General features: G+C 43.2%; 1 long non-coding RNA gene and 1 gene segment (V, D, J or C); one reads left to right on the top strand and one right to left on the bottom strand.

Moving 5' to 3' along the window:
* Nucleotides 1-41,153: 41,153 nt before the first annotated feature.
* LOC137315217 (uncharacterized) lies at nt 41,154-125,909 on the bottom strand. Of its 3 annotated transcripts, none has more exons than XR_010961354.1 (6): nt 125,803-125,909; nt 125,358-125,488; nt 123,590-123,723; nt 49,585-49,749; nt 43,857-43,986; nt 41,154-42,589 (listed from the first exon to the last, which is right to left on the bottom strand). It is a non-coding gene; the product is annotated as an uncharacterized lncRNA (long non-coding RNA). The 3 variants fall into 3 exon arrangements; XR_010961352.1 differs by having other exon boundaries at nt 123,585-123,723; nt 125,803-125,905; XR_010961353.1 differs by lacking the exon at nt 43,857-43,986 and having other exon boundaries at nt 123,585-123,723; nt 125,803-125,897.
* LOC137315202 (Ig heavy chain C region-like) lies at nt 88,632-108,961 on the top strand. The segment is given in 8 exon segments: nt 88,632-88,735; nt 88,877-89,139; nt 90,439-90,514; nt 99,910-100,227; nt 101,753-102,055; nt 102,132-102,449; nt 106,825-107,145; nt 108,273-108,961. Coding segments are annotated over 8 exon segments (2,025 nt in total).
* Nucleotides 125,910-131,635: the final 5,726 nt, after the last annotated feature.

Below are 131,635 nucleotides of genomic sequence, written 5' to 3'. Positions count from 1 at the left end.
AGAAATAAAGAGGGACAGAGACAGAGTTACTCGAGGGCGGAGAGAAATAAAGAGAGAAAGAAGGAGTGAAGAAAAGCTTATATATATATATATATATATATATATATATAGAGAGAGAGAGAGAGAGAGAGCAAGCAGACATGGATGGAACGAGAGACAAGCACTGACAACGAATTACAAAATGATAGAAGTAGAATTGGAAATAACAAGATAGAAAAATACACAGAAAATAAACAGATACACGATATTCACGGAGAACAGATACAATGAAAGACGGACAAACATATATTGAAAGGAGGGTCTAGACAGGAGTGAGAATATAAAGCAGAAAGCATGAAATAAACAAACAAACTGTAATCAGCCTGGAGTGTGTGAGAGAGCTGACCAGCAGAACAGCAGCAGATGAAGCTGTCAGACATTTCATATTTGTTCTGGGGTAACACCGCTGTGGATTTAATTTTGACGCTTCTAAAGGTGATGCCTGGAGGCTGCACAATAAAGTCGTGTTTACCTGACACTGACCATTACTTACTGCAGATGTTTCCCAGCTGCTCTGTGTCGTAAAATTCACCCAATAAACGAAAGCCTGATCGTAAATCAGCTTCAGCATGCCAGAAGGAAAAGGACTCTAAAAGGTTGAAGGACTGTTAAAAAGATTGTTAATGACACAATGTAAAAGATAACACAGCAGAGGGTAGATCACCATCGCAACAAGAACGATCCCAGTGTGTCCGGAGGTAGTTTGAACAACTGCCGACTTAACTTGGTTATGTTGTGGACACTGGGAAAAAACAAGTGAAGTGTCAATCAATCGTGGGTTGTATTTGTAGGAACCTATTGTTGACAAGTCACCGTCCAAAAGGTGTGGTTCTGAGTTAAAAAGGTCTTTAAACACTGGGCAGAAGTTGAGTGGGGAGAGACGCAGATCCACCACGACTGCTCCAACCTTGCCTTTCGCTTCTTGCAGCACCACCTCACCTGGAATCTTCCTGACTACTCGCTACTCAAAGCTTGATGCCTCGATACAGGTTTACAGATAGCCTGTGAAGCAGATGACCTCGCTACACTATACCCGTATCCATTAAAATACCTGGAATCTTCCCGGCAAGTTTGAAACAACCATGTGGATATAACTTTCGATATGGGGTGTGACTAATGGCAATTTAACGAGTATATTACGAATAATAAATGATTGTTTTCCTTATAAAGCCACGGTTTGTGCCTGAAGTTTCTTTTGGAAAAAGTGTACATTAAGTTCAATGTAAAATTAAACCTTATGCAGGTAACAACGCGTTGCCACAAATTAAAGTATGAACTTACTTTGCATCGTTTTGCTCCTCCATCTCTACCATGTGTAAGTTTCCCAGTGAGCTGCTGGATTCTGTAATAAATCACATTGTACTCTTCCCCATTCTGCTGTGTTACCAAACTGGACAGGGTCCCTCCGCACTGTCCTGCTCTGTTACTGTTACAAATACTGTTATTGTTTCTGATTAAAGAAAATATTAAGTTATTTGCTTTGATTCTATTAAATGTCATGAATTTGTTTTAAGTCGTTGACGAATTGTAAATGTCAAAACTGTAAGTTAACCACAAGCAAACTAAAGGATTTTTGTCCATTGCTAATTAAAACAAGAGAAAAGAGCTTTGTTAAATTTAATTCACCCTTTCCAAACTGCAACGGACTGCAGTGGTTCAAGAAGGCGGCTCATCAGCACCTTCTCAGGGGCAATTAGGGATGGGCAATAAATGCTGGCCTCGCCAGCGACGCCCAAATCCCATGGAAGAATAAAAAAAACAAAAAATAACAGAATGTAGTATCAAACCACAAGCTTTTAGTCTGTCCCCAGCTCCAGGAACAGGAGAGAAAAAAAACCCGGGGCAGTTTGTTCGCTGACCAGGACAGACAGACAGACAGAAGCAAACCGGTGCCTTTTAGGGGGAGGGAGGAAGGGAGGGAGGAAGGGAGGGAGGAAGTGACAAATCAAGAGACATAACGTGGGCAAACTGGTCTGATTACTATTATTGGAGCGAGAGATAAAACATGTGGCTCCCCAGTCTGTCCTCGGTGTCTGTTTCCCTCTCTCTCTCCCAACTTTTATCTCTTCTCTTTAGATTCTCTGCTTTGTACCTGGGGGGTTGTGTTTGTCGATGGTGTTTGCTGAGAGATTACATGCCTGTGTCACCGAATGAGTGTGTGACTGAGTGGGTGAGGAAGTGTGTGAGTGCCATTCTCACTCCATTTTTTCTTTAACTATAGTGCAATAGTGATTTAACAAGAACAGCAAATGAACTTGCTCTATATCTCGCCGCCGAAACCCTCAGTAATATTTTCTTACTGGCTGCGATTTTATTTGAGGATTGCCTTTTTATTTTTGGACGGCCAGTTTGATTCAAGTCCATGGCAGCCATTTAGTTTAATTTTCAGGGCGGGCGGCCATTTTCCAGGTTCAAGGCATCGAAGCATTGTGCCATCGTATCGCAGGAGGAGGCCATTCGGCCCATCATGCCAGCGCCCGCACTTTAAAAGAGCTATCCAATTAGTGTCATCTCCCCTGCCTCCAGGTCTTTCCCCATAGCTCTTATGGGAGCTTTGTAGTAATTGTTGTAATCTAGAAAGATATATTATATTCACAAGTTGATGTTGCTTTTGTTATAAAATAAGGAATTCAGGAGTAACATCCTTATCCTGTTGGGCCTAGTGGCCTGTTTCTGTGCTGTGCTGTATTCTATGTAAATTATAAACATATATTATGATATGTGCAAGTTGTTGTTGTAATATAGAAATACATATTGTTGTCGATAAAGATTGTTTCTCAATATTTTACTCTTTAGATTCATCTACTTTTTGGATATGAATGTAAAAGGTATGATCAGTAAGTTCGCTGATGATACAAAAATTGGTAGGGTGGTAAATAGCGAGGAGGATAGCCTCAGTCTGCAGGACGATATAGATGGGTTGGTCAGATCGGCGGAACAGTGGCAAATCGAATTTAACCCGGAAAAGTGCGAGGTGATGCACTTTGGAGGGACTAACAAGGCAAGGGAATACACAATGAATGGGAGGACCCTAGGCAAGACAGAGGGTCAGAGTGATCTTGGTGTGCAAGTTCACAGATCCCTGAAGGCGGGGGAACAGGTGGATAAGGTGGTAAAGAAGGCTTATGGGATACTTGCCTTTATTAGCCGAGGCATAGAATATAAGAGCAAGGAGGTTATGATGGAGCTGTATAAAACACTGGTTAGGCCACAGCTGGAGTACTGTGTGCAGTTCTGGTCGCCACACTACAGGAAGGATGTGATCGCTTTGGAGAGGGTGCAGAGGAGACTCACCAGGATGTTACCAGGGATGGAGCGCTTCAGCTATGAAGAGAGACTGGGAAGATTGGGTTTGTTTTCCTTGGAGCAGAGGAGGCTGAGGGGGGACATGATTGAGGTGTACAAAATAATGAGGGACACAGATAGGATGGATTCGAAGGAGCTTTTTCCCTTCGTTGAGGGTTCTATAACAATGGGACATAGATTCAAGGTAAAAGGCGGGAGGTTTGGAGGGGATTTGAGAAAGAACTTTTTCACCCAGAGGGTGGTTGGAGTCTGGAACTCACTGCCTGAAAGGGTTGTGGAGGCAGGAACCCTCACAACATTCAAGAAGCATTTGGATGAGCACTTGAAATGCCATAGCATACAAGGCTACGGACCAAATGCTGGAATATGGGATTAGAGTAGACAGGGCTGATGGCCGGCGCGGACACGATGGGCCGAAGGGCCTCTATCCGTGCTGTATGACTCTAACTCTATGACTCTAATCCAAAGAAATCAACGAAGTTCGTTAGACATGAGTTACCTTTCAAATTCCATGCTGGTTCTCCCTGATCATTTCATATGTGTCCAATGGCTCAGTCACTCTGACTCTATTAACAGATTCTACTATCCTCCTTCACAACAGACGTTAGACCAATAGGCCTATAATCTCTTAGTTCATCTCTCCTACCCTCCTGAAGTATTAGAGTGACATTGGAAATTTTCGGAAGCATTCCTCAATCGAGACCTTTGGACCAATCTCCGGCAGGTCCTGGAGATTGGACCATTGTCTCAGTATTTAACTCTTTGCCTTTTTTCTGCTGGTACTGCAGGTTAGTTCATCCCTGGCAGAATTCAAATATTCCTTGACATTCTGTACCATTTTACCAATCAGAACGACAGGATGGGACGAATCTATCTTTAAGGCGGCTGGTCTCGATTCTCGGACGAAGTTGCATTTTCTGGCTTTTTTTCTATTCCGGCAATTAACGCATGCAACCGTTTGAGCCCAGGTTCGCCTGTGACATTATTCGGATACGAGACCACTTTGTATCACGTGATGATATGTCACCTGACCAGAGTCAGCATTGTTGAATTCCGCACAGGCCGCTTGTAAGTTTGACAGCTCATAATGAATTCTGGCTCCCTTCTCAGGAGTCGGAGTAATTCGATCGGTCAATCAGAGAGCAGGCAGTGGCACGATGGGCAGAATGGCCTCCTTCGCTACTGTTAGGATCTGTCCTTCTAATCCTTCCTCCCCGCCCCTCCCACACTCCCCCTCTCTCGCCCTTCATTCATCACTTCCTTCCTTCTACCATTCCTTATTTCTGTCCTTCTTTCCTTCTTTCCTTCCTTCCGTCCTTGCTTTCTTCATTCCTCCCTCCCTCCCTTCCTCCCTCAAACCCTCGCCTCCCCCCATAGAGATTATTAAACGTTGGACACGTCCCGTCAGTCCAACAATACCAATCCAGTCGTATCAAGGGGAGGGGGCGTTGGGGTGGGGCGAACTTTTGTGTGAAACGTAACTATCTTGCAAACTACCCTCTGAAATCGGTGCGATCTTGGAAAGATGCACAATGGAGGGCGAACAGACATTTCTGGTTGATGAGCTGTTGAAGCCAAGAAATAAAACAACTACTGATTGATATTAAATTGGATTGTATGCAAAAGATTGGATAAACATTCACATTGTTGATGATATTATCAAAATCGAGATTCCAGGTTCAATGGACCTTTGTCTCTATAACAAAGTTGTGAAGATTGATTGCATACTGAGGCTTTTGGTTGAATTTTGATGTGTAATTTATTACTACAGCTACAATGCTCGATCCATTATTTTAGCATGAATTGACTACAACATGTAATTAGTGGCTATCATATTGAAGCAAGTAAACCATGGTTAACTGGTGACAAATAACATTTGACCATCACTCAATTAGAGTATGTGGACTGTGTAAAATGAATATATGATATCACCATTAACAAAATGCATAAGCCAGAGAACAGTTTTGACAGTTGAAATTTCTTTTTTTCTTGGCAGAAACAAAGCTTTAATCTATGATTTCAACTTTAACCATTTTAGTCAATATATTTTAATTCGTCCTACAGCGACTGTAATAGTTCATGACAAGGAAAGTTCAGAAATATTATGAATATTACGATGATGTATTTTAGGCTGAACGGACTGATGCTTTGAAACAAAAGGAAATCAGGACAATTCTGCAGTCCACTGATGCTGTAGGGAGCTGGGTCTTGAGACAAATGCTAAACCATAAAGTGTCTTGGTAAGGTGATGGGTTTCTCTTTCCTGCTGTACACAGCATGAGAGTGGTGATGTGGTGCAGGAAAGGATAAGAATGTGGAGAAAAGCTAGTTATTTCAGAAGTTTTAACAAGTTTTGTATTCAGTTAAAAGCAGTGGTGCCTTGGTGTTGCCTGTTCATTTTATGTTTGAATTTCTCTGATTGTTGCTTGAAGTTATAATTTTAAGTGCAGGGTTATAGTATAGTTTTCTTGTAGGACAACTGCACCGATTTGAATGTTTATAATATTAAAATGCTCCCTTTTTTCTCACTGCATATTTAGCATGGAAGGGGTAGAATAGCTTGTACCGGATGTCTCGTGCTGCTTGATCTGGGGAGACCGCTGAATGTGCACGAGTGAAATTTTATGCGTGAAGCAACCAGCAAGCGATATGCATGAGGAAGATTCATTGATGAACGGATCTGAGACATGGTCAGTCACGCTGACAGCACCACTACATGAAATGGTTAATGTGGCTCATAACAGTGAGAACATCTATTGGATCACAACTGATTTAAGACTTTTACACCTGTTTCATCGAGAAACAGACCTTCTCCATTAAGCTTAATGAAACAGTTCGGATAGTGTTAATGATGAAATGGATTCTTTTACCCTCAGTCTGGTTCAGCAAACACTGAGTCGAATACACCTTTAAAGTTCAAGACAACTTTATTAGCAGGGCTTAGTCTCCAGCATCGATTCTGACTCCCGATGGAGTCTTGTCGATTCTGACAGAGTATGACAGAAACATACAGAAGTTCACACCTTTATACAAATCAATAGGGGTTGGAACATCGTTAACACAAGGGTCAACACCAATCATAAGCTGGGCATAGGTTGACCATGCGTGGTTACATGGTTGCCGGCCAATCATAGATCGTCCATGTGCTGATCATGCCGCAATTAGACAGCAGATGGGATACATCCTTATCTTCTAACTTGGAATGTCCTCCCCTGTCCCTACTGTTCCTTATCTCCTTGCTTGGAATGTCTTTCGGCTTTGCTAAGCTCGTTACCGATATTGATTAGCCCGTTGCATGGAGACACCCAGACCAGACATTGAATCATATCAAAGACTCCTACATTGATGAGACAATGCGGGCCTGCTGACTACGCAAACATGTGGCCTAGAAGGGGGGGGGGGCCACTGTTCCAACCTCAGCTACCAATTAATTAACCCTTGCCTAACCATAATGCATTCTGCTCCCTTGCCACGTTCACATTCTATTATCTACTGAAAACTGACTATGTAGGCATTTTCATTAAAGGGGCACTACGTAGGCATTCTCATCACTACGTAAGCATTCTCATCAAAAACACTGGTACCGATCAGAATTATTGAAGTTAAAATAGAGAAGGGCATCAAATTGGAAATTTCAAATTCAGAATGAATCCTCTAAACATGAATTAAAATGACCCATAACATGGTTAACAGTAAAAGTGGACAGGAGGATCTTTTAATTCGAGGTGATGACGTTTTGATATATGAAAGTGTACGGGGAGAAACAGGTTTAGAACCTTGTTTACCATTCAATGTATCATGATATTCTTAACAATTTTAAAGATATGTTATACAAACCGAATTGGTAGAGTTCTGTGTAATAGAACATAATTTGTTCAGTGTTGGCCTTATACACTCTAAAGACGACAATGGGTAGTTTGTAAGGAGAGGGCGCGGACACAATGGGCCGAATGCCCCCCTTCTCTGCTGTATCTTTTCAATGGTTCTATGGTTCTATGCTTAATCAGACTTTTCTGAAGTCTATTAATGTTATGCTGCTATTGATTTCTCTTTATAATGAAGTAATTTTAATCTTTAGCCTTTGCCCTTAAACCGGGGAAGTTTAATTAATTTTGAAATAACTTGGGCTATTGGACCAGGGCTCATCCTGCATCAATGTTCACTTTCAGGATGAAGTGATAAGAGGTTTAGTAAAAGACGATCCATTTCATGCTGAATCATTTGATAAACATTAAACGGCGCTAAACAGTAACGTCTGCGAAGGAAAACATCGGGGCATACATCACACTTTTAACTGGTACGAATGATACAGAAACAAAGACAGAGTAATAATTAAAGGTTTCAGTTGAAATATTGAAGTTAGATTGAACAAGAGTGAAACTGTCCATAGGGTTACCACGTGGTAGAGTTGTACTTCTTTGGTCATCAGAAGGAAAACTAAAGTTATTGATAAGGAATAAGTGAATTAAACGTTCCTTACATGCAATTGCATTTTAACTTTTATCTAATTATATAATGCAGAACAGTCTGGATTTCATATACATATAAGGAGAGAAATATATAAAAGTTGCCAGTTTGTAATGACTGTTTTCATTCGTAAAGACCAAAGATACTGAGATCATGACGGTAACACGTCTGGATCACCAACCAACCATCATCAGGTGTGTTTGGATCTATTGCCTTTCAAGTGCATGTTTAAGTACTGTTACTTGAGTTCGAGAGTGACGTACTTAAGTTCGAAACTAGAGTCTTGAACTTAAATGAAGCCAATTACATTGGTATGAGGGGCGAGTTGGCTAAGGTAGATTGGGAAATTAGATTTAAATGTATGACATTCAAGAAGCATTTGAAGAAATATTTCAAAATTCACAATGAGCAGACATTCCATTGAGAAATAAAAACTCCACGGGTAAATTGATACATCCGCGGCTAACTAAATAAGTTAAGGAAGGTATTAGATTACATTTAGAGTCTTATAATGTGGCGAAGAATACTAATAAGCCTGAGGATTGGGAGTGCTGCAGAAACCAACAAAGGACGACCAATCAATTGATAAAAAGGGAGAAAATAGAATATGATAGTAAACTAGCAAGAAATATAAAAAAACGGAATGTAAGAGTTTCTGGAAGTATGTAGAAAGGAAGAGAGTAGTGAAAGTAAACGTTGGTCCCTTAGAGGCTGAGTCAGAAGAAATTATAATAGGGAATAAGGAAATGGCAGAGACATTAAACACATATTTTGTATCTGTCTTTACAGTGGAAGACACAAAAAGCATACCAAAAATAATGGGGAAATAAGGGGCTAATGTGAGGAACTTAAAGAAATTAACATCAGCAGAGAAAAAGTACTGGTGAAACTAATGAGACTAAAAGCCAATAAATCCCCTGCACATGATGGCCTATATCCTATTTTATAAAAGATGTGTGCCTGCAGAGATATTGAATGTATTGGTCGTGATACTCAAGAAAGGAGTGAGAGAGAAAACAAAGACCTTCAGACCAGTTCGCCTGACATCGGTCATCAAGGAAATGCAGGAATCCATTATTAAAGAAGTGGTAACAGGGCATTTAGAAAATCATAATATGATGAAGCAGAGTCAACATGGTTTTACAAAGATAGGTGGTAAAACAAGTTGCGCTGACACAAAAGTGTCTGCAAAGGTATATTGACAGGTTAAGCGAATGGGCAAAAATTTGATAGATGGAATATAATGTGGGAAAATGTGAAGTCATCCATCTTGGGAGCAAAAGTAAAAAAGCAAAATATTATTTGAATGGAGAAATACTACAAAATGCTGCAGCACAGAGGGATCTGGGTGCCCTCGTACATGAACAGAAAAAGTCAACATTCATCTGCAACAGGTAATCAAGAAGGCAAACTGAATATTGGTCTTTAATTCTAGGAGGGTGCTGGTGAGACCACACCTGGAGTTCTGGTGACCTTATTCAAGGAAGGACATACTTGCGTTGGAGGCAGTTCAGAGAAGGTTCACTAGGTTGATTCCGGGTATGGAAGGGTTGCCTTATGAGGAACTATTGAACAGGTTGGGTCTATATTCGTTGAAGTTTAGAAGAACGAGAGGAGATCTTATTGAAACATAAAAGATTCTGAAGAGACTCGATAGGGTAAGTACTGAGAGGATGTTACCCATCGTGGGGGAATCTAAAACTAGGGGTCACAGTCTCAGAATAAGGGTCGCCCGTTTTAGACGGAAATGAGGAGGAATTCCTTCTCCCAGAGAGTCGTGAATCTTTGGAATTCTTTGCCCCAAAAAGCTGTGGAGGCTGAGTCATTGAATATATTCAATGCTGAGTTAGACAATTTTTTGATCAGCAAGGGAGTCAAAAGATATGGAGAAAGAGCGGGAAAGTGGAGTTTAGGTAAAAATCAGATCAGCCATTATCTCATTAAATGGCGGAGCCAGCTCGAGGGTCCGAATGGCCTACTCTTGCTCGTATCTCTTATGGTCTTATGAAAGGTAAATAGTGTTTCACAAATTCATTAGAGATTTTTGAGGATGTAAGTAACAAGCTAGATAAAGGAGAACCAGTGGGTGTAGCATATTAGCATTTTCAAAAGCCATTCGATCAGGTGCCAAACAAAAAGGTTGCAACACAAGATCAGGGCTCATGGTGTTGGGAGTAATATATTAGCATGGTTGTTGGACAGAAAACAGAGAGTAGGAATCAACGAGTTATTTTCAGGTTGACAGGTTTTAAATCGTGGGGGGCTGCAGGGATCAATGTTTGGGCCTAAGCTGTTTACAATCTTTATTAATGACTTAAATGAAGGGACCGAGTGTTATGTATCCAAGTTTGCTGACAATGGACGCAAAGAGTCTGCAAAGGGTAATAGACAGGTTACGTGATTAGGAAAGAAGGTGGCAAACGGAGTATAACGTGGGGAAATGTGAGGTTATTCGCCATGCTAACAAGAATAGAAACACAGATTTTTTAAAAATGGCGAGAAACGAATAAATGTTGGTGTTCAGCGTGATTTAGGTTTCTCCGTACAAGAAACACAGAAAGTTAATATTAAGCTGCAGCAAGCAATTAGGAAAGCAAATGGCACATTGGCCTTTATTGCAAGGGTGTTGGAGTACAAGAGTAAGGGAGTCTTGCTACAATTTTAAAGGGTTTTGCTAAGACCACACCTGGAGTACTGTGTACAGTTTTGGTCTCCTTACCGAAGGAAGGATATACTTGCCTTAGCGACCAGTCATGAAGATTCCGGGCGAGATGGTGTTGCCAGGATGCGAAAGGTGAGGCTGGAGCAGTCACGGTGGATCTGTGTCTCTTCCCACTTAACTTCTACGCAGCTTTTGAAGATCTTTTAATACCGAACCACACATTTGGGGTGGTGTCTTGTCAACAATAGATTACAAATACAACCCACGATTGATTGACACTTCACTTGTTTTGTCTCAGTAATCACAACATAACCAAGTTAAGTCGGCAGATGTTCAAACGATCTCTAGCCCTCCTGGAATCGTTCTTGTTGCTTTAGTGACCTATCCTCTGTCTTTTATAATGTGTCATTTACAATCCTTCTTAACAGTCCTTCCACCTTTTCATAGTCATTTTCCTGTAGACATAATGAAGCCGATTTAATATCTGGCTTTTGTTTATTGGAAGAACTCTTGCAACACAGAGTATCTGGGAAAGTCTCACAGTAAATAATATTCAGGGTCAGGTGCACAAGACTGAGAGTCTTTATTGTGCAGCCTCCAGGCATCACCTTTAGAAATGTCAAAAATAAATCAACAAGAGTGTTACCCCAGAAAAAAACATGAACTGTCTGGCTGCTTCTTTTGCTGCTGTTCTGATAGACAACACTCTCATTCACTCCAGGCAGATTACACATTTTGTTTGCGTATTGTATACCTTGTGTTCTGTTCTCACTCCTGTCTCTTGATATGTTTTTCCATCTTTCGTTGTGTCTGTTCTCTGTGTATATAGTTTATCTTCTGTGCGTTTTTTTTTCTTTTTCTATCTTGTTATTTCCACTTCAACTTTAATTCATGTCTCTCTGTCGCTATTTATGTCTCTCTCTTGTTCTATCAATCACTCTTGGCTATTTTTCGACACACTTCCCCCTCTCCGCCTGTATGTCTCTGCTTGTCTTCGTTCTCTGCGTCTCTTTCTTTTTTAAATCTGCCCCCCTGACCCTTTCGCTTGTTGTCTCTCTCTGTGACTCCATCAGTCATTTTGTCTTTCCACCTCTGTGTCTGTATTCTTCGCTCTCTTTCTCTTTGCCTGTGCCTATCTCTGTCTTTGTTCCTCTCTGAGAATCTACAATTCCCATTTCTTTCTCTCGACCTCTTTCTTCCTCCTTCCTCTTTTATCTGTCTCTTTTTCATTCTGTTTGTTTCTCACACTCTGCAGCTCTGTTTCTGTTTACTTCTTTCTCTCTGTTGCTAGTTCACTTCTCAATCTCTCTGCGTCTGTTTCTGTATTTCATTATGTTTCTTTCAATCTCCGTTTTAATCTTTGTATTTTCCCCCTCTTTCAGGTTTTCTATTTTACACCTTGCTTTCTATTCCAATAAACAGCAACTTGCATTTGCCTCTTCCGACAACTACTACAACAACTTCCACTTAAATAGAATATATTTCTATATACATTCTACATATAATGTACAGCACAGAGACAAGCCATTCAGCCCAACTGGGTACAGAAGATTCTCCATAATTCCCCAATGAATGCATGCGGCAACAACAACAACAGCAACAACCTATGAAAGCTGCGGGGACACAGCAGGGGGGAAATGGGACTATTTGGTTAGCTGCTTCAAAAAGCCGGCACAGGCATAATGGGCCGAATGGCCTTCTCCTGTGCTGTACCTACTACGATACTATGAACAACATCTTCAACGCCATGAACCTGAAAAAATGGCCGCCATTAAGGTAGCCACCTTACTGAGGAGCAAGGTGGGCATCTTAAACAAAATGGCCACCAGTGACCCAGTGGTCCCACCGTGCTCTCGTGATCTACAGTGATCTCACAATTTCCCAGTGCTCGCACAGTGTCCCAGTGATCCCACAGTGCTCCAAGTGATGCCACATTGCTCCCAATGAATCCGCAGTGATACCACAGTGCTCCCATTGATCTCATAGTGGCCCAGTAATCCACAGTGTGCCAGTGATTTCACAGTGATCACAGTGATCGACTGTGACCCAGCGTTCCCATAGTAACTCAAACATAACTCACGTGAGACCCATTGGGTGAAGCCTGTGGTGAAGGCCTAGATCAGGCCCCAATGGAGAGACAGCTTCTTGTCCAAGGATACCTCCTCCTAAAATGTCTCTTCTCACATCTTCATGTCAGAGCATTTTCACAAAAAAATCCTCGAGCTACAGAGAGCAGAAAAGGAATTGATTAAAAACAATGTCAGATATTAGAAAGGCACAGCAAGAGCCCAGAGCTCTCACTACTTACTCACTCCTACACAGGCAATCTCTCAGCAATCACCACTGAGAAACAAAATCCTCAGTTACAAAGCGGAGAATCCAAAGAGAAGAGTGAAAATTTGGTAGTGAGCGAAATAGGAAGACACTCAGGACGGACTGGAAAGCTCATGTTGCTTCTCTCTCTAATACAAGTTGAAGAATATTTTCTCCTGCATTTCCACTCACTCACCCTAAAAGGTGCAGGTGTGTCTGTCTCTCCTGGTTAGTGTTTGCTGAAGGGTCCCATTCGACTCTTTGTTCATTTTCCTTTCTGTTCCTGGAGCAGGGGACAAAAAGCCTGTCGTTTGATGCTACTTCACCCCTTTTTGTTGCAGTTGGCGAAGGTTGAACGAACTTTACCTTCTCTTGTTTTAATTGCAGTGGGGAAAAAAAGCCAATAGTTTATGGTCAAAATACAACTTGTGGCTTTTTACAATTAGCCGAAGAGATAAAACAAATTCATGACATTTAGAAGAGCGAAAGCAAAGAACTTAATAAAATAAACAGCAAGATCCCTTACTCAGTTATGGGGACAATCTCTCGGTAACTTTAATTTACACAGAAACAACGCCAAGTTTGTAAAGCAGATGAATTTAACGAGTAAAAGTTTCAGAGAAAATCTTTCTAGACAACAACAATTTGAATATAATATATATATATATATATATATATACATTACATAAATACAGCAGGGCACAGCAAAGAAACAGGCCATTCGTTCCATCAGGGTAGGGAAGTTACTCCTGAATTCCTTATATTACTACAACGAAAGCTTGTATATATATTATAACATATACATTTATCTATATATATTTATATATCCTTCTAGATTAAAACAAATGCTACAAAGCCATCATAACGGCTGTGGGTAACGAGCAGAGCGGGGAATGGGACTAATTGGATAGGTCTTTCAAAGAGCTAGTGCAGGCATGATGGGTCGAATGGCCTCCTCCTGCGATACTATGATAGTACAAAAAACAACGTGAACGCCATGAACCTGGGAAATGGTTGATCGCCCTGAACCTGAAATAGAATGACCGCCATCAACCTAAAATTAAACGGCCGCTCTAATACAAAATGGCCTCTAGCAAGGCAGCCATCTCACGGAGGAGCAAGTCGGCCGTCTGACTGAGCGGCAAGGTGGCAATCTTAAACAAAATGGCCGCCAAGAAGTTTAATCAAAATGACCACCTTGAACCTGAAATAAATGGCCAACAGTATGACAGCTATCTTACTGAGAGGCATGGCAGCCATCCTTTGAAGTTCAAGACGGAGTTTGTTATGGTGAAAGACACGGAGAGGGTTCATTTGCTGTGCTTGTTAAATCACTGTTGCACAAAGTTAAGGATACAAATTGGGTGGGAAGGCCACTCGCTGGTGTTTAACACAAAGACATCGGTGAAGTGAGGGAATTAAGCACCAAAACGTGAATTTCTACAAAAAATGGATTAACATTTGGTTATTTCAACGCAATGCTTGCGGAGAAGCAGAGACCAGACTTTCAGAGGAAAGGAAAAAGCAGCCATTTTGTGTGGAGCTTGCAATTCTAGCTTGTATTAAATAAATCAGAATAAAATTAGACTCAATCTGGAAGGAGTTATGATCTGGAATTTAATTTATTTATCCATTATTCATATTTATATATAATCTGAAACAATAACAGTATTTGTAACAGTGACAGAGCAAGAGAGTGCTGGGGGACCCTATCAGTTTAGTAACACAGCAGAAGGGACAGGAGTACATTGTGATTTATTACAGAATACAGCAGCTCACTGGGAAAGTTACACATGATACAGATGTGGGAGCAAAAAGGTGCAAAGTGATTTTACACTTTAATTCAGGGCAAAGCATTTTTATCTCGACAAGGTTTAATTTTATATTTAACTTAATGGGCTCTTTTTCCTCAGGAAACTTCAGGCAAAAATCATGGCTTTATAAAGAAAACAATGATATTATTATTAATACCCTAGAAAAATTGAGATTAGAATTTAAACAACACCTTGGGTTTATGCCCGATTTAGAACAGTTTTAACAACAATAAAACAACACATTCTAAATTCCCAAAACGCATAAACGTTTGGAAAACAAATGACTATCTTAGACTAACCACGTACCGAAAATTATATATTGAATTGACTCAAGTTTGCCGTGAAGATTCCAAGTATGTGGATGCATACCTTTGAAGTGTACCGTGGCTTTCTCTTGTAATCAGGTGATCTGCTTCACAGGCATCAACCCACATCTTCCTGACTGCTCGCTACCGCATCAAGTTGTGAGGTAGCGAGCAGTCAGGACAATGTGAGTTGATGCTGCCAGGCATCGAAAGGCGAGGTTGGAGCAGTCGTGATGGATGTGTGATTCTCCCCACTCAACTTCTGCGCAGCTTTTAAAGAACTTTTGAACAGAACTACACCTCTGGGACGGTGACTTGTCAGCAATAGGTTCCTATAAATACAACCCACGATTGATTGACACTTCACTTGTTTTTTCTAAGTGTCCACAATGTAACCAAGTTAAGTCTGCAAGTGTTCAAATGACCTCTAGCACTCCTGGGATTGTTCTTGTTGCCATTGTGATCTATTCTCTGCTGTGTGGTATTTTACAAAGTGTCATTAACAAGCCTTTCAACTGTCCTTCCACCTTTTAAAAGTCCGTTTCCTTCAGACATGGTGAAGCCGATTTAACAGCAGGCTTTCGTTTATCAGATGGATGTTTACTACACAGAGCAGCTGCGAAAGTCCTGCATTAAACAATGGGCCGGGTCAGGTACAAACGACTGAGTAACTTTATTGTGTCAAAATTAACTCCACAAAAGTGTTATCCCAGAACAAACATGGAACCGTCTGGTCCGCTTCATCTGCTGCTCTTCTGCTGGTCAGCAATCTCACACGCTCCAGGCTGATTGCACAGTTTATTTGGTTATTTAATGCTTTCTGTTCTCTCTTCTCAATCCTGCCTCTACTCTCTTGCCACTTTATATATTTATCCGTCATTCATTTTGTCTGTTTCCTGTTTATATGGTTTTTTACTCTCTATTTTCTGTGTGTTCTTCCGTCTTGTTATTTCCATCTCGACTTTAATTTCTGTCTCCTGTCGCTGTTCATGTTTCTATCTTTTTTCTATCTGTTATTCGTGGCTTCTTTATATGCCCCTCTCTCTCTGTCTGAACACCGCTGCCTGTCTTTTCTCTCTGCTTCCCTGTTCCTCTCGCTTGTAGTCTCGTTCGCTCTGACGTCATCCATCCTTTTGTCTTTCCACCTCTGACTCCATGTCCTTCTCTCTCAACCTGTTTGTTTCTGTCTGTCACTGTCTTTGCTTCTCTCTGTGGATTAATTTTCCCTTTTCTTTCTCTCTTTCTTTTTCTTCCTCCTTCCCTTTTCATCTGTCTTTGTTTCTTTCTCTTTTTTCCCCAATCTCTCCAACTCTGTTTCTGTCTACTTCATTCTCCCTGTTGCGAGTTAACTTTTGAATCTGTTCTTTGCATCTTTTTCTGAATTTATTTCCATTTATTTCAATCTCTGTTTTATTCTTTGTATTTCTCCCCCTCTCTCCTGTTTTATATTATTCACCTTGTTTTCTATTTCCCTTTCTCACTTTCTCTTACTGTCATTTTATGCCTGAAACTCCCCTGCACTGCCTCTCTCTCGGTCCCGAGTTATTTGAATCGATTTCGTCTGTGTTTACCACTCTGCTTCTTTTACTTTGTAATTCTTTGTCGCCGTCTTTTACTCGTTCCAACCATGTCTGCTTTCACTCTATCACTCTCTTTATCTCTATGTGTATGTATATATATATATATATATATATATATATATATATATATATATAAACTGATATATCTGCTGTCTTTCTTTCTTTATTTTTCTCTCCTGTCTTAAAAACTCTATTTATTTTGCTCCATCTCCCGGTAACTCTGCCCTGCCCGTCTTTATTTACATCTCTCTCACACGTTCTCCCTCCCTTTTATGTGAATCTGTCTTAATTCTCAGCGCATTTTTAATCGTTAGATTTCTTCTTTCCCTGTTTTCGCTCTCCATCTCTCTCTCTCGCGCGCGCTCTCTCCCCTCTTTCTCTCTCTCTCGGTCTCTCTCTCTGTCTCCCCCTGTCTCACTTTCTCTGTCTTTCTATCTCTGTGTGTCTCTCTCAGTCTGTCTCTCTCTGCCTCTCTCTCTGTCTCTCCCTCTATCTCTCCCTCTGTCGCTCTCTCTGTGCCTTCCTCTCTCTTTGTCTCGCTCTCCCTCTGTCTCTCTCTCACTATCTCTCCCCTCCCGCTGTCCGTCCCTCTCTCTCTGCCTCTCTGTCTCCCCATTGTCTGCCTCTCTTTCTGTCTCTGTCTGTCTCTAGCTCCAGCCATCTCTTTGTCTGTCTGTCAGTCTCCCCGTCCCTCTGCCTGTCTTTCGCTGTCACTCTTACCCTCTCGCTCTCTGAAAGTCTCTCTCTCTGTCTTCCCCTGTGTCTATCTGCATCTCTATCTCCCTCTGTCAACCTGTCTTTCACACCGTCTCTTTCTCAATGTCTCTCTCTCTGTCTCTCTCTCCCCCTGTATTTCTCTATCTCTCTCTCTCTCAGTCTTTCCCTCTCTCTCTTTCTCTCACTCTTTATCTGTCTCTTCCTATCTGCCTCTCCCTCTCTCTCCAACTCTCGCTGTCTCTCTGTCTGCCTCTCCCACTATTGCTTTCTCTCCCTCACTCTCTGGGTATCTTTCTCTCTTTAGCACCCCTCTCTCTCTGTGTGCATCTCTCCCTCTCACTCTCCCTCTCACTCTCGATTTAAGTGGAGTGCTCCTATTCTGATCAGGCCCACCACAGCTACCTTGATTGCCAGGTTTGCCCATTTTGCAGGGCGATCATTTAGTTGAAGTCCAGCAGAGATCTTTAGTGCCGCCATTTTGAGCAACAATTCACACTTCTCGCCTGGAGAGCAAATCCCGCCTCAATAGGTCAGATTATCAATAAAATGCAACATCCGAATCAGATTGAAGATCATTTCATGGCCCCATGCTGCTCATTTAAAATGGACTTTGTGTCCTCTGGGAAGTGCAGAGGATGGAGTATGAAATGGCATTTAGTTCCAGTGCTTAAAACCCTTCAGCTCTTCCTATGATTTCACTAATTGAACAATTAGATTGAGTGGGTATTTCACCGCGTTCTTCAGCTCCTCTCTGAACTTAGTTTGGGTCAGGACATAAATACACGTGTTTGTGCAGGAACTGAGAAGCTGCAACATCTTTGCTGTGTGTTCTGTGATATAACCAGGGTCAGTATAGGAGTAATGAAACTGAATGTCTGTAATTCGCAGATAAATGTAAAATATAACCTGTGTTACCCATAACAATATAAAACTGACCGATATACTGAAGAGTAAAATGATGGATTTCTTTCGGTTCCCCATCTCTTCGTCCTTGTGATTCTCTCCATTGCTGCGAATCCAGAGTCCCCTGCGGACTCGACTGGACACTAAAATACGTCTGACCGTCAGAACATTGAAAAGCAATATCAGGCAGAACGGGATAAAGGGGGTTAAGATTAGGTGAAACATCTCAAATGCAGCCCATGCGGTGGATTCACGGAAGCTCTGTTTAATCTCACAAAACCAGGGAACATTATCAATTACATATCGAGGTTTAAGTGTAAAGTACCAGGGGAGACTCTCTAAACAGCCCAGAACACTCACTGTTCCCAGAACCACAGCCGTCGTTTTCATAGTACAATATTTAGTTTTCAGATTCTCACAACAAATGGCCACAAATCGATCAAAGGTGAAAGCAACTGTGAACCAAACAGAAACCACCGTGGCTGCATTACTCAAGAAGATAAGTAAAGTACACACGGGAGTCATGTTCAGGAATGACCATGGGAGATGAAGCGCATTAATCCGATTCAATATTGGATCAGCAATAACGACCAGGAAATCGGCGACTGCCATTCCCACCAGGTAATGACTGATACATTTGGAGAGACCGCACTTTCCTCGGGACAGGATCACAATCGCCACCAAATTAACTGGAAAGAGAGAAAGGGAAGCAGAGAAATTACTGATCAGACCTGGAGCAAAACAACAGTTTGAGAGGGTCTGGGGTGAAATTTCCAACTTTGTTGCTGCATCAAACTGTGGAAAGTGATTCATTGACAGGGGCTGGCACTAAGCGGGAAAGGCATCTGGAGACCGAGCCAGTGAGTGAGATTGGGAGAGAGACAAGGAAAAGGACATGTAGGAGCTGGAAGGGCGTCAGGAGCGGATGGTTTGGCAAAGCGGATCAACTGAAGCAATGGATGAGGAGACAGAGGATTCAATGCATTGGGAGGAGAGGCTGGGATTCACAGGGAGAGACAGCAGCAGAGTGTTGGAGGAAATCTAATCTATAGGTCCCAATAACACAATCCAAATAATGCGTTCAACAATTCATTTTTGTGGATATTGGTGTCAGGGAACATGTGTTGGATACAAAAAGTGTTCAATAAATTTACCTTGTACAATCAATTAAAATTACATTTAACAGCATTAATTAAATCCACATCCTTGTTTATTGAATGCAGCTGAGCTTTAAAAATACAATGTCCTGCTAATTAATGATGATCAAGAAATTACTGATTCCATTTTTCAAGTAAATTTTAGTTATGTTTCGTGTTAAGTTGGAAAACAGGGAACATTCATAAAAACAGAGTGAGGACCCGAAAGGGTCTAAACATGAGGGGCGAGTCGCACAATAAAAACTCACCCAATCTGACCACATCATAATAACACCTTCAAGACACATTTTCTAAATTTAATTATTCTGGAAGTTTCTGCAGTTTATTCACACTGCACCTCTTGCTTTCCTCTCAGCCGCCTTCTCTATCACTCTACTCCCAAGTCCAATTTCATATCCGATTAAATCCTATCATCCTGCCCCTGCATTTTGTTCACCAGCCCCACCGACCCTATACTCAGTGACAGTTTGTTCAATAGTGAAGTCACTGTGGAATAGTTCAATGTTTCCAGAGATCATCCAGATCTCCGCCTGTTCACCTACGCCAATCACTTCATCTGCAAATCATGGAATAAACAGAATCAAATGCCTCTTCCAGACAGATCTCACAATGATTGAGATTCCTTCTCCTGTACTTGTTAAGTAAAGTGTTAGATGGCGGGATTGTTCAATTAACAAAACGCCAATATCATACTTATAACCTACAGATAAATAGAAGGGCGCCAGATTCCACCTGATACAGTGCAAACTGATACAACATAACCTCAAAACATTTCATTTTACAATGAAGTCCAGTGACAGTCAGTGAATTTATCCACATTGAAGCAGAAAAGGAGATGTGAAAGAATCAGCAGCAAACTCAGTTCAGTAACCAGGCATCTGAAACGGCGTCAGATACACACATAATGAAATAATATTTCTTAACAGTGATAACTAATAAGTAGATTGAAATTCCAGTTAAACTGAAGCATGTTATTGGGGAGGGAGGACATTGTGCTGACACCTTGTAACACTGATACCGTGAGCTGTCACATTATCAATCACTGACAGCAGATTGATAAAAAAGTATTCCATGACAGGTTAGCTCCACAACATTAAATTGTTAACAGCTTCTGACAGTCTGATACCAGCTCTTAGCCCAGTCACCTGATCCCCATACATTCATTCGAAAGAATAATCCAGTAACAATGCCAATGTTGGATAAACAATGCCCATTTCCGATATGATGTATCTTCTACAAGACCAAACGTTTAGTATTTAAGGAGACACCATCATTCAATAATACATTAAGTACAGAGAATAATCCAGTAACAATACGAGGATTGGGAAAAACTACATTACAGTTATAATGCAGCTCCCACAAGACCGAAAGAGCAGAGACTTTACAAATTACATCATTCAACCGTTAAAACAGAACAGAACAGGCGACCGTGTAAAACATGCAGGGAGAAAAAAAAATTAATGCACCAACAGCAGCAGAGTGAACACCTGATTCCAATATCTTCAATAAAGATAAGTAACAATGCCAAAATTGGATACACAGAGGTCACTAGAAATAGAATGTAACTCCCATAAGACCGAATGTTTAGAAGCTAAGGAAATACCATTGTTCAACAAAACAGTTCGTACAGAGAATAATCCAGTACCAATGCCAGGGTTAGACACTGAAAGAGAATATTACAGATATGATGCAGCTCCAACAAGACCGAAAGAGCAGAAATTTAACAAATTTAATCATTCAGCCGATGGAACAGAACAGGCGACTGCGTAAAACATGCAGCACAAAAAAATCCAGGTACAGCAGCAGAGTTAACATCGATTTACACCATTAACAGCTGGGATAACGGCGTACCCAGAACTCCAACGGCTGCAAGAACAGGATAATAAATGCGTTGTATCTGACGGATTACTGGATATCCCATTTCTTTGAGAAGCACTGGCTTTTGTTGTCATGGAAACTACAGCTCCGGCAGGCACTCTGATCTGATCCAATCAAACCAGCCCTGATTTAGATAGGAGATAAATGTCCACTGACATGGTTATACTCCTGACTATTGCTATTGGTTACAGTTAAAAGGCAGGTTGAGGATTGCAGTCTAGAAATGACTGTGGGTGAAATTAGGGGACGGACACTGAACGTGTCCCAATCACATTCCTCTCTCCGTTATTTTACCCGTTTATTCTACATTGGTGAAATGCTCCAGTAAATTTGGTCCCGTGCAAAACGGAGCTAAGCTCATGACCTGATTTGACGTCCATCACAAACGCCACGTGATTCACTCACCCGCCTCCATTCCTTCCTCGGCACATTGCCATTGAAACCCTCATCAATTCCTCTGTACCCTCCAGACTCCATTCATCCAATGCACTCCTGACCGCCACACAAACTTCACCTTCCTTAAACGTGAACTCGTCCAAATCTCTGTCGTCTGTGTTTAACCAGCACCAGGTCCTGCTCGGCCTCACTGGCCCTCACTTGCTCCCAGTTCCATATCACTTAGATTTAAAATTCTCATCCTTTCGTTTAAATTCATCCATGGACCACCCCTCCGCATCCCACTCCCCTTCTCCACACAAAAAAAAATCATAAGAACACAAGAAATAGGTCGGGAGTAGGCCATCTGCTCCCTCGAACCTGCTCCACCATTCAACAAGATCACTGCTGATCTTCTACCTCACACCATTTTCCTGCACCATCTCCATATCCCTTTATGCCTTAAATATCTAGAAATCTATCCATCTCTGTTTTGAATGTACCCAAGGGCTGAGCAACAACAGCCCTCCGGGGTAGAGAATTTCAAAGATTCACTACCCTCTGAGTGAAAAAAAATCTCCTCATCACAGTCCTAAATGGCCTACCCCTTATTCTGAAACTGTGATCCCTGGTTCTCGACTCCATAGGCAGGGGAAACAGCCTCTTTGCATCGACACGATAAGAATTGAGTATGTTTCAATGAGATCAACTCTCATTCTTCTAAACTCCAGAAAAGACAGGCCCATTCTACTCAATCTCTGCTCATATGACAATCCCGCCATCCCTAGAATCAATCAAGTGAACCTTCGTTGCACTCCTCGAAGGCGATTACATCCTCTCTGAGGTAAGGAGAACGAAATTGTTCACAATACCCTAGGTGCGATCTCACCAAGGCCCTAGATAATTGCAGTAAGACATCCTTACAACTGCATTCAAATCCTATTGAAATAAAGGCCAACATATCATCTGCCTTACTAATTGCTTGCTGCATCTGCATGTTAGCTTTCAGTGACTCATGTACAAGGACATCAACATTTCCCAATCTCTCAACATTTAAAAAATAATCTGTATTTCTGTTTTTGCGAACGAAGTGGATAACTTCACATTGGTTTCACTTTATATTGCATCTGCCAGGTTCTTTCCCACTCACTTAGCCTGTCCATATCCCATTGAAGCCTCTTTGCATGCTCCTCATAACTCGCATTCCCACCTAGTTTTGCGTCATCAGCAAACGTGGAAATATTACATTTGGTCCCCTCATCTCAATCATTGATCAAGATTGGAAATAGTTGTGGCACCACGATTCACACTCTGCCAACCTGTAAAAGACCCGTTTATTCCTAATCTCTGTTTTCTGTCTGTTATCAGAGAATCATAGAAGTTACATCATGGAAACAGGCCCTTCGGCCCAACATGTCCATGTCGCCCAATTTATACCACTAAGCTAGTCTCAATTGCTTCCACTTGGCCCATATCCCTCTATACCCATCTTACCCATGTAACTGTCCAAATGCTTTTTAAAAGACGAAATTGTACCCGCCTCCACTACTGCCTCTGGCAGCTCGTTCCAGACACTCACCACCCTTTGAGTGAAAAAATTGCCCCTCTGGACACTTTTGTATCTCTCCCCTCTCACCTTAAATCTATGTCCCCTCGTTATAGACTCCCCTACCTTTTGGAAAAGATTTTGACTATCGACCTTATCTATGCCCCTCATTATTTTATAGACTTCTATAAGATCACCCCTTAACCTCCCACTCTCCAGGGAAAAAAGTCCCAGTCTATCTAACCTCTCCCTATAAGTCAATCCATCAAGTCCCGGTAGCATCCTAGTAAATCTTTTCTGCACTCTTTCTAGTTTAATAATATCCTATCTATAATAGGGTGACCAGAACTGTACACAGTATTCCAAGTGTGGCCTTACTAATGTCTTGCACAACTTCACCAAGACATTCCAACTCCTGTATTCAATGTTCTGACAAATGAAACCAAGCATGCCGAATGCCTTCTTCACCACCCTATCCACCTGTAACTCCACTTTCAAGGAGCTATGAACCTGTACTCCTAGATCTCTTTGTTCTATAACTCTCCCCAACGCCCTACCATTACCGGAGTAGGTCCTGGCCCGATTCGATCCACCAAAATGCATCACCTCACATTTATCTAAATTAAACTCTATCTGCCATTCATCGGCCCAATTTATCAAGATCCCGTTGCAATCCTAGATAACCTTCTTCACTGTCCACAATGCCACCAATCTTGGTGTCATCTGCAAACTTACTAACCATGCCTCCTAAATTCTCATCCAAATCATTAATATAAATAACAAATAACAGCGGACCCAGCACCGATCCCTGAGGCACACCGCTGAACACAGACCTCCAGTTTGAAAAACAACCCTCTACAACCACCCTCTGTCTTCTGTCGTCAAGCCAATTTTGTATCCAATTGGCGACCTCACCTTGGATCCCTTGAGATTTAACCTTATGTAACAACCTACCATGCGGTACCTTGTCAACGGCTTTGCTGAAGTCCATGTAGACCACGTCTGCTGCACAGCCCTCATCTATCTTCTTGGTTACCCATTCAAAAAACTCAATCAAATTCGTGAGACATGATTTTCCTCTCACAAAACCTTGCTGACTGTTCATAATCAGTCCCTGCCTCTCCAAATGCCTGTAGATCCTGTCCCTCAGAATACCCTCAAACAACTTACCCACTACAGATGTCAGGCTCACCGGTCTGTAGTTCCCAGGCTTTTCACTGCCGCCATTCTGAAACAAAGGAACAACATTTGCTACACTCCAATCTTCAGGCACCTCACCTGCATCTGTCGATAATTCAAATATCTCTGCTAGGGTACCCGCAATTTTCTCCCTAACCTCCCATAACGTCCTGGGATACATTTCATCAGTTCCCGGAGATTTATCTACCTTGATGCGCGTTAAGACTTCCAGCACCTCCCTCTCTGTAATATGTACACTCCTCAAGACATCACTATTTATTTCCCCAAGTTCCCTAACATCCATGCCTTTCTCAACCGTAAATACCGATGTGAAATATTCATTCAGGATCTCACCCATCTCTTGTGGTTCCGCATATAGATGACCTTGTTGATCCTAAAGAGGCCCTACTCTCTCCCTAGTTACTCTTTTGCCCTTTATGTATTTGTAGAAGCTCTTTGGATTCTCCTTTGCCTGATCTGCCAAAGTAATCTCATGTCCCCTTTTTGACCTCCTGATTTCTCTCTTAACTCTACTCCGGCAATCGCTATACTCTTCAAGGGATCCACTTGATCCCAGCTGCCTATGCATGTCATATGCCTCCTTCTTCTTTTTGACTGGGTCCTCAATCTCTCGAGTCATCCAAGGTTCCCTAATTCTACCAGCCTTGCCCTTCACTTTATAAGGAATGAGTTTACCCTGAACCCTGGATAACACACTTTTGAAAGCCTCCCACTTACCAGACGTCCCTTTGCCTGCCAACAGACTCTCGAAATCAACTTCTGAAAGTTCCTGTCTAATACCATCAAAATTGGCCTTTCCCCAATTTAGAATTTTAACTTTTGGGCTAGACCTATCTTTCTCCATCGCTATCTTAAAACTAATGGAATTATGATCACTGGTCCCAAAGTGATCCCTCACGAACACTTCTGTCACCTGCCCTTCATTATTTCCCAAGAGGAGGTCAAGTTTTGCCCACTCTCTAGTCGGTCCATCCACATACTGAATGAGAAATTCCTCCTGAATACACTCAACAAATTTCTCTCCATCAAAGCCCCTAATGCTATGGCTGTCCCAGTCAATGTTGGAAAAGTTTAAGTCCCCTACTATTACCACCCTATTTTTCTTGCAGCTGCCTGTAATCTCCTTACATATTTGCTCCTCAATTTCCCGTTGACGATGTGGGGGTCTGTAGTACAATCCTATCAAAGTGATCTCTCCATTCTTATTTTTCAGTTCTACCCATACAGACTCAGTGGGCGAACCCTCGGATATATCCCCTCTCACTACCGCTGTGATGTTCTCCCTAATCAAGAACGCAACTCCCCCTCCTCTCTTACCTTCTGCTCTATCTTTCCGATAGCATCTGTACCTGGAACATTGAGCTGCCAGTCCTGCCCCTCCCTTAGCTATGTTTCAGTAATAGCTCTAACATCACCCTCCCATGTACCCATCCATGCCCTGAGTTCATCTGCCTTGCCCATCAGAGTTCTTGCATTGAAATAAATGCAGTTTAATCTAGACTTCCCTTGGTCTTTGCCCTGCTTTCTCAGACCATCTGTCCGGTCATGTTCTGTACACTCTCCCTTACTGCCTTTTGTTTCTGTCACCACTTTACTTGCCACTGACTTCCTGCATCGGTTCCCATCCTCCTGCCACATTAGTTTAAACCTTCCCAAACAGCGCTAGCAAACACCCCCCCCCCCCAAGGACATTGGTTCCAATCCTGCCCAGATGCAGACCGTCCAATTTGTACTGGCCCCACCTCCCCCTGAACCGGTTCCAATGGCCCAGGAATTTGAATCCCTCCCTCTTGCACCATCTCTCAAGCCACGTATTCATCCTAGCTATCCTGTCATTGCTACTCTGACTAGCCCGTGGCACTGGTCGCAATCCTGAGATTACTACCTTTGAGGTCCTACTCTTTAGTTTAACTCCTAACTCCCTAAATTCAGCTTGTAGGACCTCATCCCTTTTTTTTACCTATATCGTTGGTACCTATATGCACCACGACAACTGGCTGTTCACCCTCCCCCTCCAGAATGTCCTGCAGCCGCTCCGAGACATCCCGGACCCTTGCACCAGGGAGGCAACATACCATCCTGGAGTCTCGGTTGCGTCCGCAGAAACGCCTGTCTATTCCCCTTACAATCGAGTCCCCTATCACTATAGCTCTGCCACTCTTTTTCCTGCCCTCCTGTGTAGCAGAGCCAGCCACGGCGCCATGAACCTTGCCGCTGTCACCTTCCCCTGGTGAGCCATCTCCCCCAACAGTATCCAAAACAGTATACCTGTTTTGGAGGGAGATGACAGCAGGGGATCCCTGCACTGCCTTCCTACTCTTCCTCTGTCTGTTGGTCACCCATTTACTATCTCCCTCAGTATTTTTTTATTTCCGGTGTGACCAACTCACTGAACGTGCTATCCACGACTTTCTCAGCATCGCGGATGCCCCAAAGTGTGTCCATCCGCAGCTCCAGAGCCGTCAAGCGGTCAAACAGTAGCTGCAGCTGGACACACTTCCCGCAGGTGAAGGAACCAGGGGCACAGGAAGGATCCCTGAATTCCCACATCCCACAAGAGGAACATGACACGGGTCTGGGATCTCCTGCCATGACTTAAACCTTAAGTTTGCTTAACAACAACTACAATGTCAAGAAAGAAAAAGGAAAGAAAAACTACTTACCAGTCACCAGCCAATCACTTACCTATTGGCTGTGACTTTGTGCCTCCTGCAGCTGCAGTAGCTCGATCCTCCTCCTAGTCAACTTGCTTGCCCACCTCACAGTGCCTCCTTTTTTTTTGATTGGAGGAGGAGGGAGGGAGGTAAACACAAGTGTAGTTCACCACTTCTCAATCCATGCCAGTATATTACCCCTCCCAATTCCATGTGATCTAACTTTGTTCACCAACCTCCTGTTTGGGACCTTATCGAAAGCCTTATGAAAACCCATGTCTTCCAATATTTCAGCAACATAGTCACTTACATGAAAGTCTACATTGACCAGATCCATGCTGGCATTTTGTCAATGGCTGCTTGGTAATACGTTGTAATTAGATTTGTTGCGCTTGTGGCAGAAGCAGCTGTGGTGGGTCTTTCTCAACTGACATTCCATACAGTTTGCACATACTTCATCACAGGAATTGCTCGGTGGAGAAAGACAAACATCCATCTGGTTCACCTTTTACAATCCTGGTAGTTGCATGATACAAAGATAATGAAGTTGTTGCCCAATCACAGCAATCAATCTCCATCAATTGGTCTGCAACAGACCCAGAAATGAGACGAGAAAAACCCGGATGGCGGAGAGCTTTTGGAACCACAGATCCAAAGTCACCTTTTACCTTCCAAGTATGTTGCACTTGACACATGTCATGACTGAAATTACTCATGTATTGTATCCCACAATATATTTTCTGAAAGAAATCGATCTAATTTACTTTTGAATGAATCAATTCTAATAGCTTTCACCGTCTCCCGAGGGAGTCTGCTTCATCGATTGACAACTCGCTCACTGAAATAATGGGCCGGAATTTGCTCCGAGCTCTGAACGAATGCCATTTGCCGCTCTTTCGGTTTTTACTCACTCACAAACTTACCGCGGTCTTTACTGCGGGAACTTCCTCTCATGCAAACCTGAAAAGAGTCCAGCGATAACTCCAGCGAAGCTGGGAACCATGCGAGCGACCAGAGGAAATCACTCTCCGCTTGACCAATCAGATTGCAGCATTATTAACAAGCCGTGATGAGTCAGTGAAAATTGCAACGACTCAAAACCTGGAAGTGAAAGCTGCAACAGTAAAGTCATTGTACAAACAGTTAGAGGCAGTAAAATAAAGGGAGGGCAAGAAATGTTGAAAAAGACAGAGATAATAGAGACAAAGAAAAAGTTTTTTAAAATTATTGTTTTAAAATAAAGATGTCCAACAACTTTTAAAATTGCCATTTTAAAATTTAATTTTTTGGTGCCAGAGTGTTTGTTTGACAGTCATTAAGACTTACCATGCTGGTAAAACTTAGTTTAGACATGATATAGTTGAGTGTACCTGCATTGTGGCGATACTAGTTAGTTTCTAGTTGGGCAGGAGAGCAAGTTAGCGCTGGTCCATTGATTCTATTGATTGCATCCATGAATGTCCCTTTAAGGTGATACTTTCAGATCGCTGGCGAACCAGAAAGAGCAAGTTCCGGATTTCCGAGTTTTCCTGCGCATGTGCAGTCGCGCTGTTGGGCTCAATGTTATTTTGAAAGCAATTTCCGGACCATTAGTTCTGATTTTTTTTCCCTTCAAGCCCAGGCTTTGCCTGTGGTTCTCACTATCTCTGTATCCTTGTCCAGTCCTACAATCCCCCCTCCAAATCTGTGTTCTTGTTAATCATCCCTTCCTTTCGTCCCACCATCGGTGGTCAATCCTTCAGCTACCAAGCACCACGCTCTGAAATTCCATTCCTGAACCTCTTTGATTTTCCATCTCCCTTTCCTCATTAAAATCCACCTATTGTACCAAGCTGTTGGTCATCCGTGAAGCATGAGCAGATCCGAGGAATTTCCTGACCTATGAGTGCTAATGATATGGATGGACTTTATATTAAAACCCAAAAATGCAAGGGAGCAGAAATCAAACAGTTAAAGTGGCAAAACTGTTTACGTATTCTGGTTAGCAGCCATATCTGCAGCAATATTAATTATGCAAAAAGACTGCATCTTAGCGGGGTGGGGGAGCACGCGGGATATGAAACTCCATAGGTTGTTCAGCAAAAATAATTGGGAACTTATCATGTAGGTAATTCATTTATATGGATACAGATTTACGAAATTTTACAGTTTTCAGTATTTCCCTATTAAAAAAAGGCTATTCCTGTATAAAATTAGATAATATGACTATTAATGGGGTGGGGTTGAGGTCAAAGTGGCTTTTTTAGTTTTAAGTATATAGCTTTAAACAATTTATAGCTCTTGAAATGTTTAAAAGTTAAACATTAATTGTGTAAAATGTTTAGCAGTTCGGAATATGCAATACAAAATGTGTCCTTTTGTGCTACGTGCTGTGTAAAATATCTGCTTGCTTTCTGGATCAACGTGGATGAATCGTTGCATTGTATTTACTATAGTCACTGACATTTTATGATCCTTATCACTTCATGAAGTCTTTGAACTCTCTACTGTTGGTCATATAGTCAAATAAAATCATTAACATCACCTGATAAGGGGGAACCAGCATCACGGACATGGATGCAGTGCAGGAAGAAGTTCAATGCTTTGACATGAGTGGTCAAGGTGAGTGAGGTCAACTGTGAAGTGGCGACTCATACCAACTGCACCACGCAAAACATCCTCCTATCCCCCACATACCAACAAACTCTGTCCATCAGTACTCAACCCTTCCAATCAAATGCTTCCTCTAACCCTTACACATTACCATTGTTTCAAGCTGCCCATCCACAACTCACAGGCCACACACACTGGCTGCTATTCAACCATTAGAGGCACATCAACCAAACACACGTCCCGTTTTTTGCAGGACACGGTGGCGCATATCAAGAGGCAGCAAGTGGCAATGTCAACCAGCCCGTTGTTTCGGCGCTACACAGCCTCTGTTTCATCCAAGGTAGCGTCTTGGATGTACACGCACGTTTCCTGCCTGACGTGCACCAGGCACCATCTTGGTATAGCAGTTAGCGCAGGCGCAGATAATGACGCTGGAATCATGTAAACAATGGGCGCCACACAGCACAATTTAGTAATGGAGAAGGTCCAAAAAAGATTCATAAGAATGAGACCAGAACGGAGGGTTTATAACTATCAGGAAAGACTCAACAGACTGGGACTTTTTTTCCCGAGAAAAGAGGTGACCCAATAGAGGTCATTACAATTATGAAGAGTTTTGATACGGTGAATGCAGAGCAGATGCTTCCACTTGTGGTGAATCCAAACCTTGGGTTCATCAATATAAAATTGCCACTAATCAATCGAATAAGGAATTCAAGAGAAACTTTTTTACACAGAGAGTGGATAGAATGTGGAACCTGCCACCACATGGGGTGGTTGAGGCGAATAGAATAGATGCATTTCAGGAGAAGCTAGATAAATATACAGAATCATAGAATCATAGAATGGTTAGAACACGGAAGGAAGCCATGCCCCCACCGAGCCGGTGCCGGCTCTTTGTAAGAGCAAACCAGTTGGTCTGATTGTCATGCTCTTCCATTTTATTCCCTTATCCAATTCCTTTTTGGAAGCCACGCTTGAATCTGCTTCCACCATCCGTTCAGGCAGCATTCCATATCAGAACTACTCGCTGGGAGTAACTGCCACATGCTGATTGGGTTAGATGAGGTGGGGTTTCTGTGTTGTAAATTCTATGCAGAATCTATGTAAAATCTTTGTATTGTTACATCCCTGGTTTATGCCATCATAGCGTCCGATATTGGACAATTTAGAAACACGAATATCAAGTTCAGATTATCAGCATATTGTTACATCCCTGGGATATACTGGTGTAGTGTGAAATAGTGTACAATGCAGAAACACGACTATCCAGTGCAGATTATCACGGGGACCATGTCGACATCACTGGGTTACAGCAATTCAAAACTTATGCCACGGTCCACTTTCTTCCAAATGCCCTTAATTGTTGTCAATTTAAAATATTTATTCCATTTGCTCTTAAACGATGTAGTGGTTAAAGATGCAATTGCATCTTTTCTGTTTGTTCCATTCCCCGTAGTAAAACATTCCATGCTCCAAAAAACCGCTGCGTGAAGAATTTACATTTAACACTTTAACGATGAGCTGAAATTCTCACTGATCCTATAAATCAGAGGATACAGTCATTCTCAATGACTCTATCAGACACCTTCATAATGGGTGTCTCCTCTTCTCAGTTCCCGTGGAAATAATCCCAGCATTTCAAATCTTTCATAGTCGATTTCCCTTCCCTGGCCTCATTCGAGTCATTCTGCATTGTGTCCACGATGGCTTTCATTTTGTTTCTGTAATTGGGCACCAAAACTGCACACAATACTCTGGAACTACGGGCTTTAACCATAGAGAATAATTAATAACAGCTTCATCCTGGTCATCATCCCCAGAGAGCAGTAAAACGGACTCTTGCCAGAGAAAAAAAGACAAATATCGAATAAAGTTTCATCTTAGTCAATGTTGCTGCTCTCCTCTTAGATAAAGGACTCCCTGAAGGCTGATTCATTGCTGTGCAAACCTAATTCAGTGGGATGTCTGTAGATTAAAAAGTTATGCTGTTCGAACGAAACGTTGCCCACGAGTAGTTTCCAGTGTTAATTTATCTCAACAAATCCGTCAATCATATAAAATCAATTTCTGGTACAAGAATATCAGCGTAGAAATTAGTTCTGCTCCTAAAATGGACAATAAATGAACACATTCCAATGAAAATCAGCAACAACTTGCATTCATAGACCGCCTTTTGTATAATAAACATTCCCAAGGGGATTCACAGAGGAGTGAGGGAAAACGATCGGGTTTAAGGAGGGTGTAAAAGGAGGAGATATAAATGGAGAGAAGGAGATGATACGGTTGGTTATCAAGAGTAGAATTTAGATGTATGAAAGAATGGCCACCAATGGAGGGATAAAGTGAGTGGAGGATGACAAAACATACTTGCTAATAACTTGCATTTATATAGCGCCTTTAACATAGATAATTAACCTAAGACGACTCAGTGAGATATCATTAGATACAAAATGGATCCCCGGCTAAAGAAGGAGATATTAGGAGGGATGGGAAAAGCTTGAAGCAAGAGATGAGTTTTCTGGAAGGTCTGAAAGAAGGTAAGGATTTGCATTTATAGATTGTCTTTCCAGACAAGGGCAAAGAGGGGGAGGAATTCCTGAAATGTGTTCAAGAGAACTTTCTGGAACAGTGTGTTACAAGCCCAAAGAGGATGGAAACAGTCCTAGATCTAATTCTGGGGAATGAGGTGGGATAGGTAGAGTATGTTTCAGTCGGGGATCATTTGGGGAACAGTGATCATAATATTAAGTTTAGAATAATTAAGGGACAGGACAAGGTACAATCAAATGTGAAAATGATTAACTGGAGGAGGGTCAATTTCAGTTAGTGTAATGGAAATCTTGCCCAGGTGGATTAGAAACGAAAGTTGTAGGCAAAACTGTAATTGAACAATGGAAAGCTTTCAAGGAGGAGTTGGTTCGGGTATAGAATAGACACATCCCTACGAGGGGGAATGGAAGAACATCCAAAGCTAGAACTCCCTGGATGATTAAATATTTAGAGATTAAAATGAAAATGAAAGCGGAGGCTCATGACGAATTTAACTTCATAATACTGTACAGAACCAGGCTGAAAAGAAAAAATACAGAGGAGACCTAAAAAAGGGGCATAAGAGTGCGTATGAGAATCCATTAACGCTAAAATAAAGGGGAATCCAAAGTCTTTTTGTACATATAAATAGTAAAAGGGTAGTCAAAGGAAGCGTTGGTCCGATTAGGGACATAAAAGGAGATCCTATTATGAAGGCAGAGGGCATGGCTCAGGTACTGAATAAATACTTCACATCCGTCTTCACTTCAGAAGAGGATGCTGCCATTCGAGCTTTAAAGGAGACGGTAATAGCGATTTTGGAAAGGATGAAAATAGATAAAGAGGATGTACTTAAAAGATTGGCAGGACTCAAAGTAGAAATGTCATCCGCTCCGGATGGGATGCATCCTTGGTGACTGAGGGAAGTTGGAATGAAAATTGCGGAGGCTCTGGCTGCAATTTCCCAAATCCTCCTTAGATTATGGGGATGGTGCCAGAGTACGGGAGGATTGCAAATGTTGCAACCTTGTTCAAAAAAATAGGAGAGGGATGAATCCAAAATTACAGGCCAGTCAGCCGAACGTCGGTGGTGGGGAAATTTAAGAGGAAATAATCCGGGAGAAAACTAATTGGGACTTGGAAAAGACTGGGCCAATAAATGAAAGTCAGCGCGGATTTGTTAAAGGAAAATTGTGTTTACGAACTTGATTGAGTTCTTTGATAAAGTAACGGAAAGGTTTGATGAGGGTCATGCGGTTGCAGTTGTGTTTATCAAGGCAGCATTTGACCGAGTGTGGCACCAAGGAGCCCGAGTGAAATTGTAGTCAATGGGAATCAGGGGGAAAACTCTCCAGTGGTTGGAGTCATACCTGGCACAAAGGAAGATGGTAGTGGTTGTTGGAGGCCACTCATCTCAGCCCCAGGACATTGCTGCAGGAGTTCCTCAGGGCAGTGTCCTAGGCCCAACCATCTTCAGCTGCTTCATCAATGACCTTCCCTCCTTCATAATTTCAGAAGTGGTGATGTTCACTGATGATTGCACAGTGTTCAGTTCCATTCGCAACCCCTCAGATAATGAAGCAATCCATGCCCTGAATCCAGGCTTGGGCTGATATGTGGCAAGTAACATTCACGCCAGACAAGTGCAAGGCAATGGCCATCTCCAAAAATAAAGAGTTTAACCACCTCCCCTTGACATTCAGCGGCATTACCATCACCGAATTCCCCGCCATCAACATCCTGGTGGTCACCACTGAGCAGAAACAAAACTGGACCAGCCACATAAACAGGGTGGCGGCAAGAGCAGGTCAGAGGCTGGGTATTCTGCGGCGAGTACTCACCTCCTGGCTGCCCAAAGCCTTTCCACCATCGACAAGGCACAAGTCAGGTGTGTGATGGATTATTGTCCACTTGCCTGGATGAGTTTAGCTCCAACAACACTTAAGAAGCTCGACACCATCCAGGACAAAGCAGCCCGCTTGATTGGAACCCCATCCACCAGCCTAAACATTCAATCCCTTCACTACCAGTACACCGTTGCTGCAGTCTTTACCATCTACAGGATGCCCTGCAGCAACTCGCCAAGGCTTCTTCAACAGTAACTCCCAAAACCGCGACCACCACCACTTCGAAGGTCAAGAGCAGCAGGCTCATGGGAACAACACCACTGCACGTTCCCCTCTATGTCACACACTATCCCGACTTGGAAATATATCGCCGTTCCTTCATCGTCGCTGGGTCCAAATCCTGGAACTCCCTTCCGAACAGCACTGTGTTAGAACCATCACCACACGGACTGCCGCAGTTCAAAAAGGCGGCTCACCACCACCTTGAAAGGGCAATTAGGGATGGGTAATAAATGCTTGCCTTGCCAGCGATGCCCACACCGGCGTTCTGTTTTAGACGAGCCACAACTTCCTCCAGTTGAAAATTGGGACGTCATGACCTTTGGCCCCACAATCTCCACATTCTTGCCACGGATTCCATCACCACCCCTGGCTTTTTGATTGGTGAGTCGATCACCAATTATGCAAGCCTTTACTGACCTGCATTGGATTCCAGTCTCCTGAGCATGCTGTTCAATTTTATTGTTTTCTTTCAAATTAATCCACCAGGGCCTCGCCCCTCCCTAACTCTGTCAGAGGGTCAGTAATGAGGCAGCGCTTTACTGTTGGAGGTGCCGACTTTCATACGATGTGTTAATCCGCGGCTCCATCTGCTCTCTCAGGTAGATGTGAAAGATCCCACGGCACTATTCGAAAAAGAGCAAGGGTCCCCGGTGAATTGTCAATATTTATCCATCAAACAACATTATTAAAACCGATTTTCTGGTAAGTTATCTCATTGCTGTTTGTGGGAGATTGCTGTGTCAACATTGGCTGCCGTGTTTCCTACATTGCCACAGTGACTAGGCTACAAATTGTACTTCATTGACAGTAAAGTGTATTGCGACGTCCTGAGGTACCATAGTATTATAGCAGATACAGCACAGGATGAGGCTATTCGCCCCATCGTGAATGTGCCAGCTCTTTGAAAGAGCTATCCAATTTAGTTGCATTGCCCGGCTCTTTCCCGATAGCCGCGTAATTTTTTCCCTTCAAGTATTTATCCAATTCGCTTTTTGGAAATTACCTTTGAATCAGCTTCCACCACCATTTCAATTGTAAACAATTTTACAACACCAAGTTATAGTCCAGCAATTTTATTTTAAATTCACAAGCTTTCGGAGGCTTCCTCCTTCCTCAGGTGAACGATGTCGACATCGTTCACCTGATGAAGGAGGAAGCCTCCGAAAGCTTGTGAATTTAAAATAAAATTGCTGGACTATAACTTGGTGTTATAAAATTGTTGACAATTGTCAACCCCAGTCCATCACTGGCATCTCCACATCTCCACCGGCATCTCCACATCATGACCGCCATTTCAGGCAGTGCTTTACAGAACATTACAGCTCGCTGCGTAACAGAATGTTTCCTCATGTTGCCTCTGGCATTGTTGCCGATCTCCTTAAGTTTGTGCCCTCTGGTAACCGACCCGTCGACCGCTGACAATCGTTTATCCATTTTTACTATGTCAAAACCGTTCATGATTTTTCACACCTCTATAAAATTTCCTCTTAATGTTCTTTGTTCCAAGGAGAACAACTCCAGCTTCTCCAGTCTCTCCACATAACTGAAATCCTTCATCCCTGGAACCATTGTAGTAAATCTCTTCTGCACCGTCTCCAAGATCTTGACATCCTTCCTAAAGTTTGGTGCCCAAGAATTGGACACAATACTCCAGCTGAGGCCTAACCAGTATTTTTCTTTGGTTTGGCATAACTTCCTTCCCTCTATTAATAAAGCCCGGGATCCCATATGCGTTTTTAACAGGCTGCTGAACTTATCCTGCCAACTTCAAACAGATGTGAATGCACACCCGCAGGTCTCTCTGTTCTTTCACTACTTTTAAAATTGTACCAGTTAGTTTATATTGGCTCTCCTCATTCTTCCCAACAAAATGCATCACTTCACACTTCTCTGCGTTAAATTTCATCTGACATGGGTCTGCTTATTTCAGCAGTCTGTCTATGTCCTCCTGAAGTCTGTTACTACTCTCCATATTGCTTACTCCAATTCTGAGTTTCGTTTTACGTGCAATCTTTGAAATTATACCCTCTATACCCGAGTCCAAGTCGTTAATATATATCAAAAAGAGCAGTGGCCTCAGTACTGACCCCCGGGGAGCACCACTGTATACTTCCCTCGAGTCTGTTAATCAACCGTCCACCACTGTTCTCTGCTTTCTCTCCCTCAGGAAATTTTGTATCCACACTGCCACTGTCCCTGTAATGCCATGGGCTTTAATTTTGCTGACAAGTCTATCATGTGGTACCTTAACAAACGCATTCTGAAACTCCATATTTTTTTAAATTCATTCATGGGATGTGGGCGTCGTTTGCAATTTCTGACCTTATGATGGAGGGAAGGTCATTGATGAAGCAGCTGAAGATGGTTGGGCCTCGGGCACTGCCCTGAGGAACACCTGCAGCAATGTCCTGGTGCTGAGCCGACCGGCCTCCAACAACGACTACCATCTTCCTTTGTGCAAGGTATGACTCCAGCCAATAGAGAGTTTCCCCCCTGATTCCCATTGACTTCAATTTTACTCGGGCTCCTTGGTGCTACATTCGGTAAAATGCTACCTTGAGGTCAAGGGCAGTCACTCTCACCTCACCTCTGGAATTCAGCTTTTTTGTCCATGTTTGGACCAATGCTAAGGTCTGGAGCCGAATGGTTGGCGGAACCCAAACTGAGCATCGGTGAGCAGGTTATGGGTGAATAAGTGTCGCTTGACAGCACGGTCGACGACACCTTCCATCACTGTGCTGATGATTGAGTGCAGTCTGATGGGACGGTAATTGGGTCGATTGGATTTGTCCTGATTTTTGTCTGCAGGACACACCTGGGCAATATTCCACATTGTCGGCTAGATGACAGTATTGTAGCTGTACTGGAAGAGTTTGATCAGAGGCGCGGCTCGTTTACAACGTCTCCTCCTCCCGTTAGTTGTTTAATTGTCCACCACCATTCAAGACTGGATGTGGCAGGACTGCTGAGCTTTGATCTGATCCGTTGGTTGTGGAATAGCTTCGATTTGTCTATAGCATGTTGCTTACGCTGCTTCGCCTGCATGTAGTCATGTGTTGTAGTTTTACCAGGTTGGCAGCTCGCTTTTAGGTCCGCCTGGTGCTGCTCCTGGCATGCTCTTTGACACTCCTCATTGAACCAGGATTGATCACCTGGCTTGTTGGTAATGGTTCAGTGAGGGATATGCCGTGCCATGAGGTTACAGATTGTGCTGGAATACACTTCTGCTGCTGCTGATGGCCCACAGCGCCTTATGGATGCCCAGTTTTGAGCTGCTAGATCTGTCCTGAATCTATCCCATTTAGCACGGTGGTAGTGCCACACAACACTTCGGAAGGTGTCCTCAGTGTGAAGTCGGGACTTGGTCTCCACAAGGACTGTGCGGTGGTCATGCCTACCAATACTGTCATAGACAGATGCATCCACGTCCGGTAGATTGGTGAGGACGAGGTCAAGTCGGTTTCACCCTCGTGTTGGTTCACTCACCACCTGCCGCAGGCTCAGTCTGGCAGCTAAGTCCTTCAGGGCTCGGCCAGCTCGGTCAGTCGTGGTGCTGCCGAGCCACTCCTGGACATTCAAGACCCCCACCCAGCGTAAATTTTGTGACCTTGCCATACTCACTGCTGCCTTCAGGTGGTGCTCAACATGGAGGGGGGCTGATTCATGAGCTGAGGGAGTGCGATCGGTGGTCATCAACAGGAGGTTTCCTTGCCCATTTTTGACCTGATGTCATAAGATTTCATGGGGTCCGGAGTCAATGTTACGGACTCCTAGGGCCACTCCCTCCTGACTGTATATCACTGAACCACCACCCCTGGTCGGTCTGTCTTGCCGGTGGGACAGGACATACCCAGGGATAGTGATGGAAGGGTCTGGGACGTTGGCTGAAAGGTATGATTCTGTGAGTATGGCTATGTCATGCTGTTGCTTGACTAGTCTGTGTGATAACTCTTCCCAATTTTCGCACAAATCCCCAGATATTAGTGAGGAGGACTTTGGAGGGGCGACTGGGTTTGGTTTGCCTTTTTCGTGTCCGGTGCCTCGTGGCTCCATGCCGTGTGGTCTGTCCGGTTTTTTGCTTATGATGACTTTGTGTAGCGAGATTGTACAACTGAGTGTCTTGCTAGGCCATTTCAGAATGTGATTAAGAGTAGTTTCATGGTAGTTTCAGAGCCATTACTGATACTAGTTTTTTTTTAATTCTAGATTTTATTTAACTAATTGAATTTAAATTCCCCAGCTGTTACGGCGGGATTTGAACTAATGATTCCGGATTAGTTGTCCAGTAATATTACCTCCATGCAACCGTATCCTTAATTTGAATGAGGAGGTCACGGGTCGGTTTGCTGTCGATGTGGAGATGGGACAGGTTGGGCAATGGAGAGATGTAAGCGAATTTTAAATTTGAGTGGTATGGAACTGTGAACCAGTGAGTGTTAGTGAGGTCAAGCTGGACTTGGTGGTGGTTGGAAGGTGGAGATTGTGTGGCCGGCCAGGAGTGCATTGGATGAATGGAGCCTGGAGGGAGAGAGACATTGATGAGGGATTAGTGGCAATGGGCCGAGGAAGGAATGGAGGCGGCTGAGGGAATCACAGGGTCTTTGTGATGGAGGTTAAATCGGGTCCTGAGCTCAGCTCCGCGTTCCATGGCGACAATTTTACTGGAGCCGTTAACCAATGTAGAATAAAAAGGTTAACATTTGCAGTGAAATAGCGGAGAGAGGAGTGTCAATGGGGACCGTTCAGTGTCCGTCCCCTAATATCACCCACAGTCATTACTAGACTGCAATCCTCAACCTGCCCTTTAAAACGCTCAGTGTCCGTCCCCTGATATCACCCACGGTCATTTCTACGCTGCAATCCTCAACCTGCCCTTTAACTGTCCTCGTATCAGAGACTCAAATTCATATTTTAACTGGGAAACTTCAGGAACAGAGTGAAACGGGTCTGTTTATGTCCCTGGATTCAGTGTACACTGCGGAGAAATCTCTACAAATTATAAATGAATCGCCAGGAGTGAACATAGTCAATACAATTAGAGGAAAACTGTAAATGAAGCCTCTCATAATTGTTGGATCAGTCCTGTGTGATTACAGCTTTTAACTTTATTCCTGAGAGAGGTCTGATTAATTTAATGTCTTGGACTTTGAGATGCTTATGATATTTCGACCACATTATTTACATCGGAGTCATAGCTGCCTCTGTAATGTGTTTGTTCAATAGACTGTAAATGATGGCAGTCATCAGAGTATAACGTTGTCATTGGAGAATTAATCCCTGTTTATATCAGGGCTTGTTGGAATGGATCAGCTCAGATTGCCCGCCCGAGTTGTGGTGTCCAGACCAACAGAAGTCAGTGCTTCTCACAGAAATGGGATATCCAGTAATCCAACAGATAGAACGCATTTATTATCCTGTTCTTGCAGCCTTCGGAGTTCCGGGTAAGCCGTTTACCTCAGCTGTTAATGGTGTAAATTGATGACTCTGCTGTTGTACTTAGCAATTTATTTTCTCCCTGCATGTTTTACACAGTCGCCTGTTCTGTTCTATCTACTGAATGAAGGAATGTGTTAATTCTCTGCACTTTCAGTAGTGTAGGAGTGTCATTATATCTGTATTGACCTTTGTATGTCCAGCCGTGGCGTTGTTACTGGATAATTGTCTGTACTGAATGTTGTGTAATGGTATGTCCATAGATTCTAAACGTTCGGTCTTGTAATAGTTACATCATATCCTTAGTGACCTTTGTGTATCCAACTCTACCATTGTGACTGGGTTATTCTCCACTGAATGTATTGGAATCAGGTGTCTGGGCAAAGAGCTGGTATCAGACCATCAGAAGTTGTTAACAGTTTAATGCTGTAGAACTATCCTGTCCTGGAATATTTTTTCATTACTATGTTTTCAGTGATTGATTATGAGACAGCTCAGCGTCTCAGTGTTACATGGAGGCAGTGCAATATCCTCCCTCCCCAATAATATGCTTCAGTTAAACTGGGATTACATTGTATTTATTGGTTATCACTGTTGTGAAATATTATTTCATTATGTGTGTATCTGACGCCGCTTCAGATGTCTGGTTACTGAACTGAGTTTGCTGCTGACACTTTCACATCTCCTCCTCCGCTTCACTGTGGATAAATTCACGGACTGTCACTGGACTTCACTGTAAAATGAAAAGTTTTGAGGTTATGTTGTATCAGTTTGCACTGTATCAGTTGGAATCAAGAGCCCTTCTTTTTATCTGTAGATTATAAGTATGATGTTGGCATTTTGTTAATTGAACAATCCCACCATCTAACACTTTACTTTATAATTACAGGAGAAGGAATCTCAATTATTGTGAAATCTGTCTGGAAGAGGCATTTGATTCTGTCTTTTCCATGATTTGTAGATGAAGTGAACAGTGTAGGTGAACAGGTGGAGACTTGAATGATCTGTCGGAACATTAAACTGTTCAACAGAGGCATCACTATTTAACAAACTGACACTGAGAATAGGATCGGTGCAACAAGTGGATGGTGAGCAGAATGCAAGGGCAGGATGATAGGATTTAATCGGATATGAAAATGAAGTTGAGAAGGAGAGTAGAGTGAGTGATAGAGAGGGCGACTGAGAGGGAAAGCGAGTGGCTGTGGTGTGAATAATTTATCAGAATGAACTGTTGAAACTTCTAGTACATTTAAACATAGAGAGTGTAACTTGAAGGTGTTATTATGATGTTGTCAGTTTGGGCGAGTTTTGATTCTAGGACTCGCTCCTCATGTTTATATCACTGTCAGGTCCTCACTCCGTTTTCGTGAATGTTCCTTGTTTCCCAACAAATCTCTGAACATAATTAAAATTTACTTAAAGAATAGAATCTGTAATTTCGTCATCGCATTGGATTATTCGGATACTGCAGTTTTGAAGCTCGGAAGGATTCAATAAAAAACAAGGTCGATTTAATTAATACTTTTAATATTAATTTTAATTGAATGTACAAAGTAATGTTAATTAACACATTTTTTTACCCAACACATGTTCCCTGACACCAATAACCACAGAAATGAACTGTTAACTCTCCGAGTTGGATTGTGTTATTGGGACTTAAAGATTAGATTTCCTCTAACGCTCTGCTGCAGTCTCTCCATGTGAATCCCAGCCTCTCCTCCCACTGCAATTGAATCATCTGTCTCCTCATCAGTTGCTTCAGTTGATCAACATTCCCAAACCATCTGCTCCTGACTCCCCTCCAGCTCCGACATGTTATTTTCCTTATCTGCTTCCCAATCTCACTCACTGGCTCGGTCTCCAGCTGCCTTTCCCGTTTACTGCCAGCCTCTATCGGCTGTCTTAACCCAGAGCAACAAACCAGCCGCATATCTTCCTGTCCCCTCATCTTCCCGACATTCGCTCCATTTCCCGTCCGTCTGGAGGCCAAATCCGGCTTTAATGCGCTCTATTCCTACTCGGTAAAACCCCTTCTTCCTTCACCACCGACACTGCGCCCTCACTCGGCCCTTCCAGTGGACACGGTGCTCACTTTGTTCACTTTCTGTATCGATTTCCCAATTCATTTCTCTGCCCGGAAACGCTGCCCAATTCAATGAACTAGTTTCCACCGTTCGATGCAGCAAGAAAGCGGGAAATTTCACCCCAGATCCTCCCAAACTGCTGCTTTGGCTCCAAGTCTGATCAGTAATTTCCCCGCTTTCTTTTCTCTCTCTCTTACAGTTAACTTGGTGGCGATTGTGATTCTGTCCCGAGGAAAGTGCGGTCTCTCCAAATGTATTGGTCGCTATCTGTTGGCAATGGCAGTGGCCGATCTCCTGGTCGTTACAGCTGGTGTGATATTGAGGTGGATTGGTGCGATTTATTTCCGAGGTTCATTCCTGTTCATTACTCCCGTGTGTAGTTTTATTATTTTCTTGAGTTATGCAACCGGGGTTGTTTCTGTTTGGTTAACAGTCGCTTTCACCTTTGATCGATTTGTGGCCATTTGTTATGAGAAGCTGAAAATTAAATATTGCACTGAGAAAACGGCGGCTGTGGTTCTGGGAACAGTGAGTGTTCTGGGCTGTTTAGAGAGTCTCCCCTGGTACTTTACATATGAACCTGGAGTTATAATGCATAATGTTCCCCTGGGTTGCATGCTTAAACTGAGCTACCTTACTTCCCCTGCATGGGCCGCATTTGACATGTTTCACCTCACTTTAACTCCTTTCCTTCCGTTCTGTCTGATTTTGCTGCTCAATGCTCTGACAGTCAGACGTATTTTAATCTCCAGTCGAGTCCGCGGGGGATTCCGCAGCCGGAGCAATGGAGAGAATCACAAGGATCCAGAGATGGAGAACCGAAAGAAATCCATCATTTTGCTCTTCAGTATATCGGGCAGTTTTATTGTGTTATGGTTGCCACGGGTTGCATTTTACATTCATCTGCGAGTAACAGACATTCGGTATTATTACTCCTACACTGACCCTGTTTATATCACAGAACACACATCAGTTATGCTGCAGCTTCTCAGTTCCTGCACAAACACGTGTATTTATGTCCTGACCCAGACTAAATTCAGAGAGGAGCTGAAGAACGCGGTAAAATACCCACTCAATCTAATTGTTAAATTAGTGAGATCACAGAAAGAGCTGAAGGGTTTCAAGCAGGAGAACTGAATCCCATTTCATACTCCATCCTCCACACTTCCCAGGGGACGGAAAGTACATTTTAAATTAGCAGCACAGAGCCATGAAATGATCTTTAATCGGATTCTGATGTTATATTTTATTGATTATCTGATATATTGAGGTAGGATTTGCTTTGCAGACAACATTTGAATTGTTGATCAAAATGGCAGCATTAAACAGCTCAAATGTACTTATCCTAAATGACCGCCCTGCAAAATGGGCAAATCTGGCAATCAAAGTAGCTGCGGTGGGCCTGATCGGAATCGGTGCACTCCACGTAAGTGGTGATATAGAGAGACAGAGAGAGGGAGAGGGAGAAAGTGAGAGAGACAGATAAACAGAGGGAAAGAGAGAAACAGAGAGAGAGAGAGACGAATCGAGACACAGAGAGACAGGGGGAGAGAGAGACAGGGAGTGACAGGGAGAAAGCGAGAGAGACTCGAGAGACTGAGGGATCGCGAGACAGAAAGAGAGACAGTTGCAGAGGCATAGAGAGAAAGAGAGTGATAGATAGAGAGAGAGACGGGGGTAGAGGGAGAGACGGAGATAGAGAGAGAGGGAGAGGCAGAGAGACAGAGGGACAGAGAGTGAAAAAAGAGAGAGACACACATACAGAGAGAAAGAAAGACAGAGTGAAACAAGAAGAGAAAACAGGACCGATATTATAAAATTATAATTTGACGCTTATTTTTTTTTTGGTTTACTGCACATGAACACACCATAACCAAAAAAAAAGAGAAAACAGGGAAAAAGAGAGCCAGACTGAGAGGGAGAGAGAGAAAGACCAAGAAACAGAGAGATAGTGGGAGCGGTGGCAGAGAAAGAGGTAAGCCGAGAGAGTAAAACAGAGCATGAGAAGGAGAGAGAGAGAACCAGAGCGTTGGGTATGGAGACCACTAGTGAAATGGTCAGTTGCAGGTGCCGTATAATGCTTCAAAATATAATCATTTTATAATCCCCCTATATGTAATTCCCTCTCTATAATTATGGGTTTAAATTTATCCCGACCAACATTTCTCACCTGACTTATGGGAATGAACTTTCTTGATCTCCGGCCGTCGAACATTCCTCCCGTAGTGATCACATAAATGGAATCATAGAATCTTACAGCGCAGAAGGAGGCCATTTGGCCCATCGTGCCGGTGCCGGCTCTTTGAAAGACATATCCAATTAGTCCCACACCCCTACTCTATTCCCATATCCCTGCAATTTTCTCCCATTCGAGTATGTATCCAATTCCCTTTTTAAATTTACTATTGAACCTGCTTCCACCACCCTTTCAAGTAGTTCTTTCCAGATCCTAACAACTCGCTGCGTAGAATAAAGCCTCCTCATCTCCCCTTGGTTTTTTTGCCTATTATCTTAAATCTGTGAAAATTGATAACCGCCTCTCGGACCAATGGAAACAGTTTCTCCCTATTTATTCCATCAAAATCCCTCAGAATATTGAACAGCTCCATTAAATCTCTCCCTAACGTTCCCTGCTCTGCGGAGAACAATCCCAGCGTCTCCACTTTCTCCACATAAAAGCAGTTCATCATGCCTAGTACCATTCTTGTATGTATCTCCTGCAGCCCCTTGAAGAACCTGACGTCTTTCCTAAAGTGTGGTGCCCAGAATGAGGCATATCGGGTGATTGATGAAGGTTTAGCATAAATTCCTTGTTTTTAAACTCTATGTCTCTATTTATAAAGCCAATGCTTTTTAATGAGACTTATCAATCTGTCCTGCCGCCTTCAAAGTTGTGTGTACCTAAACCCTTAGTATTCTGTACCTACAAAACTTTTAAAATTGTACCATTTGTTTTATATTGCCTCTCCCCATTCTTCCTACCAAAATGCGTCACTTCACACTTCTCTGCATTAAATTTAATCGGCCACATGTCTGCCCATTTCACCAGTCTGTCCATGTTCTCCTGAATTCTGTTTCAATTATCAAGTAATTGAATTGTGTCGAACTACCGTGTAGGATATTCACTGCTGCTTCTGGAGTGTGTGTGTGTGTGTGTGTGTGTGTGTGTGTGCCTGTGTTTGTGTGTGTGTATGAGAGAGAGAGAGTGGAAGAGAAAGAAAGGAAGAGAGGGAGGCATGGAAAGGAGGAGACACAGTTACACAAGGGGACATAATAAAACAGGCAGGCAGAAAGTGAAAGTGAGAGAATGGGAGAGTCAAAGTCAGAAACAGATATAGAGATAGAGGGAGAGATAATAGGGAAGAGAGAGACAGAAAGGAATAGAATGAAAATGCATCATAATAATCAGTGACTAAGGAGGAGAAAGGTAAAGACAGAAAAAAAAACATGAGAGACCACTAGAAAGACATAAAGACAGAGAGAGATATTGCCGGAGAAACAAACAACGATAGTCAGAAATAAACACAGAAAGGAAAAAGCATGAAGTGAAGAAACAGAGGGAAGGCAGCACGTGGGCCAGAGAAAAGAAGTGATATGGAGAGAGACAAAAATTAAAATAGAAAGACACGGAGAGAGAACACAACGACAAAAGAAATATAATGATCAAAATACAAAGAAAAGTAAGACAGATTCACATAAAAGGCGGAGGGGTGTGGCAATCTGTGTGAGTGAGATCGAATCAAAGAGGGGCAGAGATGGAGAAAAATAAGGAGATTTATTAAGACAAGAGAGAAAAATAAAGGAAGAAAAAAAGCGGAGATATATTATATATATATATATATATGTGTCAGAGAGAGAGAGAACGCACTCATGAATGGAACCAGAGAAAGATACACTGACGAGGAATTACAACGTGCTAGAATCGGAGAGATAAATAGACAGAAGAAATCAATTCAAAATAACCAGAGACTGATAGAGAGGCAGAGGAGGAGAGGGTCAGACATGAAGTAAGACAATAAGATAGAGAAAGAAAGAGGACTAGAAAGCAAGGAGAAAATAGAAAACAGAAAAGAGGAGGAGAAATACGACAATTCAAACCGAGATTGAAAGAAATGGAATGAAGTACAGAACCAGATGAAAAGAAGAGATCGGGAAGTCAACTCGCAACAGAAAGAAAGAAGTAGACAGAAACAGAGCTGGAGAGAGTGGGACATAAACAGAATGAAATAAAGACGGATGAAAAAAGGGAGAAGGAAGAACGAGGTAGAGAAAAGGAAAACGGAAAAGTAGATACACAGAGAGAAACAAAGAGCGAGATCGACAGAGGGAATAAAAAGAGAGAGAAGGATACGGAGAGAGAGGTGGAAAGATAAAAAGACGGATGAAGTCAGAGAGAGGGAGAGACAACGAGGGAAAGGGGCAGGGAAGCTGATGTGAAAAACAGACAGAGAAGGCAAAGAGAGAAGATAGGCAGCGTCATGCAGACAGAGAGAGAGGCGCATAGAAAAAAGCCAAGAATAACAGGAAGAAAAAGATAGAGATACAAACAGCACCAGAGAGACAGAAATTAAAGTAGAAATGTAAAAAACAAGATTGAAAAACACACAGGAGATAAACAGAGATAAACGATATACACAGAGGACAGACACGTAGAAACATGAACAAAGATAAAACGTGACAGCAAGGTAGAGGCAGAAACCATTAAATAGCCAAATAAACTGTATGATCAGCCTGGAGTGTGAGGGTGCTGACTAGCAGAACAGCAACAGATGAAGCAGGCCAGACAGTTCATGTCTGTTCTGGGGTTACATTTTTGTGGATTTAATTTTGACAGTTCGAAAGGTGATACCTGGAGGCTGCACAATAAAATCACTCAGTCTTATTTACCTGACCCTGACCATTATTTTCTGTGGGAGATTCGCAGCTGCTCTGTGAGGCAAACATTCTTCCGATAAACGAAAGCCTGATATTAAATCGGCTTCAGCACGTCTGAAGGTAAATGACTTTTAAAAGGTGGAAGGACTGTTAATCGGATTGTTAATGACACATTGTAAAAGAAGATCACACAGCGGAGGATAGATCACCATGTCAACAAGAACGATTCCAGGGGGGGCTAGAGGTAGTTAGAACACCTGCGGACTTAATTTCGTTAAGTTGTGGACACTGAGAGAAAACAAATTTGGTGTCAATCAATCGTGGGTTGCATTTGTAAGAACGTATTGTTGACAAGTCATCGTCCCAGAGGCGTGGTTCTGTATTCAAACGGATTTTATAAGCTGCACAGAAGTTGAGTGGGGAGAGGCACAGATCCACCACGACTGTCCCATCCTCACATTTCGCTTCCTGGCAGCACCACCTCAGCTGAACTGTTCATTATACTCACTAACACACAGCTTGGTGCCTCCATGCAGGTTTACAGATTGCCTGTGAAGCAGGTGACCTGACTACATGAGAAATGCACGCTACACAACTACCGTATCAATCAAAAAATATCTGCAACCTTCCCAGCAAGCTTGAGCCAACCATGAGCATATCACTTTCGTTATGGGGTTAGTTTAAGGTGCACATTTGATTTCCAAACGGTTATGGATTTGGGGGATTCAGGATGTGTTTTTTTATTGTTGCTAAAGCAATTCTAAATCGGTCTTAAACCCAAGATGTTGATAAATTCTAATGTCATTTTTACTGGTGTATTACTAACAATAATAAATGATTGTTTTCTTCATCAAGCCAAGGTTTATGCCTGAAGTTTCTTTCGGCAACATAGCTCATTAAGTTAAATGTAAAATTAAACCTTTTGCAAATTGAAGTCTAAAATCATTTTGCACCTTTTTTTATTCCTACATTTGTACCATGTGAAACTCCCCCAATAAGTTATTGGATTCTGTAATAAATCACAATGTACTCTTAACCCTTCTACAGTTTTGCTAAACTAGACAGGACCCCGCAGCACTCTCCTGCTCTGTTACTTTACAAATATTGTTATTGTTTCAGCTTAAAGAAAAATATGAACTTTGGAGAAATAAATTAAATCCCAGATCAGAGCTATATTTAGATTGAGTCCAACTTTAATCTGATTTATTCAATAAAAGCTACAACGACATTCTTTACATAAAATGAGTAATTTGACCTTTCCTCTGAATGTCTGGTCTCTCCTTCTCCGTAAGCATTATGTTCAAATAACCAAATGTTAAATGTTCATTTTCTTTGCAGAAATTCACCCTTTCTTGTTTAATTCCCTCACTGCACGACTGCACTTATGTTTAACAGCAACTAGTTCCAGTCTCACTCAGTTTGTATCTTTAACTAGAGTGGAACTGTGATTTAACAGGAGCAGCAAATGAACCTTCTCCGTGTCTCTCAATACAACAAGCATCCGCCTTGTCCCTCAGTTAGGTGGCCGCTTTACCCATCAGTAAGACGGCTGCCTCACTGGCGGCCATTTTGTTTCATATTCAGGGCGGCTATTTTGTTTAAACTTCATGATAACACTTTTTTTAACATGGCCACTTGTCCCTCAATAAATTACCTCCGTGCAGCGGGCCATTTTGTTTCCAGTTCAGGGCAGTGAATCTGTTGTTCACAATATCATCATAGGTACGGCACAGGAGGAGGTCATTCGGTCCATTATGCCTGTGCTGGCTCCTTTAAAGGACAATCCAATTAGTCCTGTTTCCTCCTCTGCTCTTTCCCCACGGTCCGAATGGGGGCTTTTTGTAATAGTTGTTATAATATATAAATACAGGTTGTTTTTGTCTATCAAGGTCATTTCCCAATCTTTCACACTTTAGATCCATCTGCCATATAAACTGGGCTTTGTTTCTGTGTAAATGAATGTTAGTGAGAGGTTGAGCCTGAAACTAAGTGAGGGATCTTGCTGTGGATTAGATTTTTAAAAACGATTTATTGTTTTGGCACCTCTGAATGTCTAGAATTTGTTTTAACACGTTGGCTAATTGGAAAAAGCCACAAATTGGAAGTTGACCACAAACTACAGGCGTTTTATTCCCTGCTCCAGGAACAGAAGGGAAAACGAACACAGGGACCGTTTGGATTCTGCAGCAAACGCTAACAAGGACAGACAGACAGACCGGCACGTTTAAGGGGGAGTTTGTGAGTGCGTGGCAAAGCAGGAGAAAAAAAAAACCTGCAAACTTCAATTGTGGAGAGAAGCAACATGTGCTCTTCAGGCTGTACTGAGTGTCTTTCTCTTTCTCCCCATTCCCAACTTTTCTCTCTCCTCTTTAGATTCTCTGCTTTGTAAATGGGGATTTCGTTTGTCAATGGTGTTTGCTGAGAGATTGCCTGTGTAACGGAATGAGTGCGTGAGTGAGTGAGTGTGAGTTCGATCTGGGCTCTTGCTGTGCCTTTTTAATCCCTTGCTTTGATTTTAATCAATTCCTTTATCTCATTCTAACTCTCTGCAGAGGATTTTTTTGTGTAAATGCTGTAACATGAAGACGTGGAAAGCTAAAATTTGGGAGGACGAATCTTTAGACAAGAGGCTTTCTCTCCAGAGGGGAATGACCGAGGCATTCACCGGAGGTGGCTCTCAATGGGGCTCACGTGAGCTGTATCTGGTTAACTGTGCGATCACTGGGAGCACTTTGGGATCACTGGGTCACTGTGGGGTCATTTTTTGATCATCGTGGCATCACTGTGGGCATTGTCGCACCACAGGGACACTGTGGGATCACTGGGACAACATGGGGTCGGTGGGACACTGTGGGATCACTGGGAGCTTCCAATGTTTCCGATATTACTATTTTTTGTCAACTGAGGATTCCCCTCCATTGTTGTTGACAGGTCCCTCGACCGTGTCTGTCCCATTTCCTGCATTCTGTCCTCACCTCTTCCCCTCCCTCCCAGAAGCACTATAAGGTCCCCCTTGTCCTCACCTTTCACCTCACCAGCCACCACATTCAAGGTATCATCGTCCGCCATTTCCACAATCCCCAGCGTGATGTCACGAACAAATTCATCTTCCCCTCCACTCCCCCTGCAATAAATGCTGGCCGTGCCAGCGACGCCCACGTCCAATGAATGAATTAAAAAGGGGGTTCCTGAAACACAAGGGATTGTGGTTATTTTAGCGGCCATTCGAGACGGATTCTCGGTAAGTCTTTGTATAACTTCGCATTTCCGAATGAAGGTCAGTACAGATAATATTAGTGGGCCAGGACGCTGGCGAAGGGCTATTGAATGACACCATGAGGAGTTTGGGTAAACGTCAGTACAGATACAATTAGTCGGACAGGACGCTGGCGAAGGGCTATTTCGTGAAACCATGAGGAGTTTGGGTCAACGTCAGTATAGATACAGTCAGTGTCGATTGGGTAATCCAGCCTGAGACGGGCTTTGTAATGGTCAGAGAGGTTGGGTGGGCTTTGTAATGGAGAGAGACATCAGGAGGGCTCTGTAATGGACAGGGAGTATCAAATAGGATCTGCTGTGGGTCGTGGGGTGGATAATTGTGTCTGGTGCGCTTTAATGTGCAGAGAGGATGTGCTGTCGTCTGCAATGTGGGAGGGGTAGGATTACATGGGCTCTGTAATGGACAGGGAGGATCAGATAGCCTCTGTAATGGGCGGGAGGATCAGATGGGCTCGGTAATGGACAGCAAGGATCAGGTAGGCTCACTAAATGACAAGGGGGATTTGGCGGGCACTGTAATGGGTTGGGAGGATCAGATGGGTTCTGTAATAGGCGGGGAGGATCAGATGGTCTCTGTAATGGGCGGGGAGGGTCTGGTGGGCTCTGTGATGGGCATGGAGGATCGTGTGGGCTCTGTAATGGGCGGGGAGGATCAGGTGGGCTCTCTGATGGGCGGGGGGATCAGGTGGGTTCTGTAATAGGCAGGGAGGATCAGGTGGGCTCTGTAATAGGCGGCGAGGATCATGTGGGCTCTGTAATAGGCAGGGAGGATCAGGTGGGCTCTGTGATGGGCGCTGAGGATCAGGTGGGCTCTGTGATGGGCGCGGAGGATCAGGTGGGCTCTGTAATAGGCGGGGAGGATCAGGTGGGCTCTGTAATAGGCGGCGAGAATCAGGTGGTCTCTGTGATGGGCGGGGAGGATCAGGCGGGCTCTGTAATAGGCGGGGAGGATCAGGTGGTCTCTGTGATGGGCGGGGGCATCAGGTGGGTTCTGTAATAGGCGGGGAGGATCAGGTGGGCTCTGTGATGGGCAGGGAGGATCAGGTGGGCTCTGTAATGTACAGGGAGGATCAGGTGGGCTCCGTGATGTGCGGGGAGGATCAGGTGGGCAATGTAATAGGCGGGGAGGATCAGGTGGGCTCCGTGATGTGCGGGGTGGATCAGGTGGGCTCTGTAATAGGCGGGGAGGATCAGGTGGGCTCCGTGATGTGCGGGGAGGATCAGGTGGGCTCTGTGATGGGCAGGGAGGATCAGGTGGGCTCTGTAATGTACAGGGAGGATCAGGTGGGCTCTGTAATAGGCGGGGAGGATCAGGTGGGCTCCGTGATGTGCGGGGTGGATCAGGTGGGCTCTGTGATGGCCGGGGAGGATCAGGTGGGCTCTGTGATGGGCCGGGAGGATCAGGTGGTCTCTGTGATGGGCGGGGAGGATCAGGTTGGCTCCGTGATGTGCAGGGAGGATCGGTTTGCTCTGTTGTGATTGGGATTATTGCCGAGCTTTATTGTGAGGTGGGAGGAAGGGCGGGTTCTGTGTGTGTGGGGAGCATTTGCGGGCTCATTTCTGAGGGGGAATACAGCCGAGCTCTGTTATGGGGGGAAGGGCAGCCTCTGTCGTGGGGACGGGGTGTGGGCTCTGTTGTGGGGGAGGGGATATTGATGGGCGGGTTTTATTGTCGGGGGGGGGAGTGGGCTATGTTGTGGTGGGGGTGTTGTTCATAGGCGGACTCTGTTGTGGTGGGAGGTGGTATTGCTGGGCGGGCTCTGTTGTGGGGGGGGTCGTTGATGGGCTCTGTTGTGGGCGGGGCGGTTGATGGGCGTGCTCTGTTACCGACCGGCCTGTGATGTGTGGTAACATGTTTCGTGTCAGCAGTCGGCGCCTTCTGTATTCGGTGAAATGGCTTCAAACTTCTTCATTTTGGGATATGGGAAGCGAATGGGATGGGGTTTGATGGATGCAGGTTTATGGGGAGAGAGCTAGAATTTTGAGATCTCAGTGCCTCAAAAAACTCTGATTTTTCTTAAAGATCCGTTTAACTCCCTTCTTTCATTTGGAAACATTTCAGAATTTTTGCAGTGACAGAAGACAGATTTGTTTAAAGGTTTTCACAAGTCTCATGTACAGACCAGGAATGACCCGGGTTTAATCCATATTCTGTGCTTAGTTATTTGATACCAGATGGAACAATACAACTAGACTGAGTGCCGCTGGGGTATGTCAGGTGTAAAATCCACCAGGGCTCCTGCTCTCGATGGCGATCCAGTGACCCCGGTACCGGGTTAGAACACCATCAGTGAACGACACAAACTCAAACTCAAAGCTCAGACACCTGGGCAGCAAACTGGTGGCAACCAGTGACTGTGGAACTGAACCATAGTCTGAGTTTGCACTTTAAGGGGAGGACGAAAAAATATTTGGAGAGGTGGAAAGAAAAAATAAGTGACCAAGTGATGAACTCGCCAAGGCTTCTTCGACAGCACCTCCAAAACCCGCGACCTCTACCAGCTAGAAGGACAAGAGCAGCAGGCACATGGGGACAACACCACCTGCACGTTCCCCTCCAAGTCACACACCATCCTGACTTGGAAATATATCGCCGTTCCTTCATTGTCGCTGGGTCAAAATCCTGGAACTCCCTTCCTAGCAGCACTGTGGGAGAACCGTCACCACACGGACTGCAGCGGTTCAAGAAGGCGGCTCAGCACCACCATCTGGAGGGCAATTAGGGATGGGCAATAAATGCTGGCCTCGCCAGCGACGCCCACATCCCGTGAACGAGTAAAAAAAAAATTCAAACAATGAGCACAGTGAGGAGGAGGAGTGTGTGAGACGGGGATTTACAGCTTTGGGGGAAAAGGAGAGGAAAGAATGTTCCATAGATACTAGAATTTTCTGTTCTGAATTTTTATCCTCTATTTACAGTGATGACGTTTGTAAACTCCATTTGCAGGGTATTAGAAGGGGAGGATTTGAAGACGGGAAACTCAAACGAAACATCATCTCAAGCTCTGACAGAGTCTCTCCATTCACCAGGACCTGAATATTAGCGGCCTTTGAATGTGGAAGGAGAATTGTTTGTCTGGTCTGTCTGTGGGAAGAGATTTCAAACATCAGTGTGACTGGAAAAGCACCGAGACACACACACCCGAGTGAGAGTGTTCCAGTGCACTGACTGGGGGAAGAGATTGAACCAGTCACAGAGCCTGAAAAAACATCGCACCATTCACAGCGGGGTGAAACCGTGCACGTGTTCTGTGCGTGGGCGAGACTTCAGCTGATCGTCCAACCTGGAGAGACACAAGGACACCCGGACCATGTAGAAACCGTGGAACTGTGGGCCTGTGGGAAGGGATTCAATGACCAGTCCCAGCTGGAAACTCATCGACGCAGTCACACTGGGGGAGATCGTTCACATGTTCCATGTGTTGAAAAGGATTCACTCTGTCATCCCATCTGCTTACTCACCAGCGAGTTCAAACTGAGGATAGACCGTTAGTCCGCTCCATGTGTGGGAAGGAATTCACCAATTCATCCAAACTGCTGAAACACCAGCGAGTTCGCACTGAGTATAGACCGTTGGTCTGCTCCATGTGTGGGAAGGAATCACTAATTCATCCAAACTACTGAAGCACCAGCGAGTTCACTTATGACTGCAGGGGTTGGATTCTGCTGTTATTGCTGAAATCACCTCGAGGGCTGAACCATGTTCATTCTGATAGATGAAGCTTGTTTCTGGTTATGTTACTAACCCATGTAACTGGGCTGGGGTTTAATATTCTGGATAAATGTAAAGTAAATCAGCATTGTTTTAAAAACGTTGTTGTAGATTTTGGTATTTCCCACCTGAGTGTTCAGCATCACCTAACTGGAGCTCAGAAAGGACGATCCGGGGGCAGGATTTTACGGTGGGAACAGAACTTTACCCTGGACACAGTCCTTTAGGGCCACACTGAGAGGGGCAAACGGGATTTTCGTCTTTCTTGTCTCTCTTTACTGACAGCAAAGTCGCCGTGGGGGTCAATCTTGATGCGTCTAAGAAATGTGTCCGAGCTGCTCTCTTCCGTGGTTCAGAGCTCCTGGACACGGAAAAGAAGATTCCTTTACACCTGTGTTCAAAGCCGGGAAGAACAACGGTGAATGCTGCGAACGTGTTCTCAAATCAGAGATTGGAGCAAAACCGTGGTCTGTTTCACTGAAACGGCAGGATTAAGATTCGAGTTTAAAGATGACTGGTAATTGTTCTTTAATTGTAACAATTATTTCCGCTTAAAATAGAATCACTGCACCGTGCAGTGTCCACCAGCGGACGGCGACATTTCCACCTTACTGGAACCACTGCACCGTGCAGTGTCCACCAGCGGACGGCGACATTTCCACCTTACTGGAACCACTGCACCGTGCAGTGTCCACCAGCGGAGGGCGACATGTGTCTCCAATTGTAATCCTCGCAGCAGTGAGTCACTTCGACCTTTCAAGGTAAAAGAACCAATTAAAGAGCAACCTGTGGAATTATTGTCACTGGGATATATGCTATCAGTTTTTTTTTTGTACTATCATTTCTTGTTTCTTGTAAAAGATTGACTACAACCTGTAGTTTTTGGTCATTTTACCAACTGTGCTTGGATGAAGTTTACACTTTAGCGAATATCGTCAACACAGTTTAATAAAGCCCTGATTTATCAAGTGTATCAGAGAACACAGAGTGCATTCTCGGAGGATTGGACAGAATATGGGAAGAATTGAGTTGTGACGATGGGTCATGAGGGATACAAGGAAGTAGTGGAGATGGCTTATCTGTGATCGAGACAATGGGAATAGAGATGCCACATAAGATGACAAGGTCAAGCATGTTGCCGTGAATATGGATTTTATATGGAGCGAGAGGTTAATGGAGGACAGGAGGCCAGTGATTTCCGAGGAGAGAGGGCAAGTTCATTGATTTCAATTTCCTACCGAACTTATAGACTGGTCGGAAATTTAAGAAAAGGAAGGAGACAGTCTGAGAGAGTCCAAGGTGGATGTCTGAGTCCTGTGGTGGGAAGAAATTGAGTTGTAGACCAGGTGGAGACAGCTTGAAGCATCGACATTCAATGTCCGCCTTCGGGACAGTATGGGATAGGAAGTGATCCCAGGAGGTGTTCGACGTGCAGAGTATCAGTGGGCGTACAGCTGGAGGTGAGCGGGAAAGGTAACAGTGTCTGTTCCTTTAACTGGCGACCGCACAGTAACAGAGGGCGCACTATCCCTTTTAGAGCCGACCCTTCCTCGCTACAACATTTTCTTTTGTCTAAAATTAATAATAAAACTCCAGAAAATCCAACACATTTATTTATAAATACTATAATATTCTGGCTCACCACACTGTTGCCTTTTTCATTTGTTTTTAAAAACGTCATTCTTTTTCAATAATTAATATTTTGAAAAATAATCCTTTATTTAAAAGATAAATAAATAAACATCCCCGGCCCGTCTCCTTTAGTGTTTAAGACAAAGAGACACTGGGTTTGGATCCATCGCACTGGTCAGCAGAATCCCGCCCCCTCCCTACTGTGAGTGGACGATGAACAGACTATCGGACTCCAGTCCATCTCCGCGCTTACTATTGGTAATGAACTAATGTCAATCATCTACACCCGCCAAGTTTGATTTGGCTGGGAGGGCGCGTCGGGGGGTGGAACTGAGGCCCCAGAACAGAACTCCGGCCAAGCAACAGAATCGGGAACAATCGAATTTTCAATTTGCCAATAGAAATAAAGGGCTCAGGCGGCGGGTCACTCCGGGTCTCAGGTTTCTGATAGGGGACAGTGCGGCGGGTCGCTCCGGGTCTCAGGTTTCTGAAAGGGGACAGAGCGGCGGGTCGCTCCGGGTCTCAGGTTTCTGAAAGGGGACAGAGCGGCGGGTCGCTCTGGGTGTCAGGTTTCTGATAGGGGACAGGGCGGCGGGTCGCTCTGGGTGTCAGGTTTCTGAAAGGGGACAGAGCGGCGGGTCGCTCTGGGTATCAGGTTTCTGATAGGGGACAGGGCGGCGGGTCGCTCCGGGTGTCAGGTTACTGATAGGGGACAGAGCGGCGGGTCGCTCCGGGTCTCAGGTTTCTGAAAGGGAACCGAGCGGCGGGTCGGCTCCGGGCCTCCGTTTACTGTTTAGTGTTAAATAAAAATAGAAAACTCTGCAAACACTCAGCAGGAATGTTTAGTGTCGCCTCTTCACTCGGCGCTGAAAACTCGCTTCTCGCCACGGTAAATTTCAATCAGGAATTCGGGATCTCAATGGCAGGTGCTCGTACCCAGAATACCCGGGAGCTGGAAAACGGCCTATTCATACCAACGGAACCCAGCGCGCAGGCTCAGTATATGTTTGTTGCCAGTTGCAATGATGTGAGGGGGTGCAGACAGAGATCGAGGACCGGGGATCGATACCAACCACGATGGGGTGGGGCGGGCGCGGGGAGATAGATAGCGAGGGCCGGGGATTGATACAAACCATGGCGGGGTGGGGCGGGGTGTGGAGATAGAGAGCGAGGGCAGGGGATTGATACAAACTACGGGGGTGGAGACAGCGAGCGAGGGCCGGGGATCGATACAAACCACGATGGGGTGGGGCGGGCGCGGGGAGATAGAGAGCGAGGGCCGGGGATTGATACAAACCACGGGGGTGGAGACAGCGAGCGAGGGCCGAGGATCATTTCAAACCCCGAGAGGTGGAGATAGTGAGCGAGGGTCGGGGATCAATGCAAACCCCGAGAGGTGGAGATAGAGAGCGAGCGTCGGGGATCAATGCAAACCCCGAGAGGTGGAGATAGTGAGCGAGGGTCGGGGATCAATGCAAACCCCGAGAGGTGGAGATAGTGAGCGAGGGTCGGGGATCAATGCAAACCCCGAGGGGTGGAGATAGTGAGCGAGGGTCGGCGATCAGTGCAAACCCCGAGGGGTGGAGACACACTCTTCGGAAACACGACTGTGGGTCTGAGGACCCAGAGCACACGGAACCCGTGCGTGTCCAGAGGGCGGCATCTGCGATGATCTCTCCCCAGTGATGGCACCGGTATACCAGATAACCAGCCGCCATCTTGGAAGAGGAAGTTGGGAACAGTTCAGTGATCAGCACGGCGCATGTGCGGCCCACTTGCTACAGGAACAAGGAGTGGGCGCGGATTCAGGGTCTCAGTGACCAGGAGTAAAGTTTGGGCGAGGCTTCCGGATTTCAGTGATCAGAAGCAAAGCGTGGTCGGGGCTTAAGGGTCCTAGAAAACAGGAACGAAGACTTGGGAGGTTTCAGTGTCCCACTAACCAGGAACAAGTTATGGGATGCGGGGGGGCGGGGGGCGGCGGTGGGGGCCGGGTCACTGTGAGCAGGAACAAAGCCGGGTCGTGGCTTTAGGGTCCCAGTGGCCAGGAACAAATTATGGGCTAGGGTTCCGGGTCCCAGTGGGCAGCAACAAAGCCTGGTCGGGGCTTCATGGTTCCAGTGACCGGGAAGGTGAAGTGAGAGTGACTGCCCTTGACATCAAGGCAGCATTTGACTGAATGTGGCACAAAGCAACCCGAGTAAAATTGAAATCAATAGGAATCGGGGGAGAACTCTCGAGTGGCTGGAGTCATACCAAGCACAAATGGAGATGGTACTGGTTGTTGGAGGCCAATCATCTCAGCCCCAGGACATGGCTGCAGGAGTTCCTCAAAGCAATATCCTAGGCCCAACCATCTTTAGCATTTTTTTATTCGTTCATGAGATGTGGGCGTCACTGGCAAGGCCAGCATTTATTGCCCATCCCCAATTGCCTTGAGAAGGGGGTGGTGATCCGCCTTCGTCAACTTCTGCAGTCCATGTGCTGAAGGTTCTCCCACAGTTGCTTCATCAATGACCTTCACTGCATCATAAGGTCAGAAATGGGGATGTTCGCTGATGATTGCACAATATTCAGTTCCTTTTGCAGCCACTGACATAATGAAGCAGACCGTGTCCGCATGCAGCAAGAACTGGACAACATCCAGGCTTGGGCTCATAAGTGGCAAGAAACATTCGCGCCAGACAAGTGCCAGCAATGACCATCTCCAACAAGAGAGAGTCTAACCACCTCCCCTTGACATTCAAGAGCATTACCATCACCGAATCCCCTACCATCAGCATACTAGGGTCATCATTGACCAGAAACTTAACTGGACCAGCCATATAAATACTGTGGCTACAAGAGCAGGTTAGAGTCCGGCTATTCTGCGGCAAGTGACTCACCTCCTGAGTCTCCAAAGCCTTTCCACTATCTGCAAGGTCAAGTCAGGAGTGTGATGGAATACTATCCACTTGCCTGGATGAGTGCAACTCCAACAACACTCAAGAAGCTCGACACCATCCAGGACAAAGCGGCCCGCTTGATTGGCACCCATCCACCACCCGAAACATTCACTCCCTCCACAATCAGCGCACCGTGGCTGCAGTGTGCACCATCCACAGGATGCACTGCAGCAACTCGAAAAGGCTTTTTTCGACAGCACCTCCCAAACCCACGACCTCTACCACCTAGAAGGACGAGGGCATAAGGCACATGGGAACAACACCACCTGCACGTTCCTCTCCAAGTCACACACCCTCCCGACTTGGAAATATATCGCCGTTCCTTCAACGTCGCGGGGTCAAAATCCTGGAACTCCCTTCCTAACAGCACAGTGGGAGAACCGTCACCACACGGACTGCAGCAGTTCAACAAGGCGGCTCACCACCACCTTCTCAAGGGCAATTAGGGATGGGAAATAAATGCTGGTCTTGCCAGTGACGCCCACATCCCATGAACGAATAAAAATAAAACAAAGAGTATGCGAGGCTTCAGCGCCCCAGTGACCAGGAACAAATAGTGGGCGGGGATTTCGGCTCCCAGTGAACCGCAACAAATAGTGGGCGAGGCTTCAGGTCCCCAGCGACCAGAAACAAAGTACGGGCGGTGTTTCATGGCCCCAGTGACCAGGAACAAAGAGTAGTAGGGCCTTCAGTGTCCCAGTGACCATGAACAAAGTATGGGCGGGGTTTCAGTGTCCCAGTGACCAGGAACAAATAGTGTGCGGGGCATCAGGGTTCCAGTGGCAAGGATCAAATAGTGGCCAGTTTTTCAGTGTCCCAATGACCAGCAGCAAATAGTGGGCAGGGTTTCAGTGTCCCAGTGACCAGGAACAAATAGTGGCAGTGTTTCAGGGTTCCAGTGACCAGGAACAAATAGTGACAGGGTTTCAGGGTTCCAGTAACCAGGAACAAATAGTGGGCAGGGTTTCGGAGTCCCAGTGACCAGGAACAAATAGTAGGCAGGGTTTCAGGGTCCCAGTGACCAGGAGCAAATAGTGGGCAGGGTTTCAGAGTCCCAGTGACCAGGAACACATATTTGGCAGGGCTTCAGGGTCCCAGTGACCGGGAACAAATTGTGGGCAGAGTTTCAGTGTCCCAGTGAGCAGGAACAAATAGTAGGCAGGGTTTCAGGGTCCCAATGATCTGGCGCAAATAGTGGGCAGGGTTTCCGTGTCCCAGTGACGAGGAACAAATAGTGGCAGGGTTTCAGGGTTCCAGTGACTGGGAACAAATAGTGGGCAGGGTTTCAATGCCCCAGTGACCAGGAACAAATAGTAGGCAGGGTTTTAGGGTCCCAGTGACCAGGAACACATATTAGGCAGGGTTTCAATGTCCCAGTGACCAGGGACAAATAGTGGCAGGGTTTCAGGGTTCCAGTGACTAGGAACAAATAGTGGGCAGGGTTTCACTGTCCCAGTGACCAGGAACAAATAGTAGGCAGGGTTTCAGGGTCCCAGTGACTAGGAACAAATAGTGGGCAGGGTTTCGGAGTCCCAGTGACCAGGGACAAATAGTGGACAGGGTTTCAGAGTCCAAGTGACCAGGAACAAATATTAGGCAGGGTTTCAGGGCCCCAGTGACCAAGAACAAATAGTAGGCAGGGTTTCAGGGTCCCAGTGACGAGGAACAAATAGTGGGCAGGGTTTCAGAGTCCCAGGAACCAGGAACAAATAGTAGGCAGGGCTTCAGCGTCCCAGTGACCAGGAACAAATAGTAAGCAGGGTTTCAGAGTTCCAGTGACCAGGAACAAATATTAGGCAGGGCATAAGGGTCCCAGTAACCAGGAACAAAGAGTGGGCGGGGCTTCTGCTTCCCAGTAACCTGGAGAGAAAATTAGTCACACATTTATTGTATTCTCACTCTGCACACAGTGGGTGTAGAACTGAACCCAACCAGAGTAGAGCGAGGGACAGAACTGGGAGTGGAGGAGAGGAATGTTGGAGATGGTGCGATAGGTTTGGATTTCAGCACAGGGAGGAGGGAGAGTGTGTGGGACGGGGATTTGCAGCTTTGGGGGAACAAGTGAGGAAACATGTTCCACAGAAACTAGAATTCTGTGTTCTGAATTCCTATCCTGTATTTACAGTGATGACAGGGTATTAGAAGCGGAGGCTTTGCAGACCGGAAAATTAAACCAAACATCACATCAAGCTCTGACAGAGGCACTCGATTCATCAGGACCTGAATATCATCGGCCTTTGAATGTGGAAGAACAAATGTTTCTCTGTTCTGTCTGTGGGAAAATGTTTCAAACATCAGTGTGACTAGAAAAGCACAGAGACAAAAACCCGAGTGAGAGTGTTCCAGTGCACTGACTGTGGGAAGAGCTTCAACCAGTTACAGAGCCGGAAAAGTCATCATACCATTCACAGCGGGGAGAAGCCGTACACGTGTTCTGTGTGTGGACGAGGCTTCAACCGATTGTCCGACCTGTAGAATTACAGGGACAGCCGGACCACGGAGAAGCCGTGGAAATGTGGGGTCTGTGGGAATGGATTCAATTAACCATGTGAGCTGGAAACTCATCATCAACGCAGTCACACTAGGGAGAGGCTGTTTTCCTGCTCCATGTATAAGAAGGGATTCACTCAGTCATCCCACCTAGTGAAACACAAGAGAGCTAGAACTGGGGAGAGGACGTTCAACTGCTCCGTGTGTGGGAAGAAATTCACTCATTCATCCCACGTCTCTGCACAGCCAGTTGACATGTGACTGCAGGTGTTGGATTCTGCTTTTATTGTTGCTGTCAATCACATTCAAGATTGAATCATGTGCATTCTGGCAGTTGGGCTATGGATCTGCGGATGTTAAGAATCCCAATAACTGGGCTAGAGTTTAATATTATGATATCGGTCAAATAAATCAGCTTTGCGTCAAACACACAGTGTGTGGAGTCCTTAATCTCTCCGGGATAAGAGGAGAATATTTGATGTCCTGTTACTCATTTCCTGATATTGAGAAGTGCAATAGTTCCAACACCACTCTCTGTTTACTGGCCTTTACCCAACTTCCTATCCATGTTGTTATGATCTGGAATTCACTGCCTGAAAGGTGGTGGAAGCAGATTCAATAGTTACTTTCAATATGGAATTGGATAAGATGAATTTGCAGGGTTATGGGCTAAGTGGAGGAGAGTGGGGCTAATTGGATCGCTCTTTCAATGAGCCAGCACAGACACGATGGGCTGAATGTCCTCCTTCGATGCTGTAACATTTCTTTGATTCTTTCTATGATTCTATGATTCTACCTGCGTCTTTTCTCCTCATGCCTCTGCGTAATATCATGGCACTTTTCTCTCGAGTGCTCAAGTTCGAGCTTTGTGTTGCTGGTGTCACTGCAGGGCATGCGGGAGGCTTTGAATTTCCTCGATGGCACGTTTCCCGAGGTGGTCACCCCACAGCTAAAGAGAGTTCAGGAGGATAGTAAGTGGGTGGCCATCCGACAGGGTAGGAAGAGGCAGGCAGTTCAGGAATCCTCCTGGAGTGTGGCGCTCACGGACCGGTTTCAGTGCTGAATACCAGTGATGGTGACGCGAACTAGGGGAATCCAATCTAGAGCACATCCACGGCACCGTGGGGCAAAGGGCTACACAGTGGTGGGGGGGTGGGGGGGCACAGCCATGTATAGAAATGCACACAAATGATAGGTGATTGATAGTCAGTGGGATAGTCAGGCGTTTCTGCAACCGCCGACATGAGTCCTGCAGAGTGCTGTCTCCCCGTTCCCAGGGTAAAGGACGTCATGGAGAGGTTGCAGAAGATTATGCGTCTGGGAAGGGGAACAGCCAGAAGTCGTGGTCCATGTTGCAATCAATGATATGGGAAGCAAAGGGTTTTAAGTTCCTGCACACAGAGTTTCAGGAGCGAGGGAGGAAGTTAAAGAGCGGGACCTCAAATGTGATAATCCCTGGATTACTCCCAATGCCACGTGCTAATGGGTATCGGACCAATGTCCTCGTGAAGTGTTTAACTGGTGCTGTGGATGAGGATTTAAACTAAATTGGCAGGAGGAGGGGCACAAGGATAAAGAATTAGAGAGGAGAAACAAGGTGCAGAGAGGACTGGGAAAGGCAAACAGCATTAGCATAAAGAGTAGTTCAGAAATAGGAGGTAGCATACAGGGGGCAACGTGAGGCAGAGTAAGATGAGTTTTGAGTGCATGTGCGTAAAAGCACGGAGCGTGGTAAATTCAGTTCGTAAGCTGCAGACGCAAATTACCACGTGGGATTATGAAATAGTTGCAATTTGGAGGCCTGGCTCATACATATCAACTTAATATTTCTGGCTACAATTTATTCAGGACAGGTAGGGAAGGAAGACTAGGAGAGAGGGTGAGGGGGCAGTGTTGATCAGTGATATTGTTACTGAACTGGAAAGGGTGATACAGCAGGGGGTTCAAAGACAGAAACTATTTGGTTAGTATTGAGGAAAAATAGAGAAGATATTACGATCCTGGGTGTATACTGTCAGCCAAAAAATAGTGGGAAGGAGATAGAGGAACAAATCTGCAGGCAAGTTGCAGAAAGGTGCAAGAAATATAGAGTAGTGACAATGGGGGACTTCAATTATCCAAGTTTCGTCTGCGAAAGTAACAGTGTAAAGGGAAAAGAGGGGGATGAATTTCTGAAATGTGTACAAGAGAACTGTTTGACCAGTATGTTTCCAATCCAATGATGAAGGAAGCAGTGATGGATCTAGTACTGGGGAAGGAATTGGCGCAAATGGACCATGTTTCAGTGGGGGAGGATTTGGGAAACAGTGTTCATAATATCAAGAGGTACTTATGAAAAATGACAACGAACATCAAATGTGAAAATACTCAACTGGAGGAGGGCTCATTTCAGCGAGTTGAAAGGGGACTCGACACGTTCCCACTGGGGGGAATGGGGAAGCATCAAAAGCTAGAAATAGATGATTAAGGATATAGCGACTAAAAAGAAACATAAATAGGAGGCTGATCATAAATGTTAGGCTCATAATACAGTGGAGAATCAAGCTGAATACAGGAAGTGCAGAGAAGAATTGAAAAAGGAAATAAGACGGGCAAAGATTATGTATGAGAATAGATTACCGGGTAACATAAAGTGGAACCCAAAAGTCTATTCTAAACATGTAAAATAAAAGTATAGTCAAAGTAAGGGTGGGGCTGATTTGGGAAAACGAGATCTTCTTGTGGAATCCGAAGGCATGGCTGAAGTACTAAATGAGGAATTTGCATCTGTCCTCACCAAAGAAGAGGATGCTGCCAATGTCACAGTACAGGCGGAGGTAGCAGAGCAATTTGAAAGGATAAAAATAGATAATAAGGAGGTACTTAACAGGTTGGCAGCGCTCAAAGTAGAAAAGTTATCCGGTCCAGAGGGGATGCATCCTAATTTGTTGAGGGAAGTACGGGTGGAAATTGCGGAGGCTCTGGCAACAATCTTCCAATCTTCCTTAGATATGGAGGCGGTGCCGGAGGACTGGGGGATTACAAATGTTACACCCCTGTTCAAAAAATGGAAGAGGGATAAACCTGGCAACTACAGACCAGTCAGTATAACTTCGGTAGTGGGGAAAGATTCAGAGAGAATAATTGGAGACAAATTTAATTTTCATTTGGAAAAAGCATGGGCGAATAAATGACAGCCAGCATGGATTAGTTAATAGAAAATTGTGTTTTACTAAATTGATGAAGTTCTTTGCTGAAGTAATGGAGAGGGTTGAGGAAGTTAGTACAGTTAATGTTGTGTATATGAACGTTCAAAAGGCATTTGATAAAGTGCCACGTCATAGACCTTTTGCAAAATTTAATCCATTGGATTAAACGGGCAGTGGCAGCTTGAATAAGAAATTGGCTAAGGGACAGAAAGCAAAGAGTCGTGGTGAAATATTGTTTTTCAGACTGCATCGAAATATATAGTGGTGTTCCCCAGGGGTCGGTAATATGACCACTGCAGTTTTTGATATATATTGATGACCTGCACTTGGGTATAGAGGGTACAATTTCAAAGTTTGCAGATGACACAAAACTCGGAAATGTAATAAACAGTGAGGAGGATAGTAACAGACTTCAGGAGGACATTGATAAACGGGTCAAATGGGCAGACATATGGCAGATGAAATCTAAGGCGGAGAAATATGAGGGGGTGTAGTTTGGTAGGAAGAATGAGAATAGGTTTTATATATATATATATATATATATATATATTCGCTCATGGGATGTGGGCATCGCTGACAAGGCCAGCATTATTGCCCATCCCTAATTGACCTTGAGAAGGTGTTTGTGAGCCGCCTTCTTGAACCGCTGCAGTCCGTGTGGTGAAGGTTCTCCCACAGTGCTGTTAGGAAGGGAGTTCAAGGATTTTGACACAGCGACGATAAAGGAACTGCGATATATTTCCAAGTCCGGATGGTGTATGACTTGATACAAATGGTTCACTTTTAAAGGTGGTGCAGGAACAGAGAGACCTGGGGTGCACGTACACAAATCTTTGAAGGTGACAGGGCAAGTTGAGAAGGATGCGCAGTCAAAGGGTCTCCACACCTGCCATATTCCCATTCCTGCTCCCTAATGTAAAGCAGTCACATAAGTATGTGGCCCTAGATTCTTCGAAACATTCTTAACTCATATTATTAAAGACATAAACGTCTTCCAGTTGCGTTAGTATGTTTAGTTCTTCAATGAATCGTGTGTCGAAGTGCACACTCCTGGCGAGACACCTGAGAGCTGCGTTTTGATAACCCGACGTCGACCCGGAAGCAGGTTCCGATCTCTGAAGGGAAATGATGAACCAATTGGATCTTTGTGACAATCCAGCAATTTTTTTTTGCATATTCTTTTCCAAGATTATTATCTTTAGCTTTACAACTCGCAATGATATTATTGGACCTCACTGCCTCTGATTTCTAGTTCACGATATTAATAAAGTACACAACACGGATTTAGTTACAATACAGTAGTAGGACAGGCCTGAATATCCTCAATTTAAAACATGAATTAACTTATTTCAAAGCTAGTCTGACTTCGTAATATGAGGTCGTGATATCACTATAATAGTATATTGTTAACGTGGGCATTTTTAACTTTCAGTTAACACTCTGCTGCATTTCCTATCCCCTATGCAAGGGTATTCGATATTTAGGCAGGACAGGCAAAAAGGAAAAGGAGGTGGGGTGGCGTTGTTAGTAAAGGATGAAAACAGAACAAGAGTGAGAAAGGATATTGGCTCAGAAAATCAAGATGTAGATTCAGTTTGGGTGAAGTTAAGAAGCACCAAGAGGCAGAAAACACTGGTCGGGTTGTCTATAGGCCTTCAAACAATAGTGGTAATATAAAGGATGGGAACAAACAGGAAATTAGAGATGCGTGTAACAAAGCTACTACAGTAATCATGGATGACATTAAGCTGCATACAGACTGGCCAAACCAAATTAGCAATAATATTGTGGAGGATGAATTCCTGGAGTATATACGAGATTTTTTTTTAGACAAGGTCACTAAGGAGCCAACAAGGGAACAGGCCATCCTAGATTGAGTATTGTGCAATAAGAAGGGGTTAATTAATAATCTTGTTGTGCAGGGTCCTTCAGGCAAGAGTGACATAACTTGATAGGATTCTTCATTAAGACGGAAAGTGAAGTAGTCCAATCCGAAATTAGGGTCCTAAATCTAAACAAAGGAAACAACGAAGGTATGAGGAGTGAGTTGGCTATGATAGATTGGGAAGCTTCATTAAAAGGCATGACAGTTGATAGACAATGGCTAACATTTAAGGAACAAATGCATGCATTGCAATAATTATACATTCCGTTCTGGCACAAAAACACAAAAGGAAATGCGGCCCAATCATGGATAACAAAAGAAATGAAGGATAGTATTGTAGCCAAAGAGGATATAAAGTTGCCAGAAAAAGTAGCAAGACTGAGGATTGGGAGCAGTTTAGCATTCAGCAAAAAAGGACCAAAAGATTGATTGAGGGGAGAAATAGAGTATGAGAGTAAACTTGCAAGGAACATAAAAGTGGACTGTAAAAGCTTCTACAAGTATGTAAAAAGGAAAAGATTAGTGAAGACAAATGTAGGTCCCTTACAGTCAGAAACGGGAGAATTTATGATTGGGAACAAGGGAATGGGAGAGCAATTAAACAAATACTTTAGTTCTGTCTTGACTGAAGAGGACACAAATAACTTCCCAGAAATGCTAGTGAACCAAGAGACGAGTGAGAAGGAGGAATTAAATGAAATTAGTATTAGTGAAAAAAATAGTGCTGGAGAAATTAATGGTACTTAAATCCGATAAATCCCCAGGTCCTGATAATCTATATCCCAGAGTACTAAAAGAGGTAGCCATGGTAAGAGTGGATGCATTAGTTGTCACCTTCCAACACTCTATACAGTATGGAACAGCTCCTGCAGAATGGAGGGTGGCAAATCTAATCCCATTATTTAAAAATGGAGGGAGAGAGAAAATAGGGAACTACAGACCGGTTAGCCTAGCATCAATAGTAGGGAAAATGCGGGAGTCTGATATAAAGGTTGCGATAACAGGACACTTCGATACTATCAACGGAATTAGGCAAAGTCAACATGGATTAATGAAAGGGAAATCATGTTTGACAAAGCTCCTGGAGTTTTTTGAGAATGTAACTGGTATAATAGATAAGGGAGAACCAGTGGACGTGGGTTATTTGGATTTTCAGAAGGCCTTTGACAAAGTCCCATGTGGAAAATTCAAAGCACATGGGATTGGTGGTAATATACTGGCATGGATTGAAAATTGGTCAACATTCAGGGAACAGAGAGTAGGAAAAAATGGGTCTTTTTCTTGGTGACAGGCAGTGACTAGTGGGGCACAGCAGGGATCAGTTCTTGGGCCTCAGCTATTCACAATATATTCACAATATATATATATATCAATGATCTGCATGAGGGAACCAAATGTAATATTTCCAAATTTGTGACGACACGAAACTATGTGGGATCGTGAGTTGTGAGGAGGATGGCCAAATACATGGCAGATGCAGAATAATATGGATAAATGTAAAGTTATCCACTTCAGAAGGAAAAACAGAAAGGCAGAGTATTATTTAAATGGTGATAGATTGAGAAATGTTGATGTGCAAAGGGACCTGGTTGTCCTTGTACACCAGTCTCTGAAAGCAAACATGCAGATGCGGCAAGCAGTTAGGAAGGCAAATGGTATGTTGGCCTTAATTGCAAGAGGATTTGAGTACAGGAGTAAGGATGTCTTACTGTAGTTATACAGGATGTGGAGATGCCGGTGATGGACTGGGGTGGACAAATTTCAGCAATCTTACAACACCAGGTTCTAGTCCAACAGTTTTATTTAATTAATCATAAGCTTTCGGAGCTTACCTCCTTCGTCAGGTGAGTGAGGTTCTAAAATCGCATAGCATATATTAGGCTGGGAGACGGTCACAGAAATCAAATGTGTCGTTGGTGTTCAGACAGGTTAGCCACGGAAAACAGTACATCCCAGCATAATGAATACACAATAGGTCAGATTACACAGACAAAGAGAGAAAGAGACCCGAAAGGCAGAAAGAGAGAAAGAGAGAATTTACAGTTGTAATAAAACAGATAACTTTTTTTAACCGCTGGTGGGGTTACGTGTAGCGTGACATGAACCCAAGATCCCGGTTGAGGCCGTCCTCATGGGTGCGGAACTTGGCTATCAATTTCTGCTCGACGATTTTGCGTTGTCGTGTGTCTCCAAGGCCGCTTGGAGAATGTTTACCCGAAGATCGGTGGCTGAATGTCCTTGACTGCTGAAGTGTTCCCCGACTGGGAGGGAACCCTCCTGTCTGGTGTCGTGGTCGCTGTTCTCCTGAAAGCTGGGTAATTTGCTGCGAACGATTTTCTGGAGAACAGCGTCCACGACACCACACAACCCTGTCACGGTAACCTCTGCAAAACATGTCAGATCATCGACACAGATACCACCATCACACGAGAGGACACCACCCACCAGGTGCATGGTTCATCCTCCTGTGACTCGGCCAACGTTGTCTACCTCATACGTTGCAGGAAAGGATGCCCCGGAGCATGGTACATTGGCGAGACCATGCAGACGCTGCGACAACGGATGAACGGACACCGCGCAACAATCGCCAGACAGGAGGGTTCGCTCCCAGTCGGGGAACACTTCAGCAGTCAAGGACATTCAGCCACCGATCTTCGGGTAAGCGTTCTCCAAGGCGGCCTTCGAGACACACGACAACGCAAAATCGTCGAGCAGAAATTGATAGCCAAGTTCTGCACCCATGAGGACGGCCTCAACCGGGATCTTGGGTTCATGTCATGCTGCACATCACCCCACCAGCGGGAAAAAAAGTTATTTGTTTTTAATACAACTGGACATTCTCTCTCTCTCTGCCTTTCGGGTCTCTTTCTCTCTTTGTCTGTGTAAAGTGACCCATTGTGTATTCAGTGTACTGGGATGTAATGCTTTCCGTGGCTAACCTGTCTGAACAACAACGACACCTTTGATTGCTGTGACCGTCTCCCAGCCTAATATATGCTACGCGATTTTAGAACCTCACTCACCTGACGAAGGAATAATTAAATAAAACTGTTGGACTATCACCTGGTGTTGTAAGATTGCTTACATTTGTAGTTATACAGGACCTTGGTGAAACCGCACCTGGCGTATTGTGTGCAGTTTTGGCCTCCTGACCTAAGAAATGATACACTTGACATAGAGGGAGTGCAGCGAAGGTTCACCAGACTGATTCCTGGGATGGCAGGACTGTCGTATGAGGAGAGATTGAGTCGACTCGGCTTGTATTCACTCAAGTTTAGAAAAATGAGAGGGGATCTCATTGAAACAAATAAAATTCTGAGAGGGCTCGACAGACTGAATGCAGGGAGGATGTTTCCCTGTCTGTGCGGTTTAGAATGAAGGGGTCACAATCTCAGGATATGAGGTAGGACATTTAGGACTGAGATGAGGAGAAATTTCTTCACTCAGAGGGTGGTGAACCTGTGAATTCTCTACCACAGAAGGCTGTGGAGGCCAAGTCAATAATTAAGAAGGAGCTCGATAGATTTCTTGACACAAAAGTCATCAAAGGGTATGTGGAGAGAGCGGCAATATGGTATTGAGATCGACGATCAGCCATGATCATATTAAGCAAGCTAGAAGGGCCGATTGACCTAATCCTGCTGCTATTTTCTATGTTTCTATGTTTCTTTTTTTCCCACATACGAAATTCTGTGTTTTTTTCCGAACGTTGGCTCCACCAGTTCTGAAAGCGCGCCTGGTCCGCACGGTTCCTATGGCTACATGTATTCTGTCTGTTCTCGGTGTAATTGAGTTATGCATTGGGACTCAGGAGTCCAAATTCATTGGTTTTGCACCTCCCTCCTTTGCCAATTGCATTGAGTCACATGTCAGGAACCCTCGCATGTATGACGCATGACACTAATTATATTCTGAGGCCTTGCAACGGCACCAACGCCACCTCATTAATCCAGTCCGGTATGGTATTGTTCCGTTACATTTTATGAGCAGTTGGGAAATGTCCCCTTTCATGAGAAGGTCTTAGTGTTTCCGAAAAGTACTTTTATCTTACAATGAAGACTGGTTGTGACCAGTCAGTCGAACTCCAGCGTTAAAGTGAGAAACTACGGAGGCTCACGGCCCTTTCTGAAATTGGGCACTCAATCGAACTGGACACACTGGCGCAGTACTGAGAGAGTGCTGCATTGCCACAGGACTTTGTGATCAGACGTTAAACCGAGGCCCAGTAAAAGGTGGAGAGAAAAGTTCCTATGGGAGAAGATCAGAGATTCCCTCCCCACCCCCAACTACCGAAACATGATATCTGGTCATTCATGTTAATGTCTACATCGTTAAAGCAATAGATAATATAGAAATGTATAAAGTGGTCACATGGAAGTGTCCGTGTGTCGCACTCAGTGATACGGGCGCCAGCTCCCCAAGGGAACAAAGCACTGACATGATTTTCTGAGGAGCTTACAACATCTGCAACAATTCTATCCTAATCCTGCACTGAATACATTCTCACTCGCAGTATCACTGTCCGTGCTGATCTATAGCCTGGAGATTACAGTTAGCTATATATTTATATATAATATATCATTCAAAAGTTTTCAATTAAAGGACATCGTTTCATACAGAGAATATGCAATCCTATATGGCTCATAATACTTGCAGGTAGATGCAGCGGGATTGAGCTGGTATATAGTTATAGAGTTCCAAATATTCGAGTGGGAGGCGCTCGGTGATGGGCCGGGAGTGCACTGATGTGTTAGATGTCGCTGGGAAGGGGGATGTGAGTGATTGGGACAGATTAGTCAGCGGCAGGACCTGATCAATGTCCTGCGGGGCGCTCGGTGATGGGCCGGGAGTCTACTGATGTGTTAAGGGTTGGTGGGAAGGGGGAATGTGAGTGATTGGGACAGATTAGTCAGCGGCAGGACCTGATCAATGTCCTGCGGGGCGCTCGGTGATGGGCCGGGAGTGTACTGATGTGTTAAGGGTTGGTGGGAAGGGGGAATGTGAGGGGCTGGAACAGATTAGTCAGCGGCAGGACCTGGTCAATGTCCTGCAGGGTGCTCGGTGATGGGCCGGAAGTGTACTGATGTGTAAATTGATGCTGTGAAGTGGGATGTGAGTGATTGGGACAGATTGGGTCGGCGGCAGGAACTGATCAATGTCTCGCAGGGCGCAGAGGAATTACAATGATATCGCTGCCAAAAATAGCACCAACACTCCGAATGACATTTCCTTCATTCTCAACTCCACTGACATGCTGTGAAATATAAGCAGCCGATTTATTGAATCAGGTGTCTCTTCCCCGGTGACTCTCACCTGTTTATTACCAGGTAGTCATTTCAGTTCTCCTGACCCTGTACCAGTGGACATTTTGTCCTTTTCAAACAACACTGTACGCTGCCACCTGCAATGATTTGGTTGTCGAAAACAAATATCTCAGTTCATTAATAATGTTTCCACACTTGAAACGGGCAATGAGCCTTTAAAGCATCGATCATTTGTGAAAGTCCTGCATAGTACAGCTCGGTACACAAAGGAAGCAAGCCAATTTCTTCAAACAGCGACTCCATGGTGGATATTACTGACTGTTAACACTCGACACCAAGTACTGGCAGCAAAGTGTCAGCCGTGACTCTCTCACCCCTGGGGCAGAAGGTCATGGGTTTACTTCCTACTCCACAGACTTGAGCTAAATCCCCAGGCTCACCCTACCATGCAGTACTGAGGGAGTGCTGCACTGCCAGAGGTGCCGTCTTTCGAATATGATGTTAAATCGAGGCAACATCTGCCCTCTAAGTTGGACGTCAAAGATCCCAAAGCATTATTTCGAAGAAGAGCAGTGGAGTTCCCTCCGGTTTCCTGACAAATATATTTCCCTCAACCAGCATCACTAAAACAGATGACCTGGTCATTATCACATTGCTGTTTGTGGGATCTTGCTCTGCGCAATTAGCTGCCGCATTTCCTACATTACAACAGTGGCTACACTTGAAAAAAAGTATTTAATTGACTGGAAAGCGCTTTGGGTCGCCCTGAAGTCGTGAACAGCGCTACATAAATGCAAATCTTTCCTTAGACGCTTTTCAATAACGTTTAGCACATGCCTGACAGCATTGATATCATAACCAGTGGCATTTGCATTATTCTCAAAACCAATCACCACTGAAATAAGCATTGTTTTTCATACCCTTTAGAATTTAACCCTATCAAAGAGCATTAATCTATCCCTGAGATCAATGCAATAAAAGCAAGGACTTTAATCCATATGAATCAGGATTAATCCCATTCATACTTTTCCTGGCGCATCCCATTCATCCCTGCTCCTAGCATTGCCGATATTCATACCAACATTCGCTGAACTATCTCCTCAGTCTCTCACAATATTGTTTGGTCCATTTGTCGATTTTGCCATTATTAACCATATGGACCTTCCTGCAGATTTCAGCCTTGATATCATTATATTGCACCTTTCGCTGTTTCCTGATCATCTCAATCCACCCCCTCCAAGTTTACATGGTTTAGAAGAAATATGACTAAATCTATCAATTTTGGTTGCAGCTGTTTGAACCGCTCAACACGGGCGGGTTCGCCCCGAATTTACATAATGACTTATGTTTTCATGTCTGCAGGAAATCAGAACTAAGAAGTCTGTCACAATTGTTGCCTCACCTAAAAACGCCATTTATTAATTCAATTTGTAAACTAATCGATTAAGCTGAAGTGAGGTCAGTTAATGGACAGACAGCAGGAGTTGTGGCCTCATGTGGCCTTACCTATGTGTCGTTAAGTACAAAGCCTTATTTAGGATCTAAGCTTTAGGCCGAAATCCTTGTTATTTTGCCGCAAAACAGCACGCAGCTCGCAGAATGCAGGTCAATGGCCCATAACTGAGCACAGGTCCCATACCATTCATCTGTAGCGTCTCGGTATCTTGTGATCTACAGCCGAATAAAACAAGAACTGGTGCCGAGAAACATTTCAAATGTTGGGTCGTGACTCTGCTGCGCGATTTGTTTGCAATGCTTTGACCTATTTTCCAAGGTGATAAATATTTTAATAATGATCAGTCTGTGCTTCCCATCAATAAAACTGACCGATCCACTTATCGACACTTGCTGAATAACATCGAATCGATTTAGCTCCGAAATATATGATGCAGTTTTATCAATCATTTTCCACGAAGCAATTGCATAACCGAGCTGTTGAACAGACGGCTATTCGAACTTATCGCTGAAATTATTTGATCTTAAGCATCTACTCGCTTTAAGAACAAATTCTGGTTGAAAAGTTGTAAGAGAACTGAAACAGTAGGATTTGGGCCCGGATCTCTCCGTCTCAGCCATAACTTGGAATGTATATCTTCCAAACAGCTTAAAGCCCACTTACTTTAAGCCTCGTGATAAGGAGAGAGACAAGAATAGCTTTAGATAAATGACATAATCTTATTCCGTGTGCATCGCAAGCCGATTGTATTTTAATAAGTTGAGGAGGTTGTTCTGGACGGTGATTGATGCGCGGAACAGATTATTATTAGTTGATGATGTGGAAGTGGGGAGGTAATGGCGATAACACACAGCAAACGAGTCAGTTCCTTGTTTTAGTTCCCTTACGATACGAAAACTTCAGGCTATAAGTGGCATCGGGGCGAACCCCGCCTGTGTGTTGCGGTGAAAGCCGTCAAAATTAATTGGCTGAACTGGCCAGTATTTACTTATTAAAACCATTAGGATTGAACGTACATCGATACTATTAATGGATTGATGTGTTTTATTGTGTTATATTATAAAAATATAAATGTATTAGCACATGTGTGAATGGAGAAATAAACCTCACTGTCCGGAGAAGAAGGAATGGTTTGACTTATAGGGAGAGGTTAGATAGACTGGGACTTTTGTCCCTGGAGAGTAGGAGGTGATCTTATAGAAGTCTATAAAATAATGAGGGGCATAGATAAGGTAGATAGTCAAAATCTTTTCCCAAAGGTAGGGGAGTCTATAACGAGGGGACATAGATTTAAGGTGAGAGGGGGGAGATATAAAAGGGTCCAGAGGGGCAATTTTTTCACTCAATGGGTGGTGAGTGTCTGAAACGAGCTGCCAGAGGCAGTAGTAGAGGCGGGTACAATTTTGTCTTTTAAAAAGCATTTGGACAGTTACATGGGTAAGATGGGTATAGAGGGATATGGGCCAAGTGCAGGCAATTGGGACTAGCTTAGTGGTATAAACTGGGCGACATGGACATGTTGGGCCGAAGGGCCTGTTTCCATGTTGTAAACTTCTATGATTCTAAGGAACATGCATTTCTGTAGCGCCTTTCACGGCCTCATGATGTCCCAAAGTGCTTCACAGCCAATGAAGTACTTCCTGAAATGTCGTCATTGTTGCATAAGAAACATGTGGATGTTTATATTGCTCAAATCTCAACATTCCGGTTAAGAGACTACGTGGTAATTCAGTTGGAATTGCATTCCTTAATTTAAATTGAAGCAGGAACATTCAGATATCAAAAGTGTTCAGTGCAACTTAGATTCATAAAATCATAGAAAGGTTCGAGCACAGAAGGTGGCCGTTCGGCTCGTCGTGCCCGCGCCTGTTCTCTGCAAGAGCAATCCAGCGAGCCCCAATCCCCCGCCCTTTCCCCGTAGTCCTGCAAATGTTTTCCCTTCAAGTACTTATCAAATTCCCTTTTGAAAACCACGATTGAATCTGCCTCCACCACCCACTCAGGCAGTGCGTTCCAGATCACAACCACTCGCTGTGTAAAGAAGTTTTTCCTCCTGTCGCCTTTGTTTCTTTTGTAAATCACCTTAATTCTGTGTCCGCTGGTTTTCGAACCTTCCACCAATGGGATCAGTTTCTCTTTATCGACTCTGTCGAGACCTCACATGATTTTGAACACCGCAATGAAATATCCAATCAACCTTCTCTGCTCTGAGGTGAACAACCCAGCTTCTCCAGTGTATACAAGTAACTGAAGTCCCTCATCCATGGAATCATTCTTGTAATTCTTTTCTGCACCTCCTCCTAGGCCTTGACATCCTTCCTAAAGTGTGGTCCCCAGAATTGGACACAATACTCCTGTTGTGGCCGAACTAGTGTTTATTAAAGGTTCATCATAACTTCCTTGAAGTTTAGAGATTCCCGTAGCTGTGGATAGGATAACACCGGGGTAAACAGAGACAGAGCTAGATACCCAAAATATTACGCATATTGTGGAAACAAGGAAGCCATGTGACCAGGAAACAGAAACTGAGCGGGAACATTGATAATGGCGGATGGAGATTATCATGGACAGGCCACACTGACCTGCTGGCAGGTTGCCAAATTGGCTGCTGAGGCAGAAAAAATAAGCAAACTAGCAGAGGCAAATACAGTCTATGTAAACCAAATTATACAGCAAATCTCACCAAAATATTAACGTCTACAGTTGGGCAAAGAAAGAAGAAGACTGCATAGACAACTAAATCATAGAATCGTTACAGCACAGAAGGAGGCCATTCGGCCCTTCGAGCGTGTGCTGACTCCTTGTAAGAGCAATCCAGTTAGTATCGCCAGCTCTTTTCCTGGAGCCCTGCAATTTTTTTCTCTTCAAATATTTATCCAGTTCCTTTTTGAAAGTCGCGATTGAATCTGCCTCGACCATTCTTTCAGGCAGTTCATTCCATATCATAACCACTCGCTGTGTAAAGAAGTTTTTCCTCACTTCATCTTTGCTTCTTTTGCCAATCACCTTAAATCTCTTTCCTCTGTTTCCCGACCCTTCTGCCAATGGGAACAGTTTCTCTGTATTTACTTTATCTAAACCGGTCTTAAATTTAAACACTTCTATCAAATCTCGTGTCAACCTTCTCTTGTCTAATGAAAACAACTCCAGCTTCTCCAGTCTATCCACGTAACTGAAGTCCCTCCTCCCTGGGAACATTCTAGTAAATCTTTTCTGAACGCTTTCTGAGGCCGTCACATCCATCCTAAAGTGCGATGCCCAGAATTGGGCACAATAATCCAGTTTGTAAAGGCTCAGCATAACCTGTTTGATTTTGTACTCTATGCGTGTATTTTTATTAAAAACAGGATTCCCTATGCTTTTTAACTGCTTTCTCAACCTGTCCTGCCACCTTCAAATATTTGAGAACTCATAACTCCAGGTCTTTCTGTTCCTGCACCACCTTTAGAATTGTACAACTGGGCAGTGAATCATTATTCCTAATTATCTTCAGCCATTGGGACCGAATTTCCTTGCACGTGTTTCTCTGCTTGCTTCACACAGTAGAAATTATTATTTGGATTCGGCATCCAAGAACTAGGAATTCCACAGAGCGGGCAGCCAGAGTTAGCAAAATCTTTAAATCATACAAGAGGCAGTTGGGATTTCTAAGGAAAGGTGAGTTCGGAAAGCAGAAAAGAGGGGAACATTCTGCATCAATATTGCTTTGGATTGATATGGTTATTAACACTGTTTTTTAGGGGTAATCGTTGCACGGGATTGTCCTCATTATAGTGGTAAACATCGGTAAGTTTAGCATTAGTGCCAATATGAACAGAATACTGAGCAGGCACCTGCGGAGTGTGTCAGTGTTGCTGCCACTGGGGCTGGTGATGACATTGCTGATGTCAGTGAGAGAGAGTTCAGACATAAGTGAGACAGGAATTTGACTCTCCTAACCCACCCTTCCTTAGAAATACAAACTGACGGTTTTATGATTTCAAGATTTTTCTTCCACTGCCCCACCGGAAGACCATTCCCGTGAGTGGTCATTCTTTGTGGATAGAAGTGCTTTCTTGCATCAGTCCTGAACTTGCCTTTTACCCGTTTCCACCTGTTTCTCATTGACCTGCAGTCGTGGTTTAACTTGAAGTAGAGCTCCAGTTTAACCTTTCCGCGTCCACTAATGCACCTGCCTCCTTTAAAGACGAAATAATCCACCCTTTACTGGACTTTGCTCATAACCCGGCCCTTGACAGTAGAGATGACCTCAGTGGCCCTTCTTTGCACCGTTCCCAGGGCTTGGACCATTCTGCTGCGCCCCAATAACCCGAACTGAAATCTGTATCCAAGGCGTGACTTGACCGGGTCACTATATAGAGTCAACGTGACAGTCTTTGAACTGTGCCTTCCTGAGATGGTAATGTAGCCCAGCATTCGGTTTCCTTCATCAATATGGTTCTGTTCTCTACTATATTTCAATGGGCCATTGTTCAGCTTTAGCACATGGCTGGAAACAATCGGCTGGGTACAGAGCAGAAAGGAAAATCAGGTAGGGAGAATCACACACTGTTATTCTAGTCGGAGGAATGTCGGACGGGTTCCTTTACCAAGGGACGATTCTTTCCGCCTGATTTTCCTCATTCCACTAGTGATACCGTAGGCCCAGACCCTGAAGACACAAACCTGCCCCCGACCACCCCCATCTCTCTCAGCTTCTCCCTCACTGAGTTGTGCACCATCAAGTAAGCATGTTCTGCATTTTCCTTCCAATGTTAATTAGCTGAATTATATTTCATCTGTCGTAGTCCCGCCCACATTAAAATATTATTGAGGTTTTCCTGTAACTCACCGGATTTTTCTATTAGTCTCTACACCCCTTCTTTTTTCTGTGATTTGGACCAATTTACATCACATTTTGAATTGGTGCCACATATAAAACTCAGGAAATGTAGAAATCTTGACGACCATCCCTGGGGCACTGCGCTAATCTTCTAACCCCGAAATCAGTCCCCAAACTACTACCTGCTGCTTACCCTCATCAAGAAAATGGCTTACCCATCTCCAGGTTTTATCGATGATAAAAATGGAGAAGAAAACCGAGCCATGTGTAAAACAGATTGTCGATTCGTTATAACCCGTCTTTCGCCCGGCAGTGAGTAAATATTGCTCGCCTCCAGTGAAGTTACTACAGATTGTCATTAGGGATAGGGTGACTGAGCACGTGAACAAATATCACCTGTTCAGAGAGCGCCAGCACGACTTTGTTAATGTAAGTCATGTCGGCCTAATCAAGTTGAATTTTATGAGGAGGTCACTAATAAGGTAGACGTGGGAGTTTCTATCGATATTTTCTGTTTGGACTTCCAGAAGGCGTTCGATAAGGTTCCACACAGGAGATTATTAGAAAAAATGGGAGCGTACGGAATTGAAGGGAGCTCTTTGACACAGGTTGGAAATTGGATGGGAGATCGGAGACAGAGAGTGGGGCTAAAGGGTACGTATTTGAATTGACAGGATCTGAGATGTGGTCTTCTCCAATGATCTATCTGTTTCTGGCTTCAACTTTTCACCATTGTTATTAATGCCTTGGGTGACGGAATAGAAAGGTGTAAATCCATGTTTGCAGATGACACTAATTAGGAGGAACAGTAAGTAGTGCAGATGGGAGCAGGGCGTTGAAAAGCGACATAGGTAGAATAAGTGAGTGGGAAAAACTGTGACAGATGGAGTTCAATGTGAGCAAGTGGACACAAGAAAGATAAATCGGAGAATTGTCTAAATCGTGGGAAACTGGGAACTGTAGAAGCGCATAGAGATTTGGGAGTTCAAGTACACCAATCATTAAATGCTGGGGGAGAGTTACAAGAAATAATCGAAACGGTTGATGAGTTTTGGCTATTTCTCAAGGAGGCTGGAATACAGAGGGGAGCAAGTTACGCCTCAGTTGTACAGACCCGTGATGTAAGTATAGGTGTACCAGGTAGAATAACCATAGTAAGATTTTATAATATATGCCCACATATTAGTACACATTCTGCAATGGCTATATAAGGTCAGGACTGGAGTATTCCAGACAATGCCTCATGAACCGTCCATGAGAAAAGGTAAGAAATATACTGCAGAAAGTATACAGTAGATAAAACAAACTGGAGCTCATGGGGTCCTTCAACCCTGAAGGAGTCCTTGGTCTGTGAGTATTGGCACCGGTATCTCACATGCACTGCGTTTAATGGCTCGTGATTTATTATCTGAATGAGTTGATTTAATAACAGTTATTAACCAGACGTTTCAGTGTTTCTTAGTCCTCTAAAACATCTCGACTTGTGGTGGAGTCTAAAACTAGGGGTCGTAAATATAATAGTAAATCCAACAAGGAATTCGGGAGAAAGTTCTTACTCAAGCAGTGGTGAGAATGTGGAACTCGCTACCACCGGGAATGGTTGAGGTGAACAGCATAGATGCATTTAAGGGGAACCTCGATAAGGATATGAGGGAGTCAGGAATATATTGATTGGGTGAGATCAAGAAAGGTGCAAGGAAGCTCTTGTGGAGCATAAATACCGGCCGAGACCAATTGGGTCGAATGGCTTGTTTCTGAACTGAACATTCTATGTAATTCTATGTAATAAAGTTCAATATTCCATTCGCCTTTTGCTTGATTTTTGTACCCGTTTACTAGGTTTAAATGATTGGTATACTTGGATTCCCAAATCTCTTTGATCCTCTACAGTTCCTAATCTCTCAATATTTAGAAAATGTTCCGATTTATCTTTCTTGGTAAACTCCCACTCGCCAACATTGAAATCCACCTGCCATAGTTTTGCCCACTTATTAATCTGTCGTCGTCGCCATGTAACTTTCTGTTCTCACCCACACAACTTACTGTCCCTCATCATTAATGTCATCTGCAGATTTGGATATACAACTCCTATTCCTTCATCCAAGTCATTAATAAAGGTGGTGAAACGTTGAGGACCCAGAAAAGATCCATGAGCCACATCACTTATCAGATCCTGTCAATCTGATTACATGCCCTGGTGAGGTACCGCATTGTAAACTCATGGCTAAGGTCAGAGCATGTGGAGTCAGGGGGCAGGTAGCAGAACGGATTGCAAGTTGGCTACAAAACGGGAAACATAGAAGAGGGGTTTAATGTTTACCCCTCAGGCTGGCAAACGGTGGGAAGTGGTGTTCCACAGGTATCAGTACTGGGACGACTGTTGTTCACAATTTGAATTAATGCTTCGAATCCAGGAATCGGGAGTACAATTTCAAAATTTGCCGCCGACATCAAATTGGGGGGTTGTGGATAACACAAATGAAGAATGCGTCAAAATTCAAAAGGACATTAATAAACTCGCGAAATGGTGTGTAATTGGCAAATCAATTTCAATATTGATAAGTGTGAGGCGATGCATATTGGCAGGAAGAATAAGGAGGCCACATACTGCTTGGACAGTAAGGTTTTAAATGGGGTAGAGGAGCAAAGGGTTCTCGGGGTATAGATACACATATTGCTAAATGTAGCGACACAACTTAATAAGGCCATAAAAAGGCAAATAAAGCACGAGGGTTCATTTCGAGAGGGATAGAATTGTAAAGCAGAGACGTTATGTTAAACTTGTATCGAACCTTGATTAGAACTTGGAGCATTGTGCACATTTCTCGTCTCCATATTATAAAAAGCATATAGAGGCATTGGAGAAGGTGCAAAAAAGATTCGCAAGAACTATACAAGAACTGAACAGGTATCCTTATCAGGAAAGGCTGAACAGAATCTCGACAGAAAAAAGGCTGAGGGGTGAACTGATACAAGTCTTTAAGATAATGATGGGGTTTGAAAGAATTGAACAGTAGAAAATGTTTACTCTTGTCGGGGAGTCCAAAACGAGAAGACATAAATGTAAAATTGTCGTTAATAAATCCAATAGGGAATTCAGGAGAAACTTATTTACCTAAAGACTGGTAAGGATGTGGAACGCGCTACCACAAGGAGGAGTTGAGGCATCGATGCATTTAAGGTTAAGCTCGATAAGCACATGAGCGGTAATGGAATAGAAGGGTATCCAGAAAAGCTTAGATGAATTCGGGAGGGAGGAGGCTCATGTGGAGAATAAGCACCAGCACAGACCAGTTGGGCCGAATGGCCTGTTTCTTTGCTGTAATGTCCATTTAACTCAACTGTACTTGATTAGCGACCGCATGAAAAAAATTATGCAGATTATCCAAATGGGAATTACCCTCAACAAAGCCACGCTTGTTCGCCCTGAACGGCTGATATTTGTTCACGTGCTCATTCATTCTATCCCTAATAAGAGACTCTGGTAACTTCTTCACAACTGATGTTAAACTGCAAGCTTTGCAGTTTCCTGGTTTCTCTCTCTCAGCCCTCTGAAATAATGAAGTGACATCAGCAATTTCCAATCTATCTGCACAATTACCGAACCAAGAGAGCTTTGAAAGATTATGACTAACGCTTCTGCATTTTCCTCACCTACTTATTATAATTCCCTGGGCTGGAACTATCGGGTCCAGGTGATTTATCTGTCCTAAATCCAATTATTTCCTGCATACCTTTTTTTTAAACCAATATTGAATATAATAACATGCACCTCTTGATTTTTTTTAGTTTTCCTTCTATCACTGATATTTTATTCTCTTCCTGTACTGTGAACACGGACACAAAGTGCTCGTTTAATAAATCTGCCATTAACTTGTTACCTATTACAATATTAGTTCCATCTATCTTTAATGGCTTACATCTCCCTTAGTCACATTTTTACTCTGAATATGTTCATAAAATCATTTACTATTAGCCTTTATATTACTTGCAAGTTTTTCCATATAACTTTTAACCAGATCTTAATATTTTCTTTGTGTCCTTTTGTTTTTTTTTTCTGTATTGCTCCCAGTCTGCTGGATTACAACCTTTCTGGGCATTGATGTAAGGTTAATATCCTACAAACGTGTTAGCAGTGAAACGTGCTTCATTAATTGTACAGACCAGCTCAGTCAAGACAATAAGGAAACATTGAGTTGAAAAAGGGGGGAGGGGTCAGGTGAGGGGGAATTTAGAAATCTAATTAGATAAGTCAAGGCAATAGAGCAGTGTGGTGATTTGGGTAAAGATAAGCAGAGTGTGACATGAAGGAATAGAGAGTTTAACGGTAATAGCGCGACAGCGAATAATGTCAAAACAGGGAAAATGGTAAAATCTTAAAATTAAAGGCTCTTTATCTGAATACACGAAACATTTGTAACAAGATAGACGGATTAGTGCCGCAAAAAGGGATAAATGGATTTGATCTAATAGCTAGTACAGAGACGTGGTTGCAAGGTGTCCAGGGTTGGGAACAAAATTTTCCAGTGTACTTGACGTTTCGAAAAGACAGGCAGAATGGAAACGGAGGGGTGGGTGTAGCCCTGATAATAAAGAATGACATAAGGAGAGTGGTGAGAAAGGATCTTGGCTGAGGAGATCGGGAATTTGAATCAGTATGGGTGGAAATATGAAATAACAAGGGGCAGAAAACATTGTTGGGAATAGTTTATAGGCCCACTAATAGTCGCTATACGTTTGACAGAGGATTAATCAAGAAATAAGAGGAACTTGAAACAAAGGGAATGCAATAATCGTGGGGGACTTTAATCTTCATATAGACTGGACAAATCAAATTGGCAAAGGTTGTCTGGAGGATGAGTTCATGGAATGTATTCGAGACAGTTTGTTAGAACAATACATCATGGAACCAACCAGGGAACAGAATACTTCATTACATTCAGATGCGCAGTGGTGTGAAGTGTTTCGGGCTTTGCATTAGTTGTGAAAGTGCCAGTGCAATGTTGGGGGTTAATGTGAAGAGTGCCCTCTGGGATGTATGAATGCAGCGGGTGAGATTGTCAATACATTAAATTAGAGTGGCAAAACCAGCTCCAAATGGCAGCACCAGTCACAGTATAACGACAGCTCAATGAGGAGCACGGTTTAAAGATGCCCAATTGTGGAACTCCTGCCCGCTTTATTCTAAAATTACAAAGTATCTACCAGAGGCCAGGAGCTCACGCAGTATCCTTTTGTCCCTGATTATTGAGCAAGATCCAAGCGGCTGTGTCTCTCACTCAGCGAGCTGTAAATCACCCCACACATGGTGATCTGACACTGCTGCCTGTCGTATCATTGTACTCAGTGACTCCTCCTAGTTTTACTTCTTCAAAGTTATATGAAAACCTCAGTCTATATGTAGCACGGGGCAGACCCGATCTTTGATGTTGCGGCTCCCTCAAGCACAACAGGTGGTTAATGATTGAGACTAGAACTGAAGAAAATGAGCGGAGCAAACGCCTTCCTGTAACATTCCTCTTTCTACTTCGTAACTGGGGAGTCACACGTTTAAAATAAACTAATCAAAATTTGTGCTAAAATAGCGAACAGAAGAAACGCTTCCCAGTGCTCAAAATGCTGATTCCCCAACGACATCAATACTAAAATCAAGGCTCTGATGTCAGGTGGAATTAATGCTCATGATATCAGCAATCAGATATCCGACTGAGTTGATCTCAGTAATAATCAGAGAGCCAGCATGGAGTTGTAAAGTGTAGTTCACGCCTGAGGAATCTGATTGATTTTTTTGAAGAGCTGTCTAAAATAGTGGACAGGGGAATATCTCTATGACAGTTATTGATATGGACTTCCGGAAGGCATTCGATAAAATCCCTCATATGAGACTCTTAGCTGAAGTTGAAGCTCATGGAATTGAGGGAATATTGTTGACCTGGTTCGGAAATTTTCTGAGGGGCAGGAGACAGACAGTAGGGATGATGGGCAGCTACTCAAATTGGCAGGATGTAACTCGTGGTGTCCCACAGGGATTTGTGTTGGGGCCTCAACTATTCACTTTAATTATTAACGGCTCAGATGTCGGGATAGAGAGCCACATATCCAAATTTGTCGACGAAACAAAAGATAGGCTAGATAGCAGTATAGATGGAAGCACAAAATTACAGAGAGATATTAATATATTAAGTGAATGGGCAAAACTGTGGCAAATGGATTTCATTGTAAACAATTGTGAGGTCATCCACGTTGGAACGAAAAAGGATGGATCTGAGTACTTTCTAAATAGTTAAAAGCTCGAAATAGTGGAGCTCCAAAGAGACTTAGGGGTCCATGTGCAGAGATCATTAAAATACAGGAAATAATCAAAAGGTTTAATGGAATTCTGGCCCTCATATCTAGAGGATTGAATACAAGGCGGTAGAAGTTATGATGCAGCTGTACATAGTTCTGGTGAGACCACGCCTGAAGTAATGTGTTCGGTTCTGGGCAGCGCACCTTAGGCAGGATATATTGGCCTAGGGGGGAGTGCAGCGTAGAATTACTAGAATGATACCTGGACTCCAAGGGTTAAATTTCGATGAGCGATTACACAAACTAGGGATGTATTAGCTGAAATTTAGAATATTAAGGGGTGATTTGATCGAAGATTTCAAGATATTAAGGGGATTTGATAGGATAGATAAAGAGGAATTATGTCCGCTGGTTGGGGAGCCTAGGATTAGGGGACATAACATAAAAAACTAGACTTTCAGGAATGAAGAAAGGAAATTCTTCTACATGCAAAGGGTGGTGGGAGATTGGAACACTCTTCCACAAACGGCAGTTGATGATTGCCCAATTGTTAATTTTGAATCTAAGATTGATAGATTTTTGTTAACCAAAGTGATTAAGTGATTGGGGACTAAGGCGAGTGTATGGGGTTCGGTCACAGATCAGCCATGATTTCATTGAATGACTGAACAGGCTGGAGGGCCTAAATGGCCTACTCCTGTTCCTCGGTTCCTATTTTCCTAATTAGATCCTTAATAAATGTCATGCTGTGAACTCTGCTTTGGTCCATTAATACCTTCATGTTGCCAGGCCAATGAAATTCCAACACAGTAGGTGGGGGGAGAGGGGGGGGGTGAAAAAATATCTTTAAAACAAATCAAGACGTTATGAGTGATAACCTCCAGTCGATGACCCATATTTTGATGACGAAGTTTATGAGTGACAACCTCCAGTCGATGACCCATATTTTGATGACCAAGGTTGTGAGTGATAACCTCCAGTCGATGACCCATATTTTGATGACCAAGGTTATGAGTGACAACCTCCAGTCGATGACCCATATTTTGATGACCAAGGTTATGAGTGACAACCTCCAGTCGATGACCCATATTTTGATGACCAAGGTTATGAGTGACAACCTCCAGTCGATGACCCATATTTTGATGACTAAGGTTATCAGTGACAACCTCCAGTCGATGATCCATATTTTGATGACATGGTTCATGACTGTCGAGTGAATCGAATAACTGGACCCTCGTTCCAGCGAATATCGATCACAAACAATTTGGATGGTGAAGTTTGGGGAGATCATCGGGGAATTTTTCCGCTCCGGGAGCGCGTATCGAAACATTGCCAGCCAGTGATTTACCGCCCATAGAAATTAGTGGTCGCAAAACAGGAATATGTGCGCCGGGCACCAGCGGAAAATGCATCATTTGACTCTTGTAAAGAGACCAGTATCTGTCGAATAACTCCCCAAGTAGGCCCCGTGAGTGCCGGTAGACTCGACTATCATTGAGGGTTGAGAGAGAACCCGTCTGTGGTCTCATGGGAAAATTACACAATTCCAACGGAATTTTGTTTGGTGCTTTTCAGGATGTAGTGCATGTTGTTTCAGTCAGAGTTATTGCAGCTGGGAGCAAGTGTTCTGTCCATGGATAGAGACCAGCGGTGTCAACTCTAACAGACCATTGAACAGCTCTAGACCAGATAAGGGTTCAACCAGATTGGAGCTGCTGTTGGAACTTCCAAACACCAATCGTACCCGCAACATTTCTTGAAAGGCACTCCGTCAGATTGAACAATCCCATTTCAACCAGCAGGGGTCCATGTTCGGATCGGTCGTGTCGCTGGTACACAAAGGTTGTATTGATTTAATATTAGGCCGCTAAAGTCTCAATGCGAAGTAATTAGATTCACAGATGACAGCAAGCTCGGAGAGTTATGGAATTCGCTTATGCAGCCAGAATATTACATAGAATACACTCCGCGGTATGCACGCAATACCTGGAACCAAATGAAAGTTACAACATGGAAACAGACCATTAGACCCAAACAGTCTGTGTCGCCGTTTGCTGTCCAAGCAAGCAACTAGTTCTTATCACATTTACCCACCCGGTTTCCACATCCGTACAGCCACTTTCCCGCCTCCACCTGTCCAATTTAATCGTGATACCAAAATAGGAATATAGTTAATTATTTAGAGGACCAAAGGAATGTTGACATAGTTTCTGCCTCAACCACTAACGTTGGAAGTGAATTCCACAGCCTCACAGCCCGCTGTGTGAAGAAGTTTCTCCTTCACTCTGTTCTAAATCTCTTACATTTAATAGTTTATCTGTGGGTTCTCGTCTTGATCCCTCAAACACTGGAAACATTATGTTTCTATCTACCCTGTCCCATTCTTCCATCATTTTAAACACTTCTATTATATCGACCCATAATCAAAGATGTTCGAGCGAAAAAAGACCTAATTTTCCAATCATTCTTCATATTTATGTTTCTCATACGAAGCAGCATCCCAGTCAGTCTGTGTTGTAATATTCTTCATATAGTGTGGAGCCCAATACTGCGCACAGGATTGAAGCAGCATCCTAGTCAGTCTGTGTTGTAATATTCGTCCTATAGTATGGAGCCCAATACTGCACACAGTATTGAAGCAGCATCCTAGTCAGTCTGTGTTGTAATATTCGTCCTATCGTATGGAGCCCAATACTGCACACAGTATTGAAGCAGCATCCTAGTCAGTCTGTGTTGTAATATTCGTCCTATAGTATGGAGCCCAATACTGCACACAGTACTCTAACTGAGGTCTTATTCAGGTTTGATATAGGCTCATCATCACCTATTGGCATTTATATTCTGTACCTCTTATAATAAACCTGGAAATCCATGAGCTTTTCTGTAGCCTGATCAACCTGAGGTGCTGCCTTTAATGACCTGTGAACCCCGTATCCGAAATCCCTCTGCTCTTACACAGCACTGAGTCTACTTCCATTCAGAGTATAATTGCTACTCTTTTCTTTCTAAAAATGCATCACCTCACACTTCCTGATATTGAATTCTATCTGCCACTTTTCAGCCCATTCTCCCATTTTATTTTTTATTTATTTTTTTATTCGTTCACGGGATGTGGGCGTCGCTGGCGAGGCCAGCATTCATTGCCCATCCCTAATTGTCTTCGAGAAGGTTCCTTTGGTCCTCTAAATAATTAACTATATTCCTATTTTGGTATCACGTTCAAATTTCGATACCACTTTCCCCAGGCCTAGATCCCGATCATCGGTGTACGTGATGAATGGAAGTGTCTCCAGAACCGAATTCTGTGCGATATCACTACCCACTTCCTACCACTCTAAATATAGCGAGCTCTCTGTGCGATATCACTACCCACTTCCTACCACTCTGAATATAGCGAGCTCTCTGTGCGATATCACTACCCACTTCCTACCACTCTGAATATAGCTAGCTCTCTGAACCGAATCCTTTGGGATATCACTACCCACTTCCACCCACTCTGCATATAGTCAACTCTCTGTGGGATATTACTACCCACTTCCAACCACTCTGAATAGTATAAGAACATAAGGACATAAGAAATAAGAGCAGGAGTAGGCCAATCGGCCCCTCGAGCCTGCTCCGCCATTCAATAATATCATGGCTGATCTGATCCTAAACTCAAATCTAAATTCATGTCCAATTTCCTGCCCGCTCCCCGTAACCCCTAATTCCCTTTACTTCTAGAAAAACTGTCTATTTCTGTTTTAAATTTATTTAATGATGTAGCTAATGATATAGTGAGCTCTCTGTGGGATATCACTACCCACTTCATACCACTCTGAATATCGTGAGCTTTCTGAACCGAATTTTGTGGGATATCACCAACCACTTCCAACCACTCTGAATATCGTGAGATTTCTGAACCGAATTATGCGGGATATCACTACCCACTTCCAACCACTCTGAATATAGCGAGCTCTCTGAATCGAATCCTGTGGGATATCACAACCCACTTGCAACCACTATGAATATAGTGAGCTCTCTTAACTGAATCCTGTAGGATATTACTACCCACTTTCACCCAATCTGAATATAGTATGCTCTCTGAACCGAATCCTGTGGGATATCACTACCCACTTCCATCCACTCTGAATAGAGTGAGCTCTCTGTGGGATATCACTACCCACTTCCAAGCAGTCTGAATATAGTGAGCTCTCTGAACCGAATCCTGTGGAATATCACCAACCACTTCCAAGCACTCTGAATATAGTGAGCTCTCTGTGGGATATCACTACCAACTTCCACCCACTCTGAATATAGTGAGCTCTCTGTGGGATATCACTACCCACTTCCAACCACTCTGAATATAGTGAGCTCTCTGTGGGATATCACTACCCACTTCCAACCACTCTGAATATAGTGAGCTCTCTGAACCGAATCCTGTGGAATATCACCAACCACTTCTAACCACTCTGAATATCGCGAGCTCTCTTTTTCCTCTCTTCGAATCTCTTTTAATCCAGTTTGCTCTGCTCTACTTATTTCTATCCTTAATCTTTACATATTTTCCACTGTATTAACTTGTTAAAGGCTTTCATAAAGTTCGTGTACATTGCAAACTGGATTATTAAAGGTCAAGAGACCACATCACAAACCAAACTGCAGGTCCGGTTCTATTAATGTGGACGCTGCGAAGTTTGGGGTTCGTGGTTACCGCATGGCGGCCGCTCCTTTTGTCACCGTAAAAAAATATAGTAGTAATTATTTGAGTGTGTGCATTTTGCTTCTTTTCCTGTGTTAAACTGACATATAAGCGCGGATATCATTATTAATATATCATTAAAGTGTCACCAAATTATTACACTGCGAGAAGTATGGAAGCAAGATCCATATGGATGCAAACATCCCAAAATATTTCCCATAAAGCCTGTGCTCCATATCTCCACTGATCTGCTCATGTTAATTGGATGAAGATTTCACTAGTGTGACTATGGATATAGGGGAGATGATGCAACCCATCACAAACCGCGAGCTATACTCACTGCAAATGGTCTCTCACTCTGCCCTATGCAAATAAGCTCACGCTCTCGCGATTTATAAGGACGGTGCTCAGATCCACACGGTCACACAGCACAGTCGGTGTTGAGGTCTGGAGTTGGCCCTGTTTAAAGTGTTCACTGCTGGTGAAGAAACAATGAATATTTTCTGGGTTTCGGTCCTTTTAGCCTGGTTACCGAGTAAGTGCAGTTTTTTAAAAGAGATTAAATGTTCATTGGATAAAACTGAGCGGCTGCGTCTAAATTGTGGAAATTGCCTTGATTTTAACTCTTGTATTGTTTCAGAGACGCGATGTATTAAATATATTTTTCTCCATTCAGATGCCTTCGGTGCAAGAGTCGACCAAACACCAAGAACGGCCACAAAAGAGGCAGGCGAATCCCTGACAATCAACTGCGTCTTTACCGATACTAACTGTGGGTTGCACACCACAGGATGGTTCCGGCAATATCCGGGTACAAAAGATTGGGTTCGCATATCCATTAGCGGACGATTTGTCGAATCAGTCAACAAGGGAGCAAAGTCTTTTTCTCTGAGAATCAACGACCTGACAGCTGAAGACAGCGCGACTTATTACTGCAAAGCTCAGAGCCACAGCAATGAGTCTGAGCTTTCACCAATACAAAAACACCTTCTAACCTCCCGTAGAAGAAAATACGGGTCGTTTCGCTTTTTTCACCGAATCTTTCACTGTGCAGCCGCTGATTCCTGTCTGAGACTGGGGGAGGTTTGTAAATAACTGGTGACAATGTCCGCAGCAAAGACCCCGGCACGGGACAGTTGGATATGCAGCGCGGCTGTTCTCCTTACAGTTACGCAGGTGAACCTTTTTTTTGCACTGGGCTGTACCACTGTGTACTATGGGAGCCACAGCAATCGAGGAGACGGTTCCTGTAATGCACAAACTATCAGCATACTTTGTTATGGGAAAAGGAGCAGTATTTATCTGTTGCTTAATTAGGAAGTGTCGATACTCAGTATTTTGGATGGATAATACTCCTGGATGTAAAAATCGCTGATCAGAGGTATTATGGCAGGAATGTGGTTTACAGTATGGGTCTCGACCTGAGGCTCTTGTATTAATTCATATGGCACCTTTTTTGCACTGGTCTCTGTGACTGTGTGGCTGGGTATACCACAGTAATGAATCTTGGATTCCCGTAACACATAAACTGTACCCAAACCTCTTAATACAAAGTTAATACAGGTTATTCTCCAGATGGCTAAAAACTTCACCGTCAAATGCTCACTGTCTCTGTCAGACACTGGCCGATATGTTAAGACCTTTTGTCTATTAATTTAGTTGATTGTTGTGGAAATGTTATAATCATATCCATAATGGAACATTGATATTTCTCCAGGATTGGCATAAGCGACTGAGAATTCTAAACGTCTACTGGGATCCCAAAATAAAGGCAATGATTTGAATTACTTTCAATCAATATCTCGGACTATCTGAAGGGATTTCTGTGATGTTTGTACCAATGGATTTCTTGTGCTGATCTGAAGCGATGTGTTGCTGGTGTGACACAGTGACTCGGGTCACGGCACAAACCTCTCCAACAGTTATTTGTTTTACTACTCGTGAAGGTGTCTGCATAATGTGCTTTCTACCTTATGGTTGTTACTGCATTGAGTTTGAAATCAATTCCAATCCGACCTTTGGTTATAATCGAGCTGAATTCCCTGATCTTAAATCAATGCCTTGTCTTTTTCAGTGCGACAGGAGTTCGCATTGCACATAGTAAATATCTGGATGGACAGAAACTGACGGAAAATGAAGCTGGATTAATGACTCCAGTGTATTGGAAAGGTCCTTGGAGCCGTGTGTTTTGGTGTATTTATTAACGGACCTTAGATTCAATGACCCTTTTTGAACGAGGCTTACTGGGATCTGAATGACTGTGGTTATTACCAATACTATGATGGAGCTGGCACCGTGCTGACTGTGAACTCTGGTAAGTGACCTCTCTTGCTACATTATCACTAAGATTTTTTTCATAGAACATATGAAGAATTAGTGTTCTCGTTAAAATGGCCTTAAACGCACAGGGCAATAGCTGAAGCTGTTTTTGGAGGTTCTGTTCGGTTCGCTGTCAGTTTATTTGTTTTAAACTTAATAATCTTTTCCAAAAGAGATTTTGCTCGAGAATAAAACGAGCCTATGCTTAAATGTATAACGAACCTACGCTTATATACATAACGAATGTCAAAATGAACATATATTTTAATATATAACGAACGTATATTTAAATATATAACGAACCTATAAACAAGCCTGTTTTAAAATCTATAACTAAGCACCTATGGATCATTTAAGATGCTGATTTGAATAGTTATGAATCTCACCGGTGTGATAGTTTAAACAGTTAGAACACACCCAGCCGAGTGCCGTTATTCTCCTCACTGAGGCGGCCCAGTATATTCCTGTTATACAGTATTTCTGATTCAAAGAATTTATACAATTCTGGGGCGAGGAAAGTTTGCTGCAAACAAGGGATTAATTCAACGCGTAATTTAAGAAAATATTGAGTACGAATTCTTTCCCCCCTCTAAAATCATCCCTTATTAAATAAAAAAATGATAAATTAATACCGGTACCGAACCTTTTTATATATTGTCTGTTCGAATCTTGAAATTTGTGACTCTGGATTAACGGCGCATGCGTCACAGTGACCCAGAAAGAAAAGAAAATGATTGGGGGTGAAATTGATCTGATCGAGGAGCGCGTAACGGGCGATCGCGAATCGGCCGCCTGTAAACATGGCATCAGATTGTCCTTCACACGGACTTGGAAAATATTGCGAATGTTCTTAAGATCAAACCAAGCAAAACGGACAGTGAAACTACCCGAATCTCAAAAAAGAGCTCGAACTATCGTTCTGTGAAATTCAGTGGAGAGAAGGTCTGGCGCGGTGTAAAACAGGCCGCCGATTCGCTCGCAGCCTGTGTCGCGTTACTGGCGCAGACCAATTTCACCCCCTATACTGTAGGTCTGTGCGAGGCCTGTTTCCATGGAAGCCAGTCTCCTGGACACTCGTATTTCAGACAACAGAAACGCTCTGTGTTTAAGATTGTGCCGAGTAGCAGAGAACATTGAAACTGCGGTAGGTTTGAGTGTGATAATTGAAATTCTCTTTTAATATCCATGTATAGAAATAAAGTAAACGGTAACTTCCTTATTTTATGCCTCGGGGAGAATCGTGAAGTCTTTGACTCACTGTTTATACATTTTACTGTCAGTTTACTTATTTTAATTCAAGAAACAATGTGTTTGTTTGGAACCTGAGTGTTGGTCTGATAGACTGGATATTCAGTCAGCATTTCGAAGAGAGGAGAATCCCAGAGCTGATGTGCAGAGTAAGGGTGATGTTTTTGCCATCCCATGTTCTGGATATCGCTTGCCTGGAGATTGGACAGGTTAAGCCTCGGTGCAGATGATGGGAGGGGCGGGTCCGCATACATGGATACCAAGCGACACTGAATCCGAGAAAATATTTACCTTAAAAATCCTAAAACGTTAAACTCGATCGACACAATCCCACCAAATATTCCCTGGTCAGGTCGAATATAGGTACAAAAGAGGAATGAACTTGCGTTTATAAACGCATCTTTATTGAAAAGCGCTTTATTGCCGATGAATTTATCGAGTAAATCCCCCTCTCCACTGTGTCATGTAACACTCCCAGTTCAGGAGCAGTGGGGGTCAGATAAAGGGTACAGCTCCCTCGATACTGTCCCACCAAACACTCCCAGTGCAAGTACAGCACAGGATAGATAAACAGTAAAGCTCCCTCTACGCTGTTAAAACAAATGGTCCGAGGGCAGGTACCGCACAGGTTTAGATACAGCGTAAACCTCCCTCTCCATTGTCCCATCAAACACTCCCACCGCTGGTACAGAGTTAGATACAGAGCAAGGCTCCTGCTACACTGTCATATCAAACACTTCCATGGCAGTTACAGCACGGGTTAGATACGGAGTTGCACTCCCTCTGCACTCTCCCACTAAATACTCCCAGGGCAGGTACAGATTCGGTTAGATAGAGGGTAAAGCTGATCTACACTCTATCCGTAGGAGAAGGTAGATTACCATCCTTACCGGATACCAGAGCAGTTTACCATAATGGCCCCTGCATTGAATCTTCGAAAATATCCAGCATAAAGCTCCCAAAATGTGGAAGTCAGTAACATTAGCGAATACTCTTTATGAACGGGAGCAATGCGATGCAGATTGTACTAGAAACAGTGGTGAATAGAAGGGTTTCATCGCAGACATAGAACACCGCACTTATCGAAAGGAAAAACCTTCTAAGAACAGAAGAATGTGCGCGGGTAGAAACTCCGATTGGTTCCTTTACACAAATCCATGCAAATTGTTCTCCCATGAATTCGCTCCCAAAACAACTGCTACTCCCCAGTTTAAATAATCCTAAATCTTATACCTTTCTCTTCCGAAATCATAGGACCATCCACTTAGTCTGTCCGTTGCACTAAACCAGATGTTAACTGGTTTATTAAAAAACGGGCCCTGTAGTAGGAGAGTGAACTGAGGAAACTCAAGCGTTAATCGTGGTGCCCTGAGACGGCCCACAGTGATGTTTAAGGTTAATATCCTTCCTTGCCTCCTCTGAGTGAAAAAAAAGGAATAAAGCAATGGTATTAATATCACTGTCAATGGTATTCAGTTTCCCACTATCATAGGGAGATCTTTATATATAATCTCCCAATTTGCACAAGGATGGCGAATTTCGTACTTGCATTCTGTCGTCGTTGTCCCGATAAATAACTTGTTCACTTCCACCTCGTAGTTTCGTTAATTCATCTTTCCTTTTTTCAAAGATTTGCATCATTTTTTTCACTTTTGTAAAGCATCTGAAGTTGTCCTTTGAGATTTATCTCTTTCTCTCTGACTAATTCATTGTTTCAGCAGCATTATTTTGAAGGCTTTTGTCCGAATCCAGCCCAACCCTGCCTATCATAGAATCATAGAATGATACAGCACAAAAGGAGGCCATTCGGCCCATCGGGCCTGTGCCGGATCTTTAAAGCTGGACAATTAGTCCCACTCCCCTACTCTTTCCCCATAGCGCGGCAAATGCTTTCACTGCAATTAATGATCGAATTCCCTTTTGAAATTTATTATTGAATCTGCTTCGACCACCCGTTCAAGCAGTGAATTCCAGATCATTACAATTAGCTGCTTAAAAAAATCTCCTCATCTCGCCTCCGGCTGTTTTGCCAATGACCTTAAATCTGTGTCCTCTGGTTACCGATCCCCCTGCCACTGGAAACGGTGTTTCCTTATTTACCCTTTCGAAACCTTTCATGATTTTCAACACCTCGATGAAATCTCCCCTTAACCTTCTCTGCTCTAAGGAGAACAACCCGAGCTTCTCTAGTTTCTCCACGTAACAGAAATCCCGCATCCCTGGTTTCTGGTAAATCTCCTCTGCACCCTCTCGAAGGCCTTGATACCCATCTTAAAGTGTGGTGCCCAGAAATCGACACAATGCTCCAACTGGGGTCTAACCAGTGATATCTGAAGGTTTAGCATAACTTCTTGCTTTTATACTCTATGCTTCTATTAATAAAGCCCGGGATCCCATCTGCTTGTTTAACAACCTTCTTAACTTGGCGTGATAACTTCGAAAATTTGTGTACATCTCCCCCGAGGTCTCTCTGGTCCTGCACCCCGTTAACATCGTACCATTTTATGTATGTTGTCTCTCCTCATTCTTCCGACCAAAATGCATCACTTCCAACACACTGCGCTAAATTTCATTTGCCACGTGTTTGACCATTTCATCAGTCTGTCTATGTCCTCCTAAAGTCTGTTAATATCCTCCACATTGATTACTACATTTCCGAGCTTCGTGCCATCTGCAAATTTTGAAATTATGCCTTGTATCCCCAAGTCCAGGTCATTAATAAATATCAAAAAGAGCAGTGCTCCTCATACCGACCCCTGTATACTTCCCTCCAGTCTGAAAGACAACCGTTTACCGCTACTCTCTGCTTTCTGTCCCTCAGCCAATTTCGTACCTAGGCAGCCACTGCCCCTTTAATGCGATAGGCTTCAATTGTGTTATGCTATGTTCCTTGCATACTTAAAGTATATCTATTTGATTGGATATCTCACTTTCAGACATTCAGAGCGCGAAACCTCTCTGGCCCACAGCACATATTGTGAATTTGGGTGGACGCTTCGGAATGATTCATCATCTGTTCACTTCAGTCATTGGCAAATTTTGAGGAGCACATTCCCGAATGGCTGGAGCCTGATTTTAATAAATTTGCCCCAGTCTTCTGATCTTCCCTGAAAACAATGTGCTCTTTATCTCGCTGTGCTTCTTTCTAACCAACGTGAAACGGCGCTCTCGCAGCGACTGGTTTATAGTCCATTGAAATTTGGATTTAGGGATTTTGGAAATGTTATTTAGGAAGTTGTGAAGAAGATTTTTCGGAAGTTCCTTGGGCAAATCGAAATACTAAGAGTAGAATTAAAAAGTGGAATCAACTAACCTAAAGATGGGATTAGATTAGAGATGTAAAAGGAAATCTTCTGCAGGAAGATGAATTAATCGCAGAGATATTAAACAAGGACTTAGTCTCGGCTTTTACAGAATAATGTTTTGAAGGGAATGGAAGGTTTGAGCTGGAGGGTGAGATTCAATTAGATTTAATAACTAGAGATAAATAAGGAGTGCTGAGAAAATTGGTGGAACTCATTCTATCCTAGAATGTTGAGAATAGACAAAAAGCAAAAAGCAGATGCTCGGCCCTCAAACATTCAAACATCCTAGGATGTGGAACTTTTGCCAGAGGACCGAGGTAATGTCTTTATCAAAGAAGGGAGAAAGGTTTACACAGGATAACCGTGGGGCCGTCGGCTTACTGTCAGTGGTGGATCATCTTCTAGAGTCATGTTACTGGAGAAAATTAACATTCACTTGCAGAGACATCGTTTCATTAAAGACAGCTAGCATGGATATGTAAACGGCAAGTTCTCTCAGACAGATTTAGTTCGACAGTTCTTCGAAGAACTCTACAGATTTCCGGGCTCAATTTTGGACACTGTACACCAGGACGGATAGATTGGCCTTGGAGGTAGTGTAACGCAGATTCACCAGAATAATACCGAGGCTAAAAGGGTTAAAATATGAGGCAAGACTGCATGGACTAGGCTTGCATTCCCTTGATTAAAGTAGATTAGTGGGTGATCGAATTAATGTGTTTAAGATTATTAAAATATTTAATATGGTGGATAGAGATAAACTGTTGCCTTTGTTTGAGGAATGTAGAACAAGGAGGCATAACCTTAAAATTAGTCCTAGGCCGTATCAGGCGGTTGATACGATACCAAATAATGGGTTTGTTAATCAAATAAATTCGTTCCTTTTCAACATTCGCAAATACTTTGCAGGGGAAGCACAAAATTAAATTATCAAGGAATATAAAAAAGGAACAGTAAAGTATTCTACAGACAGATAAATAACGAAAGGACAGGGTTAGGGCCACAAAGGGAAACATAAGATAAACTCGCAGGTAATGAGCAGTGAAATGGCACAAATATTGAACAGTTACTTTGCCTCAGTATTTACCAGGGAGAATAAAAACGTGGGCAGGACATTAGAAGAAAAGATAAAACAAACTAAGACATTTAAAATAGAAAGGGGGGAGATAATTGATCAACTAATCAAGCATAGAGAGGATCAAACCTCCGGTCCGTATGGATTTCATCTGCTCATAATAAAAGAAGTTAGGGAGGAGATAGCAGACGCACTATTACATGTACATAAAATTCATTAGCAAAGGGAATAGTGCCAGAAGACTGGTGGACAACTAATGTGACAATTATATATTAAAAAGGAGATTCGAACAAGTCCAGGGAATTATAGACCAGTTAGCCTAAGGTCGGTGATAGGAAAGATAATGGAATCTTTGCTCAAAGATGTAATAGAAAAACATCTAGAAAACGAAAATATAATAAAGAATAGTCAGAAAGCAAAGACATGCTTGACCAACCTTACTGAATTGTTTGAAGAAGTAAAAGGAAGGTTAGACAAGGGGTAATTTAGTAGATGGAATATGTTTGTATTTTCAAAAGGCATTCGATACTGTAGTGCATTGTAGATTCATCTGATGTCATAACATGTGGAGTCAGGGAACAGGTAGCAAAATGGAAAGCAAGCTGGCTACAAATTAGAAAACAGAGAGATTGGTTTAAGGGTAGCTACTAAGAATGGGAGAAGTTGGGAAGTGGTTTTTCACAGGGATCAGTGCTTGGGCCACAGTTGCTGACAAATTTATATGAACAATTTGGACCGGGAATCGGGGGGTGTTGTTCATACAAAGGTAGAATACGTCAGGTTGCAAGAAGACATTATTGAACTTGCAGAACGGGCGTGTAATTGGCAAATGAATTTCAATATATTTAATTGTGAAGTGGTGCATTTTGTTTGGGAGAATAAGGAGGACATATACTGCATGGATAAAAGGAGTTAAAATGGGGTAGAGGAGCAAAGGGATCTCGGGGTACAGGTATACAAATCAGTAGAAGAGGTGACGCATGTTTTAAGGCCATAAAAAGGCAAACCAAGCACTGGGTTCATTTCTAGAGGAATAGAATTGAAAAGGAGAGACGTTTTGTTAAACTTGTATAGAAATTTGCTTTTACCACACTTGGAGTACTGTGCACAGTTATGATTTCCATATTATAAAAAATATATTTAGCTCATATATGCATTGAAGAAGGTGTAAAAAAAGATTCACAAGGATGATACAAGAACTGAGAGAATATACCTGTCAGGAAAGATTGAACAGGCTGGGGCTGTTTTTTTCTGGAAATTGAAAGGTTCAGGGTGACCTGCTTGAGATCTTTAAGATAATGAAAGGGTTTGATAGATTAGTCGTAGAGAAAATGTTTCCACTTGTGGGGGAGTCCAAAGTCAGACATCGTAAATATTAGATAGTCACTAATAAATCCTGGTCAAAGAGAAAGGTTTTAATGAGCGTTTTAAAAAGGAGAGAGGGAGTGAGGCGGAGAGGTTTAGCGAGACAATTCCAGAAATTAAGGCCTGGGCTGCTGAATGCACGGCCACCAATTGTGGGGCGATGGAAAGCGGGAATGTGCAAGAGGCCAGAATTCGAGGATCGCAAATATTTCGAAGTGTTGTAGGGCTGGAGACGGTTACAGAGATAGAGAGAGGCGAGGCTATGGAGTGATTTGTGAACAAGGTTCAGAATTGTAGGGCTGGAGAACGTTAGAGATAGGGAGGGGCGAGGCTATGGAGTGATTTGTGAACAAGGTTCAGAATTGTAGGGCTGGAGAACGTTAGAGATAGGGAGGGGCGAGGCTATGGAGTGATTTGTGAACAAGGTTCAGAATTGTAGGGCTGGAGAACGTGACAGAGATCGGGAGGGGCGAGGCTATGGAGTGATTTGTGAACAAGGTTCAGAATTGTAGGGCTGGAGAACGTTACAGAGATAGGGAGGGGCGAGGCCATGGAGGGATTTGACCACAAGGATGAGCATTTTAAGTTCGAGGTGTTGCTGGACTGGGGGACGATGTCGGTCAGTGAGCACAGGGGTGATGGGTGAACGGGAGTTGGAGAGAGTTTGGATACGATCAGCAGAGTTCTGTATGAGCTTAGGTATACGGAGAGTGGAAGGTGGGAGGCCGGCCAGGAGAGCATTGGAACAGTCGAGTCCAGAGGTAACAAAAACATGGATGAAGGTTTCAGCAGCAGATGGGCCGAGGCAGGGGCGGAGATTGGCGACGTGATGGAGGTAGAAGTAGGCGGTCTGGTGATGGAGTGGATACGGGGTCGGAAGCTCAGCTCAGTGTGAAATGGGACGTGGAGGTTTAGAGCGGTCTGGTTCAGTCCCTGATCGTGGCCAGGGAGGGTGATAGAGTCGGTGGGAAGGTAATGGAGAGAAAGGTGGGCTATTTTCTTGAGAACCAGAAAGTGAAGCGGCAGTAAAATTGTAACTGTATTTGATAAGCCAAATGGAGAAAAAACTATTTGCCGTTGTCGATAACTAGCGGGTATCAATTTAAATGGAAAGAAACTATTTGCCGTGGGCGGTAACTGGGGGGTATAAGTTTAAATGGAGGGAAACTATTTGCCATGGTCGATAACTAGTGGGTATAATTTTAAATGGAGAGAAACTATTTACCGTGGGCTATAACTAGTGGCTATAAGTGTAAATGGAGGGAAACTATTTGCCGTGGTTGAGAACTCGTGGTTATAAGTTTAAATGGAGGGAAACTGTTTACCGTGGGCTATAACTCGTGGGTATAAGTTTCAGATCATCAGCAAAAGATGAATGGAGATATTTGGAGATTTATTTTTATTATGGAGATGGTTGTCAGGACACGGAACCTCCAACCATAAACAATGCTGTTTGCAGAATCATGGTATCATAGTAGGTGCAGCACACGGGAGGACATTCGGCCGATTGTGCCTCTGCTGGGTCTTTGAAAGAGCTATCCAATTAGACCCATTCCTCTGCTCATCCCCGTAGCCCTGGAAATTAGGTTAAAAGGAAGAAGGCAAATATTGAGAAAGAATGTACCGGGAAAGAAGAGGAGAATCGGACTGCGCACATCCAGCCCTGATTATCGCTCCCTTAAGGTGAATAGATATAATATCACGGGCCGGGAATCTACAATTTCCCCATGTACTCTCCCGCTGTGAGCCATGGGCGGGTCCAGCGGAGTTTCCACTGGGAAGCGGATAGCTCTTCCACAGAGCCCGTAGTAGCGCGATGGGCCGAATGAATCCTTCTGTAATGTAAAATATTTTAACTCTATCACTCCTTCGCCTAACATTACCAAAACCATTGCTGTCTCTGACCTCTGATTTACAAACTCGCTGCTGCAATCGTCCAGAAATCCAAACAATTCCTTCCTTAAGAAACGCCGGTTGCAAAATATTTCCCGGTAAAGTGACGGCATGAAACTGCTCCATCCCCAGGAAAATTAAAGCATGTTACTGGTAACAATAATCGATGTACATTTAAAATCTGACTGCAACTACACACCACTGGACAGTATAGATATTTTTCTTAAAATAAATTGATCATTATTCACTCCGAAATTAAGAAGTGATAAGAACATTATTTGAATGTTCGTTCATGACCGGAACTCATTTATCCCAACACGCCCACTGTAATATCAGCACATTCAAACCCAGCTTCAATGCATCCATGTGTGTTTAATTTGACGGTGTCCGTGGCTGCGAGCAACGTGATACTGACCAGATAATCTGTTTTTAGGTGTTGGTTGAGGAATAAGTATTGGCCAGGACTCGATATAAACGGTTTAATTGTCATTGTAATTTTCTCAGTGCAACTTACTCCACCGATCATCAGTCTCCTCTACTCTGCAAGTGACGAACTGACAGCAAAGGGTTTTGTGCAACTGGTTTGCCTCATCAGCGAATATCAGCCAGAAAGCATTGCAGTGAGCTGGCAGAAGAACGGAAACGCTGTACAATCGGGCTTTACAACCACATCCCCAGTTAAAAATTCGAATGGTGATTTTAGCTCCACGAGTCTCTTTAAAGTCACCCTGCAGGAATGGAACAGCGGGTCTCTTTACAGCTGCCAAGTGTCCCATTCTGCAACCAACAGTAACCAGCGGAAAGACATTAGAAAAACATCAGGTGAGAAAATGCAACCAATTCACAAGCTTGCACAGGTGAAACATGTTGACTTTCTTTCTCAGTATTGGATTAGTTGGGATGTTATTGTGATAATTTATCTGTGCCAGTTTATGGTGCAGTGAGACAGTAAAGATAGTTGGGGATGTTTCAGCAGCAATGGCTGAGGTTCCTGAAGGTGCTCGCTGCCAGGCGGATGTTGCAAAAGGCATGACTATGAGATCTTGACAAATACATGAATATTATTCTATGGTCAGGGTAACACATTGATCAAACACTTTTATGATATTGCAAGCAATTTACAAATAATTGTGATACATCCTATTTAATTAATTCACCAGATCAATCCACGTGAAACAGGAAGGAAACAGAGCAGAAATGTATGTTTTACACACTAGGGATCAAACTTTAACAATGCGGTTCTGTTACTTTTTACATTTGTGAGGATTTATTGTGTGTGATACTGGATATCAGTACAAAAATGTGTTCTAAAAAATGAAACGGGTGAGAGACGGACGGAGATAGAAACGAGAAAAGCAGAAAGAAAGAGGGAGAGATAGACAGAGAGGAGGTGCTGTATAAAGATTGAACCTACAGATACGGTCACAAAACCCGCAACAATAAGCTGTTCTTCCTTTAAAAAAAAATGTTTAAAAGACACGGGTAAGGGCCGGGGAATACGACTAAGTGGATAGCACATTCAGAGAGCCAGCAGACACGATGAACCGAATGGCCCTCTGAGCTGTAGAATTCAGTCAATCTTTCTCTCTTTCTTTCTCTCCCTCTCTCTCTCTCTCTGTCATGATGTGGAGATGCCGGTGATGGACACGGCTGGACAAATGTAAGGACTTGCACAACATCAGGTTATAGTCCACCAGTTTTATTTTAAATCACAAGCATTCGGAGCTTACCTCCTTCGTCAGGTGACGAAAATAAAACTGTTGGACTTTCACCTGGTGTTGTGCAAGTCCTTACATCTCTCTCTGTCTGTCTCTCTCTGTGCCTCTCTATCTCTGTCCCTCACTCTCTCTCTGTCTGTTTCTCTCTCTCGCTCTGCTGTCTCTCAATATCTGTCTCTCTCAATTTGTCTCTCTCTGTGTCCCTTTCTCTCTCTCTGTGTCCCCCTTTCTCCGTCTCTCTCTGTCTTGCTCTCTCACCCTGTTTCTCTCTAACTGTTCGCCTGTCTCTTCCTTTTTCTTTCTCTCTGTCCTTCTCTCTCTGATTCTCTCTATCAGTCTATTTCCCTGCCTCTCTCCCTATCTGTCTGTCACGCTCTGTCTCTCCATGTCCCTCTCTCTCTGTCTCTTGTTTCTCTCTCTCTCTCTTAGTTTCGTTGAGTTGTACATAGTTTTGATTCGACTCAACATACGCGCAAACACCAAAAATATTTTTAAAAATTCAATAATAATCAGTAAGAGACCTTGCCCTGTTATGGATTATCAATGAAATTAAAATCCTTGTTAAATTTCCGAAATCATCAACACTAAATCATCGCCCCGATTCTGAATCTCTCGTTTCTCACTGACAGAGCTCGCGGTATTTCTCAGAGATCCTTCCGTTGTCGAAGTTTGGATCAATAAAACTGCCACCCTGGTGTGTGAAGTGGTCTCTACGGTTCCCACTGAGGTTACCATCTCTTGGACAGTGGGTGGAAAGATAAAGAATGAAGGAGTTCAAATTGAACCGGCTAAAAAGGATGGAAACCAATACCTGACCATCAGCCACTTGACCAGCAGCGTGGCAGAGTGGGATAGCGGGGTTGAATACTCGTGCTCTGCACAAGAGAATCAATCATCTCCTCCGGTATTAAAACGAACCGGAAAGACAAGAGGTGGGTAAAATATCTATAGACATGTCTTCGAATGGCAATGGATGGAAGACTAACACTTATTGAACTTCCGTTACAGTCGAGCCAATGAAGCCAAAGCTCCGCCTCCTTCCTCCATCACCAGAGGAGAGTCAAAGTAGGAGCGCCCCGACTCTCACATGCCTGATAACAGGATTCTACCCTGACAACATAATCGTTTCCTGGGAGAAGGACGGAGCTGCTTTAAGCACGAACGTTACCAGTTTCCCCAGTGCTCTTGAACAGGACCTAACCTTCAGCACAAGGAGCAACCTCATTTTGCCTTCAGAGGAATGGAAGAAAGGATCAAGATACACCTGTACCGCCTCACACCCCCCTTCACAATCCGACGTGAAGGCGACCATCCGCAATCTGGAAGGTACGGACCGTTTTTCAAAATACTTTCACACAATAATGATTTTTACTTAAATCTAAGGCCAAACCCGAACCACACACGCACTCGCGATCAGATCCCTCTAGGTTACAGATTTAACAACATATATGGCTATCAATTAATGCGGCTTTAATTCTCAGGCAGCAATTAGACGATAAAATGATCAGCACTCTGAATGTGTTCGCCGCCACAAGCTATGTGAGGACCCAATAGTAAGAAGGGGCAGGATAAGGATCTATTTAACCTCACTGCGCGGTACCCTGGTGATTGTGGGCTTTCTTTAAACAACAATATGCAGTATCTGAAGACACGAAATCCACTTTTCACCAGGCAGAGTGTTCCATACTATGTGGGGAGAAGACTTTGAGTGGTGTTTACTTCACTCTGCACTTCCTGCTTTAGGTTTAGCTGGACACTGAGTGGTTGCCAGCAGCGAAATTCAAGACAAAAAAAAACAGCCATTTCACAGGGCACCGAACCAATTGATGTGAGGAACTTTGTACATTTCAAGTGTTCAAATCTTCTGAACCGCCAGCGCTATACGTTAGAGGAGGAGACAAATAACGTGTTAATTGACTGAACCCAATGATGTGACCTTTTGTTTTGATGAGTGTAAACTCCGCTCGTGTGATTAGTTTGTTTCAATTCGAATTGTTTTTGTTCAATCAAATTGACTCATTTGCTCAATAACTGGCCCAGCACCACCGTGCTCTGGGTGGGGAAACTTTTAATCTTCTCTAGATCTTTGTTTGGATCCCCGATTACTGCTGAGTTTGTTGATCTCACCTGGTGGCGTTCGGGACCTTATAATCAGACTTAGTGTCCCTAGATTTGTGAAGTGGCAATAGCGCATTGTTCTGCTCCTGGTCTATGATAAGTGCGTGTGTGGTCACTCTGGGAACAACAAGATAGGAGTTGCCTGCGATGCCCTCACTGTACAATGGCCTGCTGATACTGCATAGGAGGACTCAGAAAGTATAGACCATTGGATGAGGTACCGGAGGGCAACCTATAGTTCTCATACACCAGTGAGGAAAAGAGGGGATATAATAGCAAACACTGTTATTAGACTCAAACTCGGGCTCCTCCTCCTGTGTTTCACCTCCCGATCTTCACTGAGTTAACTGATCTCAACTGGTAGATTTTTGGAAGTTACGGTGGACTACGCACATCCGGGTAACTGTGCAGACACCCGTTCTTGTTTCTTCCTCCAATTGGGAGAGACCTAGTTGAAGTCGGGGTGTTCACACCTCTGCTGACGGCAGGATTGGACGGGGCTCTGCTGCTTTCACCGTAGAGTAAGCTGTTGAAACGCACTCATTCTGCTGATTCACGAAGAATGGCAACTTGAGAGATACCCAAGGCGACCTTCCTCAGTGAAGCCTGTACCGGATTAGCAATAAAACACAGACATTTATTTCCCACCTTTAAGCGCCTCATACCGTTTCACAGAGTTTTAAGGAAAACATAACTAAGTTAAATAAGGGGAGATTATGAGGTGTGACCAAAAGCTTGTTGGGTTTGGAGGAGGGTCTGAAAGTGGGAGCAGGAGGGGGAGAGGCGGAGAGGATTAGGGAGGAAAGTTCAGCGCGGGACCTGGGACCTAATCAAGGTTTTACCACCTTCCGTATGTATGAAAATAGTCTTGTTCGTTTTGTTATTTCTAGTCCTATTCCCGGATCATTAGATTTCCACAGAATGTTCAGCGGACTGAAGTTCACCCAAAACCTACACGGTTTATTTCAGCAACTCAGGTGAATGAGAGTCAGAGTAAAAGAACATCGTTACAACTACAATCGCCACACTTGTTGCTGCTATAAGAACTTCTGTACGTTTTCACTCAATCTTTGGCTCCCTCAGATATCAAGGTTAAGCCCCTGAATTATGCCTTTTGGTTGTCGCTCAATTCTGACCACTCCAAAAACAGTCTTTGACAAATGTGAAAATGTCAGTTGACTTTTCCGTGATTTATTAGATGAAGCAGCAGCGGATCGACGCTACAATGTTGTGGAGAAGTACAACTAATTACCCTCCAGGAAAGCCAGCACCATTAACCTATGGTACCAAGGCCATTTTCCAGCGGTTGCCCAATTTATTATTAGGTCGTTGATAATTCGTGCTCTGCACAGACCGAGAAAGTTGATTTTTAATGATGTTTCTTCTGAAAATCGAAGTGCATTTAGGTGTCTACTCAAATAGCCCAGTGGTGGCATAAAACCTAACGTGGACTTCCCAGAACAATAGTTTGTACCAATTTCACTCCACTGTCACGGTGATTGTTAGACGATCATTAATAATATCCTGTAAAGCGTACATCAGACTTTTCCTCCAGATCTGCTGCTCCATAAACTGTTACATGATTCTCCCTGTTTGGGTTTGATTCCAATTTTCCAATGTGGCATCGTACTGCCCTCAGGTGCAAGCCATGCATTAACATACTTTTAAACTACCTGGAGGAGTCTGGGGTGCTTTCTTACTTCGTTCGTTGGGAATCCAGGAATATATCCCAATTAGTACAGTTAAAATTAAAACTAAACTGAGCATGCTGTAAATCAGAAATTAGAATAGAAATTGCGAGAAAAACAGAGCAGGCCCGTCAGAATCTGTAAAGATAGATAGTGTTGTAAGATCCTTACTGAGAACTCAAACCCAGTCTCTGGAACTGTCTGACCTCCTAAGCCCCACGCTATCCTTTCTGTGTAGAGATGCCGCAGAGCTACTGATTTTTGCAGCATTTTCTGTTGTTATTAACGATATTCTCCCGTCGGGTCTGCTCATCCAATGTGAATCAAAGGCTTCGACTTCCTTTGCAGCACACACTTTTTTCTCCCCTTAGTATATTACAGATCCCAGGTCAATCTTCCCCGAAACTAAAGTCGCCCATTGTCTTCATTTTAGAAGACTGAGGTAAAGATCTCATTGCTGCAATCACAGCATTTCCTTCAGGTGAAATTTCTGCTGCTCGTTCCTTCCAAATACCCCTGTGTTGTAACTCAGTTTCCTGCTTGAACTTGTGGAGATGATTCATCTTGATATAACCAATCATCTGTTTTCTTCTTGCCCTCCTATCATGTCGTTTTACTGCTAAAGGATGGTCATTTTTGGAAATGAAGAAATCGCCAAACCCCTTCAGATAAGAGTGACCTTGGAACACACACTGTGAAATAAACCCCACTCATTTTATGGAAGGATGATAATCTAATGTGTTTAAATCAGAGATCACTGTTGACAAGTATATGGTCATATCTGAGAAGCTGGAAGGAGAGAGAATGGAAGTGATTACAATCAGTCTGGAAACAGGTTTTATAACACTCCCCTCTGGAGCATTGGCATCATTGAAAGAAACGGAGCAATTTTAGTGCAAGATTACAAAACAAAGTTTTAATATTGGACACCCCCACAGTGGACCAAAGTGACGTGCCCATTGGCAATGGGCACTTTGGTCCACTGTGGGGGTGTTGGATAGTTCAGAGTTCACATCCCAGTTGAATATAATGAAGGCGGAGTTTATAATTTTCAGAGTAATACATTAAGCTTTCAGCGAGAACGCGGTGGGAGGATTCTTTGAGATTGTATCTCATGCATAAAGTAACGATCTCGACGGTCAGAGTGACTCTTTCACTTTAAAACTGGAGGAGTGTTTTCCCACTTTCTGGTAGTATTTCCGTTCCTGCTCTCAAGGTGTAGATATCGAGCAAGTGTGGACAAGGTATATCATCGACAGGTCATGGACTTCCTCACTTTACACTCTTCAAACAATGCGTCTTAAAGCTCAACCTTCCAAAAGCGCTCTTTCCTCGGCCTGATTGGCAGTTTGTATTTCTCGACACTGTCTACCTTCTCTAAGTGAAAGAGCAAAATCGGTGCCAAATGGTGCAGAACATCTGCAGATTGGTGCTGAGGGCACGTTTGCTTTCGCCGTTGATTTGATTGGTCGGACCGAGGCAATCTCATTTCAGACCCAAGCTTTAGGACTGGAAAATATAGGACCTTTACATGAGGTTTATTGGAACCCACCACATACAGGCCACAGGGCAGCGTTTGACATCCAGCATCAGTCAGTCTGATTGGTGAAGGTTTGTATCACCAGAGCGGGCAAAATGAGGTCCCCATTTAAAACCAGTCAGTTCTCAAATAGTGGAATGGTCGGATATATTGTGGAGGACATCATCCAAATAAGCCAGAGGGAAGAAAGCAACGAGCCAAGATGGGCTCTGTCCTAATAGCTCAGCAGAAATAAGCTGAGAAAACTCATAACAGCCGACAGTAAGTATAATTTAATTTTTTGAGTATGTTGCAGTCGTTATTACCCGTGGTTTCAACATGACACTTTGAAATGACCATTCCCTCTTCTTTCCAGGTGTATGTCATGAGACAGACATTTCTGTCATCATACTGAACCCTTCTTTTGAAGAGATTTGGACCAAACGAACAGCGACCATTGTTTGTGAAGTCGTTTATAGCGATTTAGAAAACGTCAGCGTGTCCTGGCAAGTGGATGGGAGTCGGAGAACGGAAGGAGTGGAGACTCAGGCTCCTGAGTGGAATGGAAGTAAATCCACAATCGTTAGTAAACTAAAAGTCACCACGACAGAATGGGGCAGTGGGGTTGAATATTTGTGCTTCGTGGAAGACATTGAATTGCCAACACCAGTGAAAATCTCCACCAGAAAAGTAAAGGGTAAGCACAGATAATATTCGTTCAGAGACTGACGCTACTCCATCAATGGTCGTCAAAGATCATTCATTTTCTACATTAAGGATAGTGATAGACTTCAAGATGATATCGACAGGCTGGTGGAATGGACGGACACATGGCAGATGAAATTCAACGCAGAAAAGTGTGAATTGATACCTTTAGGAAGGAAGAACGAGAAGAGGCAATATAAACTAAAGGGTACATTTCTGAAAGGGGAGCAGGAACAGAAAGACCTGGGGGTATATGTGCCTAAACCGTTGAAGGTGGCAGGGCAGGTTGAGAAAGCGATTAAGAAAGCTTAGGGGAACCTGGGATTTATAAATAGAGGCAGAGAGTGCAAAAGCAAGGTGGTTATGATGAATCTTTATAAAACAGTGGTTCGATTACAACTGGAGTATTGTGACCAGTTCTGGGCACCGCGCTGTTGGGAGGATGTGAATGCCTTGGGGAGAGTGCAGAAGAGTTTTAATGGAATGGTTCCAGGGATGAAGGACTTCGGTACGTGGTTAGACTGGAGAAGATGGGGCTGTTTTCCTTAGAACAGAGAAGTTTACAAGAACATTTGATCGAGGTATTCAAAATCATGAAGGGTGGAAACTGTGTCGATGGAGAGAGACTGCCCCCATTGGGTGAAGGGTCAAGAACCAGAGGACATAATTTTGCAGGGATACGGGAATCGGGCAGGGGAGTGGGGCGAGCTGGATTGCTCTTGCAGAGAAACGGCACGTACTCGACGGGCCGTAACAATTCTATGATATCATGAAATGCTCGTATAATCAGTGAAACATAGTACGGGATTCTGCCATTCACCCCACGGGTAAAGAATAGCGAGAAAAATGTAAGCGGTTTGAAACTGTTGCGTCACAACAGTATCATCGTTATCCAAATATGAGATTGTCCCCAACTCTTAGCAAAATAACATCAGGCCACAATGAAAACTCCCAAAAGAAAGAACATTAAAGAAATCCATGGCCCCGCAGAGAAATGTGTAAACTCTCTCAGATAACAATTCCAATTGTCCAAAGACGCAAATTACCAGCAGACGGGAATGGGAAGTGAAGGACGGACAGGAGACAGACTCAGTTTAACAAATATTGTTCTCTTTCCAGTTGACGGAATGTATCCTCCTAAAGTCTACGTCCTGCCTCCATCAGCGGTCGAGATTGACACTGAGAAGACGGCAACTCTGGTGTGTTTAGCAACCGGCTTTTACCCTGCCGAGATTTACGTCGCGTGGATGGCCAATGACACCCTTTTGGATTCAGGTTACACCACCCAACCGGACACGGAGAAGGAAAGTGGTTCCAGCTCCATTGTCAGCAGACTGAGAGTCACCGCAGCGGAGTGGAACGGCGGGACCACTTACTCCTGTTTAGTGGGACACCCGTCTCTCACAATGAATTTACACAGAAGTATAAATAAATCTTACGGTAAACCTACTTTAGTTAATGTTTCACTAGTTCTAACCGACAGTTTTCAATCGTGTACATAACCCCCCGTGGTTCAATAGCTGTTTTCTATAGAAGTGTTAGACCTGTTATGTTCGGGCATCTGAGTCAACCTCCAGATCAGCTAACGATTGTTTAGATATTTCGCAAATCTATGAGACTATATCAGTGAATGAAGGATGATTACGGTTATAATCCGATAATGGTGAATAACCTTAATACCGCTTGATACAAGTTGCAATATTTTTGAAGATTCTTTGAAGGGTTCAGTGACGTTATTGGATAAACAGGAAATGATGCTTTAGACTGTATGTGGCTCCGCAAATCGCAATAAATGCAGAATGAAAACCTCCTGACTTCCCGATTCGTTGTTTGTGTGCGTGTTATCTTGGTGATGATGGTTTAAACCTTGATCCAGAAATCTATGGTGTCCATTGTCTAATATTCCACCTGTGCAACACGTTTCAATTCCCCAATTTTTTACAAACACTCGTGATGCTTTTAATCAGATTACATTCATTCTCTGGTTTAAATTGACCCATGAGTTATCGACCTGTGAACGGAATTAATAAAGGTCGACTAACATCCGGTCACCCTTTCGAATGACAATTATTGACCAAGGCTGTTGATTGCCTGGTTCGATTCTTATCCATCCAGTCGTTGCTTGGGCATCTCCCGCAATGACTTCTTTTCCCGCTCCCACACCGTTACCTCTGGAGTCCCCCCACCGATCTATATTTGGATCCTCCTATTTCTCATCTTCGTGCTGCCCGTTGGCTACGTCATCTGAAAACAAAATGTCAGATTCAGCATTTATGCTGCCGACACCCAATTGTAACCCACTAGCACCACTCTCGATCCCTCCACTCTCTCTGATTTGTCACACTGCTTATCCGACATCCAGTATTAGATGAGCAGACATTTCCTCAAATTAAATATTGCGAAAACCAAAGCCATTATCTTTGGTCCCCACCACTAACTCTGTTCCCTAGTCACCGACTCCATCTCTCCACCTGCCCACTGTCTGAGGCTGAATCCCACTGTTCGCAGCCTCGAGTTCCTTATTGACCCTGAGCTGAGTTTCCGACTCCAGATACTCTCCATCACCATGACCGTCTACTTCCACCTCCATAACGTCGCCCGTCTCTGCGGCTGCCTCAACCCATCTGCTGCTGAAACTCTCATCCATGCATTTGTTACCTCCAGACTTGACTATTCCAATGGTATCCTGGCCAGCCTCCCAGCTTCTATCCTCCGTAAACTTGACTCTGCTGTCCGTATTCTAACTCACAACAATTTAAGTCCATTCATCACCCCTGTGTTCGGTGAGCGAAATTGGCTCCCGGTCTGGCAATACCTCAGTTTTAAAATTCTCATCCTCGTGTCCAAATTCCTCCATAGCCCTCGTCCCCTCCCTATTTCTGTAACCTCCTCCAGCCCTACAACCCTCCGAGATCTCTGCGTTCCTCCAGTTCTGGCCTCTTGTCCATCCCTGGTTTTCATCTCTCCACTATTGGCGGCCGTGCCTTCAACTGCCTTGGCTCTAACCTCTGAGATTCTCTCCCTAAACCTCTGCGACTCTCCAACTCTCTCTGTTTTAACACCCTGTATAAACCTACCTCTTTACCCAACCATTTGGTCATCTGTCCTAATATCTCCTTATATGGCTCGGTATCAAATTTTGTCTGATTGCGCTCCTGTGAAGCGCGTTGAGTCGTTTTCCTGCGTTAAAGGCGCTGTATAAATGAAAGTAATATTGTTCTTATATTGAGCTATCAATCCATGCCATTGTAAAAGGTTTCATTGAGTTTGGAACTATCCTCTTATCAGTTTCGTGTCATCTTGGCTCATTGACAGCTCTCTGGGTTCTGAATTCGAAGCTTGTGGGTTCAAGCTCCTCTCCAGGACTTCGGCCCATAATCTTGGCTAACACTCCAGCACAATAATCATGGGGGTGCTGCTTTGTCGAAGGTGTGGCGTTTCAGATGAGACGCTTCTCCTGGGCCCCGTCGGACTTTTCACCTGGGTGTTAAAGATCCCATGGGAGATTAAAGGAGCAGCGAACTCTCCCGCAATCTGGGACCTATATTCCGTCCTGAACCTACACTATTTAAAAAAACAGACTAAGCGTCCCATTAACGACAGTGATGCTCTTAGACCTTTGTTCTGGGTTTATTGGCTGCGGGGTTGTTTATAAAAGTAACAGCGATTACACTTTAAAAAGTAATTATTTGGTTGTGAAACTTTTGAGACCTCCTGTGGGGGTGAAAGGCGATCTATGAAATGGAACCATTGTTTCTTATCATCGTCGTCATTCTGGCTGATATCACTTCAGTTAAAACACAGGTCAGGGAGAAACACAGATTCGGCCAATGGAAAGCTGAGCGACAGAGATGAAGAATATTCTTTGAGAATCCCAGCCGACAGCGAGCCCTTGCCGCCAACGGTGGCGCTGCATTTTCTTCCCAAGAGAAAAACAGGACGTTATTTCGAGTGTCCCGTTGAAACTTGATAAGCGCAGACGCTCCGCCTGAACAAATTGTCCAGGTTGGAGAACTGGTGGGCAGGGCGACATCCAGGCCCATCCGTAAAGACTCACCACCTTCTGAAAGGCGGGAAAAAACTAGTCTTGCAAAAAACAGAACAGCACGAAGCCATTACACCAATCACCTTAAACACAGTTCATTCTGTTAAGTTTCTGTTACAATTGGTATCCTGTGGGAGTCACAAGGCAGGAGACTAAACAATTGTTTTGAGATCGGCCAGGTCAGGGAAGGCTGCACCTGGTGGTCAGGTATGGGAAAATACGCTCACGTATCCAACATTGGGCAACCATCATGACTGGCTGGCGGAGAGCCAAGCAGATGTTGCTGAATCTTGGTACCTCCATCTGGAGGAGCTGCCGTTCCATCACATATGGTATCTGTCCATGCTGGAGGATATCTCGGTGACTGGGTGTAGCTGCCATTCTAAGGGGTATGTTATTGATCCATTCCGGTGGATATCTCGATGAACGAGTGGAGCCTCCTTTCTATTGGATAAGGTAAGTATCCATTCCGGTGGATATCTCAGTGAGTTGGTGGAGCCGCAGTTATATGGGGTGTGGTATGCCTCCATGCTGGAGGATATCTCTCCATGCTGGAGGATATCTCCGCGAGTGGATGGAGCCGCTGTTCTATGGGCTATGGTATCTCTCCATGCTGGAGGATATCTCGCTGTGCTGCTTATCTCACACTGCAAATAACACATCCTTCAGTTCGTGGCTCGACGTATGCCCAGCTGCACCGAGTTAGTGAGCAAATTGATGTGCTGTCCTTCTCACGGTGCCAATCTGTGAATCCCACAATATGTAATCAGATGATGCTAAAGAAGTGCATTCGAACTCGGATAGCTCACCGTAGATTCAGCTTCGGTGTGATTAGACAGGACTTGCTTTGGGGTCGGTTTTGCGGCCCAGCTTGGTGCTATTTAGATCACGCAGCATGTCAGTTCAATGTAGAATAACACTCGTAGAGTGAAGCTTATGATTTGTAAATGACCATACGAATTTGTAACAATATGACAAAGTTTACTCTGCGCCAGGTCAGTCACTACTGCGATTATGATGCTTTGAGTTTCAGAATCCAATCGCCCACACTCAATGCAAATACAAAGCCCTACCCTCACCCCACCTCCCGAAATATCGGCCAGGATTATCATAACCTGAGAGTCTACATGACCCGAGATTTGTCAGTGGTGACACATTCCGAAGTTTAAATGAATTATTAACTTCATTTTCAATTCTGACTCTCATGGCCAAAACGTACGGGGTAAACGTACATAACGTGTTTATATCACGGAATATTAGTGGCACCATCCAGGAATATACGCTGCGGTGTGTTATAGATTCCACGAGATAATAATAATAGAAAAAACAAAAAATTACTAAAGAAATATATCACGTCAGGAATACGAAACCGAACAGAATGTCAGCGTCATCACCGTAAATCACAACTAAATCTAATGACAATGATGCAGGTCTAACGCCACTGTATAGATGACAATGTAAAATAGTTTATATATAGTCCTATTTCAGAATGTGTCTGTATCTGCAAGCAACATTTGATATAAAATGTCAAAAGGTTTCGACAGTCGAACATAAAGTGCGCTGATCAGTCAAAGTTGAATCTTTAGCCCGCAGTGTTTCCCTGCCCCCGCTTTACTGCCGATCTCTTATGTCATTCTATGTGAGCCGCAAGAGATTTGGTCCGATAATCAGATCACCTTCTGTTCAGAATGGCATCGAGTTTCATTCTTTTAGATATAATTTCGTTCATTTTGTTGTTATCAGCTTTCAAATGCGAAATTAATTTTAATGGAAAGCACTTATCAGCATCGTAAAGCTTTTTATTCGCTGAAACGTAAAATGGACGGATATATTTGCCGAGTAAAATCAATCCTCCGTTTATATACAATATCTGAACTCTACTATCACTATAAGCGAACCCCCAATATTCTGAAAATCACCGTAATCGATATCGGGCTGGTTAATGTGTTAACTATATTTTTATGTTCCGTTAGTTCAAATTCGAATACGCCGTATCCCTCACGATTGCCGGTTTCATTCTATTGCAGCGCCTTTGTATCTATTCTGTTCTCAACATGACCACCTTTCTAACAATATCAATCTATTGGTTCTAGAAACCCCTCAATTAAAGGACGATCCAGAAGACCCCGAGGTAGAGGAAGAAGGATTAGAAAACTTATATGAGGATGGCAGCACGGCATCAACAGTGATCGCTTTCGTGATTCTGTTTATTCTCAGTATGCTGTACAGTACATTTGTAACCGTACTTAAGGTAATATCATCTTTCAATAGCACAGTGACATTGTGTAAATTCAGTAGAAAGCTGAGTTCATACCTTAGACATAACCTGGGTACAAATGATGAACAAAATATTCTAATACAAGCACAATGAACATAACAGTATTAGATTGGACTTCATTACTCGTTCCCAAGTGATTAACTAGCACATTTATAAATCCTCCTGAATATGATAACAACAGAGGAACGCAAGTGTACGACAATTATTGAGACATTTCAGCAGAAGAAAATACCAATAATGGGAAGTATTACTTTATATCTAGATTGGGGAAGGTTAGAAGCACACTAAAAAGGAAAGAGATTTATCGAATGTTTCTGAGTGATAATCCAAAAATAGTTAGCAATATCTTGATAAGGAAGCATCCTGGGACGACTTAGCGTGACGTGCTTAAAGTCACCATCAAATTTGCGAGGGAGAAAGGAGATCAGCAAACAGTGATTTAGCACTTAAACCTGCCTCACTATGAAGATATAAGGAAAGTAATGACGGCGGAAGGATGGGATAAATTTCAGTCGGTAAATCGATGGACAATTAGTGCAATTGATTCAAGAAGGTGATCAGCGAGCAAAAGAAAATACAATCCCAGAAATGGAAATTGTAAATGGATGATGTAATTATGGTGAAATTAAATAGTTAGAGCCAGAATTAAACAAAAGGGGAAAGGTTATGTCAAGGCGAAGACAATGGAAAGTTTGACAGCCAGAACTATTATCAAAAATAAAAGGATATCATGAAATTATGAAATGCACCATCAGATAGACAACAATTCCAAGGGATATTAAGGAGAATATCAAATATTTTTATCGTTGCATCAAAAGAAATAGAATGATAGAAGTGCAGATGTGGTTCTTACATAGGAACAGAGGAACAGGAGTAGGCAATTCAGCCCCTCCAGCCAGTTCCACCATTCACTGAGATCATGGACGAACTGTATCTCAACTCTATTTACCCGCCTTGGTTCCATATCCCTTAATACCCTTACCTAACAACAATCTATCAATCTCAGTTTTGATATTTTCAATTTTGTTAGCCTCAGTACCTTTTTGGGGGAGAGTGTTCCAGATTTCCACTGCCCTTTGTGTGAAGAAGTGCTTCCTGACATCACCTATATACGGATTAGCTCAAATTTGAAGACCATGCCCCCTTGTTCTGGACTCCCCCATCAGAGGAAGTAGTTTCTCTCTATCTACGCTTTCCAATCCTTTAATCATCTTAAACACTAAAACGCTAGAGGTACGAAAGGATTACTTCGCATCCGTCTTCATTAGAGAAGAGGATGCTGCCATTGCAGCGTTAAAGGAGGAGGTAGTAGCGATATTGGATAGGATAAAAATAGATAAAGAGGAGGTACTTAAAAGATTGGCAGTCCTCAAAGTAGAACAGTCACCCGAACAAGATGGGATCCATCCAAGATTAGTGAGGGAAGTAAGAGTGGAAATTGCGGAGGTTCTGACCACAATCTTCCAATCCTCCCAAGATATGGAGACGGTGCCAGAGGGCTCAAGGATTACAAATGTTAACCCCTGTACAAAAAAATGGAAAAAGAAAAACCCGGCGATTACACGCTGGTCAGACAAACGTCGGTCGTGCGGATAATTTCAGAGACAATAACCATGGCATTTGGAAAAGTTTGGGCTAATAAATGAAAGTCAGCAGGCGTTTATTAAAGGCAAATCGTGTTTGACTAATTTGGTTGAGTTCTTTCCTGAAGTAGCGGAGAGGGTTTATGAGGTTAGTGCGGTTGACGTTGTGTATATGGACTTTCAAATGCCATTTGATAAAGTACCGCACAATAGACGTGTTGGCAAAATTAAATCCCATGGGTTTGAAGGGGCAGTGGCAGCGTGGACGTAAAAATTGGCTCAGGGACAGAAAACAGAGAGTAGTGGTAAATGGTCGTTTTTCAGACAGAGTGGTGTTCCCCAGGGGTCAGTATTAGGACCACTGCTCTTTTCGATATATATTAATGACCTGGAACTGGGTATATAGGGTACAATTTCAAAGATTGCAGATGACACGAAACTCGGAAATGTAGTACGAAAGTAAAGGCATTATGCTAAACGTTCATAAAACGCATGTTAGGCTTCAGCTGGAGTATTGTGTGGAATTCTGGACATCACACCTTAGGATCACGTCGAGGCCTTAGAGGAGGTGCAGAAGAGATTTACCAGAATGGTACCAGGGATGATGGACTTCAGTTATTTGGAGCAAATGGAAAAGATGGGGTTGTTCCCTTTAGAACAAAGAAGGTATAGAGGAGATTTGATAGAGGTGTTCAAAATCATGATCGGTTTTGGTAGAGTAAATAAAGGTAACTGTTACCAGAATTGTTGGTAACCAGAGGACACAGATTTACGATGATCAGCAAAGGAGCCACACGTGACATGAAGAAACACTTTTTTATGCAGCGAGTTTTAATGATCTGGAATGCACTGATGGAAGGGTGGAGGAAACAGATTCAGTGGTAACTTTCAAAGGGAATTGGATAAATACTTGAAGGAAAAAAAATGTACCGGGCTATGGGCAAAGAGCAGGTCGGTGGGACTATTTGTATAGCGCCTGAGGAACGACGGGCCGAAAGGCCTCCTCCCGTGCTGTACTGTGATATGATACTTCGATACCATGAATTCGATGACCCCTTAATCTTCTATACAAGTCTAGTAAATGCAAGCTGTCCTAATGAATTGCCCCCTTCAGCCCCCGGTATCATTTTGGTGAATCTGCGCTGCACCGTTTCCAGGGCCAAAATAGCCTTCCTGAGATGCGGTGCCCAGAACTGAATGCCATTGAATTAGATCATGGACGATGTGTATCTCAACTCCATTGGATAAATACTTGAATGGAAAAATTATACAGGACTATGAGGAAAGAGCAGCGAAATGGGACCTATTGGATCGGTCTTTTTTAAAGAGCCGGCATAGTCACGATGGGCCTAATGCCCTACTTCCGTGCTGTACTATACTACGATGCTATCATACCATGAATTAAATGTCCCTTGAATCTTCTGTACAAGCTTTGTCCATGCACCCTGCCCTCATGAATTGTCCATTTTAGCCCCGGATTCATTCTGGTGAATCTGCGCTGCACCACCTCCAAGGCCAATATATCCATCCTGAATTGCGGTGCCTTGAACTGAGCGCAATACTCCAAGTGCGGTCTAACCAGAGCTTTATATTACTGTAGCATAACTTACATCCCATTGTATTCCAGCTCCTTTGAGATAAAAGTTAACATTCCAAAGGCCTTTTTAATTATACTGTGTACCAATCCGCCAGCTTGTAGTGATTTCTGTACTTGGATCTCTAAATCTCCCTGCTCCTCCTCGGCTCCTAGCTTCTTACCATTTAGAAATTATTCTGATCTATCTTCCTTTGGTCCAAAGTGGATAACCTCTCACTTCCCCATGTTGAACTCCATCGGCCACAGTTTAGCACATGAAGGTCACTTTGCAACGTTCTGCTCCTTAATTCATTATTTACTCTGCCACTTAACGGGGTCGTCAACAAACTTGGACATGCGCCTCTTTATTCCTTCATCTAAGTCATTTATAAAAGGAGTGAAAAGCTGAGAACCGAGAACACATCTCCGGGGGACTCGACGAGTCATATCCTGTGATGTGTCTCCTGCCTCCTAACCAGTTCCCTCTCCGTGTCAATAGGTTCTCTCCAATTCCACGAGCTCTCATTTCCTTTCAAAAGAGATTGAGGGGTGATAACAGTGGAGGATACGGAAAACGAAAAAACAACAAATAAATTAATATTTTGAAGCAATCTTCGCAATTTAAATGGACCAAACGATATCTAAAGCTACCTGGAACACTATAGGTTGGAAAGGATGGTATTCAAAGAAATTGGTTTTCAATGTCAAAAAAAACATAACAAAGGACAAACTACTGGAATGGAAACTATTCAAAATTTCCAGACAAGTCGGATTTCATCTGAAAGGATTTATAAAATAGATAAGTCAACTAGCTATACATTAATTACAACCTGCAAAGGCTCGCTGGATTCAGATGTCATGACATGGAAGAGAGAGACAGTAAACTTTACACAATGAGTAAAAGGGGTAATGCAAAGTAACGAAGGGCCTGTTAGCTTAACTGCAGCAGTGCAAAATTTCATATCATAGTATTATAATAGGTACAGCATAGCAGCAGGCCATTTGGCCCATCGTGACTAAAGGATCTATCCAATAAGTCCCATTCTCCTGTTCTTTCCCCATAGCCCTGCATTTTTCCCTTCAAGTATTTAACTAATTCCCTTCATAAAGTTACCATTGAATCTGCTTCCATCACCCTTTCAGGCAGTGCATTTCAGATCATATCAACTCGCTGAGTAAAAAAATGTTCCCTCATTTTGCCTCTGGCATTTTTGCCAATCACCTTAAATCTGTGTCCTCTGGTTGCCGACCCTCCTCCTACTGGAAACAGTTTCTCCTTATTTACTCTATCAAAACCGTTCATGATTTTGAACACCTCTATTAAATCTCCACTTAACTGTCTCTGTTCTAACGAGAAATACCGCAGTTCCTCCAATTTCCACACATAACTGAAGTCCCTCATCCCTGGAACCATTCTCGTAAATCTCTCCTGCACCCTCTCTAAGGCCTTGACATCCTTCCTAAAGTGTGGCGCCCAGAATTGAACACACTATCCAGCTGAGGCCCAACCAGTGTTTTATAAAGGTTTAGTATAACTTCCTTGTTTTTGTACTCTCTGCCTCGATTAATAAAGCCAAGGATCTCCCACATGTTTTTTTAATAGCCTTCTCAACTTGTACTGCCACCTTCAAAGATTTGTGTCTGTGCACATTTAGTTTATTTTGCCTCTCCTCATTTTTCCTACCAAAATGTATCCATTCACACTTTTCTCTGTTAAATTTCATCTGTTTTGTGTCTACCCATTTCACCAGTCTGTCCATATCCTTCTGAAGTCTGTTACTATCCTCCACATTGTTTACTACATTTTTTTCAGTTTCGTTTCTGCTGCAAATTTAGTAATTATACCCTCTATACCCAAGTCCAGGTCATTAATATATATCAAAAAAAGCCGTGGCTCTAAGACTGACCCCTGGGGAACACCAGTGTATACTTCCCTCCTGTCTGAAAAACAACCGTTCACCGCTGCTCTCTACCATTTGTTACTTTGCAAATATCATATCCACACTACCACTGTCCCTTTAATCACATGGGCTTGAATTTTACTAACAAGTCTATTATGTGGTACTTTATCAAATGCCCTTTGAAAGTCCATAAAGACAACGTCAAACGCACTTCCCTCATCAACATTTCACGTTTCTGCATCAATTAACTCAGTCAAGTTAGTCAAACACGATTTTCCTTTAACAGATCCGAGTTGACTTTCATTTATTAGCCTTTACTTTTCCAAGTCCAACTTAATTTTATCCCGGATTATTGTCTCTAAAAGTTTCCCCATCACCGACGTTAGGCTGACTGGCCGACAGTTGCCGGGATTATCCCTCTTCCCTTTGATTTTTTTTTTATTAAGGGATTTGAACACTTGGAAAGAATAAACTGATTAAGGAATCACTAATGTTTGATATAACCAACCTTACAGAGTTTGATTTTGTAGCCACTCCTGTAGCCGATAGAGTCAGCTTGGTAAATGTCCTAAATATGGATTTTCACTGGAAAATAATTTATATTTCATACAGAGATTACTGAAAAGATTAAGGCAAGTGAAACCGAAAAGAACCTCATGTGATGGATAGGAAAATGGTTTTATTTGTTGGAGTTCGTAATCTGGGATAAATAAGGACATTTCTTACTCCTAGAAATCAAACCAATTTCCAGATTGGTGGAATGTGACGAGTGCCATCTGCGGGGAATCTGCTGGAATCCGACCACCAGCATTCCAGTGTGGGCAGACGGTTTTTACTGTTTAATATTTAATATATTGAAACCTTTTGATTGTAAGCCATTCCTGTGTGAACTATTTTAAAAATATAAATATCTATGCCCACATGAATAATTGCAACAGCATATGTAAACTTGATACGCTATAATGACATCCTCCAGTTATCGTTGGATCGAAAGCAGCTCAGCATTGCCTCTCCCGGATACTCAACCTGTACTGCAGATAAACTCCAACCAACGCTAGGTCTCTGCTTCCTAAATTGTTTAGTTTATTTTCGATTGAACTATTAACAGTAACATAAAATCAAAGTATTATATAAATACAAGGGCCGACTACATGACTTTAAAATGGAAAATAAAATATATTTGTGCGCTTTTCCCCATTATCCTCGTCCTCATGAATAAAGGCTTAACCCGTAGATTACATTTGGTTTTAGCTTCCTTTATGCAATGTCATCGCAGAGCGATTACTGTATACCGAGAGATAGAGGCATCGAATGTGTCTGAAATTAAAAAGCTGCTAGCCATCAAATTGTAACCAATTACACCTTGAAAGTGAATGAAACCTTGCAGTTTCTCTCGCTCTCCATTCCTGTCTGTCTGTCTTTCTGTCTGTCTGTCGGCCTTTCAAGAAATCTATCTATCTCGCTATCTATCTAAGTCTATTGCTCTCATGCACACACATGGAATTCCCTTGGCATTGCACTGGGACGGTCGAGAGCAAGTTCTGCCTCAGTGATAGAGAGCTGAGGATAATTGAACAGGTGTGCAGGTTTAATTCTCTTCACATTCCAAAGTCATACATTCTACCTTATTTTTCTAATTACATTATAAATTCCGATCACCACATTTGCAAGTATTTGTCAATCGACACTTATCACACTTCAATGACACATCCCAACCAGTAATAGCGCTGAAGTGCGATCTCGCGTCTCCCATCTCTTCTGATTGAATTACAGCGAAAGTTCTATACTCCAACCTACTGCACTTTTCTGCTTCTGACAGTGATGTAAATTTTGCTGTTTAGCTTTAAGAGAAACAACGTAAAATCAGCGTATTATCTGGAACCTGGGACACGTTGCATTACATTAAAATGGGGAATGAATACAGTTCCTAACCATGTCAGATTTATACCTCAAACACTTCACCAATGGCTCAGGAGCAGAGGGGTATATATACAAGATTACTGCTAATACTAATCAACGAAGTACAATGAACTGTGAACGGACCAGAAAATTACAAAAGAAGATAGCTGCATTAAGCGTGTGGGCAGATGGTTGACAGGTCCAGTTCACTGAAACAACAAATGACGTTGTCCATTTGACGTCTAAGAATGGTAGATGGGAATAATATGGAAATGGCGAAGTTCTGAGGAGATGTACACGAACACGAAATGCCGTTGTTCATATCCGTGTGTCACTGAAATCTAGCGGGCGTTCAAAAGTACTAATGGGATGCTGGGTTTCAGCTCAAGCAGTCTAGAATATAACAGCAAGCTAGAGAAACCGCCAATCATTTGGAATATCATGTTCAGTTCATTGGAAACTTACAAGAGGCTATACTAGGTTTGCTGGAGCCTAGCGACAATTCACATGGATCGTCACATTTTTCCAGAAATCATATAATTATGGCCGTATAAATAATATTGGATTACAAATGATTCTCTTATCATTTATAGACTCACGGAGACACGCGACGAGGGGTGTTTTCGAGAGTTAGGATTATGGACATTCATTTGTGGACAATAACACTCGAATCCCAGAAACCCCCTCGCATTCCATGACAATTCGTCAATAATTCTGCTTTTTGTCCTACGCTTTTGACTATTCAGTGTGGTCACACGTCACTTCCTCACTCTGTTATTCACTGGGTTTCATACTATTTCTTTTCACTGCAGGTGAACTAACGGCCAGTTGGCCAGAAGGTACTTCCGATTTATATTCCAGGCTTGTTTGGGAACGTCCATCGGTTGCTGACCACAGACGGGACTGGATTGCCTCACTCACCGTTATCGACTGGTGCACTGCACCACTTCATCTCGTATTCAGGGATAGACTCAACCAAACCACAATAACTATTTGCCTGATTTTCTTTCGTAAGCTCATTTTTTATTCTTGTTTTATTAAAGTGCCAGCGTTCAATAGAATTCCGCATAACTGTAGTAAGCCAGTGAACTGGGAAAATTGGGCAGAATCAATTACAATAAGCTGAGGAGAAATAATTGAATATCCAGGAGGGACAGGTTGGAATTTACTGCAACTGAATGAATATTGCATGAATCAATGTAATATTGCATTCAAATGCTGCACCTTGAATAGAGGCTCAATTTTTATGGCATTAATGAGTGGCGCCCTCGCCTAATTTTCAATAGCACAGAACCAGGTGACCTTCAGACTTATTAAGCATGACCTATAACGCCCATAGGAGCACATAGGTGTATCTTTCTTTACCAATATACTGCGGTTAAGGCACGAATTGATATATGACCCAGTCTGAGGGCTTGACACCTTGAAGAAATCCATTGAAAATTAATGAATGCTGATTATCGACACTTATATCCAGAAAACTGTTGGAAATCAGACGCCTTGTCTCAACCCACGGGTAAGAATTCCCGTAGAAATTCGTTGCAGTGAGATCATGGGTGGTTTCAAATCAATTTCTCTGAGGCCCTATTTCTGGCAAATTCGTTAACATATTTTCAAAGTGCCCGTTAACCATTTGCCAAGAAATACTGAGGAGAAATAACTTACATCAGAGCCTGTACAGCGTCACTTCCTATAGCTAGACGATGGATTCCCCCCTTGTATCTAATTGCAGCAACAAACCCTGGATATAGACGTTATCATCAATTAAATTCTAAAATGAGTGACACTGTGATATTAGGATCAATTTTGTTTTTGATATGATACATGGATATTATGATCAGGAACAGGCCATCCAACCCCTCGCGCTTGCTCCGAAAATCATGGTTGACCTGTACCTCAACTGCATATTCCCTTCTTTGCTCCATATCCCTAATACCCTTTACCTGACATGACTGTGTTTGCAGTGATTTGCCTAAATAAAGCCTCAGAAAAAAACAGGGAATTCTGTCCAACTCCTAATCGTCTGGAAACGAAATGTTCTCATCAAAAGATTTTGTGCTCAGCTTTGTTTGAAATGTGATTGCTGTTTAACTACTTTCAGGATGTTACTTTCAGATTCTGTCAAAACAAAGGTTTGGAATAAAATAAATACCATCTGCTCCATGCTGTTATTGAAGGTATTTTTTAATGAAAGTTGTGGGTTTAAATCTAACACTTATTTCTTGTATACATTTATACACATTTTTATTCACCTTTCAGCTTGTTCCAATGAGTGAGTTAGTAAAACTCATCCATAAGCATCATACAAGTTATATCTTGAACAACTAAAATAATCTCGGGATTAAATTCAGTCGAGCGACGTGTGTTTCCGATTCCATTAATTTACGACAGATATTTAATGGATCGGAGCAACTGGAGGGTGTGTTCCTGAAACATGGGAAATAACCCGGACAGTCAGTCCAATCCAATTATTAAGCGGTATAATAATTGTTACAATAAGATTCATATATTCTAAGGAAAGAGTATTCAGTCTCAGCACCAAGTTCTAGTAATTATGTTTATAAATTGATTCATTCTTTCATAGCACAGAAATCCAACAATGAATTAACTGAAGTGACGCTTTCAATTCATGCAGCTAAATTGAATGAATCGGTTCTGTGGCAAACTGTGGGGAACTGAAGGCTGGAAATTGCTGTTCGCGATATTCCACGAGCCATATTCCGCCTTTCTGTTGCTCTCTTCTTTTATTAATTGAAACTCTAAGCTGTGTAATTTACACCAGTTATGCCTCCATTGAAACAATATTCAAAGGATGTCTCACCAAAGTAAAACTGCACTAATATCACAATCGGCAATTTCCACTTACACTTCGTTAAAATAAAAAGAAGGACAAAACATCTAAAACATTACTCGGTATTCATGGACTGATGGTTCTTACCTTCCCATTATGCTCCTTTTCCCCTCTTTGAAGGCAGGCGTTAACAGATTTATACAATCATATTATCCATTTTTAGGATATACTGTACCGTAGATTTATTTAAACATATTATGCATTTTTAGGATATACTATACAATAGATTTATTTAAACATATTATGCATTTTTAGGATATACTGTACAGTAGATTGTGGCTAAAATTTCAATCATTACCTCACCGAAATTGGAATTTCCTCAGAGTTTCTCCCGCTTCACCAGCGTAACTTTGGCGGAACCACGGAAATTTCCTGCGCAGTGTCTTCACCATTTTGGATGAGACATGCGTGGGCGCAATGTTGACGGAGACACTGCCCTATTAAAAATAAATAAGTTAACATGTGATCTAAAATTGGAATTTCAAACCCACTGAGAAATCACCGGGAAGTTATTGTCCTGCAGAATAAATCAAGGCCCAGGAAACTGAACAAACGTGTAAAATTAAGTCTGATAGCGTGAAGGGAATGTAATTCAATTCAAGGAACAGGAAAACAGAATCCACTGAAACATGCTGCCGATTGATGTTATCATCGGAACACATTGACCTGTGCCCGGTTTCACCAACCTGGGCCTTCGCTAATCTGACATAACGCACTGGCAATTCACACAGAGTAGTTCCTGCGCCATTTGGAATGGGTTTAAAGTACCTGTATCGAATGAAAGGATTAACACAACAATAAATTAATATGGAAAGGGAATTGAGGCGAACATCTTAAGCTGTTATACGACAACACAATTTTAACACAAGCATTTTTTTAAAAAGTTACGAACTTAATGGAAACGAACTGAATTCCCAGTGGAAATGGAGGTGTTGTTCTGTCACCTGAACTCAATTTGTGCATCCTTGGTTATTGATGTGTTCGTGTCAAGAAACTTCATTTTGTGTGAAGGAATTACACACCACCTAGTGACTAATTTCTGCTATTACAGCATTATCGGAACATAAGAGGAGTGGGCCATTCAGCCCCAAGAGCCTGTTTCGATATTCAATCAGTACATGGCTGATATGTACCCCAACTCCATTTACCCGCTTTAGCTTCACATATCCTGACACCCTTACCGAACAAAGATCCATCAATCACAGTCTTGAAAATTTCAATTGAACCACAGCATCCACAGCCTTTTGGGGGAGAGAGTTTCAGATTTCCACTACCCTTCGTGTGGGAAAGTGCTTCCTGATTTCACCCCTTAATGACCGAATTCTAATTTCATGATGGTACCGTCTTGTTCTGGAATCCACCAGAGCAAACAATTTCTCTGTATCTACCCTATCGAATGCCTTCATCATTTCAAGCACCTCGATCAGATCACACCTCAAGTGTCTAAACTCAAGGGAATACAACTGTGCAAACTGTCCTTGTAATTTCGCCATTTAAGCTCTGGTATAATTGTGGTAAATCTGCACGGTATATAGCCTTCCTGAGGTGCGGTGCCCAAAACTGAATGCAGTAATCCAGATGGGGTCTGACCAGAGCTCTGTATAACGGAAGCATTTCTTCCTCCCCTTTCTATTTCAGCCCCACTGGGATAAAGGGCATCATTCATATAGCCTTTTCTATTACTTTTTTAAACTGTCCTATAGCTATTATTGATTTGTCTACATGGACACCAGATCTTTTTGATGTTCTACAGTTCCTGACGTTCGGTTTTAGGAAAGTTAACGGATTTTCCTTTCTCCAACCCACAATTGATGACCTCACGCTTGCTCACATTGCACTACATGTGCCATCGTTTTTTTTCCGACTCACTTAATCTGTTATTGTCCCTTTGCAAGTTCCTGCTCCCGTCTACAATACTTACTGTGCCTCCTAACTGGGGCATGAATTAGTTAATAAAATAATGAAGCCGCAACATATATTGTTATCCCAGGCCTGGCCACGCGATGGCGCGCCAGCGCTTACCCCTGCCGCGTGTATTCCTTCCTCTTTCAACAATAAAAATAGTTCTTACCTTGGTCTTTCAATGTTTTTCTATATTTGGGTGTTTTCGGGTCTTCTCACAAGTCCTGTCTCCGTCTCTCCCGCGCTCTATCGTTCCCTCTTTCACTTTGATTGCAGTTTTCCTTATTCGTCCTTCTTCACCTTCATCGGGATTTCGAAAATGATTGGTCAGTATGTTCAATAAATGCCCATTAAATTCCCAACATGCTCCCTGCTCCCCCGACTATGGCCCAACTTCCCGTAAACTTAAATGCCTGAACCTGATAACAGAACATGGCATTGGATACTTTACATACTCCACGGAATGGCCCATGGATTCCACTGCGAAGGCAGCTTTAAGGACTGATATAAAGTGACATTGCTTCACTGCCAAGCAAAACAATAGTGCAATAAATGACAAGATTCTCCAGCTTCAAGCTTCCTACCTTATTTTTAAACTAAGAAATCTTACTCACCAGCTCGTAGAGCGAGCTTCCTCAGCACACTCGGTATGCGAATGTAGGGGCGTGCAAGTACTGTGTTCGAGCTTACGTTTGTATCCGTTTCCTGATTGCTTCTCTTGTTTAAAGAGACAGGTCACCACGGAGCTATTTCTGCAGCCACGGCTGTTCCCCGCGCTACCCCTGTTGCTTTATGCAAGAACAAGGACGTCAAGAGCAAGCAAAGGTCATTCGGCCCTTCACAGCTCCTGGCTGTTGTATATATGGCAATAAAGAGTGACAAATCCCCATCACACGCTTTTAAAGGAAGTAAGTGCAAACATTGCAGAAGCCCTAACTATAATCTTCCAAAGTTCACTCGATTCTGAAACCGTCCCTTCAGATTGGAAATTGCACATGTCACTCCGCTGTTCAAGAAAGGTGAGAGACGAAACCAGGGCATTATCGACCAGTTAGCCAAACATCTGTTTTCACGAAATTACTAGACCCTATAATTAAGGATAGGGTTATTGAACACCTTGAAAATTTTCAGCTGATCAGAGAGTGGCAGCAAGGACATGCCTGACCAACCTGATTGAATTTTTGGAAGAGTTGACTAAAGTAGTAGAACAGGGAATGTCTATGGCTGTTATTTCTATCGACTTCCAGAAGGCATTCGATATAGTCACTCATAAGAGACTGTTAGCTAAAATTGAAGCTCATGGAATTTAGGGGATATAATTTACCTGTTCAGGAAATTGGCTGAGGGGCATGGGGGAAATGTCTGGATATTGGGCAGATACTCAATTTTTCAGGTTGTATCGAGCGGCGTCGTACAAGGACCTCTGTTGGGGCGTCAACCATTCAAAGTATTTACAAACGTCTTAGGTGATGGAATAGGGAGCCACATATCCAAGTTTTCTGGAGATACGAAGAAAGGCAGTATTGTAATCAGTATCGAAGCATTACATTCCAGAGCGATATTAATAAATTTAGGGAATGGGCAAAGCTGTGGCAAATGAATTTCGATGTTGGTAAGTGTGAGGTCATCAACTTTGGAACAAAAATGATCGATCAGAATACTTTCTAAATGGTGAAAAGTTAGAAACAGTGGCGGTTCAAAGAGACTTAAATGTCCATGTACATAGATCATTAAGATGTCATGGACAGGTGCAGAGAATAATCAAAAACACGAATGGGACGTTGGCCTTTATATCTGGAGTACAAGAATACATGGGGGTGGAAGTTATGCTACAGCTCTACAAATCACTGTTTTGATCAAACCTGGAGTACTGTGTTCAGTTCTGGGCACCACACCTTAGGGCGGATATATTGGCCTTGGATGAAGTGCAACGTGTATTTACTGTGATGATACCGTACTCCAAGGGTTAAATTACGAGGAGTGATTACCCAAACTAGGGTTGTATTCCCTGGAATTTAGAAGACTAAGGGGTGATTTGATCGAAGTGTTCACGATATTAAGGGGAACTGATAGAGGGAAACTGTTTCCGCTGGTTGGAGAGTCTCGCACTTGGCGGACATAGCCTAAAAATTAGAGCCAGGACTTTCAGGAATGAAGTTAGGAAACACTTCTACACGCAAAGGGTGCTAAAAGTTTTGAACTCTCGTCTGCAATTGTCAGAGGATACGAGCTCAATTGTTAATATTAAATCTGAGATTGATAGATTTTTGTCAACCAAAGCTATTGAAGGAGATGAGGCCAAGGCTGGTATATGGAGTTAGGTCACAGGTCAACCATGATCTCATTGAATGACAGTGCAGGCCCGGGGGGGCGAAATGGCCTATTCCTGTCCCTATATTCCGAGGTTCCTTTATTCATGTCATCCAGCATAGCCTTTGGCTGCACTTTAAATGTCTTCAGTGTCTTTCACTCTACTACCTTGCAGACAGATTATTACACATTTGAATCAATGAGTAGATTTCCGTCTGTACCTCCTGGGCACAAATCATCCCCTGGACATTGCGCCGAATGGAAAATTAGGCTTGGAAGATCGAACATCCATGACGGATCCCGTCCGATTTACCTTTCATTTGAATTAATGGAAGGAAAATCAGGCCGGTTTTGCTCCCGCCTGATTTTCCTCCCTGTGCAAACTCCCGCCTCCGCAGTACAGAATAACATATAACCCAAGGTATTTTGATAGGCCTTGCAATTATAAAGTGGGATAATTGCACATCAAGACTTAAAGTGCCCCCGTGAAATTCCTCCGCCTGCTAACGCAGAGGACATAATTTTCAAATTACTGAAATTATTGATGTGATAACAGCAGAGGAATGATAAGCGTGTTCCTGTGGTAGCCTGCCCTCCTCATCTTTAACGGAGGCTATATTACATTTATTTTGATCTTTCCCTTCTTTGAAATATTGGAGAGAGGGACATCATTCAAGTGTGATCATCCTTCGTCCACCATGATTGTGATCAGTAATCGATTAATTCCTCTGAGACAGTATTGGAGGCAGCGATTTCAGACGAATTTTGCGAAACATCGATACGCAATTGTTCCACACCGTCATTTTAAGACCCGATTGCATGTTTTAGATTTACTTTACACGAAATATATTTATGATCTTTAATGTAGATCTTTAGTTACCCTGAAGTCATTTGATGAGAGCTTGAGAACAGAGGTTGGGAAAGACAGGGAGTGAACGTCTGACGGAGTGAAGCGCAAACAGAGTGAGGACTTTCAACTGGGAATTTGGTGAGGGTGGGAATTAGGTGCAGAGGGGGAAGAAGGTGCGAAGTTATTTTAACCAAAACACTATAGACTAAAACTGACCGAAGCATAAAAGGGAGACACACAAGGAATCAAAACAAAGCAAGCAGGAGAGCAGAGGGTAAGTCTGTAAGTATTGAATTCATTGGTTTGTGTTTTTTAGTGGTTTGTGTTTCAGTGACAGATAAACAGTAAAGTGCCTTAAAGCGAAACAAACAGTTTAAGTTACTGTTAGCTAACTTGGCAGGACATCTGGGGCCCGTAACATGTACATCCTGTTCCATGTGGGAACTCCAGAAGACTTCGTGTGTCCCGGAAAACCACATGTGCAGGAAGTGCTGCCAACTGTTCGAGCTCGAGCTCAGAGTTTCTGAGCTTGAGGGGCATCAATACGTCCATGAAAGTAAATCTTTTGTGAAACGTAGTTACCAAAAATATGTGCAAACCTATATTGTTCTGAGAAACTCATTCTAAGCCTAAGTCAATCCTCTGTATACATCTACTGCTCTTGCGATGTGTCCCAACATACCCGATGTATATATCAACTGCTCTTGCAATGTGATTTTTATTCGTTCATAGGATGTGGGCGTCGCTGGCAAGGCCAGCATTTATTGCACATCCCTAATATATGTCCTAACATACATCTGTATAGATACACTGCTCTTGCTATGTGTCCTAATACACCCTCTGTATACATCCACTGCTCTTACCACGTGTCCTAACACACCCTCTGTATTCATCCACTGCTCTTACCATGTGTCCTTACATATCCTCTATATACATCCACTGCTCTTACCATGTGTCCTAACACACACTCTGTATTCATCCACTGCTCTTACCACCACGTGTCCTAACACACCCTCTGTATTCATCCACTGCTCTTACCATGTGTCCTAACACACACTCTGTACACATCCACTGCTCTTACCATGTGTCCTTACATATCCTCTGTATACATCCACTGCTTTTACCACGTGTCCTTACATATCCTCTATATACATCCACTGCTCTTACCATGTGTCCTAACACACACTCTGTATTCATCCACTGCTCTTACCACCATGTGTCCTAACACACCCTCTGTATTCATCCACTGCTCTTACCATGTGTCCTAACACACACTCTTTACACATCCACTGCTCTTACCACCACGTGTCCTAACACACCCTCTGTATTCATCCATGTGTCCTAACACACACTCTGTACACATCCACTGCTCTTACCACCACGTGTCCTAACACACCCTCTGTATTCATCCACTGCTCTTACCATGTGTCCTTACATATCCTCTGTATACATCCACTGCTTTTACCACGTGTCCTTACATATCCTCTATATACATCCACTGCTCTTACCATGTGTCCTAACACACACTCTGTATTCATCCACTGCTCTTACCACCACGTGTCCTAACACACCCTCTGTATTCATCCACTGCTCTTACCATGTGTCCTAACACACACTCTTTACACATCCACTGCTCTTACCACCACGTGTCCTAACACACCCTCTGTATTCATCCACTGCTCTTACCATATGTCCTTACATATCCTCTGTATACATCCACTGCTTTTACCACGTGTCCTTACATATCCTCGAAATACATCCACTGCTCTTACCGTGTGTCCTAACATATCTTCTGTACACATCCACTGCTCTTGCCATGTGTTCTAAGACACATTCTGTATTCATCCACTGCTCTTGCGATGAAATCAACAAAACCTTTGTTCACATCCACTGGTCTTGCGATGTGTCTGAACAACGTATTTGTTTTAAAAATCTTTCCTCACACATTCTCAAAATTAATGGTGACGTTTCTATCCTCACTCCCGAGTCTTTGACCAAAGTTGCCATTTTCAGTTTCTTCATTGTACACTTGTTTCCTTTGCTCTGTTAACCCAATATGAAATAAAAATCACATTCTTTACTGTCATATATACCACGGTCTAAGAAGTAATGATGAATTTCACGAAGGCAATGGCTACTCAACGGTTTAACTGCCATGTGCAGTTTTAGGCGCTCCATTAAAGAAAGAATATAAATGTCACAGACCACGTACCAAGTAGATTCACGAGGGGATGCCAGGAATGGAAGTTAGATCATTAAAATTGATGGGATTTTTCGAGTTGATCCGAAAAGCCGAAGAAGAGATCCATTGAGCTTTTCAGAATTATGGAGGATTTTAATTGGATGGATAGGTAAATCTATTTCTTTTGATTGGGGAGTCAATGATGAAGAGTGATCAATTTAAAATTGTAATTAAGAGAGTCAGGAGACCGGCTTTGAGAAATCATGTTTCCTTACATATCCTCTGTGTTCATCCACTGCTCTTACCACGTGTCCTAACACACCCTCTGTATTCATCCACTGCTCTTACCATGTGTCCTGACATATCCTCTGTATACATCCACTGCTTTTACCACGTGTCCTTACATATCCGCTACACACATCCACTGCTCTTACCATGTGTCCTTACATATTCTCAAAATACATCCACTGCTCTTGCATTGGAGGGTTGTTTGAGCCGCAACACGGTCAATGGTTGTGGCAAAGAACAGGAGAGTGTTAGTGGAAAACTAAATAATTATAAGAAGGAGAAAAAATAACAGGGCTACAAAAAGAGAGAGCGAAAGTTGGATTCGTTTGGGATTGATACAGGGCTATGTGGAAAGAGAGGGGCATTGAGATTAGTTTTCGATTGATACAGGGCTTTGGGCAGATAGCGAGATAGTGGGATTAGTTTGGGATTAATACAGGGCAATGGGGAGAGAGCAGGTCAGTGGGATTAATCTTGGATTGGTACAGTGCTACGGGGAGAGAGGGTGTCAGTGGGGTTAGTATAGGCTTGAAATAGAGTTATGGGAAGATAATGTGGCTTAATTGGATAGCTTTTTCAAAGGAAGCAGCACAAGCACGATCGGCCGAATGGCCTCATTCTGTGCTGTGTCGTTTTTTGCTTCTATGGTCCTGTGATTGATACAGGGTTATGGGAAGAGTGTGGTAAGTTTTAGTTTGGTACAAGGCCATGGCTTGAAAGTGGGACAGTTGGATTAGTCTTGGATTGATACACATTTCGGGGCAGAGAGAAGGGCAGTGGGATTATTTGAGTTTGATACGTGGCCATATGAAAGAAT

This window comes from Heptranchias perlo, unplaced genomic scaffold, assembly GCF_035084215.1.
Source record: "Heptranchias perlo isolate sHepPer1 unplaced genomic scaffold, sHepPer1.hap1 HAP1_SCAFFOLD_54, whole genome shotgun sequence".
NCBI lineage: Eukaryota > Metazoa > Chordata > Chondrichthyes > Hexanchiformes > Hexanchidae > Heptranchias > Heptranchias perlo.
This window is presented reverse-complemented; position numbering and strand designations above follow the sequence as displayed.